This window comes from Pempheris klunzingeri, chromosome 7 (assembly GCF_042242105.1).
Source record: "Pempheris klunzingeri isolate RE-2024b chromosome 7, fPemKlu1.hap1, whole genome shotgun sequence".
NCBI lineage: Eukaryota > Metazoa > Chordata > Actinopteri > Acropomatiformes > Pempheridae > Pempheris > Pempheris klunzingeri.
The window spans coordinates 9,482,492-9,595,938 of NC_092018.1; the positions used below are offsets into that span (position 1 = coordinate 9,482,492).

At 41.0% G+C, this 113,447-nt stretch overlaps 5 protein-coding genes across 10 annotated transcripts in view; 2 read left to right on the top strand and 3 right to left on the bottom strand.

Annotated features, from left to right (window-relative positions):
- Positions 1 to 1,327, top strand: part of ostf1 (osteoclast stimulating factor 1) — a 9,150-nt gene extending 7,823 nt beyond the window's left edge. The window contains exon 10 of the mRNA XM_070833110.1: positions 223 to 1,327. Within this exon, the coding sequence (XP_070689211.1) occupies positions 223 to 281 (59 nt within the window). The 3' untranslated portion in view covers positions 282 to 1,327. The remainder of the gene's footprint in view (positions 1 to 222) is intronic.
- A 3,427-nt stretch (positions 1,328 to 4,754) lies between these two features.
- Positions 4,755 to 18,702, bottom strand: mapkapk5 (MAPK activated protein kinase 5). The gene is made up of 14 exons (XM_070833109.1): positions 17,811 to 18,702; positions 15,704 to 15,777; positions 11,980 to 12,055; positions 10,049 to 10,146; positions 9,820 to 9,928; positions 9,363 to 9,452; positions 8,823 to 8,918; positions 8,660 to 8,740; positions 8,298 to 8,485; positions 7,676 to 7,796; positions 7,428 to 7,558; positions 6,987 to 7,102; positions 6,498 to 6,602; positions 4,755 to 5,764 (listed from the first exon to the last, which is right to left on the bottom strand). The coding sequence occupies exons 1-14, from the start codon at positions 17,844 to 17,846 to the stop codon at positions 5,670 to 5,672; spliced, it is 1,416 nt and encodes a 471-aa protein (XP_070689210.1). The 5' UTR covers positions 17,847 to 18,702; the 3' UTR covers positions 4,755 to 5,669.
- A 3,660-nt stretch (positions 18,703 to 22,362) lies between these two features.
- Positions 22,363 to 43,448, top strand: atxn2 (ataxin 2). Of its 4 annotated transcripts, XM_070833538.1 has the most exons (26): positions 22,363 to 22,870; positions 24,417 to 24,447; positions 24,831 to 24,890; positions 25,316 to 25,387; positions 26,848 to 26,998; positions 27,867 to 27,881; positions 29,733 to 29,857; positions 30,045 to 30,136; positions 30,456 to 30,653; positions 31,546 to 31,718; positions 32,092 to 32,340; positions 33,629 to 33,814; positions 33,960 to 34,139; positions 34,316 to 34,423; positions 34,626 to 34,696; positions 34,825 to 35,186; positions 35,340 to 35,403; positions 35,498 to 35,644; positions 36,345 to 36,362; positions 37,039 to 37,111; positions 38,067 to 38,260; positions 38,851 to 38,977; positions 39,086 to 39,277; positions 39,378 to 39,589; positions 41,542 to 41,719; positions 42,758 to 43,448. In XM_070833538.1, exons 1-26 carry the CDS (start codon positions 22,761 to 22,763, stop codon positions 42,784 to 42,786), a joined length of 3,417 nt encoding a protein of 1,138 aa, XP_070689639.1. In that variant the 5' UTR covers positions 22,363 to 22,760; the 3' UTR covers positions 42,787 to 43,448. The 4 variants fall into 4 exon arrangements, with proteins under 4 accessions (XP_070689639.1, XP_070689640.1, XP_070689641.1 ...); XM_070833539.1 differs by lacking the exon at positions 27,867 to 27,881; XM_070833540.1 differs by lacking the exons at positions 27,867 to 27,881; positions 36,345 to 36,362.
- Positions 43,449 to 50,952: 7,504 nt separating this feature from the next.
- Positions 50,953 to 98,619, bottom strand: sh2b3 (SH2B adaptor protein 3). 3 transcript variants are annotated; one of them, XM_070833659.1, is made up of 8 exons: positions 98,528 to 98,619; positions 83,145 to 84,386; positions 58,697 to 58,798; positions 57,387 to 57,475; positions 54,612 to 54,703; positions 53,577 to 53,791; positions 53,081 to 53,258; positions 50,953 to 52,550 (listed from the first exon to the last, which is right to left on the bottom strand). In XM_070833659.1, exons 2-8 carry the CDS (start codon positions 84,354 to 84,356, stop codon positions 52,186 to 52,188), a joined length of 2,253 nt encoding a protein of 750 aa, XP_070689760.1. In that variant the 5' UTR covers positions 84,357 to 84,386; positions 98,528 to 98,619; the 3' UTR covers positions 50,953 to 52,185. The 3 variants fall into 3 exon arrangements, with proteins under 3 accessions (XP_070689760.1, XP_070689761.1, XP_070689762.1); XM_070833660.1 differs by having other exon boundaries at positions 83,145 to 84,383; positions 98,528 to 98,614; XM_070833661.1 differs by having other exon boundaries at positions 98,524 to 98,592.
- Positions 98,620 to 102,361: 3,742 nt separating this feature from the next.
- Positions 102,362 to 105,029, bottom strand: pheta1 (PH domain containing endocytic trafficking adaptor 1). The gene is made up of 3 exons (XM_070834192.1): positions 104,937 to 105,029; positions 104,360 to 104,473; positions 102,362 to 103,681 (listed from the first exon to the last, which is right to left on the bottom strand). Exon 3 carries the CDS (start codon positions 103,638 to 103,640, stop codon positions 102,738 to 102,740), a length of 903 nt encoding a protein of 300 aa, XP_070690293.1. The 5' UTR covers positions 103,641 to 103,681; positions 104,360 to 104,473; positions 104,937 to 105,029; the 3' UTR covers positions 102,362 to 102,737.
- Positions 105,030 to 113,447: the final 8,418 nt, after the last annotated feature.

Below are 113,447 nucleotides of genomic sequence, written 5' to 3' on the forward strand. Positions count from 1 at the left end.
ATTAGATCCAGAATATTAGACTTCATTCACATCATGAATAAAACTCTTGTACAGGGTATTTATTGCAAACTAACTATGTAAAACTACACATGCTTCGGGGGTTTAAGCTGCCAAAGATTCAACAAACATCCAGCCACTAATCATCTAAAGTAAAGAGGGTTTGTGGATGAATACACACAGGGAAACATTCCTGTCATTAACTGTGTATTTCTCTTGTTTCAGACATCACCCGCACACACAGCAACGCTGAAGAGTATTTGGACGACGAGGACTCGGACTGAACCGCCCTTATTGAAACATGGTCACCATCTTCTGTTGGGTTTTGGGGGTGGAGTCGTGGAGCCCGGAGAGATTTATCACAGACCTAAAATGGATTTGCTGCTCTGTTTCTAAGTGTAACTCCATTTTAGTTCTTATTATTTTGTGCAAACACCTCAGTTCGCGGCCCTCTGCGTCACATTTGTGTAAATTTCAAAGCATTGAATTAATGCATGTTACAGTTCACCTGCTTTGCCAAGTGCATCTCCATGTGTAGGGAACTTGTCTGGGAGCAATCGGTTGCACACTGTGGCCTGAGGGGCAGAATATATGTAGCTCTAAGAAACACCTTCCAAACAGTGCAGATTAAAAGATTGATCTGGTCTGTGTCTAGTGAAGTTTTAATGCTCCTCTTAAATTACTGGACGACAAAATCACCCAAAAGGAATTAGAAACGCATTATCTCTCGCAATGTGGAGTTTAATCACAACAGGCACAATTTATGCTTATGTCCAGTGGGGAGGCAATACAACATGTGTATTGATGTGTATTTATCTTTAATATATCCCCTTTAAATGGGGTGTGCTGAGGGACCCAATGAGACTTTTCCCTGTTATCTGCTTGGACAAATTAAGGGTGTCAGTAATGTGCATAAACGGCCTTAATAGAGGAAAAGTAACTGCTATTAATGTCATGAAAGTCACCCGTTACTATTTGTACTGCATGTATTTTGGTCTGTTTTAAAACATTTCTACTACGGTGAAAGACCTCATCAGCTCAGTTTAACTAACTGTGCAAAACAGACTTTATATCATTCTTTCATCTTTCATGCTTTTTAATGGTTTGATTTCCATCCTGGGAGCAAATTTCTGGTTTTATTGCTGCTTTCTGACAAATTATATTAAAAAGAAAAAGTGCCTTAAATATGTGTAACATAGTAAGTGCGTCTTTGGTCATGAACCAATGTGAACGTATTTTTCTCCTGAGGTTATGAATTTGTGAAGATGATGTTGTTCTAGATTTATATCCGCTCCGTCTTCAGGCTGCAATAAAAGATTTTTAACTTAAATTGTCACATTGAGTTGACTTTTTTTTTTTTAAGGCTGACAATAAAAAGCATACATATGGCAGAGAAAAAAACTGTCAAAAGGATGTATTGAAGAGTAAGGATTTAGATTTTTCCCAAACTACAAAAGTCATACTGATAATTACTCAAAGCTTCTCACAAGCCAAATTCATCAAATTACTAAATGTGCACAAACAAACTTACGTAGTACTAGTAAGTAACCTGATTGTGCACTTTTATATTAATCTGCACACCAACAAATACTCTAATACAAATAACACTACAAAAGGAAAAACATTCAAAGTCAAAGAATTCCTTTATTACAAAGTCAGCATGTTGATGACATTCCAAAAAAGACAGAGGAAAAATAGATGTAGACAGAAATACAGCAAGTCTTTCATGGGGGGTTCAGGTACATGCTACATATCTGCCAGACCAGAGAATAAAAAGAAACAGACTAGTGAAGCAGAGAAAAGGCTCAGAACTTTGAAATGATTTCCTTTCCTCCACATTTCTCCTTGACTTTTCAGCATAAACAATAACAGTTACTGCAGTTGAAATAAATTTATTAACTTTATGCCTCTGTTTGATGCCAGACCATAAAAAGCAAGCATATCTTGAAACTCAAATTACAAAAAACCCACCTCTCATACTCCGTATGAGCACACACATAGCAGGAGATATGGAAGCAACTAGTGTTTATTAAAAGTAGAGGTGCTGACTAAACCATTCTGCCATTCAGGTCATTTTTAATGAGCTGGTATCTTAAAAAGGGCACAGTTATATCTTTTTTTTTTTTCAGTCGGTCAGCATCTATGTTGGGAGAGCTTGTATAAAACAAGAAATCTTGCCTTTTCCTTGTATTAAGTCAGAAATTTTGTATTTCTTCCCTGAATAGAAAAGAGAGAGGAAGTGACGAGTGGAAGCTACTTAATATCTGTGAAATATCTCTAAAGCTGGGTTAGCCTGAATGTCAGTCAGAGGGCATCCTGCAGCAACAACTATTCAGTGAGAGGATGCAGGAGAGGGAGGTAGCATCTTCGAAACCAACTGCCTTCGGTAACACTGCACCAGACTGAGCCGCAAACAGCGGGTAAATGGTGTCTGAGCATGTCTGTATGCTTCCCTTGGGGGGTTTCGTTGTTAGGAGTATCGATATCAAGATACATGCCTCGACTTTACAGTACAAAATGCTAATAAATACACGGCCCTTCAACAATAATGCTCAGTCAGGTAGCAGAGGATATAAATTCTGTTATTTGTGGGAGAGATTTAAAGGAAGCAGCTCCGATTCATTGACAGGCCTCCAGAAATACAAAGAAGGTTCAGCATACTGAACCACACACATACACACACACATAAATTAATTACATACTGTCACACACCCAAACAGACATGATCAACGTAAAACAAATCTGCAATACTGTACATTTGATGTGCTCAAAAACGTATGATCCAAAAAAAAAGCAAAACAAAAAAAACACTTGACTGATACAAATTAAAGCAAAGTGTGGGACATTTTGGGAAATACATTTCATTCGCTTTGTGGTGCAGATAATTAGATTTTTTGAAGAAGACAATGTGTTCATTTGTGATTTTTAGAGGTGCTGGAAGGCAAAATGTATTACCTTTGGACACAGCCATGCTAGCTGTTTCCTGTTCCCAGTGTTAATGCTAAGCTAACCTAAACAACTGCTGGCTGTATTCTGTAGTCTTCATTAGTTAATGGACAGACACAAGTGACATCAAGCCTCTCATCTACCATCATCGAATAAGTGTATTTCTCAAAATGTCAAACTATTCCTTTAATGTGCCACTGATGAAACAAAGGGTTACACAAGCCACTAAAATAATCTCTTCCTCTTTGGAGAACTTTTTTCAAACCAGATTTGACGCTACCTAAATTAATTTCAACACATGTTGCCAAACCAATACACCGAATTGTCAAAAGGACAAACAGCAATCACCACCTACAATGATTCTGAGTTTCCCCTTCATCATGTAATTCGTTTGTACTCATAAGAGCAGTAAAGGATGAAGATGCCGTCCCATCAACAAGGCACATTTGAGCATAAAACTTAGCCATGTAATAATAAGGCCTTTTAAAACACAAGCTGTTGTTATCATCAAAGGAGACAAACCACCATCAACACAGTCAAAATGATCTCAGAACCATGTTAGTAATGATTGCTTTTGCTTAACTTCTTTTAAAGCCAGAGCTAAATAAGAAATAAAGACCCTTCATGTCAGTTACAAATGGTGTGAAAAAGGTTCCGCTTACATATTGTCACTGTCCCGTGTCTTAAAACTGTCAACCATTGATGAGCTCAGAGAAACAAACCATGTTTTAACAATGCGGCAACAAAAAAGTTTCTAAATGGTTAATTTAGCTCAACTGATCCTTCAAGTTTATCTCAAAATCACCAAATTCAGAGATGCACGTTTTTCACTGGACAGCAACGATAAATTGCACCATCATTTGCTAATTACTCAGAGAAGATGAATCTTTTCGTTATGGTCAAAGACACATGGTAAACGCAGTAATCCTAAAAAATATGTTTACAGAAAAAAAATCTGTATGAGCTAAAATCTCGTTAAAGGGGAATTTCATAACAAACTTCTGAGGATGTCTGAAATTTCAGAAAATAATCAGGCACTGAACAAGAGAACTTTGCACTTTCAGCCATCTAAGCCCTGCACTGCCAACTCCACATGGCCTCATGGAAGAGACTCTTCTTTCAAAATAAAATGATACCACATATGACTAGAGCACAAGAGCATAACAGTGGAGTGGAAATTTCATTCTGACTAATCAATGAAATGATATTAATAACAACTGAAGGATGAGGATGAGTGAAGGGAGGGCTGCTGGTAATCAGACCCCCGAAATGAAGACAGTAATACTGACAGATTGATACACACTATCTCACTACCATGTACATGCATGCACTGTGAATACTTGATTAAATTACTCTCCTATTGCACATTCAGTAGCGCAGCATGTTTAATCAGACCGATATCCTAACAGAAGTGTGTATGGGAGCTGAAACCTTTCTACTGATCTCTTCTGGCATAAAGACTTCGACTATATTGCCAGGTGTTATTTGTGTCTCTGCTGGCTCAAATAGCATGCACTCTTGCTTTAAAATGTCTAAAATATTAACTGACCCTGGTCTGAATTCCAGAAGATACAACTTTACTTCAAAGCAGCTCAGATTGCGTCGGTTTCACGGTTCAACAGCTTTAACTCAAGACTGAACTTAAGACCTTTCAGTATCGCATTAGGAATGGGAAGTAAAAAGCCTTTTGCACATATTTGAAATAATTTGCTTAATTTCAGTTGTTAGGCACAAACTTCAGGAGCTGAAGCAGGATCATCACTTCATGCGTATGAGTTGAAACCTTGGAAACAGTCTGACAATAAAGTCTTAAACTCAACCAGAGCTTTCAACTGTGTCTCACAGTCTGAAAAAAGAAACTCCATCTTCTAAAGGTCAGGAGACAGTTAAAAGCTTAAAAAAAAAAAAAAAAGACAGTAAGTGGACTGCATATTAATGTTTTTCTTTTTTGCCAGAACACATTGATATAAATGAGTCAGAAAGAAATCCAGCCATAGTCTCTGTCAGTCTGTTTAGATCTAGATGAGTGCCATCTCTTACCAGCTTAAAAAAAAGGGTTGTGATAAAAATGAATTTAGGGCTGCATTCTTCTATTTCATGACACCGTCTTCTCTCCATTTCCACTCTGCCTTGGCCTCTATACAACAAAAAGGTCAAGGCAGAGTTACACAAAAACAAAGATTCAAATGATTCAAACACAGTCTGAGATTCAGAGTGTGTGTGGAAGAACAAAGTCACATCGTAGACAGCTTCTCTCGACTTCAGAGCCCACTGCCAGGCTACGAGTTAGGTATAAAATAATGGAACTCTTTCTTTAAATAAATAGAACTCTTAGGATGGTTAAAAGAAAATAGAATAAAATGAAATAACTGGGATAAAACATGCAATGTCTTAGACAAGCAGCTAATAAAAATTCCCTCCCAGAAAATAATTTCTTCAACTGATGTTTCTCTTCTTTTCTCTTTTTTTCTTTTTTTTGCAAAAATGAAAATATAGTTTGTTTTTTGTCTCAATGTTCTTTGCAAGTGTCCATTTAAAAAAACTCAGAGTACCAATGAGTCCTCTTTGAAATATATCTACAGCTGTACATTAGGTCTTGCAAGTGAATTCATGAAAAAAAAACAAAAAAATTAGCGCATCATTTTACATAAAAAAGCCTCTTTACAGATATGGGTTAAAAAGGGTCATAATAAACAATATAAAAGAAGATAGAAAGACAGCGTTTGCTAATGAGATTCTTGGAGATTCGTCTTCTCTTCAATGGCCTGTTTCACTATTTCAGCCAACTTCAAGCGGTCGACTTTATCGGAGAAAGCTCGTCCTGCAATGAAAAAAGGTTAAGGACCTGGTAACTACATAAACAACGAAAGTCGACACAGAAATGAGAACATAATTAATAATTTTAACTGGACAAGATATCAATTCTAATACAGAACAATCCATCGTTTGTCTTTTTCACATAATCCATTACCAGGATCTAACCACAGAGACTATTAGAAATGATAATATATTCTGTTTTCTGTGGATGTTTGATGGACAATGGAACAATTTTGGTCTTAATAATAAGGGCTGTACATTTCTTTACATTTGTGATTAATCTGCTGAGCAGTGATGAGTTCATCATCCAAAAAAGAAATGAAATAATGAAAAACAAAAGAGCTGTGATTGTAGCTGCAACGGATTTTTTTGGCAGGCAGATAATGTGGGGAGTCAGTACAGCAGCATCATTATAGAGGGAAAAGACATATATACAATAGATTTGTTTATTTTCTAATGCTCTTGTTTATAGTTTATTTATTCTCTTTGGCTTATAACTGGGACTTGAGTACTCAATTTCATGCCATCTCATGTGAAAATGTGTGCTGGTGTGACAGTGAAGATCCTTGAATACGAGATATGTTGATTAACAATGAATGGTAGAAGCAAAAGGTCATTTCTAACAGCTTTTTTATAGATGTTAAAAGGTAAATCGGCTGTTTTTCTTTTAATCTATTAACGCAAAAGAGAGTAAAGGCAAATTAGGATGTCGTTTGACAGGATGAAATGGTACTGACCGTCCCAGCTGAGCCCCTGCAGGCCGTCTCTCAGCAGTTTACAGTCTCTGTTGAACCTCCAGGCGTCATACATCACCTCATTCAGCTTCTCGTCCTCATTCTCTCCTGGGCAAACAAAACACTCACTTCAGAATCTGCTCTCTTTCTCTCAGAGCTATTTTACATCATAATATACACATATAGCTCAATTAAGATTCCATTTCGGGTGTCTTACATAGCCAAAGTTAAATTATCTTAGGGAAACAACATTATTAATAGAAGATCATCCGTTTCCTATGCACACTGGCACTTTCTTTATTTTGATGGGATCTCCAGGAATGCAGAGGATTTACTGAAAAATACTTTCACAGAAATGTAGATATGCTGTCTGTGGTGCACTGATATACAATATATACAGCAGAAAAAGTATGTATACTTGTTGTTATTTCTTCGGCCAGTTTGGTCTAGTTAGTTAAAATTTCTTAAGCATCTTTGTGGGTTTATACTTACCAGCTTGTGGTAGGATACACTGTGCAATGACATCTCGTAATTTTTCCAGCGCTACGTTGGAGTCTTCCCCTCCGTTCTCGGGGTCATGAATGAAGAAACCGTCACTGGGTTTGGGGCTGCGACATGGACACCAGAACCGATTCAGATCAAACTTAAAATACATGATAACGAAGACAAACAGACTACGTGGACAGTCAGAGTCTCAATTAGGAGAAAAGTAAAGGAAGAGAATGAGATTTTAGTGTAGCTTTAGCACAGAGTAATACAGGAAGGCAGATAGAAACATCAGAAAAACAAACCCTCACTGAGCTACTGGACAGAAACAGTGCAGGAATCACTCTAAGTGCAATGTATCTATACTCCAGAAACAATGTATCTAAACTTTTTAGCAATACAAGAGGAGAAAAGTTGGAACAAAAACCTTGACAAAACCGATCATACCCTAGTAGTTTTCGCTTCCTGAGGATTGGGTTGTTAACAGAGTTTAGGGGCTTCAGGCTGACGTTCAGATCCTGAATTCTCATGTTGGCTAGCTGCTCTGCATGGGCCTGCTGGATACCTGCGACTACCGCCTGGAAGATAAGAGGACAGATATTAACAAAAAGGAACTAGAGGAAGGCAACCTACTGTATAATACTGTGCGTTATGGTGCAATGCAAGATTTTTTGCACCTTTAACTTCCAACTCACCTTGTCCATCATCATCTGGGCGGAGGGCAGCACGTTGTCCAGGGCCTCGGTGCAGTTGAGCCAAGGGTGAGCCAAGACTCCCTCAATAGTCAGCCTCTCCTCTGGTTTCACCTTCAGCAGTCTGCAGGGAGCAGACAAGGAGGGGAGGGGGCAGAAATTATTGGCGAATGAAGTGTGTGCAAAAAGATGTATGAATTCAAGTAGGGAGGAGAAAAAAGTGAGGCAATTGGGAGAGAGGCAAGACAAGTGACAAAATATAAGATGCAGGCATTGAGCAGTTTTTATATGTTTTGGATATCAAACACAAAACAGTCATGATGTGCAATATTGATTTGAGAGCCAAATTTAAATCTCACAAAATTATGTCACGAGGGAACGCAACAGAGAGCAGCAAGCAACCACGACCAGTTCTAAAAGACAATGTTTAATATTTCTACCCATGCTGGAGTGAAAAGAAAAAAAGAAAAGAATTATGTCACAGATGTTCCAGATCTGGCTGTTTAACAAGCTAATATGCTGACTATACCATACAGCTGTTAGAAAGGAAAGGCATGCTGTGGTTTGGGAGAGCAGCAAGATGGGGTGACCCGAGCAGAGCAAAGGTGAAAGAAAAGAGACTCACTTGCGTACGATATCCTTGGCCATCTCAGAGATCTGGCTCCATTCATCTTCTGGGAAGTCGAAGCTGCCCGTCATAATCTTCTTCCTCATGTCCTTTGGGATGGTGCGACTGTGGTGCTTGGAGTAGAACGGAGGATAGCCGCACAGCATGACGTAGATGATCACACCGAGAGACCACAAGTCACAGCTCTGGAGAACGATTGAAAAGAGAAAAGAAATGCTTACTTTGAAACATTTTCTGCTTACTTAGGGTAGATATTTAGTAGGGGTTTTGTAGGAAACCCAGAACAGCCCTGAAAAACTACATTAAATCAAATTTGAGGAACAATACTAAATGTTCAGATCTACAGGTTTGGCTCTCACCTTGTTATAGGTATAAGGAGTGGGTGAGGTAGGTATAATTCCAGACTTTTCTTTCTGGTGTCTTCTTTGAGCCTCAAGTACCTGAACAGGGAAACATCATGTATTTAAGATGTGTGTACATTTAACGAGTACATTTGGATGGAACTCTATGTTGGCTCTTTACCTGAGGTGCTACGTAGTAGGGAGTGAACTGAGGGGTCATCAAGTCTCCTTGATCGATTTTGGCAAAGCCAAAGTCACACAACTTCACAGGTGCATCCTGGGGAAAAAGACAGAATCAGAGTGAAGAGCATGAACACAGAGTGAGCACAGAAACATATTTTAGCAGCTTCCAGTAAAACATCACAGTTTGCTCAGTACCTCTGCTTTCACTCAAAAAAGTGATTCATAAGGGATATATTCAGGTTTCAGTGAAATCTTTAAAGGTGCCGCCAGAGTAAAGGTGGGTTTCAATGTCTAGCACATCAAATGGAGATGGGATATTTCCAAATCCTCTGATTTATCTTGGCCACTTTCTGCAAAGTACAGCAGTACTTGCAGTATCTGAAAAAGTAAAGCGCTAGTTGCAGCTAGTCCAGCAAAGTTTCTTTTCCTCTATCGTATATGCTGGATGTTGTGTGCTTAATTAGCAAAAAGCATCAACAGTGGCATCATTGGTGGTACACTGTTAAAAGTATTCTCTGTACAAATCAGTGCAACTTACCAGAGAGTTATCCTTGAAGAGAAGGTTCTCTGGCTTCAGGTCACGATGTGCAATATTTAGGGAGTGACAGTGTTCCAAGGCTTGACTGATCTACACAGGGAAGAGAGATCAGACTGAGACACCACTCTGTGTGCATGTGTGTGTGTGTGTGTGTGTGAGCGTGTGTGTGTGTGTGTGTGTGTGTGTGTGTGTGTGTGTGAGTGAGTGTGAGTGAAAGTGACCATCTGACACACTTATGCTGCTTTATCCTAGCGCAGGGCTGCTCATGACATGGGGAAGCTGCAAGACTTGCTGTTACACACAGACAAAAAGTGTGTCTCACAACGAAACACGCAGACACACACAACTGAACAAAGACTGGAATTAAATGTCGCTCAGAGAAATAAAAAAAACTGTCTGTGATGTCTCCTGGTGTGCTGAAGTGTGCATTTGTGTATGTGTGTGTGTCATCACCTACCTGTTTAGTGACCTGGCTGGCCATCTTTTCAGTAAAGTGCCTGTGCTGACTGATTCTGTGGAACAGCTCGCCACCCTCCATCATCTCCATAACAATTAGGAGCCTCGCTCTGTCAAAACAAAGAAGGTGCAGATGTTCAGAGGAAACAGCAGAAGAGAGGCAGCGGACTGACAGACAGAAAAAAAGAAATAGATTTTATACAAACAAATTCTCACACAGAGCTCTTTACCTTGGGCTGGACTCATGTGGGAACTGGACACTGTTGGCGTAAACCTCCAGGATCTGCACAATGTTTGGGTGATTGGCACACATCATATGGAGACGCACCTGCATGGAAAAGAATAAAATACTGTGTATGCAGTGATACGTCGATGCTACATCTTTACTCTGAAACCATGAAATATACAATCACTGTTTATCCTAATGAACCTCTGGTGTTGAGTGTGGACACTTCTCTCCTTCTCAGGAAGTGATTATTGGGGAATTAAAGATGAAGTCTGCACGTTTCCACTGTTTTAAACTACAACAATGATGACAGAGCATCTTGCGTCTGTTTAGCCGTCTCACCTCACTGCTTTATGTCATTATCTGTGCCAAGCAGGGCGAGTCAACTACTTCATATTTTGGGTTAGCAATATGAGTAACAACAGACCTTATACACAAAAGACATTTCGACATGTCACAGCAGAAAAAGCACAGGTGTAAGTAATGAAATTATTGATGGCCTAATTCCATTTAGCTGCTTCAGTGTAAGGGTTCTGGCTTACGAGAGCATTTGAACAGAACAGAGCCAACGATAATGTTATTAGTTCCGCCCATGATTCAGTCAAAATGTCTGCTGTGAAGAAGGTCTATTCAACCATTACACATGCACTTTTATATCTTTTTTTTTTTTTTACCCCTTTCTCTCTTATGTTGCCTTTTTTTGTTTGTTTGTTTTTTCTTTTACAAATTCCTGAGCTGTGATGTTTAAGGTATAATAAAAAATAAAAAAAAAGAAGTCTGTTCACTGTTTTGTGACATTGCCCCCAATGGCGTTATAAATAAAGATATTATTGTGATACCTCTGTAACTATATGGCTCAATCTCAAGCACCTTGATGGTTCCACAGCAGGTACCTAAACACAGTAAGTCCTGACCTTATTTGTTGTAAGATGTTGACACAGGACATGAGAAAAGTGGTTATTCATATCCTTGTATACATGATTCAGCAGTATCCATGTTTCTGACAATCTGAGTGCAGTTCGGTCTTGATTTCTCACATTTCAGCCAACAAAGAATGTTCAGAAACATAGATTAGGTATATACATGCCAGTTTCCTGGTTTCTATTGGAGAACTCCAGCTAGCATATCCAGGTTTCCAGGCCTTGTCTAAGTTTCTGAAACCAGCAGATGTTCACCTGCACAAAATGTAACCAGGATACTTCAAAAACCTGATCATAACCAGGACACTCAGGAAACAGAATGTTCAGGTACAATATTGAGTGAAGGTTTGCCATGTTTTGGCTGCGCTGAGAACCCAACACATGATCATGGTAGTTACGTGCCACATAAAAAGTCAGAAAAGAGACTTGAAGCGCATCTGTTCCGTCAGACATGTATTAGACGGACGACTGAAAAAAAGAGGCTGAAACATCGCCTGTGTCGACAAGCTGTAATAGAAATTCATTACCCACTGTCCAAGCTATGCACTTCACTGCTTGTAACAGTTTATCGATTCCTTTAGATGTGAAGTCCATGTTTGCTATTCTCCTTCCTTCATCATATTTAAAAGATGACAAAAGTGCCTGAGGAACATACTGTTTAGTGATAATAATCTGGGTATTTGCTTGGCAGTTTGACAGCTTTCACAGCTCAGCAGCGAGAGCTTGTGCGAAGTAAGTCTGTTGCTTGTTTTGACTGCGCGTCTCACTGTTTAACTGCTGTATAAGCTGCTTGATCAAAACTGAAGGCTGCTAATGACATGGAGAGGCTGCTAGACACAGACCGTTCACCACAGGAAGACAGTGTTACGGACAGCAAAGCACATACAAACAGACAGAAGAAGCACAGGACAAACTGACAAGGGGAAAAAGACTCATAACAGGCAGGCAGACAGGCATATTGATGTGGCCAAAGACAACAGGACTTAATCACAACCACAACAGAGTTTCCTCTGACCTCATTTCTGGCCTTAGGTCGATCAATGAGGATCTTCAGAGCCAGCCGTTCCTGAGTTGACTTCTTCACACAAACTCTAAACAGGAAGAAAACAAGAGCCAATAAACAACCAGGTCGACAAAATAATCCGATCCATATCACGGATGTGACCAAGCATGCAAAAAAAAAAAAGGTAGTTTCTGTGGTCCTGCAGGGCATTTCTTATTTTCAGTTGCACTGTTTGTCATCAGTAAATCATCACTAAATCCTTGCCAGCAAAATTTAATCAGTGTCTCTACATAAAAATACACAGCCAAGAATGTAGCCACCATTGTTGTTTGTATGATAAAGAAACATTACTATTATCAAGTCAAGTCAATTTAATTTACGTAGCCCAAAACCACAAACTTGCCTTGGAGGACATCACGTGTTCAATAAGATGCAATGCCGTCTCCACAAATACAAAACACAGCTGGTATCAATGTGTAGCCTAACAAAGTTTTGGAGCTGTAAGCCATTACCCTCTTAACATTGTTTTGCCCCTTTAATGTTGTTAAAATCATCTTGATTAACACTGGCATTATCACGTTTATTCTGTATCATCTTGTTTAAACTCTTCATTGAAGCAATATGATGCTCACGCTGCGTGAAATATTCAAACTTAGGACTTCATGTTTTCTTGGTTACGTCATTTCATCTGTAGTTTGTACACATTTCCACAAAATTCAGCCACAAATTCTTTCTGTGGCTTTGACTTAGAGAGTTATCAGCATGTTAGCTTAATACAGTTATATCAGTATCAGTATGTCAGCCTATTGGGGACAAGAAATTGCAGTATGGAAATTTAGAAACACTAAATTATGCCACTCCATAATTTGTCCACCAGAGAGCAATGACAAGTTCATTTTTCCACAGTGAAATGTAAAATGAATAGTACCTTACTTGGTTATAACATGAGACCCACAATTCTTTCAGTATTGGCCTAAAAAATCCTTTATCAGTCAGCCTACAGATGGAAAGAAGTGTGTGCTTGTTTTCTTGCTTCATTTCTATATTTATTCAATTTGCTCTTTATCAGCTTTATTGTTCATTTCTATGAGTTTGAATATGGTTCTGCAGGTGTTATACATTCGCACCCATCTTCACGTCTAGGTAATATGTGCTGTGAAGTTAAATTTGGCCTGATATAAACACAGAGACAAGACTTCAGGTGACTAGTTAGAGGTAGGGACAATATTTTTGTTATGGGAAATATGAATCTTGTCTGCATCTCTGTAATGAGAGCAAGAACAAAGAAATCCACCCGAGTCTGTCATTATTCTTCATACAGGCATATTCAAGGTTGAAATTAATCTTGGTGAATATCTGCTGGTAAACTATATCTTGGGATTGCAGCAGAAAACACACGAAATGTGGACAACTTGGACATACATGTAATTTTCTGTTAAAGTCTGTTAAGTCCTTTCTCCCTCCTCTGAGCAGCAAGGACTCAAACATTCACTTTAAACAGCAACCTCTGGGCCTTAAACTCAGATTACACTATTAAAGCATTACTGCGAGAAACATTCTGCTTCGGTCAAAGTTCACTTCGCTGGAAAGCAACACCGACCTAATGAATCACAGAGTGAGACAGAGTGGGGCTGGTGCAGTAAAAGACGTCTTTTGAGACAAAGAGGGTTGATTGGGGGTCGGTGAGTCAGAGAATCCAAAAAGATTTCTATTAGCCAAAAATCTGAGAGTAAAATACATCGTTGGAAAAGGAAGAGTCTGGGTCAGTCAGACAGAACAGAGTACAGCATGAATCATAGAGCTCAAGAGTGTGTTTACATGCAGGGCTGATGAGTCAGTTTCTCAGTATTCTTGTCACTGGAGGACCAAAACTACACACGTTAGGAAATAACAGCTTGCTCTCTGCTGATCAAGACCCACGATAGCTTCAAAGCGCAGAACGGGCAGCAGGAATCAGTGACACACTGATATATTACAGCCTGCATCTAGCAGAAATCAGCAGGGCAGCCGGGAGAAAACTGTACACAGCATAAACAGAGAGCTGTTTGAGCAGCCACTGCCTCTCTGTAATGTCTTGCGGAAACTGAATGAGTAAAGATTTATTTATTACATATATTAGACTTTGAAATTACTGTGAAAGAATTATTCCAGTGATAGCTGAAGCGACAAAGGGCAGAGACCAACACTGTTGATGGGAGGAGGATACTGATGAAAAAGAAGAAATATTAATGCAGCCATCCCATTTCACATGAGTATAACAGATACAGATTCAGGCCAATGTAGAGTGACTTCTGTAGAATTTTCTCTCCAATAACAAACAAAAGCACCACGACACCTTGTGATGACTTCAAACTGTCCTTTAGATTCACCATGTGCCTTAAAGTTGGATGAATGCAAAAAGGCTGAAATGTCTTATTGTTAGTATTTCAGAAATGTGTGCTTTCCTGTGATATTTTACTCCCCGTGTGTTAGAGTGGAAAAGATTACAGAGAAGAATGCAGAGGGGAGTGCAAAGATAAAGAAAGCTGCTGAGTTTTATCATTGATCCCTTGCATGTTGACAAGCATCCACTATTGGATCCGAGTGCAGCTTCTCAAAAGGCTGTTTTGCATAGTTTAATCTATAGCATGTTGACTACAATCTGCCAAAGATGAGGAATTAGACATAAATACATGCTTTTCCAACATGTTCACATTTGCATACAAGGGCCTTTTGAAAAAAGGCTAGGATACTTCCACTCAAGGGCGTGAGGGAAGTTTTCGGTTGGAATCAAGCCCAGACTGCTGCATTTACATGGATTGTGTCGGAGCCAAATGGAGCCACCCCCAGCTAAAACAAAAATGGAACTGGTGCCAACCATCTCCATAGGAAGCCTTGAGCTCTGACGGTATTACACACTAGTAGTTGGTTCAGTCTATCAAAGCCCAGCCAAGTGACGAACATCTGGCCTTTCATAGTTTCAACGTGTGGTAATAGTTCGTGAATAAAGTCGGACTGTGCTGATGAATTGGTGCCACAGTGAAGACGACTCAATCAAGCCACAGGAAAAGGTTTTTATGTCAGCTGTCACAAAGTTTGTCAATTCGACAGGCCAATTAACAAATCTATTTATTGCTAATTATCTCCTCTGACATTTCATATGAATCCAGCAGTTTGTGTGCCAAAAGTGTGGCTGCAAACAGATCTTGCGCTCTACAGTAGCATTCACAACCGTGGTTTAGTTATGCGCTGCAAGTGCTGCACAACATATCAATAGTTATCTCTTGTCAATCCCATCATGTTATTTTAGAATATTCTGAGTCATGATACACTATTTTAAGATCTAAACAAAACTAGAAAGCAGTTTCAATGGATGCTGGTGTGCTCACTGCTGTGCTTAACCCAGCATGTCAGATTTCTCCCACTGTCATTTCTGCAATCCTAAACAATGCAGGTCAAAAATGACGGCTTCAATATGATTACCCATTTCCACAGACACCGCTGACATAATTTGTCAGATTATTTCCTAATCACATACAGATACCATGATGTTGTCTCCTTGTCATGCAATATTACTTGTCTCAGTTTGATAAAAAAATAAAATGCTCTGACTTCTATCTATGCAATTTTGCCCTGGAAGTTTGACATCAATCTGATGCAGCATAAACACAGTGAAATCAGTAAAAAATATAATATTCAGAGACTGGAGAAAGACCCTGGAGAGAGGTACTTTTTAAACACACACTCTCACGCTCACCTGACAGGTCCACTAATGCCAGCTCCCAACTTCTGCGTCCAGTTTATGTTGTACTCATCTAGAATGGATGTTTCCTATCCAAAAGAGAGAACACACCAAACATTATATCAGATGTGTGAAAAGAAAAAAAGAGACAGAAGTGGTATGCTTTACAAACCTAGGATTAAGTGTATGGGTGCCCTTTACTTTTCAAAGTAACCAGCTTAGCTTCTGTCATGCAATACAATCGACAGCCCACTGCCAACCTCCCCCATGAGAAAGAAAAAGAAAAAATCTGCACAAGTAAAACTATTGCCAAGCATTACCAGTATCGAGGACATCAACGGACACTGCTTTTTATCTCATATCGACTTTTCACATGATTTTTCAACAGAATTCACTCACAGAAAAAAGCAGATTCTGCACATTTTTACTGAGTAATCATGCTATGCGTTTTCCCCACTGCTTTAGCAGTGTGTTGTGTAATAGCCATCTTATCCATTATCACCTGTCTAGTTTCACGATAGTGCTAATCCTTAACAGAGATTATTCTTGAATCACATACGTCTGGGTAAATTTAGGCACTGCAGCCTATGAAAGGATTATAAAAGGAGGAGGGAAGTACTGGGAGACAACCTCTGAAATCCGACGAGCTTCTTAGAATCAGTCCTGTGCTGGATTTGAATATATTTTTGGTTTGTCAATACTTCTATGTGCTGTATACAAACAAAAACTCTTAAATGACTGATTCTCTGCTCATAGTTACAAAGCCTGAAACTTGAGATCAGAAAATGATAAAATTAGCCCTTTTCTTCCTTTCCTGAGAATATGCTGGTTTTGGCGAGCGCAGTTACTTTAATCATGTGTCACTGCCAACAGGCACCATAATGCCTCCTCCCTACTACTGCCCTGGCCAGTCCAATCTGCCCTGTATAAACACCAAGAGGCTGATGATAATCAGGATTCAGGGCGATTACGCAACATCGGGCAAGAGTCTGGTATTTACTACACAACTACCCACGGGTCTGTATCATAAACTTCATATTTAAAAGAGATCTGACTCAACGCCGGTTTTGGATGGTGGCTCTAACAAAGCTGGTTACCTATTGTGGCTGTTAATTCCAGGTTTTCCAGTCTATCTACGGGCAAGTTCACATGGAAGAGGCAGAATTTGTAAATCCAATCCAATCCCATACAGCATCAGGAGCAACGATTTTAAAACAAGGCCTGTGGAATCAGGTTAGGCTAAAACTACACAGACTGTTTACACACTTTGATCAAGTCCTCTGAACTGAGCCTTGTTCTGGAGCTAATCAGCCGTGCAGCATAGGATACCATGATGACGTCTTGATTAAGACTTTGCCAGGGCCTTGATACCAGAGAACCTAGGTTAAGTTAGCAAGCAAAAGCACTAATCTTTATTCATGATAACAACCCTTGTGGCCTCCACGTGCGTGTTGCAATTCTCTGTGCCGTCCCCCCCACTCAACCCAGCATTAGGCACATTCTGACCCAACTGTGACGCCGAGAGCCAGGGCCACTTGAGATCACATTTTACTGCTGTCACAGATGCCCGGACAGTGACACATTGCGGGGAGCAGGCCAGGAACAAATCCCAGAGTCAGGTGTATGGAAATGTTACCAATTAATGACCATGACCACACTGGATAGATCTAAAGCTCCACCGCGTTGATCGTGGGTAAAACTTTCCACAATGCATATCTCAGGATTCACATCTAGACTTGTGAGCTACACAAAAACTCTCATCCTGTCAAAGGATGTCATGTGTTATACCAATCTATGACCCACACCATAAGATTTAAGTACATTTTTAATGCAGTCTTCACTCAAAATACTTATTCTTATTATTGCAACAGAAATGTGTGATAATATTGTGGACATCAATACAATAGAAACAACTTAAGAAAGTAAAATCAGCCTGCAACTGACACACATCCAGTTGTCCCTTCACAACAGTCAACGATCCAAACGATTAAAAGACAACATTTCCCCCTATCAATAAACAAGTGTGCTTAATTCAAACTCCTTTAAGTGCTTACAGACACTGAAGCGAGATACTGCAATGTCTAACTGCGTTAAGCTTAACATTTGTCAGTGTTAAAATTACCTTGATGAACTTGTCTGCGTTGTTATCCTCGGACATGGTGCTGTGCTCTTGACAGATGAGGTCTGCCTCGCCGATCTCAGACAGTTGACAGTGAAAACAACACGCTTTTCTCTGACCTTTACTAAGTTTCGGTCATGCAACCCTGGGCCGGACCGAGGCTTGTTATATTACTACTAATGACAGGACAGGGCCATTGGGGCAAATTGATGTTCGGCCACCGATCAGCCAAAGCAGAGTTTCGTTCACTTGGAGACGTGAAGCCCACCAGTCGGTGCGATGTAACGTTAGATCAGGCCAGCTCGGCTCACAGCCTCTGGGTCCGACTCGCTCGTCAAGTCGTCTAAAACTCACTGTAGTGACCATGTAGAGTGCCAAATACCGAGCAAGGTGACTAGAAAAGCCGAATCCAATGTGGACAAGCCCACCGCTTTTGGAGGGGCACCGAGCAGTGTATTTTTAGCCAGCGCAACACTGCGAGGACACGGGGGACCGGTTAAGTTGCCGTTAGCTCGGTTGCTAGCAAGTAGGCTAATGCCACTCCAGGTGATTATACAACAAAGGCTACCGTGAAAGATAAGATGGACCACAGATACGATCCTCGACGAGCGCCTGGTTGATTTGTCACAACGGGCACACCGTGTTCTCAAAAGCAGAGCAGTCTATTATGTCGTCGAGCCGAACCGAGACTGCTAACGCGCTAGCGAGCTAGCTAAGGGGGCAAGTTCGTTTTCCGGCTCTACTAAAGTCCACGGATATTAACATTGTCCCATGAGATAGTATCATGAAAAACAACGCTCGTGTGGACCTATGACACGATCTCTGTGATGGGAAGGGTTAATAAAATATGTTCAGAGGTGACCAGGGAGACACACGCATCTCTTGAATATTTTGCTAATCCCGTAGCTTCTTGTCAGTGGGAATACACAACCCGAGTCGGCACTACGCAGTAGCAGTCCGTGGAGAACGCCTGATGAAAATCATCAACACGTTTTGTGAATTTCGACAACGTGTGGATGAGTATTGTTTTCGGTCAACAAATATGTATTTTTCGTACAAATTTAGTGCGTCTTACTCATAACATTTTTTAAATCTGAGATGTTTTACAGTTTCGATCGAATCAGATTGCAATGGCTACACTGTGATGGGTCCTTATAAGGTCCCAGTTTCCTTTTTTAAATATTAACTCATAAACTTTATTAACAATTTGTTTATGCTCAAACAATGAGTCAAACTTAATACGACATTAACCTGCTCATGGGCGCCTGGTTATAGTTAAAAGTGGGGGTGCATGAATGATGATGAACAAGGGGAGGTATAGCTGGAAATGTTTCATTAACATCTGAAAATGCCTTTTCCTACAATACAGAATCTTCAATAATGACCAATAAAGCTGCCCTCAAAGTGTACATGCATATATTTCAAGATGTTTGCCAAGACAAATTGCAAAGCTACTTAACCCATCTGGAGATACAGAACCAGTCAAAAGTTAGGACACACTTTCTCATTTAGTAATTAATTGGCCTCAACACTCACCAGACCTAAACCAAATTGAGATGGTTTGAGATGAGTTGGACCGCAGAGTGAAGGAAAAGCAGCCAACAAGTGCTTAGCACCTCTGAAAACTCCTGCTGGAAAACCGTTTTAGGTGACGACCTCATGAAGCTGACTGAATAAAAGTCATAAAAGCAAAAGGTGGCTACTTTCAAGCATTTAAAATATAAAACATATTCTGGTTTGTTTAACACTTTTTTTGGCAAAGTTGTCTGATCAAAAAGTGGAGATGCAATCATAGTTTTTGTTTTATTTTTCTTAGGAATAACAGGATTTCTTTCTTCATATAAATTCAAAATGTATATGGTTAATCGTCCCTTAGTTCTTTTCTTTGAAAAAGCCATTGATTAAGTGGGATAGGTACAGATCATTAAGGGTCAAATACCTCTGTCACCACATATTAAGTTATGATATACTGTTTATTCTTCAGGTTTGTTTAGAATATTTAAGTTTTGAATTTCTGTCTGATTTTCACATTTTCACTGTAAATTTAGTAAAGATTCGTGGGTGGCTCACTAGGCTTATGGCTAACATTATGGCACAGTTACTCGAATTTAAGATCAGATTAGAATTCAGACCAGAAAAAAACAAACTTTTACATGGTCTAAGACCACAGCAATTCAAAAAGCTTTAATTTAGTGACGCCTGACGTTTTGTTATGAAATGCTAATAACTTTGCAGCTATCATAAAAGGTAAAGGGCACATGGCCAATCTTGTTTAATACCCTGTTTGATGTAACATCTAGGAAGGTCACAACAGAGACATTAGTGTCTTGGTCCTTGAAAGGATTTTGACATTTTTCTAAAATGTCCCCCAAGGCCAACACAATTAAATGGTCTGTATGGTAAATGGTCTGTATTTGTATAGCGCCTTTCTAGTTATTTCAACTACTCAAAGCGCTTTACATGACATCCTCATTCACCCATTCACACATCAATCATACAGGAGAAATGTAATTTGGAGGAGACTATTCTTTCATACTCATTCACACTCTGAAGCCATGCTTCAGGAGCAAGTTGGGGTTCAGTGTCTTGCTCAAGGACACTTCGACATGTTGACCCATAGGAGCTGGGGATCGAACCCCTGACCTTCTGACTGAGGGACGACCCACTCTACCACTGAGCCACAGCCGCCCCAATTAAGAATACAAAAAAAATCATGTTCTGCTATGTCAAAAGACTTGTAAAGTCTTGTGAAAAAATAAGAATAAGAATAAGAATGACTTTATTTATCCCGGAGGAAATTGTTGTGCCAGAGTGCGGTACAGAGGTCAAGTCACAACAATACAAAATATTGAAACACAAAATTGAACAGAAAAACCTCCATCAGTAAGGTTTCTGTGTAGTGAGTTGATGATGATGTTTGTGTTTAATTTATAAGTGAGTCACACCTTTCCTGAGCTTTTTCAATAAATGTGTGTTGGTTATTTATAATCACTGTTAAGCAGATCTATAGGGGTTTATGATGATTGATTTGCTTACTAATTTGAACCTGCGTAGTGGCAACCTGAGAATGTCTAAGTGACAGGGGCTAAAAAATAAAAAGGACGCCAACATTGCAGTGGAGCACCAGTGAGCAGAAAGTCGTGATGCATTCATGGTAAAACAGTTCCAAACCTTGGTTAAGATTGTGTCATTATGTGACTCAGATTTAAAATATAAGTACACCTTTATAATAAGACCACACAGGGTTAGATTTAGGGTTTAAGTGTTATTTACCCCCTGGGCAAAGATGTCTCCATCCCAGGCACACAGTCAACAACGAGGCATTGCATTGGACTTTATATTGAGGTGTTTATATTACTTTGCCAAATTCTTTTTTATCTACCTTAGTAGGACAAAATATGTCCACAGTAATGAGTCCCCTTTGAATCCCATCTGAGCTGGTCAATAATACAAAGACTGACTGTAGATATTTTGCTGTATGTTTCATGTTAATACAAACGCTGAATGAATGTTTTGAGTAGAAGACAACACCTAGCGCTTGAGATTTAATTAGGGTTAAATAGAAAAATATAAAACACATCTGACATGTTTGGAGCCTCCCCTCAAGAAGTGTGCAGCTAATATGGTTCCAAGTTAGAGTAACTGAAAAAACTGGGAAAATCATTGAATATATATGGAAAAGGAAAATGAATATTAATAAATCATGAAGAAAATTTAATTTTGCTGTTTTATGGTATTTAGGCTTGTTGTTAGAATTTAACACAAATAGCATCAAGCCCAGCATGGGCTTAGTGTGAATGGGCTATTTTTATTTGTTATTAATATCTTTTTATTGTATTATTTATTTTATATACAAATAGAAAAATAAAGATCAGCCATATAGATATACAGTGTAAAAATCATAAGATACAGAGATATGGTCTTTTTTAAATTATGGAGATTAAATAACAATTTATACATGTTAAAATTAATCACATCAGGAATGTTTGGGGAATAAATCCATACTTTTCTACCGCCTGCACAACCTTTTTATTTCGTATATACAAAATCATCAAGGCGTATATTTTTTTTCATTAATAAGATGTTAAGGCACCTGCGCATATGTCCGTCTATCAGGACTGTCGAGGTCAAACCAGTTATTTGCAAGATGGGAACACCTCAAGGAAAGTGTCCTCTTTATGAGTCTAATAGTGAGCAGTCACATTTTAAAGTGTTTAGTTGCCTTGAACACACACACAAACACTGTGTTAATAGTGTGTTTCTGTGCGTGTAGTATGTTCACCGGCTCACGTGGATGCCATAAAACAGCCATTGAGGATTCACTGACTTCCTGAAAATAGTGCCTACTTTTATGTGTATTCTTTTTTAAACAAATGATTATCTACGTGCTTATTTTGGCGCACTGGATCAAATATGACCACGTTTGTCTTTTTAGCACATTGATGGTTGTGAAAGAAGACAGTCTAGGAATATTAGGATCTATGTTGTGAGCCGTTACGCCTTTCATATATCCCTCCGCTGTTTTTTGTCCCCTTTCAGACTGTTTTGGTCTTTTCGCTGTTAGCAACGGAAAGAACCCGAGATAGCTATAAACCCTATTTTCAGATAATCGAAAAATTTTGTTAGGATTACGTAACCAATTGACAAGAGGTGTAACACCTATGTTTATTTTGGAAGAGTGATTGACGCCTGTTGTCTTTTTTAAATATAATTTTTTTCTGTTTTAATAGTAATTGTACAGATTGCTAATTTAGCTGGCAACGGTTAGCCAGCTAGCTTCTTAGCATAGCATCTTCGTATATAGGCACGTTGACATTAGCCTGCTAGCTAGCCAGTCAGATTTTAGGATTGCTAACGATAGCGAGCTGTCACACAACCATACACTTGTCCCATCGTCAAGAGATTGCGGTGTAAAGCCGGTCGTTTTAAGACACCGTCTTTTATGGGATCACCATGTCAATGAAGGCCGGTGGAAATCGCAGCAAGCCCGGCGGTGGCAACACCGCTGGTGCCGCCGCCTCCGGTGCCGGGGGAAGCGGCGGGGGAAGACAGAATCTGGGCAGGTCTGTGCAATTAAAACGTTAACTTAGCGAAATAAAAACACAGCAGTGGGGGATAATGTGGCCAGTTTTCAGTGCATGGGTACAGTCGCTCCCAGCAGTGGCAGTTTCGAGAGATGACACTCCCGTTAAGTGGACCAAAACTAGTACGTGTTTCTTGACGGTATGTGGGCCTTACGACGTGCTGGTCACCCAGCGTAACGTTATGCAGTTTAGCTAGCGAGGCCTATCCGCTTGCTCCAGTAATGCTGGAACTTCGACGTACCGTTATCTCCTCTTGCACGTTGGATAAAACACAGCATCTGGACTCTGACATGATGTAGACATGTTTGGGGAGGGGGCCAACACATTTTCCCACATGCGTGACGCTGCTTGCCAAGTCGCTGATATCAGCTTAGAGTCAATTTAGCTAACGTCTATTAGCCGTTTGACAGCCCCATGCTTGTTATTCGGTGCACTTGCCTCATTTAGTATTATAACGGCTAGCAAACAGGGCAGCCTGACGACCTTTCAACTTAAGAGACTGCGATAATGCTGCTGTATTTGTTTCCCTGTGACTTGTCATGTACCTTTTGTACGCTACCGCAATGTTGCTGCAACGGGTTTGCCAAGAAATTGATGTAAAGCGTGTGGGCGCACGAAAGAAAGGGGCGGGTGTGGAGATGGAGGTGAGGAGGAGAAGGGGGGAATCATAGAGCGACGGGCTTTCAACCTTGACGTTGCCGTGGATGTTCGTGTGAAATAGTGTCCTTGAAGCACGGCGTTTCTGCACATGTCGTCTGTAGATAAAAGCTAACGCGTACTGTCGGTGCAGGAGCTGCATGCGCATGGTGAATTTTGGTGGTGTCAGTTTGGTCAGGCTTCTATTCACCGGTCACTAGGACAGCACGTCCCATTCATTGCGTAGCTCTCGTCCATTAAGGCCTTGCGAAGATAATGTAAAATATGATTGGACCAGTTGCGAGCAGGACTCATAATCAGACTGGTTAAAAATGACATGGCATGGTCTCGTTTCAATGCCGAGGAACTGAGCGTGATCGAGTGAGCATATTACTCATTTACTACAGCAGGTATAATGTAATCCTTGTGAGGATGTAGTGGCCAATGTCTACATTGAATCAAGCATGAATGCTTGGCTATGTGCCAGCTACTGAACAAGGTGCATTTTAGGACATGCTCGGCAAAAAAAAAAAAAAAAGTAGGCTACTGAGTGTTTGGCTGGCAGCCCCTTGAGCTGCAAAGTACTATGGAAATCTGTGGGAAAGTTCAGGTTCTAACTTGCATGCAAATATGTAGCAAATGTACATTTGCAATTTATTTCAGTGTAGATTAAATTGGGGGATTTGTGTTGACATTGATTCTTAGCTCTCGGATTCCCCTTTATTATGTGCCACAGTACTTAATCCCAGAGGTTTCAGCCTCTTGAAATTTCTGCCGTTCAGTCGAACAGTTTGTCCCATCGGGCAGTATTGTGTCATTATGCTAGCTAGAACTTCAGTGCGAATAATGTTGGCAAGTTTGACAACAATGCAATTTTTTTTTCTTTCAGGGGAAGACACAGTGGTAAAGGTCCAGCAGCAGTAAGTAACCAGTTAACTCTCTTAAGTCAGTGGAGAAAGTCTTTCATGCCACATGTATCATTGAAACTTTGGAATACTTGACGGCTGTATTTATCCAAGAAGGGAAGCTGCACAGTGGATTAATGCTGCCTTTTGTTCATTTTGTGCAGAGTAATTTGAATACAGTGTCACGTTTTTGCAAGGCATGCAATTTGATTTTAAAGTTGCACCGAATGGACAACAGAAAAAAGCATAAATCCAGTGGTTGGACATCCATTTCTTATGGTTATGCATTATGAATAGTGTAAATGTCAAATAGGTGTCACATGGCTGTGAGAGCCTATTTAGCATATGTTGCCTTTGCAAATGGGGAACGTCAGAAGTTAACTGTGTTTTTTCTTTAGGTCATTTTCAATGGTGTATATGCAAATATGAGGATGGTCCATGTCTTGACTTCAGTGGTGGTATGTTGACTGTGTGTCTGTCCTGTTTTTCATATGATGGTCCAGATGTGTCTAGTATGTCCTGAATTTTGTTTTCTGTGTTGTAATAATAATGACTAGAGATTTGAACCCAGCTACAAACAAATCTTGTCTGAATCAACCATGTGAATCATGCTTACTGTAAATGAATCTGCAACAGCAGTATGTACTGCAGTCTGTCTTTCACCACATGCTGTTTCTTCAAAATGTCTATGCTGCCATAAACAAAGCCTGTGCGAATTGTAGAGACAGCTGGTTGCATAAACAAAGCAGAGATTGATAATTTATCTGTTTCACAACAGATGGATTTCTGAACTTGTTCTTTGAATGTGTAAATTGACATTGACACTTGATTGAATGAGTGAGTGTTGCATACAGTGAATAATGATAGGCCTATTCATTTATAGGGGGCCAAGTGTGAACTGAAAGTGAAAAACGGGGCAGTCTATGAAGGAGTATTTAAGACATACGGTCCAGAGGTAAGGATCACACATAGCATGATGCTCTTTCTGGTGCTAATATGGAACTAGATCTGTGATTTTTGTCAGCAGCAGTACTGATGATTAAGGTTAACTGTGCTGAGAAGATAGTGCCCAGCCAGCACTCAATAGCAGTTTCACCCCTGAGGTGGCTTAGACAAAGATCGCCCTCTCCATCTTTCCTTTTATGGATGAGAGGTATGTGGCCCTTCATCTTCCCTTTTAGGCTGAAGTATTCCGCGATCTTTCTCCTGTGCTGAATCATTTTGCACAAATGAAAAGCTTAACCTGAACCTGGTGGAAGTTTCTGTCCAGTTGATTTGGCAGAGCTTGGCTATGACTCTAGTTTTTGATGGGCTGTCAGTAATGTACATTATCCTCTGTTTTCCTACCATACAGCAGGGTTGATATTTATGGATCTCATATCTTCCAACTCTTTTTGTAAGGTTGTGTGAGTGAAATGTGAGTAATGCTGGCAGGATACTCCAGAAAAATTTAATGTGGTGTGTTTGTACAGGCATACACACCACTTTGTTTTTCAGACCAAAACAAAGCATCACATTTGGCTTTTATTACCACAGTGTGTGCAAGCTGAACAGTCAAACATGAAATATTCACACAGCTGTGATCACTACCCCTCTGCACAACGTATCTTGGTCAACAATGTAATATTTGGTTGCAGGGTTTGTGTTTTTAGTATTCTTGCAAGGTTGTTGTGCAATGTCTTGTTTTTAGGAAATTGGAGGTCGTTTCTGCTCCCACTGCAACTCACAAGCTCCTCCATCTGACATAGATGTCATTAAATGAGCAAAATTCAGTTAATTGATGTCAGTCAAACTTATATTTATCTGTGCTGTCAGCTTAAAAACCTAGAGTGGATTCCTGTAGTTCAGCTTTAGGCGAGCATGTTTATGTGCCACGCTGGGACAAGATGGAACGTTTCATTCCAGTCCAGCACACACCGTGACATAATTTATTAGGTACTCTTTTCCCTGGTTGTGCTCATGCAACATGGATTATGTTCATTATCCTTTAATCTGTCACTTCTTTTGATCGATTGATTCATTGTTTAGTGGAAAAAAAACGTAGTGAAAGAAGTCTGCCACTACTTTCCTGAGTCCAAGGTGACCTCTTCAAATTTTTTTTGTCTCACCCACAGTTTCAAATTATATATTCACTTCACAATGATACAATATAGAACAAATCATACTTGAGAAGGTGGAACCAGAGAATATTTTCCATTTTTGCACAATAAATCTATTTAAAAGATTGATTAATTATTAAGAGCTGCCAATGAATTTTCTGTCTATCCAGCTACTGTGGCTTATGATTGGGATGAAACAATGCATAATCTCAGTCCTCCCTGTCCCATGGTTCCTCTTCTTTTCTGCAGACAGTTTATGCTTTTGCTGTATTTCAGATTCGTCTTTAATCCAATTTATTGTAACTTTCTCCCTCAGTGTGACCTGGTGTTGGACGCAGCCCACAGAAAGAGCCCAGAGCCGTGCATAGCCCCCAGGAAAGAGGATATTGTGGAGAGCATAATTTTCAAGGCCTCAGATGTTGTAGTGGTGACCTTCAAAGATGTGGACCTAAATTTCGCCAGGAAAGGTACTGAGATCATTTATGTTGGCTAATATTATCTAGCTACATAAACAGCAGTCTTTATATGCTTAGTCTTGTATATGCTATAAACTCATGAAGCATGCATGATGTAGCCAGGTTAGTTTGTCATTTTGAATTAATTGCACACACACACATAAGTAACACATACAGAGTGAATGCCCAACAGTGTGTACACACAATGTATTGATCTATTTCAGTCTGTATTCACTACCTTGATGGCACAGAGGCTTTGCCATGAGTTAAATCTTGTGTGTCTCCTCTGAGAGGCCGGTCATTGAAGACTAATGTGATCTATTGATTGGCCCTAAGGTTGCCCTCGCGCAGCAAGGACACTCAATAAAGGCTGAATGAGTCTTCTTCATCTAATTAATCTTGACCTTTACAATTCTCCTTTGAAAGAAAATTGACTGTGTGGGAGGGTTTTGTTTTCTAACAATGAGCAGGTAAAAAAACACGTGAAGGTGTCACCACATAATTTGAAGAAATGGCGCTACACTTGTACAACTTCTAAAATGAAATCCTGTCAAATTGAACAGTTTGTGGACTGACTTGAAATTTCAGAATGTTTTTAAAAGAAGTAAAACAGTGGTATTATGTGTGTTTATTTTGTTTTTTTTAACCAATCTAATAGTTGAAGTAAGGGGATGTGGGTGAGTGTGCCATATATGGCTTGACTACTCAGATTTTAAATTGTATGATAAAGGAAACAGACTTGCCCTTTAAAACTTGCCCCTCCCTATCCTAAAATTGTGGAATAGGAAGTCAACTGTGTGATCGTCAGTCAGTCATTCTATCTGTCAGTCCATCTTTTGACTCTCTGTCATCTGTCTGTCTCTCCTCTCCAATGGTCTAGTCTCCTCTGACACAGGTAATTTATGGCTGTTTTCTCCTCTCTCACATCTCTGCAATGCACTCAAACAAATCTGTGAATCTCCAAGGCTTGAGCCTGATCTGTAGCCACCTATTGCTGCATTTCAAACCCAATTTGATGGAAGAATTTATGGATCACTGCTTTCATATAACCTAAAATACGAATCAAATATCAGATGCAGGTCAGTCTTGCTCCATGGTTTTCTTTGGTGTCTTTAGGTTGGCTGTTGCTTTCGATGGAAGAGCTGCCACGTGCTCTATTAAAGGCTGGTTAAATACACTTACTTTAGAGATCAGCAGAGGCTCAAAATTGAACCCTATCTTATTCGTGGGTTTGGACATTATACGTATTCCCTTATGCTTACTTACTTATGAGGAATCCTAGGGTGTGTGAGAGATAAACAGCTAATGGTGTAAAATGTTTAATGTAGTAAACTAACATTAGTACTTGTTTTGTGTTAAACTAATAATAATAATTTTATTGGTTTTTAGCAGTTAAGTATTTTTGGTTTTAAACTGTCATTTAAAGTTATAGTTTAAATTTCATGTATAGTTTTAACTAATTGTATTATGGTTTAGGCCAAAGCAAAGTTGGAGCCAACAGAGGCACGCTTGCAGCTATGACTCACTCTTAGAAGAGGAAAGATGTGATCATTAATTTTGGTATAACTTATCTTTCAGAGCATTTGTTTTTACTAAACCTTCCCGGACCAGAGCTCAGTTTAAATCAGAGCTGGATGGAGAAGGGGAAATTGGAAGCATCATGAGTGTGATTCCATTGAAAGCAACAGATTGAACTTTCATTTCGAGCACTAGCATCTTAATCTGCTTTCCAACATTGTATTGAAAAATCGAGTTATGGCAGGATGTTTAATTTGGTTCAGCCCTGATCATGAAATTGACTGCATTCTAAATGCATGTTTGCTTACCCCACACTATGCCCACATTTGATTTGTAAATGTTCCTTATTTTATGTACTTTTCCCTTGATGGACAGCGTGCATAGAGCATACCAATCACCTCTACTAATATAATTCAGGCCTGGTCGCCCAACTGCCTTTATGTGCCAGTGTAATATTTTTGAAGTTCCTCTGTGCCAGAAATCACTTTGTTTTGTGGGATGAGTTGGGATAACTGAGTTATTTTAACCCCAGGTGGCTGTTATGCTTTATGCACGTACGTCCATTGGTGCCAGTTCTGAGAATGTAAGCGCAGACTTGGGCTGACGTGAGATTAGATTTCCTTTCAAATATAATTGGGGGTTTTCTTTGAGCATGCCTGTCCCCAGTTTTAGTTTAGCCAACCAAAGCTCACTTGAGTTTAAATTTAATGTAGTGAAAGGTCATCAAAGTAGGGACTACTACAGCCCCAGTAGTCTTTTATACATGTGAATATTGTCTTTCAAAATGTTGACATGACATCTCAGAGGAAGGTTGGCCAGCTGAAAATAACTTAGCACTTATCTGTTTGGATTTAATTAGCATGTTTTGTGATAGTGTTCGGGGACTTCCAGACACTGCCAGAACTCTTTATCCTTATTCATTTTACCAAGGCCAGCTCAAGCAATAGCTCAATTTTTTTTGAAAGGATTTTCTCCCAATCCAGTTGGGCCCATGTCTGGTTGTGAGTGGGTGTGCCTGGTGGACCACCACTACCTCCATATAGACCTTTGCTGTGAGAGCTTGTTGCAGAAGCTCCTGAGGCATGAGCGCTTCCCCGCATAAACAGTGAGAGTGCAGCCATGTGACCTTATACCATCATGAGCTTCTGCGTGTGTATGTGTATGGGTGTGAGTGTTAGTGGGTGGCAGTCTGCTGTACAGGAATATGTATTCTTTGTGTGTGCCGCAGACAACTTCACAGATGCAGCAGTGAGCGGTAGGATCAATGGCGAGCATAAAGAGAAAGATCTAGAGCCCTGGGATGGAGGAGAGACCCACAACTCTGACAGCCTTGAGTCTCTGGATACAGATGTGGTACGCAGACAGACACAAACACAACACACACATTGATGCTGCACAGAGAAAGGAATCTATACAGTCCTTATATGATCGTGATTGACAAAAACAGCTGTTGTGTCATCTGATCCCCAGCATTGATAATGTGTATTGTCCCTCAGTGAAATTTTCTCACTCTCTGCTCCTCTCTCTCTCTCCATGTCAGTCAAACGGGTGGGACCCCAATGACATGTTCAAATACAATGAAGAGAAGTATGGAGTCTTGTCTACATATGACAGCAGCCTGTCCACATATACGTAAGCTTCTCTGTGTTCATGAGTGAATGAAACAATGCTTACAGAGAGAGACAGTGTTTATTAGTGTTAGAATATGTTCGCTTTTGTAGCACCTGCATACAAGTAATCTGCATGTAATCCTCCAAATACAGTATGTATATTTAAAATTAAGCTGTGTTTTTTTTTTTTTTAACATTTCTGCTCATTAACCAATGCTGTATCGCTCTTCTAATTTTGTTTTACTGTGAACTCACTTGACAAAAGTAAAAATTTGAAATCAGGCCCTCCCTAGTCACTCCATCACCCTTGTGCCCTTGTCTGACCTGAGCTTGTTTCCCAGGGTCCCCCTGGAACGGGACAACTCGGAAGAGTTCCTCAAGAGGGAAGCGCGTGCTGCCCAGCTGGCAGAGGAGATTGAGGCCAGTGCCACATACAAGGCGCGCGTGGCCCTGGAGAACGATGAACGCTCTGAGGAGGAGAAATATACTGCTGTGGTTCGAGGGGAAAGAGGGGAAAGGGAGACTCACACACTTAGCAGGTGAGACCAGGAAACGCATACAAACTTGGGCCCAATGGATGCTGCTTGTACTGTGTGTGTGTCAGTGCAGATTGTATTCACCACCAGCACGTGCCTATTAAATTTCATTCGTTGTCATTGCTGATAATTGGCTCTTGGCACGTGCTGTACTGTCAGCTGCTTTTAAACACAGCAGCACAACACAACACTGCATCCTTTACATTCCTGTTGTGGGATTTTGTGTATACATTTAAATCCTCTTATTAAATGTGCATACTGTAAAGTCATGGAGCTGCTTCAATAGTTAACTGAGACTAATTCTTAATGTTTACAAATCTCATTGCCTATAGGTCTGTTGGAACTCACACCATTCACATTTTAATGGTAGAAATGGTTAAATAAAATATTCCTTTCACCTTTTTTAAAACAAGTCGCTACATACTCATGCACTAACACTGATTTATCATGTGGGAGTGCTGATGTCTCCCACAGGTGCTGTGTTAATTAAGGAAGACGAGGACGCACTATACACACTTGTAAACACACTCTACATACTTAATTTCCAGCGCATGGTATAAGCGAAGGATCTACCAGCACATGGTATATGCACAATATATGTTGCCATCACCAGCTCTCACCAGCACAAGTACATATACTAATAATGCCAGCAGATGGTGTGGCTCTGCAGCAGAAAGGCTCAGGCACAAGCTTGAGAAGCATATACAACAAAGTAGTTGCAGCTAATTCACAGAGGAGACAGCAGCTGTTCCCAGAATAAGTACTTCCTTGGTAATTAAGGAAAACATACTCATTTTGGCAGATGAGAAATACTTGAATGTAGTAAAGTATAGAATTAATTCCTGCCCTTTGTTAAATTGTGTTTGTTTGTCTGTGTGTGTGCTTGCATGTGCAGAGAGAACAAGTACATTCCTCCAGGTCAGAGGAACAGGGAGGTGATGTCATGGGGAGCCGGACGTCAGAATTCACCTCGTCTGGCTCAGAGCTCGGCTGGACCCTCAACTCCTCGACCAGGACCTCACGACTACAGTCCAAGCTCTGGGGCCGACCAGAGGGTCGTCAACGGAGGTACGTTTAATACATCACATCTAAACCTGTGGTGTTAACTTGCTACATCCTATATAATAATACTTCTGAAAAGTACAGGGAGGCATTGGTTGGTGAATTAGTTGGTCAGAATAGTGACTTTAAAACAGATAGGTTTTCCTGTTATCTTCAGTTTAACTGATGTAAAGCTGGTGGTGATATTCATATTTCTTGTTGCCGTTAATTCATTTTATGCATTTACATCACTTTACATATGCAATAAAATCATTGTAATGCTGCCTTGCCATTCATCTCATATTTATTAATCTCCCCCTTCTTTCTGTTCCCGCTATGCCTTTGTTTCCCCCTTTTTAACTGGTTGTCATCCTTGATCATTTGTCCTTCCCTCTTTTAGGTTCATCCCATTGGCCCTCACCCTGTCCGTCTCCTTCCTCTCGCCCCCCCTCTCGTTACCAGTCTGGCCCCTCCTCCCTGCCTCCTCGGGCGACCACGCCCACCAGGCCACCCTCCAGACCCCCCTCTCGGCCCTCCAGACCTCCCTCTCATTCATCCCACCCCTCCTATCCCTCCTCCTCACCCTCCTTTTCCCACCATGGGCCCACGTCGCCAGCCTCCACTCTGCCCAAACGCATGTCTTCAGAAGGTACCCACATGAGTGTGGAGTAGACCTGGGCAAAGGCATGAGTTGAAGGTGGATGGATTGAGCCCAGCATGGAAATGAAATACCCACTAATATCAAAAGATGTTAGAAGTGTCCTAAAACTTAAATACGGAAAACTGCTTTCAAAAAGTAATTTGCCCATGTCTGGTGTGGAACAGCACAAATAGGTGAAATTGCTTCATCAGACTGATTTGGGGTCAGATTTACAATTTCCCTACACATGGAAATTGTGAAGATTTAGTCAGCCACAAAGCTGATCCTATGTCAGTGCGTCAGGCAGTTTCACCTCGGCATGTGGGTGCACCACGGTGTGTGTGCTGTGCTTTCTGTTTAGCAAGAGTTATGGCACTGAATATACCAAGGCGCTAGTTTCTCAAAATGTTCTTTGATAAGAGCAGTCAAGAGGAAGAGGAGCCTGATCACTGATCACTGAGCTTTTTTGCCACTCTGCCATTGACCTTTTCTGCCTAAATGTTTCTAACACCCAGCATCACTGGTGCCATCTGTCGTACCTGTAATGAGAACCTAACATTATTGTAGCAAGGCAAGAACTTCAACCACTGGAGGACAGCAAAAACAAGAGCACTTGATTTATCTATCAAGTCTAATTTAATATTTTAAAACATCAGCAGATGCTTTTTGGTTATAGACTCACCACTGTCTTCCACATCGATGCTCTTTGTCATTATCCTAAAACTGATAAGGAAGCAAGTGTCATGTAAAAATCAGTAAGCTGGGGTAGTGAAAGTATTGCTGTCCAAACACTTAAGATTGTGTCCATACTTATATATTCAAAAGTTTCAACAGGGAAGTGGCAAAATATTCCACTAGTGTTAAGCAAAAGATTGGTGTTGCACTGGGCTGTCACCTGTAAGTCATTTGTAATTGCACAAACTCTGCTAAACAGTGGATTTTTTTAAATATTGAGTTTCCACCTCACCTCCTTTCCTCTGTTTCACCATTTCTCCTCTCTCACTTCATTTTGTTTTGGTGTGGTGGTGTGTTGATGGATCACTTTACAGGGTCATCTGCAGTTTTTCCACTAATATGCATGTTGCTAAAATAACATTACTGTATGATGTGATATTTAAACCTCCGATTAAGGTGTGAACAGTGCAGAGGTTCGAGTTTTTAAACGTTTTTTTTAACATACAGATGAGTTTCACAGAGAAACCTTCACAGCAAGATGGTAGGAAACACAGGTTGTTCAGTGTGCTAACTGTCTGTTAATGGAGTTCTGTCTGTCCTCATCTGTTTTCTTCATCTTCAGGTCCACCCAGGATGTCTCCAAAATCCCAGCGGACGCCTCGTGCTCACAGAGTGCCACCCTGCCGGACCGCTGGTGTCCCTCCAGGAGTTGACTTAATTTCCCACAATGCCCCTGGAGAGGTCCCAGTGACTCCACCAACCAGGAGCAGCTCCTCCGGAGGGACATGGTCCTCTGTGGTTAGCGGAGGTAGATTAGTTCTGTCCTTCCTTTTTTTTTCTTTTTGATAACCTTTACCTCTGATTTTGGCCAGTAAATCAAGATGAGTGAATTTCGGTTGGGGTAACTTTGACTGACTTACAAACATAATTTTATTTCTTCCTCCCCTCCTTAGCTCACAGGCCTCGCTCCCCGCGACAGAATAGTATGGGTGGAGCCTCCCCTGGCCCCTCTTCTCTCCCATCACCCCAGACAGGAACAGCCCCTGTGGAAACTGCTGCCACACCAACATCAGCTTCCTCCCCTACTGCTGCTAGCCCTGCTCCCAACATGATCGCCCCTCCACCAGGAGATGGTGAGCTTTAAGTTAACCCACACTTTCACTGAGATCGAATGAGAGAATAAGGAAGAATGATATGAAATACCAGATTTTTGTGTATTTGTATGTGACATTTTTAGCGGAAGCTCTGCTACTATCAGAAGCACTGTTCACAAATCCTAGTAAACCAATTATTTTTGGGTTCTGTACAGCAAAAGAGTGTCGTGTCCAGGAGACAAGACAAACATCCCCCACGGCAAACAAGGAGAACATCAAGCCCTTGGACAGCTCACCTAGTATCACTAGACCAGTCTGTAAAGGTACACTGGACAGCAGTATTCACTTCAGAAAACACTGGTTCAGTCTTTAGTGTGCTGTGAAGTTTCACAACTAAGAGGATGTTGTTTCTCATCTGTTTTTGTAATATAATTTAAGCTATCTTGTGCTATCTTAAAAAAACATATTTGGTCATGACTGAAACCCTCATTCACATTTCTCCCTCTCTCTCTGCTTACCTTACAGGACCCCCTTCTATGGCACCAGAGCAGAGAAAACAAATAGATAATTTAAAGAAATTTAGTGTAGATTTTAGGGTAAGAATCGTTCACTTGCATGGTATAGAAATACTGAAAATCTGACATGACTAACCTTGTGTTTTTAAGGCTGCACTGGAGCTTGTGTGTGCCTCCTCTAACTCTTCTTTTCACCTCCCCTTTTCCAGTTGCAGTCTAGTTCAAACCCAGACCCTGCCTTTGACCAGATGATGACCAAGCCTCCCAGAGATCCAGCAGACAAGCCTAAAGACCCTCCCCTGGACAAAGCCTCCACAGTGGGGCGGGAGGGCACAGACGATGGCGTAGTGATTGCTGCTGGCACCCCAGGGGGTGCCCCTGCTCCATCCACCACCACCACAAACACCAGTAAGCCTGGCAGCCCAGCTGCGCTGTCCCCGTCTCCTTCAGCCCCAGAGCAGAAGAGGGCAGGGCTGGATGTGACTTCACAGGGAGTTCAGACGACAGCCACGTCCACATTCAGTGGACCCAAGCACGAAGAGAAGGAGGAGAAAAAGGAAGCAGTACAAGAGTGAGTTGCTGTGGCTGTATGGTTGAGAGGGGAGACTGTACATATTTTTAAAGGATGAGTCTGGTGATACTGCGTATTTTCTTGATAATAATCGTGCCAGACCTTTAAATCCTTTAAACGTAAACTTCATCACTCTTTATTATCCTCCTGCAGTCAAGTGAGAAAGTCGACCCTGAACCCAAATGCCAATGAGTTCAAACCCAGGTTCAATACGCAGGTCAGTGTGCCCTGCTGCTGCCAGACTGCACAATTTAAACACCACAAACTTAGATTCTAAGTTAACTCTTTCTCTGCATCTCCTCCATCATCAGCCTAAACCAGCCAACACCCCGACGCCTCCGCGGCCTCAGGGCCAGCCCAGCCCCTCCATCGTGGTCCAGCAGCCCCCAGCTGTGTACGGCCAGACTGTCTGCTTCCCCCAGATGTATCCCCTCACCCCGGTCAGCCCTGGAGTACAGGTGAGACACGCCTGCAGGCTCAAGTGTACAGTATGAAGAACAGATGTGTTTGTTTTTATTCAGTACAGATCACCCTGAGCAGCACATTTAATCAGTATAAAATGCAAAGTTCATTCAAACAAATCCCTAACAACCATCACCACGAGGTCGCCCAACATATCTGCCTCATTTTTTATTTTCCTGTCCTCTCCTGTCTTCCATTCATCTCTAATGAAAACCATCATTGTGTTCTCCACATTTCTTTCCTTCCATGTTAAAAGGGCTTCATCTCTTTTTTGTCATTTTGTTTCCTCTATGTACCTCCATCCACAGAACATGCGCATCCTTCGTCAGCATTTTCTTTCCTCCGTCATCTTCCAGACACTGTCCTCTGTGTGAACTATTTGTGCTGAATTTCTTGAAAAATGTTTAGATAAATATTTGGGATAACAAGTTTAGAAATGTCTAGAGAAAGAAAATGTGTATACAGTATGATGTCAAATTAAACTCTCAAAGCACTTATTAAAGGTGTTTAGCATATTTTTGATGAAAGCTATTAATATTTGTAGTCGTAGATCTATATTTATTTCTGTGTTGCTTTAAGAAAAACTTGGTGATCCAACATCAGACACGTGTAAACGATAAAGTACCTTGGTGAGCAACTAAAGAGTGGTTCTCTTTTCCTTTTCTCCCCCTCCCCCTCTCTCTCTCGCTCCATTAGAAAAGCATAATATGGAAGGTTTGTAAATTTTTTTTAAATCCTTTTGTTTTTTAAGCCCAATCAGTACTGAGATGTTTTTGCTTGCTTGTTGAATTAATGCCATCAGATGTTGGTTTGCCAACTTCTTATTGCAATTCATTTTAAACTGTCATCACAGATTGATGTATAACTTCATCTTATTTCTATTGGCCTCATTTTTTTACCGATCAAATGGCTGTCAGCTAATAGGACTTTAAGCCTCTTTATTTTTGCTACAGCACTGTTTGTAATAGAAATGCATGGTGTAAAATGTTAATGGAGTTAAGGAATGGAAGATGACGAGCAGTGTTTGGGTTATAGTCATAGTTGTGAAACACCTTTTTCTGTCCAACGATAGATAAGTGTAGAAAATGCATGTGGCCCCAGGTAAGAGATAATTCCCACAATGTTCCATGCGTATATGTGCTTTTTGTATGCGTTGGGTGAGGGGTTAGCTACTAAAGCCGCATTTAAAAGCTCAATAGTCTGTGTTCAGCCCCACAGCCGGGTAGTAAGATTAGTCCCACACAAGTGAGCAAAAAAGTCACCTGTTTTTATTCATTGGGCCGGTACTCATTGTGCTAGAAATGATGCTGAAGTGCCCTGAGAAGACTGAGTATAAACTTGTTTTCCTCATCTGCCATCCTCATCATCCTCATTCCTCTCCTCACTCCAGTCTCCAGCTATGTACCAGGTTCAGATGCCTCATATGACAGTCAGCCAGTCTAAACCCTACAGACCAGGTAAAGGTGAGAATAACCTCTGCTTTCGCTCATTTCACCGTCATCTGTGAGCCTTTTGTTCTTTCTTTCTGTGTCTATCTCTCTGAAGCTTACTAAGACCATCTCATTGGAAAAATGACACTGGCCCCGAATACAAGACTTTTTTCTGAATAAAATATGAAGCACAGGTTCTTACATTATATTACATTAGGAGAGAGTTGCATCATGTAGATGTAGATGTGTGATTGCTAGTCTAGCTACTTTCTTTAACTCCATTTTGTGTGTCTTTCAGATTAGTTTTTAATCCAGGGGAGTCTTTGATGGCTTAGTTTAGATGCCTTGTTGCCACAATGAAAATAAATTCCTGATGAGTGAAAGCCAATTAAGAAGAGTCACCCAGTGTTTTTACCACAGAATCAGACCGGGGGACCGAATCCTCTGTCAAGTCATGTCATTAATTTCCGATCACTGAATGTGATGAAGAGGAGTAGAAAAAGGCCTTACAGGGAGTGTGACCGATTGATTGGCTGATTAACTGATAAACATAATTATCCCAGAGGGAAGCTGATATGCAGTGTGGGCACAAAATTGAACATGAACAATAAAATACACAGTAAAAATGGTCAAAGACTTTACAGTAGTCCACACATGGCAGAATTTGAATAATTTGATATAATACGTATCAGAAATTGATGTTAGCATAAGAGCAAAGAACTGTAAAAATGTGGGATTTATTACATGCATCAGTTGAAGTATCTCAGTTCTACTTTCTCGTCAGGACTAATCTGATCAGTTGTTTTTTTTCAAAGAAGTGGTGAAAATGGGAGTTATTTTATAACCAATCGTCTTGTATTCTGGTCAGTTCTGTAATTAATTTACCTCTGTCTGTAACCAGAGGCACTTTTCCTCACTCCTCCATGATTCTGTTCACTTCAGATTTAAGGAATGTTAAACAGAAATTCTTCCCTACATGAACCTCCAGTACCCAACATGCCCCAGCAGAGGTCAGACCAGCACCACCCGCCAGGCACGCCCACCATGATGCACCCAGCCACGGCAGCAGGACCACCTATTGTAGCACCGAGCCCTGCCTACTCTGCCCAGTACTTCACCTGCAGCCCGCAGCAATTCACCAGTCAGCCGCTGGTCCAGCAGATGACACATTACCAATCCCAGGTAAGATTTACTGCGTCACTGGCGGCATCGGAACAATTCAAGCTGCTTATTCGGCAAAGCCCGCCCCAGGAGGCTCCTCTATTTAAGAGCCATATGTAACCACGACAGTTACTCTGGTGCTGTCCGTTAGTGCTGGCAGTCTTTACCTGTGCCAGCTGTTCACTAGTCAGCCATTTGTCTGACAGGTGCCTGTGGGCCAGCACCTTGTTAGGGTGTCAGCACGATGCCAATGTTTGATCACCTCTGATGAACTGTAGGCTCGTGCACCTGAAGTGTTGTTGCCTGTGATGGAACACAGACGCAGATAGGAGACCTAGTCCTCAGGGTGTTTCAGGGTAACATAATGACCACATATTGATTAAGGGTGGGAACATTAATGAAACCGACTACACAATTTAGTCTAAAAAATTGGACAAGATATGATCAGACCAGACCGCTCGATGCCAGCTTTCAGTACTTGACAGTTTTTTAATATTTGATGCTGCTTTGTTGTCAGCAACAAAAAAAATACTGACACAAACACACACATATATATACACACACAGTAATGCTGATGTCCATCTTCTGTCCCGTCCGTGTGTGTCCTCCAGGCGCAGCATGTGTTCAGTCCAGTAATGCAGGGCAGTGCCAGGATGATGGCGCCTCCTACGCATGGCCAACCCAGTCTCGTCTCTTCCTCGACCACACAGTACCCGGAGCAGACACACACCATGTATGGTACGTCGGCCCATCACCTGTGTGTGTTCATATGAGCATTCAACAAGATGGTTATGTGAATTCTGCTAAAATGTGTCATCCTCACAAACACTGATTCTTGTCTCACAGTGTCTCCAGGGCCAATGCCTCAGCAGTACCCCCACCCCAGCGCTACCTTGCACCCTCACCCACAGCACCCCCAACCCTCTGCCACGCCTACAGGCCAAGGCCAGCAGGGCGGGCCCCCACAACACGGAGGTCCTCCTAGCCACCCAGCTGCCAGCCCAGTCCAGCACCCACAGCACCCGCAGGCAGCAGCAGGTGAGTGTGTCGCGCTGTTCCTGCCCAAATTGTCCCGATCTCTGTACACGGGGATATCGTGAATATTGTGTTTCCATTCTTGTGTTTTCGTGTGTCGCAGCGGCAGCAGCAGCCCAGGCCCTCCACCTGGCCAACCAGTCCCCGCAGCAGCAGATGTATTCGGCCTTGGCCCCCACGCCCCCCTCCATGACCCCGGGGCCCAACCCTCAGTCCCCCCAGGCATCGTTCCCCTCTGCCCAGCAGACTGTGTATATCCACCCACAGCAGGTGCAGCACGGCTACAACCACAACCACATGGCACACGTGCAGCAGGTAGGTCACAACCTGCTATCAGCGTGTTGGACAACCACAGGAGCTCCAGCAGAGTAATCAGATTGGCAGCGTTTCCTGTACAGGATTTTAAATGTGGGAGTGAGGAAATCTGGGATAGCTTCCAGCAGGTGTTTTAGTTTAGAAGTGGGTCATTTTTGGATGTTGATCAAGCTGTGACTGCAGTGGATATTATTTTGGCGGTCTGACCAAGTTTAGATAAGAGTGTGCGTCTCACGTCTTCCAGTCGCGGATGTAAGTTGTTCTAGTGTAAGTGGAACCGCAGATACAGAGGAAAAGTGAACCCCTTTCACTGATCAAAATCATGTTACCTCTGTATAGAAAAACAGAAATGCTTTTGGTAGCTCTGGAGGCGTTGAGCCTTTTCTGTTCTTAAAGGAATAGTTCACCATTTTTGGCCCATATTTTCTTAATTGAGAGAGTTGGGTGGGTAAATGTATCAGCCCGTGCATCTGGGTTTAAGTATGGAGTCGGGGCGTAGTTATCTCAGCTTACCTCTCACTGCTTAACACGTTCTCTTTATCTTTTTAAATCCGGACACCAACAGAAATGTGAGACTGACAACACGCGGTGTAGCTGCTTCTAGACAGTCGTACGGAGCAACATTCGTTTATGCTCCTGGAGTCTTTTCATCACACTGAGGTTGTCAGATTTGAAACTTTTGTTGCTGTACAGAGAAACTTTATCCCAAAACCTATAAACTGATAAACCTTTTATTTAAGGAATGAGCATTTCACGTTATTGTCAATTGGGCCTGTGTCTCAGGACGTACAGTGTTTCAGATACAAGACAAAATGCATTTAACCAAACAGCAAAACAAACACCACACGCACACACATTGCACCAGACATTACAAATGAGAGTTGAGGTACAATCAGTTTAATCGCTCACTTTTACTCTCTGTCTCACAAGAGTTTGGGCTCAGTCTGCTCAGGCTGTAGCCTGTGGAGCTCGGAGTCTTCTGTTTGATGGCAAAAGCTGATATTCGTCAAATGAAATATGAGAGGATGATGTAATATTACCAGCCAGAGACGACATTCTTTTATTATATGCAGTCTGAATACTTATCTTTCTCTTCGGCTCAGAGCCATACTGACTACAATCTGCTAAGAACAAAATAAAAATTGTGTGTCTAACGCTTCAGTCAACTGTGCCATGTACTGACTCCATACTGCATAACACTGTATTATAGGCTAGAAAAGCAATAACAGGATGAGTTTGTTTGCTCCAAATTACCTCAGTTTTCTCAGAAAGTAACTGCGTTGTTGAACCTCGCTATAGATATAATCTATATGCACGCCAAGATAAGCAGCGCCACAAAGACAGAGCCGACGTGCTTTAGTATAGGAGGAAACCTGGTTCCCTTTGAATCAGTGTGTTATGGACAGAAATGGGTGGAGGATAAGGGGTCAAAAAAATGTTCTCGTGTTTTCTTTGGAGATGTTGGTGGGTGTGTTTTTGGAGCGAGCCGCGCTAGCTGCTGACTCCAGCTCCGTACTTCATGCACAAACATGAGACTAATATTGATCTCTTGTCACTCTCTGTTAATCTGTTAATCTATTCCTTTAACAAACAAACACTTGTTGGTAGAAAAGCGTTTCATACTGTGTTTTTACAGTATGTCATCACCTGCTGTATGACAGTTGTTTATGTATGACTTTTGTTACAGTCATGATGCATCTCTGTCTACTGTTTGTGTGAACAGAGATTATTTATGATGTGTGTTTGGCAGAGGGGTGCTCTGCTTTATGCTTTATTCCCACGGTCACAGCTACAGAGGCAGGAGCTGGGACTCCTGCGGCGCTGACGCTCATCTGTCTCAGCCTTTTAATTAACTTTCCTCTCATCCCGATGTTGGTCTCTCTCGCTTCCTGTCGCACTTTTGCCCTCGCTGTCTCCAACACACACATTCACACCCTTTCTCTCACACCTAGGCCCATATGCAGTCTGGCATGGTGCCGTCTCACCACCCGGCGCCCACCCACCCCACAATGATGCTCATGGCTACCCAGGGTCCCCCGGGGGGTCCGCAGCCACCCATGCCCCAGACTGCTCTCAACCCCATACCTGTTTCCTCCACCACACATTTCTCCTACCTGGCACATCCACAAGGTATGTTCTTTGTTAGTGTCTTCATTTTCTTTAGCTCTAAAGTCATGAGATGATGATTAGCATGTGTGTGTGTCTTACTAGCTGATTGTTGATGATGGCATGTGTATCCAAATGATTAATCCTTTATGGAGCTTAAAATGCATCAAATTAATTTGAGAAATTCAAATCTTTTGTTTTTATACACTGTAAAAGAGATCCACATCGCGAAATGTGTGCACACATTTACTCCAAAGGTTGTATAGTAACAGACCCATAAACTGTAACAACGATAGTTTCAGCCTACGCTGATCCGCCTCAGTTTATGGGCCTGTCGTGACTCCAGATGGCTAGCTGGATCTGGCTATCTCATAGCAGATCTAACGGTCACACCTAACAGAGGAGCAGACTAGAAAAAACAGACTCTGCACACTCATCTGTGCTGGCAGGGTTTCTTGACAAGATATTATCGAGAGGTGAAGCCACGGCAGACGACCAAACGGGGCGGACTCTCCCTTTTTGCAGTCTATCCTTACCGTTAGATAGGTAGCCAACACTAGCTAGCCAGCTGTGCTGTAATATTAGGCACACGTCTTGGCAAGAAAACGGTGGGAGCAGACAAATTAATGAGCAGACTTTGAGTTTCTGCTCTGTTTACCTTGACTCAGCTGAAGCATCTGGTGCTGACGTCCTGTAGCTGCTGAGGAAAACACGTATTCTTCGCAAAGCATGTGTCAGGGTGATGACTGCCTCACAACTGGCCAGTCATGTTTTTGGTTTATTGCATTTTTGCAAAACAAAAAAACATGATTTAAGGACAGCTTCATATTTTTTTCAATGTGAATGTTCCTCATTGTTTCTCCAGACAGTGTTACAGTAACAAAGAGTGAATTTTGCTTTGGAAGAAACTCTTGATTTGTCTAAAGCTACTTTTGCACAGACCGAGAACTCACAGTTCATATGGTCACGTGGTCACGTGGTCACTGTTGTGAGCCTATGAATTGTGGATAATCTCTACATACGTGAAGTTACGTTTTCCCCCATTTTGTCTCGTCCCCGCAGTGCAACCTCATCATCAGCAGCAGCTGTAGATAGAGGGCGCCGGCGAGCTGAGGGACCCGCTCTGCATCGCATCGCGCTTCTCAACCAGAGCCTTCATAACCAGGAGATGAAGAGAATGAGAGCCCTCCCTCTCCTCTCTTTCCTCATCCTCACCAGACATGCTTCACATCAGCTTTTCTCTTCCCTCCCTCCCTCTCTCCCTCCCTCCCTCCCTCCCTCCCAGACTAGGCAATAAGAGAATGTTAACAGGTTGATGCAGTGACATGTTTTAACGAGCTAGAGAGTTTTAACGGACAAGACTGCTCTTATTCAGCCCCTGTTCACACCCAGATGTCCACACACACACACACACACACACACACACACACACACACACACACACACACACACACACACACACACACACACACACACACACAAACAAAACACCCACACAAACACACTGTCAGGGGTCCCAAATTGCAATTTGAGTCAGCTTGCCAAGTAAGACGTGAAAGAGAGAATGAGAGTAACTAATCAGTGAGAGTGAAGAAGAAAATTCAACTGGAACTTGTGTTTTGTCTGCACCTTGTTAAGGAAAAAAAAAAAAATCTTCCAACCTTTAGACAGTATTAATCGTACTGTTTATTGCTGCTGCTATGTGCTGCGTTTGTTTCCAGACTACATGAAAAGTTTCTAACCAAACTAAAAACGAGACATGACAAGAAGCTTCCTGTGAAATAAACACGTTTTTGGCAGCCAAGAGGACAGGAGAAACGTTATTTATGAAATTATAATGGCTGAGGTGATCAGATCCCACTTCTCACCTGACCCTTATGTAACTTTTAAGTTAAAACTTTTACTTTGTAGATAATATAAATAATTTAAAAAATGAGCAAAAAAATTTAAAAACAATAAAAAAGTTTTAAAAACTGAATGGCTTACTGTGGTTGCATTGAGTTGTGTGTTTCTCATTCGTTCCCTCATAACCGTGAACGTGGGCTGCAGTTTTGTTTTTTGTTTTTTTTATTGATCCCCACATTCAGTCCTGCTGCTGCAAACACTCACTGTTGTATTAGATGCACAAATATGTCTTTAAACATTTATTCAACCAAAAGAAATAGCAGAGGCATTTGCTGCATATTCTAAAAAATTATATGAAGGTCAAGAAGTATTAGGGAAGAAGGAGAAAATAACAAAACTTCTGGACTCGATCCAATTGAATAGTTTATCACAGGATGAGGCTGAGATGCTATGTTCCCCCATAACAGTATAGGAAATAATAGACCGTATAAGTAAGCTAAAGAACAGTAAATCCCCAGGTGCAGACGGATACTCTGGGGAATACAATAAAGTTTTTGTTAATGAGCTAGCCCCAATTTTGTGTCCGGTATATAATTATGCACTGGATGAAAGGGCCCCCCCAAAAACCTGGTCAGAGGCAATCATTACAGTTATACATAAAGAGGGAAAGGACCCCACTCAGTGTATGGGATATTGGCCTATAAGTTTGCTTTGTCAGGATTTAAAAATCTTGACTTCTATCTTGGCAAATAGAGTACAAAGACACATTTGGAAATTAGTTAACTCAGATCAAACAGGATTCATCACCGGACGGCAGGGCACCAACAATGTCAGACGAGCTCTAAATCTACAGTCTATTGCTTCTGTTAGAAAGACTCCATCAATGCTTCTCAGCCTTGATGCTGGGAAAGCATTCGATAGATTGGACTGGATGTTTTTGGAGCAAACACTGGCTCATATGGGCTTTAATGAAACTTTTTTGAGTTGGATTGGAGTTTTTTATATGACCCACGGTCAAGAGTTAGAGTTAATGGCCAATGCTCTGATTTCTTTAATCTGGGAAGGGGGACGAGACAGGGAGATGCACTTTCCCCAGCTCTGTTCGCTCTCAGCATTGAGCCCCTTGCGGAATTGATTAGAAGTAACCCCCTTATACAAGGAATAAGAGATGAGGGTGGAAACCAACATAAAATGGCTCTATACGCGGATGATATATTATTATTTATTGAAAATCCCGTCCATTCAATCCCAGCTCTTCTACAAAATCTTAATGAATATGGTCTAGTATCTGGTTAACCCCGGTAAATCGGAAGCGATGATGGTGTCTGGGGCATGGCCTAGCGAGCTTGATGATGTAGTATCCTTTCACAGATCTAAACAGGGTTTTAGATATTTAGGAATTACACTCGCTCCCCAAGTAGCACAATTATACCAGGCTAATTATAAAAAATTATTTGAGATATTTAGAAATGAATTGGCAAGATGGGATGTGCTGCCGTTATCACTTTTGGGTAGAGTGGAGGCTGTTAAAATGAATCTACTCCCCAGACTCCTGTTTTTGTTTCAATCTCTCCCAATCGGGATCCCAACATCAGCCTTCAATATGCTGGACAAGCTTATATCTAGATTCATATGGCAAAATAAGCGACTCACTCTTGGGAAGAACAGAGGTGGACTCAGCCTCCCCAATATGAAATATTATTTTTGGGCAGCACAGCTTACAGCAGTGGTAGCCTGGATTAGCAATGATATGGAGTCAGGATGGGTGAACATAGAGCAGAATTCCTTGCCAGATATACCTCTGTCCGCTCTAGGGTTTTTGAGCAAGCAGTCCCAGGAAAAATTGGAAATCAAAAATGTATGGGTGAAACACACCTTAAAAGTATAGTCGACAGTCCAAAAGAGAATTAGAGGGACAGCTTCCCTTTCAAGGGCTATGCAGATTGCTGGAAATCCTAATTTACCCCCCTCAACAACAGATATCACGTTTAAGAGGTGGGCAGGCAGAAACCTAAGGGTCATTGACCAGTTGTTCTGTGACAATGTTTTCCAGCCGTTCTCATATCTCCAAGACAAATTCTTTCTACCCCAGAGTGATATGTTCCGGTACTTTCAAATTAGACACTACATCACAAGCCATAAAGATTGGAATATAATTAAAAATGCTCCAACAAATGTAAAGACATATTTTATTAATATAATTAAAAATCAGCTTCCCAACAAAAAACATGGTTCCCATATATATAGAAATCTGTTACTGGATATACCAGACAATACTTTTTATATCAAAAATAAATGGGAGCTGGAGTTAAATATTATAATCAAAGATGGAGAATGGGAAACAATGTGCATTGGATGTCATAAGGGTATTAATAGTACCATGTGGAAGGAGTTTGATTGGAAGATGAAGACAAGGTTCTTTAAGACACCTTCGGTGGTTTCCAAATTTATAGACAACCCAGCTGCAGGAAATTGTTGGAGAAAATGTGGAATGGTTGGCGATCACTCGCACATATTTTGGGATTGCCCAATGATGCCTCCTTTTTGGAAGGGGGTAAAGAGAGAGATAGATAAAGTTATGGGAACTGATTTACTATTCACCCCAAGTCACTTTCTTTTAGATCTAACTCCTGAAGACATGTACACCAGAGAACAAAAGTACCTATTACATATACTCTTGATGACTGCTAGGAAAATGGTGACAATAAATTGGATGAATCCACAGCCACCTACAGTGGCACAGTGGAAACAGAAGTTGAGGGACGTATATGAAATGGAGGCCTTAACTGCTCAATTACAATTGAGGGCTGATGTCTTTGTGAGGAGGTGGCTACCTATAGCAAGATACCTCTATAACTGAGGGGAACCCCTCACTATGTTGTAATGTCTTAACTGTCCATTCATTTCACTTATTGATATCCCAAAAGGGTTTTATATGTTATATATAGTCTGTGATGTTGTCAAGGAGTGTTCTGTTCTGTAGTGTATCTTTCTATGTTTAATAAAAATAAAGTTAAACAAAAAAAACATTTATTCAGAATGTCTACTTTACAATTAAAATGTAGATCACAAGTCACACAAGCAACTTGCTGATTTTGAAAAGTTTTAAGTCCCTCGAGGGGGGGTGGGCGTCTCTAACTTAAATTGATCTTGTAGTTGCACGGCACCCCAACAAATTCTTGACATACTCCTGTATTTGAGTAATGTTTGCTGAAAACTACAGTGCCCAGTTTTAGGAAATCAAAATCTGTACTTGTGACCTGTTTTTAAAGACTTGCTGCTTCAGCGGGAGACTGACTAATGTGCGGCTTTTTGTCTGTTCTAGTCTGCAGCTATTTTGATGATCAATTAATTATATCAACCAGAAACGCTGACATTGATTTATTCCAGCTTTTCCTCAGCAGGGATTTGTGTCATTTCTTTTTATGACATCTTGGATTATTGGACATTGAGTTTTTTATAATTTAATGAGGTTTAGCATATCAAACAATGAACTTGAAAAATAGATGACAATTAAAATAAACTTTACTTGGAGGCCTGAGACTGTTAATGGAATTTAACTTCCAATATAATGAAGACAAAAGGAAATAGCTGTTGTGTGGCAAAATAAAAACTTTGGACTGCTTTTGTCATCATTTGGTCGGGTTTTGAAAATAATATTACCAAACGAGATGTCATTTAATGGTCAAAAATGCAGATACACAACACAGAGACCCACAAAGTCCTTCAAGTTTAGAACATCCAACTTCAAGAAAAGATGTTAACTCTGTGTAAAGGTAGGGACATTTCATGCTGCATGATGCATCAGCTGATTTAGCTTATTGTAGCCGATTAATTTGATCATTTTTTGAGGTTGCGCTACGACGCCAGAGGTGTGTCTCTCTCTCAATATGTGTATTTGTCTGACTGCAGTCTTTGTGGGTCACCATTAACTATCTATCCAACATTTTATCTTTGGTTTTTTTTTATGAAGCTTTGTATGCTTGTGTTTTCTATAATTTGGGCTGGTTTTTATTGAACTGGGCAGTTTAAAGCTGTTGGATAAGTGGAAGAAAATTGATGAATGAATAGCTGGTCGCATTACATAGAAACCATTAAAAAAAAAAAAACCATAAATTTTCCATAAAGATATTTATAGGAAAATAGAGGAAACGCTAAAATCCAATATATAGCAGCGTGTACCACGTGACCTGTGTAGTAATCATTTCTGGTACTGATTTAAAGCCACTGCCTCAAATTTCCAGGAAGCTGTTGAAAAATGCCATTATTTTATTTTTTATTCAAGTTTACATGTCAATGGTGTCAAATGACTAACTATCAGATTCAGTAGCAACAGGCATGCTGGGAAATTTGTGCGAGGGCTGAGATCTTTGGATGTTGATCCAGCTCACATCCCAATATATTCTTTTCATTTAAAGGCTTATATGTAGAATATAAAGTTCATTCTGTTGCTTTGCATCTCTCACCCTGGCAGTAATGCCTTATGTTTTGGCATATTTTCGTGAAATGAAGGTGAGTAAAGCTGTTGGGACAAAGTCCAGCGCAACGCTGTCAAAGGGTTCGATGGCCTAAAAGGAGCCGTCTCCTCGTCTACACAGGCTCCGTTCATTTGGCAGCATGCACTCAGATTTTGAAGGTTGTTTTTCATTGGCAGACGAGAATCGACATGAGAATCGATCAAACCAATGTGCACTGCTCTAAGCAACCCGAGTCTGCCTTTTCAGAAGCTTTCAGTGCTGGAAAGTCAACACAACTTTCCTCAACTTTAAGCCAAGTTACAGTGAAGAACTTTAATGAAAGTTTGACTATAATGAGTGTTGAACACTGTTGTGAGGTTCATGCTGCCTGGTTTAACCTTACGTTGTTTTCAGCTTTATTTCCCAGTTTATAATATTTCTTAGAAAAGTAATCACCTGTATTAAGTTACATTACTTGGAAGTAATTAAAATAGTTCCATTATTACAGGGTAACTAGTAATCTGTGAACTATTACATTGCAAAAGTAACCTTCTCAACACTGCCATCGCCTAAACAGTGAATATCTTGTTCTGGTTCATCACATGCTTACTTTGTACAGCCTGTACCAGAGAAACAAGACAGCAGAGAGCACAACAGATCATGTGAGATTGGGTGAGTTTTTTTTTTCTTTTTTTTTTTGGTTAGGTTTATTTTACAAAAAGTCAAATATACAGTTGATATATATTTAATATAATTTAAATGCTTATTACTGAAAAGGATGCAAACACAATGGCTGATGAAGGGATTGTTGAACTGGAATGTTTTACAGTGCTAAGTGAACAAACAGGATGAACAGTATTGAGAAGACATTATATTCATCACCTGGGCATTTTAAAATCAACATGGGGGGGGGGGGACTAAAGGTGTTGCTGCAGAGGATGTTGAGGATTAAAGACACCTGAGGTAAAACGGGGATTTCCTTACGCATTAACTCGATTCTTGCAGACATGAAACAAAATTAGAAGCCTTAAAGCAAGAGGAAAATGTGTTAGCCTTGGTTTTAAAATTAGCATTTTTTTGTGGGAACTTTGGCGTATGTCAAATATTTTTTCTTCTGTCTGCGAGCAGGTGCAAACACTGAATTCTCACTCACATAAGCCACCCACCTAGAAGCCTCTGATGGCTCCCTACGTACATAAAAAGGTGTGAAGCACTGGGCATCTCTCAGATATTGCACTACACAAGTTCTGCACCACATCACACCCTGAGCTTTTGAAAAGGGGAAAAGCAACAGCAGCTTTCTGGCAAAGGCACAGTCATTCTCCCTAAGAAAAAAAAACAAAACACCAAAGACAGGGGACTAATAGTCAAAATAGTTGCTGTTACCGTTGCTTTCCTTTAGCAGAAATGGAACACTGATGTGGGAGGGGATTTGTTTAGACTAGGGCACATAAAGGCAGGAAGATCAACCGTACTTTTGCCAAAAGCGTCCTTGTTTTCATTCCCCTTACAAACACAGCGAAGATGTCAGTCTTGATGTTGATGATACATTAAAGAGAACTACACAACCATTGTAAAAATGTTCCCATGTTAAGACAAAGCTGACTTATTGCGTAGCAAGAGGAGTAAATCACAGTGGACTTACTCTGGTAATGGTTTTGAGGAAATGGAAGCTGCATGTATGCATTTCTCTTCCAAAAATAATACCAAAAAAAAAAACAGGACACTGCATTGATAACGAGGGCAGAGAGACAGACAGAATCAGGTCTAAACCACACATGAAGCACAGGTTTACTGAAGGGAAATCTTAATCAGCTGCTAAAGTTAGTGTTAAAGCAAGGTCAGAGGACTAAACATACAAGTCGTAGCACACAATATCCCAGTGGCCTCCAGCTGCTGATGGAAGTAAAGCTTTCGTTTTGGAAACAAAATTACAGAAATTTGGTCGTTGGTGAGTGAATGACTGGTCACTGTTCATGGGATGTTCTGTGAACACATGTGGGGTGGCCACAGGCTGATCTCAATGTTTGGGTTGCTTTGGGTTACAAATCAGCTCTCTCAGCTCTCTCAAAGTTAGACACGATGGTGGATGAGATGAAACAAACTGGTCGCTAGGTAAAAAAAATGCCTTGCTTTGGTAACGGCTTAACGTTTGGCTGCATTCCTTTATCTAACCTCCAATAAAAATGTAGTACTTTGGCTCGAGACATTAAAAATTCTAACCTGAGTTGAGTGATGTACATCTGTCATAGGCCGTGCAGCTTTAAACTGGTGGTTAACACCTTTAAAGGTGTGCTGATGAACTCAGAAGGCACCTCAGATTACTGACTGGTCAGAAAATCCAGTTAAAGGGCACAGAGAGGACAAAAACCAAATTACGCAGAAGAACAATGACTGATAATTGGTGTGTGACATCTCAAACCTTTTTCTCACAAAGCGTCACATTAAAAACATGGAAGTTCTATTAAAAATGGTGTATAGTGTAAAAATATTGTATTTTCACAGTCCCTCCGTGGTTAGGGTTGTCCAGAAAATACTTAGAAAAATACTTAATGTTATGAGGGGAGACATCCCAGGTTCAGGATGTGCCTGGAGTTGTAGTTGTAAGAAAATAAATGTTAATTTTCACAGTGTGCACTTGTGTGACTTCAGTGTCTCTCTGTCTTTCAGGAGTTTTTACTTTTAATCTTCCATTATTTAACAATGACACAGTCAATTTGAAAAAGATTTCAAATGTTTTAAGCCCTGACTTTTAACACCCCCCCCCCCCCCCCCCGTTTCTTTGGAGTGAAGCCCTTCAAGTTTATATTTTCAGCTGTAAGCACAAAATTCCTATTAAAAAGTCCTATTTTTCGGTGACACAGGACACTTTTCACGCCCCAAAATCAATAAAATGGAGTGGAATACCAATGTCATCACTATTTTTGGAAAGAGAAGTTTAACTCATCTTTTCCACTTCTTCTGTCGCACCTATAAATAAAGATGTGTAAAACAGGACAGAAATACACAAACTACCTCTTGTATCAGAAAAGGTGTCTTTGTATCAAATGTTACAAATTTATGATTTACAATATCCGTCCATTTTCTAAAGCAATTTCAGTGCTGCAGGATGACAAAAATAACAAAATTATATTATTACTACATCCTTCCATTTTCTTGGAAATTGTCTTTCTGAGTCCTTGTAGCACTTTGTGCTCAGTCAAAAGTTAATTTTGTGCACATGGTGCCTTGGTACAATGTAACATATGACACCACAAAGACCCTTTTGGAAAAAACTAGCAGTGAGCACTGGGACGTGAACTCACACACAGACTCTGGGTTGAGTGCTGCTCCACACTGAGATCAGCACAGTCATGCTGATGGACTTCACTTACAACCATCTCACACACACACACGTATCACAAAAAGCGGTAAGTTCCCACTGCGGTTAGTAAAAACAGTGCTGATGGAGAAAAATGAATGTGGTTCTCTGCATTTGCTTGAGCGAAGGTTTGAAGGAGGAAGCAGATCAGTTTCTACAAACAGCTTCCCAACTGACTTTAACCAAGGTGTCTCCTTTTTACTGATTTTTCTTATTTTTCTACAAAAGAATCTGTGTTTGTATAAAAAGGTGGGAGTGTGCGCCACACCAAGTCCTGTGTGTGAAAAGTAAATGTCTTTCAAACATTATTGGAGCACTTGATTTAACCAATTTCACAGGCAGCGCCTCCCCATCCGTTCAGTTTAAGTGCCAGAGAAGTTAAATCAAGCGCACCTCTATGAATTCATAAGAAGAGAAACATTTCGAATTGTTTTTTTTGCCCGGGCTCGAGGACAGCTGCACGTGTGGCTCTCCCTCTCTCACACTGAACCTCAACATCAATAAAACGAGAATAATCATCATGGTCAACACTGTTCTAAAACTCCCAAAAATACATTCACTGTGGACACTCACGGTGGAGGTTGTGAGGGTCAGACACTGGTAAACACACTCCCAGCACAGACTGAGTGTGTGTGTGTGTGTGTGTGTGCATTCATTACACAAGTTCATCAGACAACTTAGTTCATGAGTCTGCTATAATTACGTTAGCATCAAGTCCTCTGAGAGTCTCACACGCCCCCTTGAAGCAGGGTGGGGGGAACAAAATATGTCTATTATCATGGTGTGTGTGTGAACACTGTCAGAGGTGATGGAGGTGTGTCAGTGGGTCAGAGCAACATGTACTGGTTGTCTATCGCCCGTTTGCGACCTCGCTCAGGCTCCAGCTCATAGTCTGAGTCCCGCTGAGGGATGTGGGGGTTGGGGTGGCGAAGCAGGGGCCTCCTCCCCACCGACTCGGTCCGCCGCAGAGGAGCGGGGACTGACGGAGGAGGGTCGGGGACGGGGTTGGTGCGGGCGAACGGGCTGTTCCTCGGCTGGGAAACGGCGCTGGGACTGGAAGTGGTGCTGGCGGCGGTAGAGCAGGAGGAAGGGGGCTGACTGGAGCTGCGGGCCAGGCTGCAGTGAGCCAAGCTGGGCTCAGAGCTCCACCGATGGAGGGAGAAAGGGATGAGAAGAGCTCCTGAGAGCTGACCTGGGGGGGGAGAGTTTTGGTGAGTACATCAAGCAAAAAAACTCAGACTTCCTTAGCATTTCCGCCGCACACCTGCTAAGCGCTAAAACAATAACACAGGACTGCATGTAAACATCACAGTTTATAGACCAGGGTCAGCTGTGAGCCAAATTATAACCAACATTTCACATGTTTTCACTTTGGGTTTTACTTCCTAAAACAAACCATTGTCTACTTTATGACAAGTTATATGTCCATGAGTTGTGAACAGTTCTAACAGAGGCTGATTTTACCTTTGACCCTTTTTAAATTACATGATTTTGAGACTTTCATCACATGTGTAGAGGAGTCCTGTCCCCAAGGTTTTGGATAATCTGGCTAAACTGTCATCTTATTTACAATCTTTCTGACTGGCTGGTTGTGTTTCTTGCTCCAGTGGACTTTGCTCTCACAAAGTTAAAACTACGCAAACTACTCTGCGCACACCTTCCTACTAAGACATCACTATTTTTGACAAACAGATGACTGAGAGGTGAATGGTGGAGTCTCACCCTGTGAAGGAGGGCTGGAGCCCGCCACAACGAAGCTGGACAGCGTAACGGCACCGGCGGCCCCACACTCCAGCGGGATGGGGAAGAGGCGGAAGTGACTTAGCATGTCCATAACAGAGGGGAAGCGCAGGTGCTGCACCCTGCACTGACCCCATTCTGTTAGAGAGAGGCGCAGGTGCTGCAGAGACAGAGACACAGAGGACCGAAAAACATCGTGAAAGGTTTTCACGCTGTCTGAATCTGAGCCAGAGGTGAATTCTGCCCCCTCCATTTCTTTACCCCAGTGGTCAGTGTTGACCTTTTTTATGCTTGCATAAAGCTTCCTCATTTAAATATTTACCGCCATTGTCAGGAAATGGGGTCAGCACAAGTTTGATATACGCAGGCAAAAACGTGTTCATTCATAAGTATTCATATTGTTAAACATTATGGTGAACCACTTCTGGATGTGTGCTCAGTTAGACAAGTCTCGCTGTATTGGACATCAGAGACACACCTTTGCTTTTCCCTGGTAGTTAAACGTGAGGACGTAGTCTCCTCTGCGTGTCTCACTCTGTCGAACCAGAAACACTCCGTGTCCCTCCGGTCCAGAGCTCTGAACCAGGTGGGCCGCCTTGACCCGGGAGATGGGCCCGTGGAACCAGGGGTAGGAGAACAGGAAGTGATCGGTCTTCTGGGCAACCGGCTCCGGCAGGGCGAAGGTGACGGGGGCTGGTGGGAGGAACAGAGAACCAAAATGATTTAATTCTTCTAAAGAACACGGCTGGACTAATCAATTTTATATGAAAAACACATTAAATGATGTGTAATGTGAAGGCTGTTGCTTGTAGTGAGGAATCCACAATCAATTATGTTTCAGACATCAGCCATTGTTTTTCTTTCTTCAGTGAATAAGCTCTAAAAACCCACTGTACTGTGCACTTCTAGCTGAGCTCCAAACTGAAAGCAGACAAAGCTAGTGACTAGCTGGTGTGAAAACTTGTAAGTATTTAGCAGCTAAAAGGCCAGATATGTCCCTCAGGAGTTGGTGGAGACCAAAACAGAGCTAAAAGGAGAGTGAGTACTGGACTGGCATTCATCAGGTGGACGGAAACAAGACTTGAAATGAAATGTACTTCATCTGCACTGGATGTGTAAATAGGCAACTGTAGGCAACTCATTATGTCATCATTTTAAAAAAGGTGATCATTATTGTGTTTGTTGCTGTGTTCTTAGATCTTACTACCTTATAATCAACTTGGTAAGTATAATTTGTTCATAACACAGTGTGTGAAAATAAGACCAGAGTTGAACCTACTTGGCTCAACCCACTAAATTCCTTGAATTTACTTAAAGCAGAGAGATTTGATCCCAGACCAGAAGGAAAACGTGGGAACACATTATCTGTGGACACCAGGATGTCAGTATATCAATATTTAGCCACTAAACTTACACCTGGGAGTTTCAGGAAGACATTTTTGAAAATGATCACACAGCTGAGTGTTAGAGGATGTGTCTGATCAGTCTTTTACACAGAATAAACACCACTCACTTTGACTTCCCAACTCTGAGCTCGCTCTGTGATTGGCCGGAGCAGAGCTGTCAGCTGGGGAGGGTAGGGGCTCCAGATCCACACTGCTTGACCTGAAGGGCAAGAAGAGTTTCAGATTACACACACTGTATCAGCTGCATCACATGCATATTATTCTCACTGTGGACCATCTGGGGTGACAAAAGGGTCAATTTCATGATTATTTCATTTCATTTTTTTTTTTTCTAATTTTCGCCCCATTAGGGTTTCACCACCTGTCTTATAAGAATACTTCAGCTCTGGTTGTGCTGGATGATCTGTATCTTCTCTCCATTTTGTGGTTGCAGGCTGCAGAACTCTCTTTAGTAGTAGTGATTACATACGTGTCTTAAAAATTACACGTGTTGATAATTTAACAACGTTAACATGCTTCATATTGCAGGGAGAGCCACAGATATGGGTAGAGAACAAGAGAGTGTGTGAGTGTGTGTGTGTGTGTGTGTTTTGGTGGCGAGAGTCTAGTGAACATGGAGGAAACAGCAGGCTGAAAGAACACAAAGACGCAGAGCACAGACAGGAAGTGAGTCCAGTTCACCAGTTCACATCTGAACTGAGACTTACTGTTCTTCTCTTTCACTGCTCACACTCATACACACACACACATATACACACACAGGACACACAGTCAGTATGTGTGTGTACGTACACAGATGAGAACGGGAAGGTTAAAGAGGGAAGCCGGAGCAAATCCTGCTAAAATGCTGACTTGAGTTTGCAGCGCTCTGAATAACAGGAAGACTCCTTTCTCCTCACTGTGTGTGTGTGTGGTTTCTTGTTCTTCTACCTTTGTGAGAATCGCTTTATGTTTTACTCTAGAACAGTGGGGACATTGTGCAAAGTGAGAACATTTCATCCAGTCAGCAATGCTTAAAGGATCGGAGTACATGGCTCAGTATGCTTTACACAAACTACACCTACCATATCTGACCACATCTAAAGGGAAAAGTGTTTATACTCGTCCCAAATGGCTTCACTCGAGGGCAAAGCTAAATGTGTTCATAGCATCCTCCTGGCTGCATCACACTGCCTCCCTCAGCTCTCTTTCACAGGTTTTTGTTATTGTCAACATGATAAATCAGACAAACAGGGATAATGACCCACACTTTTGGATGATCAACCTTTTTCACAGCAGGCATTTTGACTGGTCATAGCAGGAATGTGTTACTAACATCATCAACGTTGGCTGACAGTGTGACAGTGAGCCAGCACGCAAACATCAGGACCCTGAAACTGTAGCAGCTAAATGGAATTCAGCCGTCATTCATTTCATTATTTACACGTGTGCTTTATCTGCTGAAGCATCTTAGAATGTCTACTGCAAAGCAGAGACTTCCTGAAGTGAAAGAAAAGTGTTTTCTTGAAGGCATTCATGCTGTTGTGATAGATGACAGGAAGAGGTGTGTGTTTGAAAATTGAAAAAGAGACTTAGAAGAAGAAGTTCATACTTGATTCATTGAATGCAGCCCCCCCATGTCTGATGCTTGAAAGGTGTGTGTGTGTGTGTGTGTGTGTGTGTGTTTTGAGTTATATGAATAAACACTGAACTCAAGAGTGACCTCACTTCCATACTGGATGAGTGTTTACTGTACTGCTGACTAATGTGTGTGTGTGCATTCCAGACATCTGCAGAAATGAGAAAGGTCCTGAGATTCTCCCGAGTCTCAGACCTCCCCCACACTTCCTCTCACACAACACGCACACACAAAAACATAAAGGTCAAACTTATACAAGCTTCTTTGTGTGTAATTGTAACGTCTGCTGATAAAGATACTATTGGGTTTGTCACACTGAAACAAAGGCGATAAAACTGAAGTACAGCACTGAGTGTCAGAGTGAATATTAGTACATATACAGTAGAGAATTGCCCCAAACACTAAACTTAGCTGAGCATTTGCTGCAGCTTCTTTTTAGCAACCAAAATTTTGCTTGACAAAATTTCTGAATAATAAATTCTTTCATGACTGACGGTTTCTTTTTCAAATTCTTGCTTGATGAAGCAAGCAATCATCACAGTCTGATGAATTGTGATTCCGTCAATGATATTTTTGTTTTTAATAACGTTTTTTTTTTTTACTGTTGTGAACCAGGGTTGTTATGATCATAGTATATAGCAGGCATCTTAACCACTATACCACCAGGTCTTAAACACAACCCTCAAGTTCAACTTTAAAAGTTATATACAAAAAAATATCAAACAAACAAAAAATGTTCGGCTAAATTTTACAACTACATTTATTCCAGAGATTTAAAGCCCTACCAGGATGCTCCCCACACCACATGTGTTACCTCTCAGACTTTTAGTATAAATATTAAGCTGACTGATGAGTTTGATGAATGATCATTTCCAGGAATATTCCAAATATAACAAGGCTCAGACCTGCTGCAGTCTGCGGAGCCCTCAAGCAGGTATGTTTGCATTTGCAAACACATACCTCAGCACAAGTAAACATCCAGCACGCCCACAAACACTAAAAACAGCCAAAGTCCAAGTGTTAAATATTTCCATTCAGAAGCTCAAGGAGACGAGCTGCATTAGGAGAGACGGATGAGGACGATGCAGGCTCCTGTTACATGCTGTCACTTCATGTTTTGAAAATGAACTTTAAACTTTAGTCTTCAGTTTGGTTTGTGCACATAAAAGCACAAATTCTGAGATGGAAAAAGACAATACAGATGTTATAGTTTTGAAACAGACTGGGTGAAGTCATGTAAAGTATCTGTCTTTGTGTTTCTTACCTGTTGCTGATGCATTCTTTTAGCTCTGTCGTCCAGGAGCTGACCTGCTGGTCGTTGTCCGTCTCAAATATCAGACTACCTCGATTAACCTGCGGAGACAAAGATGCTTTCAAATTGTGCAAAGGCAAGAACTGGACACACTGAAAGTGCAATTTTTCTAATCCTGTAATACACTGACAACATATTCAGGACTTAATATTGACATTTCGGCAGTGGCTCACTAGTTTTGTAGCTTATTGTAACCACCAAAAACAGGTTAATAACTTAATTTCCATTTTAAGAGAATTTCTTAAGAATCTTAGAGAGCTCACAGAAGCCATCATGAACACTCACCGGCCACTTTATCAGGTATCACAGTCACCTAATTAAAGTGTCCGGTGTGGTCCTCTGCTACTGTGGCCCATCTGCTTCATGGTTTGATGTGTTGGTATGCTCCTCTGCATACCTCGGTTGTAACGAGGGGTTAATAGAGTTACTGTTGCCTTTCTACCAGCTCAAACCAATCACCAACCAACCCCTCTGATCTCTGCCATCAAGGTATTTTCACTGCTGCTCATTGGATATTTTCTCTTATTCCTACTGTTCTCTGTGAACCCTTGAGATGGACCAAGTGGATCGGTGGGTTTTAGAAACACTCAAACGAACTCATCTGGCACAAACGATCATGCAAAGTTCAAAGTCACTTAAATCACCTTTTTTCTCCATTCTGATGGCTGGTTTGACGTTCAGCTGGCCATGTTTACGATGTCTACATGCCTAAATACATTGATTTGCCACCACATGATTGGCTGATTTGATATTTGCGTTGAAGAGCAGTTGAACAGGTGTATGTAATGAAGTGGCATGTTGACTGTAAATATTATACATATAATAAATACACAATATAGCTTTAGCTTTTGCCCAGTTATTTTCCACTTTCCACAACTGGTGCAAATCTGCTATGAGGCTGTAAAAACTTTGTGTCTTTACTGTGAACAAAGTTTCCCCCTAAGAAAAATTGATATAATCCAAGCTGGAGTTTGGGAAAGAAAACTACAAGGTGGCATGCTTGATAATCAAGAGACAAGTTTGGGTGGAGTATCTTTTACGTTTAAACAAACATAATCTAAATGTAGGCTATTTTGGTGAGTCCTGTTATGAAATAATAAGACAATGATTGTTCTGCTTCCTCTTCATGTTGGATCGAGGGTTGAAGCTCTAAGCAGCGTGAATGTTAACAGCACAGGGGGAGGAATGTGGAAACCACAACTGTAATCTTTCTGAACAGAAAGAGTTATCCTATTACTATTTAGTTGAAAACCTGTATGTACCTTTAAAACAAACGTGTTTAAGTTGTCAGGCATCTCCAGCTGGTTGCAACGACGGACTTCTTGGATATCTGAGCACTGAGTCGTCAGCTTGGGACTGGAAGCCTGTAAAACCAAATATGATGACTGTCAGAGATCAGACGCCACCCTCATGAAAGGTGACACAAAAAGACACTGAAACAGAAAGAAATAAGGAGTGTCTCGACCATCCTTTACCCGCAAGTATGATCTTACTCTTTTTAACTGTTAAATGTCTCTTTCAAAAGTGGTTTGTGTGAATAATAAAACCAGCGTCTGATGCCTGAGGCTGCCGACCTTGTGATATCATAATTCCCTCAGTGGTTCAACAACACTCTGAACAACACACTACAGACTTGCTGGTAGTCTGTGAGGATAATTATCCACACAAACTGGTTTCTGGAAAGACATGCAGTGCTTTAATTTTTTGATGATTTGATTTCTGAATCAAAAAGAAATCCTATGGCGTGGAAAGGATGTCTTGGAGACAGATATCATAGTCATAGCAAATAAAACCCAAACTATCTGATGGCTAGATACCACCAAAGCTACGTACTGTAGGATTTTTGTGATTTGGTTGGATTCACCTTCCCCACAGGTAATTTGTGGCCTAATTTGGGAAGCATTTCTGGCTCTGCTTTCCCCACCTAGCTCTGCTCAAAGTGCTGCAGCAGTGAAACGCACACATTTGCAGTTCTGTCACACTCAGGCACATCAGCGCAGCAAGGTATTAAAGTGTCTATCCTGATGTCATCAAATAATTGAAAAGATATCTCTACACACCTTTTTTTATTTACTTTTATTCAAATATCTGACGACAACAAAAGCTTTACTGCAGCTGAGAGGGGTAGAATCAACTTCTGAGCTGCTGCAATACATCTTATTTTAAGGTTGAACAGTTAAGCTTCACATACAACACGACACGACAAGACGTAGTTTATATACATGTGTAACATGGCTGCTGCCTATTTGATATGTCTTTACACCTAAGAAATGGGGACCAGATGGTCGACAGAAAGCCTGGAAAGCAGTTTCTGTCAGTGTGTCACAATTGTGTTTTTGTTGTTATATTTTTGTGTTCATTTGAGTGTATGTGTGTGAATGACTGAATGCTCATTTGTACAGTATGTGCGTATGTGCAGTCTTCACATGTGTACGCATATGTGAGTGCTCGGTTCTGCTGAAATTGAAGCCTAGTGAAAGAATATGCAGTAAATCGAAGGAAGAGCACGATGGGAGCTCACTCGTGCCAGAGCCCCAGGGTTGACCCCACTGGGACAAACTATGTATTTGAAGAATATTAAATTAAATATGAGAGGCTTCCTGGTGGCTCTTTGGCCTGAGGCTCACAGCATGAACTCCTGATACTGTGACTTTGAGTTATGTTTGTGGCCTTGACTGCAACAAAACCATCGGTGCTCCTGGTTTTTGTACACTAATAAAACATACATGGAGATACTTTCTACAGGTATAAGACCACTCTGTCCCCTGCGGGTAAACCTGGAACCCAGCTGGACACAGGAAATATGGTGTGTGTGCACATCCATGGGTGCACAGCGACAGACATGTGCACTCAAACTAATCATACGTCACTAATAGAGCGTTGCGGAGCCTTCAAGCCCCCGCATTCAAACGGGCGCTAACAGAGCCACCGGCATAAACACACACACACACACACACACACACAAAAAAATGGACACACATGGATGGATGATTTGGTCAGCCATGTGTACAGGCCTGTGGCTTGTTGGGTGAGAAGTCACCTCAGAATGAAGCCTTGGTGACAGCTGACAGAGACACGTGAAGACAAGAGAGTCAGCAACTCTTATTGGGGAGAGAAAGTAGTGTATTAGCTAAATGTGTATGTGTATAGATAGCTGCAGCTCCTGGTGAGTATTAAAATCACATTGTGTATTCAAAATCACAAATCACATCATATAAAGTTAGAATTGAGTCAATTGACATACAATCTAATATACATCATGTCCTAATATGCATATATAGTATATATATATATATGCATGTATGTATCATAGCCTCTAGGCTAGTATCACCGAGCCCTGAATGGAGTCCCCTAAAATGAATACATTTAGTCTACCAGCAATTAGTATGAAATGCACTAAATTTTACCCCAAACAAACAAGCACAGCTCACGGTGGAAGCTAACAAGCTACAGTTGGATCAAGTCAAACCCTATGGGACAAACATATGCAAGAGAGCAGAACAACAACAAAAAGTGGAAGGCAGAGCAAAGGCAGCAAAAGGAAACAGACGAGACAGTGAAAGACACAGCACTGGGTGGGAGAGAGAGAGAGGGAGGGAGGGATGAAGAGCAGAAGAAAGAGCAGGGAGGACGGATTCCAGGGCTTTGTGCACCGGATGAGTTTGAGTCTATGTGACAGTGTGTGAGCCTGAGGAATGTCTATGTTAATCCTACACACACACGCATCAAAAGAACAGACTAACCCCCCCACTCATCCAACTTCCTTGCCAGTGACGTGAACGAACCCCCTATCTCCCATGCTGTTTGTTTTAACCACAGTGTGTAATATTATCGATTAAAGGCACGGTGACGCAGAGATGAGAGGGATGTGACTCTTAGCGAGATCTGAGTCACTGAATGAGGAACTGACTGAAACTCGCACCAAATTGCTGCGACAGCTGTAATTTAGTCCAGGTGGTTCAGAGAATTTTGGTTCTTCAGATTGAGGTTAAAACTTTCAGGTTTTCTCATAAGTGTGCTGTGAGAAAGGCGATTCTCAGAGGAAAGGTGTGCTCATTTGCAGGCAGGAAAGGTTGGAAGCACATACGCAGAAAAAACAACTGTTGGTACAAAGCAAAAAATAGTTGTTAATTGGTGAGGGACTCAAAATATTCACTCACACTATAGACCCTGCAAAGTGATTTAAAAACAAATTTAAAAAAAAAGATTATTTGAGGTTCATAGTTCATTCTTGGCCTTGGACACAGTAGGTGATGTAATCTGAGTAGCTGTTCTAGAGCTTTCGTTATATATTACATGGTCTTCAACACCCTGGAGTACAATTCAGCTCAATTTTTAAGCCAACACAGACGGGAAGTCCACCATTTGCTGATGAAGATCTTGTGATATGATCGAAAGCTTTAAACTCTAACTCTTACCTTAAGAAGAAGAAGAAGATGATTTTTGGCCACTTTTGGACATATTTCAAGTAGATATTGTAAACTTGTTAACAAAGACTTGCTTATCAGCACATCCAGCAATTGCAGAGCAAAACTATCATTGATTTGGAGTCGTGTTTCTGGCCACCTGATGAATCTAAGTCTAATATTTTCTATTTTAGTTCCGTTTTTCTGGTCTCTACCAACTGCGACAGGAAAACATTGTTGATCAATTTATATCTATTTATCTATGTCAAAAACTAGAACACGGACACAAAGATAAAGGATACGAGCTGAAGCTTCACCATCATCATGATGACTACACAGGATGTGCGAGAGCTAATGAGATATGGTGCTCTGTGTGTGTCGGTGATCATACGAGCTGAGAGTGACTCATTGAGAGGAATTTATTGTAAGAATGTGAATGAGTTTCTGACTAAGAGCATTTTTGAGGAACCATATGTGTCTGTAGAGGGAAAAAAAGAACAGGAAGAAAAAAAAAAACAGGCAGCAGATGTCTGACTGATTGAGCAACAACATAACAGGCCTGATCTCTGTGAATCAACTTCATCAGGGGAGCAAGTTCACGCTCACAGCACATTTCCTATTACTGCAAACTGTAGTCTGTAATACTCCCTGGAGAAGACACACACACAAACAAAGGCAGACTCGCACACACACTGGCCAGACCTTTGCCCCTTTTCTTCCTTTATTTTCTAATCTGTATATAACTCCTTTAAGATTATTTCCTTAAACAACACCACCAAGGAATGTGGGAAAACTGTATGAGCACCCACGAACTGTGCAAGTGTGTTCATGTTTAAAAGTGTCTCTAACGGGGTGGAGTTAGAGGTGTGACTGAACACCTGCAAAGAGACACAAAACAACCACAAAGAGAAGCATAATGAGATGCAAAACAGCTAAAAAAAAAAGAGATATGAAACGACCACAGACATGCAAACGAGACCGATAATGAGATGCAAAAGGGCCACAAAAAGACACAAAATGACCAAAACATGATGAAGAACGACTAATGAGCTAGAGACAACCACAAAGAGACACAAAACAATTCACAAACAATACGCAAAAACTAGCAGGACATTCAGAGAGCGCAGACCTCCGCCAAGGCCGACAGTCCAGATCCACTGATTAGTACTCATTTGAGAGTCGGATCTGGATCCGCACCTAAATTTGTGCCCGTGCTTCACCCTTACACCGCGTTTCATAAAAATCGGGCCAGTAGTTTTTCTGTGATTGTGCTCATAAACAGACAAACACGCAGCACTGAAAACGAAACCTTTCTGGGTTAACACAAAGAGACATGAGACGTTTGTGTCTCTTAAAGCCTATGCAGGGCTGAACAAAATAACGGCTCTTTATTGATATTATTTCATAATAAAATATCTTAGTTGTTTATTTGGCCACACATTGACTGTGCATGATGTGCGAGTCACAGGTTATTGGAGAGGTAACTAATGTTAACATGTCCTCTTTGATCAAATCTTGGAATCAATCACCATAGAGTCATAGAGCTTCAAAGAGTGTGAGCATGATGAGTCTATAAATACTACACAGTAAAACTTTAGGAAGCTTTTCATTAATGTCTTCAATTGCTGCTCTTCTTTGTCACAAACAGGTCACTGCGTTGTTTAACAGCAGACCTCAAGTCTATGGCCTCATAATGCTGCTGTTCCTCATCCTGCAGCTGTGAAAGCACTGAAGTGGCACCACATCTCAAGCAAAGGTTACTGCATGCTCATAGCTGCAGTCTATAAATAACCATGTATTCTGAACAATATTGTAACATTTGATGTCTCCTTCAGGGAAAAGCAGGTCAAAATGTTGACCTCAGTAAATTATTAATGATTCAAAGTGTGAGTGTAAACCTGATCGACTAGGAGGAGCTTTATCAGTCAAAACCTACTTGACCTACTTCCACTAGTAACACATGACATGCAAAAGAATCTGCAAGACCTCCTAAATTTGCCCTTTAATCAGCTTAGAGTTTGATGATCATCTTATTTCACAATGCCTGACAGTATCATATATTTTCCTTATCAGCGCGTTCAGGCGCTTCAGTAACGGATCAAATCATTTAATTTCCCCAGAATTCGGCCTGTCGTCTAAAATAAAGTTAAAGTGGGTTTCAACGATATTTGGTTGCACAGCACGAGGTTGTGTTCAATGTCCTGATAATGAAAAGCGGGATACAAGAGTTTATTTCATTCATATTCATTCCAGCATCTTTATTGCTTTATATAACTGTAAACTGAATATCTTTGAGTGTTTGACTGTTGGTTTACCAAAACAAATTTGAAGACATGCTCTTGTTATTTTTCACAATAGCTGTGGCCCTATAATATGAAAAAAAAAAAAAAATAATATTATTATTAAAAGCCTACATAACTAACTACTAAAATCAGCTGACACATTTTCTTCTTTTCTTGGTAACTTCAATATCAGCAGGCCTGTAACTGAAGGTGATCTGTCAGTAATTCTCTCTCTCTCTTTTTCACTCCTAGTTCTTTTCAGATTGAGTCAACTTTCACTACTACGTTTCAGCTTCACACACAGAGGACTGATATTGGGACGCAGATATGCGACCGTGACAACGTGGCCTACACATCATCTTGTGACTCCTCAACATCGAGAAGTTTTTTCAGATGATATTTTCTGTATCATTTCAAAATCTTTGTTTAATCAGTCTTTATCCCTTACATACTTGGCTGTTGTCAGCTACCATGTGTTATACTGTCACACTATGAATGAGCACTACACTGTTTTGTGCATGTTTATTATGTTGTGTATACAACTTATGTAGTTTCTCTGTTTTTAGGGTCCCTTTTTAACACTAGGCCAGTTGAAAAGAGCTACTTTTGGCTCATTTAAGTGATAGCGATTGTCCTTTTTTTCGTATTGGATTTCATTAATCTTCTGTATAATTTTATACATATTTCCCCAAAGTCATCTTTAGAAACTTTGGGACCTTCACTATTGTCTAAAAGTTTTGTAAGAACAATATTTGGCTGCACAGCATGCGGATTTGCTTCAATTCTCTGTTTTGTATCACTATAAATTGAACATCGTTGGCATTTTTCACAATGTTGTGACATCTTATAGGCTAAACAACTTATTGATCAATTAAGAAACATTCAGGCACTAACGCTTCACATAGGTTTACTGTACACACACACAGGAGTGTGATGAAAGTAGCGAACAACACATGCAATGAGTGCGACCTCTCAGCCACACAGTCACAAATACATCTACAGTTTGAGCACACACACCCACACACGGGTGACACACAGGATGTTTGGAGTCCAAAATGATCTTCCCAGGGTCCCTCTCTCAAGGCCATCGCCATGGCAACTGACAGACACACTCAACATTCCACTACCCCTCCGAGGGTCGCCGCAGCCAACGCCGTCCGGGGTGCATGTGAGTGTGTGTGTGCGCGTGTGTTTGTGAGTGTGTTTTAGACTGACATAACTTTCTGCAGGGTTACTGAATAGATTCTGAAGAGTGTATATGCGCACGCGCACGCACGCACGCACGCACGCACGCGCACGCACGCACGCACGCACGCACGCACGCACGCACGCACGCACGCACGCACGCACGCACGCACGCACGCACGCACGCACGCACGCACGCACACACACACGCACACACACACACACACACACACACACACACACACACACACACACACACACACACACACACACACACACACACACACACACACACACACAGAGAAGACTTACAGCTCCACCCATCAGGGCCGCATGAGGCAGGGGAGGCCTTGACCAACACATCTGTCTGTGCTTCCACTGTTTTCAGGTTGAGATCATTGGTGCTGCTAGTGGTCTTCTATATATTTTAAAGTCAACAAATCCCATGAAAATACAGTAAAACAATAAAATTATCCTACTAACAAGTTCTGTTTGTGTAGCCAAAGCCTCATACAGCTGATTCTTCAGCACCACAGAGCTCCACTCTCCAGTCCAGTCCAAACACATCAATGGACCACACGTCAATTTTCTTAACAGAGATTGTAGAAATTCTGCAGTAGAAAATGTGAATTGAAGAGTGTTTCCATCCATGACAGAATATCAAGAGTTTGTTGTAATTCTCCAGTCGGATGCCATTGAACCACAGCATAAGAAGAGGGCAAGATGGAATAAAATGAATGAGTGACAACGATATCTCAATATCACATTGTGATCACATCGATGTACCAACCACCTAAAATTAGAAACTTTCTTGCAAGTTGTTTTTGAAATTTTTCCAGTGAAGTTTTTTTTTGTGCAAATTCAAAATGTGCATAAAAACGTGTGAATGGAAACCCATAAAACTGCAGTGGGTGAACATGATCACTAATTTGTATTAGTCCATCCTACAAACATCTTCCTGCTACTGTAGATACTCACAAAAATTACATTCTTTACTCCAGGGTGACATTTACAGTGACCTGCTGTTATAATATCAAACTTTCAAATACACATTTGTGACCCTTTTTTAAAAGATTTACTTCTAATATAAGCCTGGTGTTGAGAGACTCAGACAGGCTGGGGAAGCCGGAGAGTATTAAGATACCGACTAACGTGTTTTGGTGGATTCATGAGATTTGTTGACAATAACAGAACTTATACAATATCTCCAGCTTCATCCTTTAGACTGATCACAGCTCCATGTGCCATTTCTAACCAGCTCAACCAGCTCGTGTTACTGGATGATTTTTATAATCTGGCAGAGGCAAACAGCTTATAGTGCAGCCTGAAACTTGGCTACTGTACACAAACTCTTGGTATGTTTGTTAAGAAAAGCGTGTTCCCTTTTTAAAAGTGTTTATAGACTACTTATAGCTGCAGCTAACACTACGGTGATCTGTAACAGCTGCCATTGTTTTCGCCCTTCTGCTCTACTGCCAGACTCCACCACCTGTTGCTTTTGTCACCCAGATAAACACTCCTGAGGTGTTCCCTCCATAGTTGGTGGGACAGAAATAGATTCTTTGATCCCAGCTCGCTCCTGGTTAACTCCATAAAAGGATGTCTCAACTTTTCTTCTTAATAAGATCTGAAGTCTAGTTAGTGGAAACGTGGGCCGTAAACATCTTCCACGATCAGAACCGAGTCATCATGCACAGAAATCTGCATAGTTGGGAAAACATTCATTTTAGAAATGGATTTAGTAGGTTTAGAAATGCTCCTTATACCGTTTACCACTTACCCTTATCCACTTTCTGTTTATGTCAAATTTACTCATAAATTATCAGCAGTTAACTTACACAAACATCACTGCATGTCCTTCTAGACCAAGTTAAAAAACAAGATTATCAGCTGAAATAATGCAGTGAAATATTGAATGAATCTCTTAAAAGGTGGGTTAGAGCAGAGATTTCTGGGTGGGTCTCTTGATTTTGAAAGTAAAATTTGACTCTGAAAGCAGATCAAAGACTAGATAAGATTTTAAAAAAAGTTAAGGCTCCTACTGAGGGATATTTTATCGATTCTCTCTGGCCTTCATTTTCAAATTATTCAAATTATTGTTGGCTCTGGCTTACATCCATGGAGAGCTGCTGCAATCACATAACAACAATATGAATGCTGGAAGATAGCAACATCTAGGAAATCAAGTGTTTTATAAATTTTAGGCCAAAAGTTATCTTGCATTTTGGGGCCTACACTGAAAAAAAAGAGATTCCTGATAGGCAACTTTGAACACACTGGTGTCTGGTACGTGTACATAGGTGGAGTACAGGCAGGCAGGAGATCATGTGAACTGATCACATTCACAACCAGCTCTATCTGTGGCATCATAGAGGATGTGGGAAACAAGCATGCACATGCACATGCACATGCACACACACACACACACACACACACACACACAAGTTGTGAGGTTACTAACAATGATAGAGATGAGTGTGTTCTAGGAAACCTGTCAGAAGCTGTCAGAGACGAAGCCTTCAGTAATAAATAAATGTGTCAGTTTGTTGTGCTGCCCTCCTTGCATACTTCTCAGAAATACTGACACATGAGCCAAACATGCAGAAGTTAAGATTCACAGAACTAGGTGCAGTTCCTTGTAAATGAATTAGCTGTGGTTTTATGCATACAATTAGCAAGCCTGACAGAGCAGAAAAAAGAGGAATAAGAGGTTACATCTTTCTGAATTTGCTCGAAAAAATTAAAAATGATCTTCTTTCCTCTATTGCGGAATTTCTATTACGGAATTTTACGGAATAAAGTATTTTGATTGATTTATTGATTGATTAATTAATTAATAGCAACCCAATTGTGACAGTACAGAATTTCTGCCTTAGTAAATATATACTAATTCTGAAATTCATCAAATCATCTTGCTAAGTCAGGACAGTGTATGAGGCTAAGCAGAAGAAAGTTTATAAAGAACTGCATACCTGCATCACTGTAACATTTCATGGTTTTGACCACATAAACAACTTAAGTGTAACTCAATTACCAGTTAGGTAACTTAACTTATAGGTACAATTAGCTAAAACTAATGCAATTATTCATATATCCTGCCATCATGATTAGTATTTGTTGAAACTGTTTAAGAGAGGGGTTGATTTAACTTTCCACGTCCTCCATGACATTTCTCAAGGATGCAGTTTGTGGTACTGTTTAACTGTACTGTGTTATAATGAAGGTGTTTCAGCTATTTTGCCCAACCCACTCATGTCAATGAGGGTAGGTGAAATAACTGAAACACTTCTCAGTATGTACTTTATGAATGTGGGATTTAGTTGTATTAGACTGCATTAGTTTTAGCCAGGAGTACCAAATAAACTGGTATAGATAATTGTTAGTACATTGTGAGATCACTCAGATACCATCTGTTGTATTTAGTTGGATAATTGTGCGTAATACTGTTTTTCCAAGTGTGTGTACTGAAACCACTTGCACAATGCACATGGAATTCACAAAGAAACATATTTTCCCACTGAACAGTCTTGACATCCCATCATGCTGATCATTTTGGATTTTTTGCCGCCAGGATTTAAGATATTCACTAGTGAGACATCTGTCACTGTTCAAACAAAACAGGGAGGGATGATGTTTCATTTGTGGTGCTCATAGCCCTGAAAAATGACACATGAATAACTCAATGGCAATATCTTTTTCCAGAAAATATATATCAGTTACTGACTATAATCCGCAGACCCGACTGAACAGTTTTCCTTGGAACTACTTTCTGTTGAAAATGTGAACTGTTTTTATTGGGACTGCTTTCTGGCAAAGAAATAGTCCCATTGAAAACTACTGACAGGTCTGTGAACTATCTTGAGTTACCGGCACAATGTTTTTGGAAAAACGTGTTTCTGTTTCATGCTTTGAGCACAATAAATATCACCGTATTCACCCCCATTGTATTAGAGTGGTAACACAAGTGAAGGCGGCTTTGTGACTCCTAAACCTAACTACATGGCTGTGTCCCTGCATGAGAAATAATTTATATTTCCTATCACCTCTCTGTCAATATCAAATAAAATGACATGCCCCCAAAAATAATATTAAAAAAATCTTTCTGTGGATAAATGTCTGCTGATATAAATGACCAGATAAATTTGATGAACTTAGACTTTTGGCCTCGACTACTGTTGTAGTGCGATTACTTTTCAATTTAAATCTTTGCTTGTATATCATAGCTCATCTGTCCAAGATAAATGATCCCAAGAAAACATTTCATGATGACTGTGTTTCCCTAATCTACCCAGAGAACAGCTAATCAAAGCACAGATGAAATATAAGGGAGAACAACCAAGAATGCAGATCAGTTTACTGGAAACAGAAAATAGATCATGAGATTGCGTGTAGTGGTGAGCAGAGAACGAGTGTACGCATGTACACATGGGCACAATTTGCACGCGTGCAACTGAATTTCCAAGTATTTTAACTGACTCACAAAGGCTGTACGGGAATCTTGATATTTGCTTAAATGACTATAATCTTGTGAAAATGTCACAGTTTTGTCCATATAAAGCCGTTATGTTGACTGTCTTTTAGTGATACGACATTTTGGAGATGTACTATTCAAAAACCAAGCTGCCATCAAGCTTCCTGTGCTTAATCTGCACAGGCTGTTGTGTCATCCTTGCTCTGTGCACTTGAAAAGTGCATAGTGCATGTCTTTTTTTTAAAGTTTTGGTACCATGAAACATGGACATCAGCAGAGTCTGAGAAGAACAAAATTCCCCAAGTTTGCACAAAATTCATTCAGCAGTGTCCTACTCATCCACATGTGTAAGACCTGGCATGTGTCAGTTAAGGATGTGTAGTGTGTCCAGTAACTGTGCACATGTGTAAAAGACTAGTGAACGCAAGGGCATGCCGACAATGTTAGAGGGGCAGTGGCCAAATTAATAAAGGATGCCTTTTGCAAATAATTAAATAAATATAGGCCTGGAATGACTATTAAAATGTATGTATTCAAAACAAACCCAGGACTGAAGTTGCCTCAAACACAGTTATATGCAGTTAAGTAATGATACATGCAAAGAAATGAAGTGCATTTCTCCTCACATGTTGACCTGTCCGATTCTTACCGAGCCCTCTGACTGACATCCTGTCTAGCAGAGGCTCAGCTTAATACTGTTAACAAAGAAGCAAATCCTCTGGTTGCATGGCTGCTTCTGCCTCCTCCAAATTCATCTTACCACCTCTCCATAGAAGGCATACTTTCCTCAATAACAACGGGCGATAAGAAAATGCTGATGTTGTATATCTAATATACTATTATTTGCCAACAAATTAAGAAGACATCATGCATTTTAGCCACAATTCTAAAAAGCAACACATAAACTATAGAAGCGGTGTATGTTTAGAATTTAAAATATAGATTTAAACAGTCAACATTCCTTGATCCCGTCCCTCCCTCCAAAAAATACTGAAAAATAAGTGCTTGAACTTGAAAAATATCTTAAAATCTGTTATTTCCTTTGCTTCCTGTGTTACAAGTCAGCTTAGGGGAGAACAGCAACTTCAGCTCACTAATGTGCTACGTCTTTCACTACACCCCCCCCTCCCAAAATCAGCAGATGAAACAATAATGAAAATAATTATTAGTTAATTATTAGATATTTCTGCATCCCTGATGATATTCGCCTATTGTATATTGCTCTGGCTCTTGATCTGACAGATGCCACCGCCTGCTGTGACTGATTTTTTAAAAACTACTTCTCAAACAGGGAAATGGCCAGAAGTTGGGAGAGACAAACCCTCTCTTGTCCTTCCTTTCCCTTCTGCCCCTGTGCCACTGCATTGTCTCTGAATAAGCCTTACTGCGCAGTTTTGCCCCTTATGACTACAGTTACTGGTACCACTGAGCCAGAACCAGGTTTATATAGGGAAGGAGATCTAGCCATGATAACATTTTCCACACAGGAGTCAAAAGCCAAGTGGGACTTGCCAGGGCCAGAGCAAACTCAAATGTTTATAATGCAGGATCAAAAGGCACAATTTGCTTGGTGGGAAGCTGCGGCCCAATTGACAAATCATCTCAGCTGGCAACAGGATAAAAAATGAGTCATTCTTTAGAAGGGAAACTGAGAGGCACAGATAATGAATAAATGCTAGCTGTGTTTGGCCCTGTAATGGAAACCAGGCTAAAGACTTGCCCAGAGAGAATTGGGAGGGGGCTTAGCGGGGATGGAGATGTGACTCAGAATAAAGTTGAATAGAATTGGTTGGAAAAGTGGAGAGGGTAGAGTCGAGCACAGAAGTTATACAGGGTTTCTGCAAGATTCACTAATTTAACTTGACTTTTTACAAAAGCACACATTTTAATACTACACATAATGTCATTTAATATCTTTTATGTGGTTATGCTGGTCAATTTATAATGGCAAAAATAGTCGACAGAATAATTCGACAAATAATGATTAAGTTAGTTATCTAGTATGACTTAATCAACATTTATATCACAATTTTATCAGTGCTTCCCAGCTGTATATAAAAGGAATTGCTAGCTATATAATTAACTCAATTGATGCGACCTCAGCCCAGGTGAATGGCAGGAAATTGATAGACAGATTAACAATGAAGCATTTGCTCAAATTACTAACCCCTACCCATTACGGGTCTATGAGGTTCCTTGCTTCTGTAGCTAGCAGTAAAGTAAGTGTTTGCTACAGGTCTGATGGTGCTGAATGCCAGAAAAGGACTTAACAGCCTCCTACCACACAATCCACAGTCACAACAATCCTACTTTTAGTGTACAAGAGTATAACATCTCCAGACAGCTTGCAATCACATACAGAACTAATAACAGTAACTAATGTTACTTTCTACAGCAGGCAAGACGAGTGATAATAACATTGGCTATGTTTACCCTATTTGTTGACAAAAGGACTCCAATGTTTAGCACAGTTAGATTAATATTCCCGTTTCCATTTAACGGCTTAAGACGCTCCGTCTCCGTTACTTCACCTTGTAGTTTGCCTTCAGCATTAAACCTCGAACTTGATCTTAATGTCACAATGCCACTGTGGTTTATTCTTGTGGTTATCATAATACAAAAACTGCAATTAAAAAGAACCACAGGTGGTTCTTTTTGTGGTTGCATTGTATATTTATTTATTTTTATATGCTGCTATGTGGAGTGGATTACTGCTGAAGTAAGTTTCATTGTGTTTTTAAGGCAGGGTCTGTAACATTAGAAAATGAGACTGAATAGCTCAATTTTGAAAGTGATCTCACTACACAAAGTACACAAATTAGAGTTGTATCCCTCTCTTTTTGGTTGCTTTTTCTCTGCCATTCTTGTGAAACTAGCTTGATAACTTCGGCAATAAGCCCTGCCCTGCCTTGTGGAAGATTCTGGTCAGAGTGTGCAAAGATAGGCAGGTACGTAGGTAGACAGGCAGGTCAGGACTTACTGCAGTCCTGTGACATTCGCAGACACCAGATTGTTTTCTCTATTTTAGTCAAACCATTTTATTTATTGATTGATACCGAGCTGTTGAGAGTTTCAAAAAATGACAAATTTATTCATCAATAAGTTGCATACCTTCAATATGCAATGAAAATAAAGTATCCATCTAATCTATCTATCTCAGCAAACATGAATTTCCACAGAAAAAGAACTACCAAACTGAAGCCACATTTCAAGCACAGGATGTTTGCAGCTATTGCACTTTTAGTAAATGAGAAACAATTTTAAAGCAGAGCCGACCTCAAGTATGAGCAAATTAAGACCCCACAACCACCACAGTGTGTATTATGAAAAATAAACGTCTTTATTGCCATGTATAAATATATCTTTTATTCAACATAACATTAGAAACTAATTGTTTATGTATGGAGAGTCTTACAGTGGAAAAACCTTAAGCAAAAATTGGCAAGGAGAGTGCTAAGCCATGACTGTCACTAATAAAGGGTCCCAAGTTGGACCATGCATGCTGCAGGTGTTTGACTACAAACACCTTTTATTGATGCAAATCAAAAGAAGTACTTCACATACTTAAATATTACTACAATTAAACCATGACGAAATGGTGCCTGGTAACATAAGAGTTTACAGGTGTGTGTTGGTGTTTGTGTGTGTGTATGGGCACTGCTGAATAAGAAGAAGAGAGGCCAAGAGAAAGCTTTTGGGTGAGGGTGCTGCACAGCTTTGCTTTAGGGGCTTTCCACATGCAACTCAGCAGGGTCATGTGGACTAGCACTATGGTTGTAGGATGTACAATGAGGTTATGACAGGTGTAAAAAAAACAACAACATGCAGACTTGAGATGCATGAGCAATTATATAATATCACCAAAGCAAATTATGTATTGAGCTGCATGTTTAGTCTTCGTTAGTGCAGGCAGAGACACACAAAGACACCATGACAACACCTTTCTGCAAAAAAAGACACAGAACTAGAAAGAGAGAGCGAGAGATCTGACAAACATCTTGACCACATGACTCTAACCACTCTACTTCCTTTAGATGTTTCTATAGATTTTTGTCTCACTAAAACACACGGAAACACACACATCCAAACAAAAACACGCACATACACACCTCCCACGGTGTGCATTTAACACTACGAGGGAAGTTTTATACTCTTCTGTCTCCTTTAGACTTAATCCAAACAAAAGCAATAAATTATGTGAGAAGCCGCCTGCTGTAGTAAATTCTATCCTCAGCTTTCTTGTTCCCCCACATCTTAGCTTAACTTCCTCTGCTTTTCAGTCAGTTTTCTTAGCAAGCATTTAGCCCCCTATCGGCACCCCAAATTTTTTGCACAAATGTGTATAAAATGATGTACACAAATATTTCAAGTTAATGTAATGATCCAGCCATAAGGAACATGCCATCTTTCAACCAGCCGTCTTTTCCCCATCTACTTGCAAAGGCAGCAAGCTATTCAAGATAGCCCTGATTGCTTCCACATCCTCCAGCTCTTCCTGGGGGATCCTGAGTTGCTCTGAGGCAAAGTGGGATGTGTCTTTCCTCCAGGATGTTCTGGATCTGCCCTGGGGTCTCCTACAAGTTGGGCTTGCATGGATTATCTCCACAGGGAGGCATCCAAATCAGACGTCTGAACAATCTCAACAGAAAAGAGCAGAACTTTCTCTCTGAGCTCTTTCCACCTTGCAAAGGAAGCAACATCCGCAATATGAGCTCACCGTGGCACGAATCTGCTTGTCAATTTCTTCCCCCATCTGACCCTTACTCATGAACAGGAACCAACACATTTAATCACGCTCACTTGGGACATCAACTCACTCCCAACTTAAAAGGAAGAAATTCTGGCATTCAAGCACTAAAAACCTCAGTTCACACAGTCTGATTAAGGCAGTATAAAGGACATCATCTGTGCTACATCTTGAGATCATGTCAAGTAAAATCAGAAAAAGCTGAATTTGTGACAAGCTAAAATCTTGGCAGAGTCGATGGTCTACCAAAGACATGCTCGACTTATTGCTGAGAGTAAAACACACCTTTCACTCCAGTTATTATAGTAGGGACACAAACCTCAGCAACTCCACAAAGGGTATGTGGGCTTGTGAGGTTAAAGAGCAGGTCCACTGTTCCACAACAAGAACAATATCAGCAATGGTCCTCCTGAAATCTAAGGTTTGACCACAAGACAGACCAGACCCTCCAGCTTTCCTTGACAGGCTGAATGGTGTTGTTCACTGATAATTGGTCCCCTTTCTCTAAAAATGAGAACAAACATCCACTTCTAAAAAACAACAAGTAAGAAGGCCTTCCAATGAAGACAGTTCAACAACATCTACACTTTTTAGCTTATCCACCCCTTGTGTTCAACCACTATGGAGGTTAACTCAGTGCCCTCCAAGAGACATGCAAGGCCTCCCGGGGTCTTCTGAAGCCCCAACAAGAGCAATGGGATTCAGTTCCTAAAAATGTTTCTATATCCCCAATCAAAGGTCAGCAGTTCTCTGCTGCTGAGAACAGTGCTGGCATGCCCCTGGTTCATGTAAGCATATCAACTAAGGTGGATTTTGTGGATTCTGCCCACAACACGAGCTTTTCAATCACAAATCTGTACATGAATCATATCATATTATATCTTGCATTACAGCAAAGGACATAACACCAACAAACAAGACTAGAAAGAAAGAAAGTAAGATCCAACTTGAAAAAGGATCAGAAATGTCTTTGTCAACCACAGTGGGTATAGGTAGACAAAACAGACATTGAAGAAAAAGAATATTATCTAGTGCTCCACTGTATGTAATCTACAACATCTGAGAGGTTGAAGGTCTTTGAAGCCTTTGGTTGTATTTACACAGAGTGCTTTCCTTGGAAAGGTGTGGGTTCAAACTTGGTAAGATCTCTCTATGACTTACCTGAGTCATTACTGCTGACACTGGCTAAACACTGCTCAGTCTTAATCCCTCCAGACTGCTTTCATGCAAGTGTGGTGTGTGAGGACTTAATTATGTAGCAAAATGCTAAATTATATGCAAAAAATGTGGCCTGTAACTATATTAAACATTAATCATCTATGCAAAGTACATATTTTCCACTACAGTAAGTTTACCACAAAGTAAAAACGGGGTAATGAAAAATCCTCCATTTTATTGTGGTTACAGAAACTAGAATTAAAACATATCCAGGAGTTTAGAAACCTATGCACGCTTGTTGTGCATTTCTGATCACCAAGACCACACATCTTTTAGGTTTGATTGATCCAGATCCTGCTCATTGATTCATGTTGTTATATTATTTCATGTTTTTACTTCCTTAAAATTGCTCGCTTTGTGCACACTTTTATTATTTATGGCTGCTTGTTTCCAAGCACCCCACTCTACATTCCCATGACTTTATGTGTCTTTAACACTGGTGAACTCACCTTGGCACTGTTGTACAGTCACCCCTGAGTTATACAGGCATCAAACTGAATATAATCCTGCTGCTAGGTAGTTACCCAAAAATGAATGAATGCCTGCTTACACTGACTAAGCTGATACACAAATCACAACAAACAGAGTTTGGAGTTCAGACTGAGACTAAATGGTAATTCATTTACTTCATGTACTTGAAATATCAAAATAAACCTGCACTTTCACCGACATGTTTTTCAGTGATGAACATGAAGACTTCACATCGGGCTCTAAAAGATTGTATTTTAATAATAGTATTTTTTACTATTATGATTAATAATTTAAAAACTGACAACTATTATTATTAACAATCAAGAAGTTAATAATCAAACGGTTAGTTGCTGCCCTAATCTGTGCAGAACCAACCTCCCAATGACATCCCTGGTGGTGCCAAACATGGCTGTCATCTCATGAAACCAAGCAGACCTCTTTCGTCAAGCTCAGAGTTCGGGATAAATTCACAGTAAGAGTGGGCTGTCATTTCAGTTCAAACCAACAACATTATGCCGACCAACCAGAGATATTGTTTTCTAAGGGATTTTCAAACTCATAGACACCTGGATGGCTGCCTGAGGATTTACAGCAGTTTACTTATCCCGTGTTTTCTACAAACTTTCCCTCAGACCTCTGTGGGCTGTACAAGATAAAGCTCTGGTGTTGCAAAATTAAAAGGAGTGGGGACAAGTTCAGGCACGTCAGAAGAGAGAAACTAAAAAGCAGAACCTTTGTGACAAAAGGCCACAAAAGTTTGGGTGATCTGGTTTAATGAACCAAAGAAGACAAACAGGAGAGTGTCTACTCTCAAGCTTTACCATTTATGAAAATCTTATAATCTGTCTGGAACGAATAAATGGATTTGTTACATGATATTCGCAGCGTACATACACAAGCATGCATGTGCACCCACGCACATGTCTATGTATATCCATTACATGACTCAGTGAGTCACTTCAAGGCCTAATTTCTAGGTTTCATGAAACTCAATCCCTGGAAAGAGGAAAAGATTCAACTCTGTGGGTGAGATATAAGACTGTTGTGATGTAAATTGAAACTAAAGCCTTGTCTCTCTCTGAGGAGATAATCTCTGCTCTAAATACTGGTATAAGCAGATGCAGACTGGCCATCTGCAGGTTCTGCACAGCTCCACCAGGCCTTGGCCTTGGCTAACAACAACAACAACGAGTTTGGCCTTGGCCAAACTCGTTGTTGTTGTTGTTACAGACCAAAATATTTTATTTGAACATATTTTGTTTCACTGTTTCAGTGAAGTTTCCTATGTTCCTGTTTCCTAAAGCCCAACCTAATGTCAAAATGTCTTACTTTGCTCAACCAACAGTCCAAAACCCAAAGATATTCAGTTTACTATCACATAAGACAAGAAAAGCAACAAATTATCACATTTGGGAAGCTTAAAAATGCGCAAGGCATTATGTGAGAAAATTTGATTTCTGATTGATTTAACTGAAGCTAAAATTTGACACCAACTTTATCCTGAATAATGATGAGTATAACACAGTGATGAAAAACAGTGTAGAGCCTTATGTGCAGCAGAATTTAGCCAAAAGCCAAAGATCTCTGTGTGCACTGTTAACGTTCTGGTACATTAGCTATGGTCCATTACTGGTCTCCCTGAAGTGAAAAAACTGTATGAGATTTGAGACTGAAGACCATTTCACGTGCTATTGCTCATTATGACAATTTAAAGGCTCTTCTTTTTTGAGTTTCTGTTGATGGGAACCCCTTTGTGTCCCTGATTGCATTTGTGGAGCGAATGCCTGGAGATAAGCTTAAGAATTCTGACGACCTTGAGTTAAAAAAAGTAATATCTTACACTTATAAAGTTACCACGGACCTACGGACACCTTGATCTCGCTCTGTCTATTTGCTGACCTGCCTACCTTACTTTCAGTCTGTCTTTGTCATGTCTCCTGCTGTGTTGCTTCCTGTGTCTCTCTCGGTTGGTTTCATTCTGTTTCTGGTTCGGCTGACTGGGGCCCATGTGTTCAGAGCTTCAGTTGTGGTATGCAACAAGAGCCAAATTAACGCTGCATGTTGCCATGTGAGAGACTGAAGTACAACAAGTAACACAGAACAGATGGACATCAGAGTCTGGTCGTTGGAAGTATTTTCCACTGATGTTGCAAACTCCTCTTACTGTCAGTGAGGGAGAGAGGGAAAAAAAACAGAAAGAAAGAAAAGCACAGCATAGATACAGAGAAGTTGTAACTCTGATTCTGTTGGTTTAATGAGGCATAACTCAACGTTTGGCTTTGGAAGTTCTCAGATTGTCCTTTTCCTGAAGGCTCGAGATAAGGTATCGCATGACCCTGATGGGACAGACAGCCGATTAACAACTTTTATCGTATAGGCCAACATACATAAAAACTTGTGAGAATGCAGAGAGAGGGAAAGAGCGTAGACACATACAGACAGAGAATGACAAACTCCAAGTGCAACATGATACATAGTGTAGGCACACGTACACACAAGCATGAAATTAAACCATGTGGGAAAGATTAAGGCCTGAAGAGCTGGAACAAACACATGCAAAAGCACAAACACACATACACACAGCTGAGACGAGATGAGAGGAGTGTGATTAAGATGAAGCCTACAGGAGGTCTGAGGAAACACATCAGACTGAAGCCGTCTGTGGGAACTCACTCTGGAAGACAGAATACCACGGTTTTCCTGGCAAGACGCTAACCTCGTCTGCAACCTTGACTACCGTACGTCAGATGAAAGGAAAAGTAGGGCTCCACATCGTAGAAACGACAACCTCAGTTAAGAGACTGCCAAAGCTGAGGAAGGGTACGAGATAACTCGAAGAATTGAGGAAAACAGCAAATTAAGCAACTGAAAAATAAGCAATATACCAGAACCAATTCTTCTCAGCTTTATGAGGTGTGGACTAATTAATATAAAACAAGATAACACCAAGACAAGAATGTCACTTGTTTATGGGTCATGGTGTCAGTTTGTCCCCGTTGAGATAATCAAGGCCAAAGTCAAAGAGCGACAGAGAGAATTTAAGGTTAAATTCTCAGACAACACTGAGGACATTATGGAGACATCTGCTCGATTCAGCTGACATGACCAGATTCACTTCTGCAATAAAACAAGTGCTACATTGCCTTGGCTTGGCTGTGTTGTCATTCCATCTGCAAAACAGAATAACAAAATACAGATCTAAAATCTGCTTATACAACTGACAGTTTACAAGCATGCATGCACAATGTATTTAGCAACAAATACATCTAGGGTGGAATTTAATCTGTTCAATAAAGCTTTTTGGTTGAAAAATAATCTTTTTCATAAAAATATATCATGGAATCAAGTTTTGATAACTTTAAGCTTGAGCCGTTTTTGTAATTTCTATTATAAACATTATTATGTGTTAAACTATCATAGTTAATATTTTCGCTGCTAATGTGGAAGCTTGAAAAAGTTCAATGAAAGCTCTAGCCTCTTACAAAGTTTGATTTGCACTACAAGCTCTTTTCAGTTCAAACCACAACTGTGATGACATCTTTGCAGATGTTTGTCAGGACTCTGGCTATTTTTCCTACCATATAGTAAGCAAACAAACCATGTTCCACAGATGTGATCACTCTAATGATTTGTTGACAGAATAAAATCCTGGACAGACACATGCTGTCGTTCAAACATAGGCCTGCAAACCTACAAAAATAAAAAAAATAAAAAATACACCAATGCAGTTTGACAGCGTTTTCCCTTAATACATTTTCACATTTCCTGTCTTGCAAAGTGGGGAGTCGTCAATTGGGTGCAATCACAAGGTCGGCTGCTTTCACCTCTCCAGGTTATCTGAATTAAGCAGGTTAAAGCTGTTTTTGAAACTAACCTTAGTACTGCATTAAAAACCAGGCTCAACTTTTGCCCTGACAGGGTCCTGCGTCTTGACTTGAGCGTTCTCATGCAAAAACATTAGCAGTTTCCCTGCAGCTTCCTCTTTTAAAGTTAAATCAGCCCACTAATATTACTGCCGTTTCTCACACAGACAAACAAACACACAACACCTAAATAAAAATACATATGAATGCTACCCATGGATTATTCCATTCCATTCTGTGCAGCCAAGATATGTGTACAGCATGCACACACCTACACACACACACACACACAGTCACAGAAAGAGGCCACAGATGTGTGAAACCCCAATTTACATCCGCAAAAAAGAAAATGAAAAGCAACACAATATGTAACACAGCAACCCCAATATACTACAAGTTTGTGTGTTTGAATGACTTCTTTTAGGCTGTGAATGCATGTGCTTTTTCTTGTGTAAAAATGTGTGCATGTCCACAGCTCTCCTTCCTTTTAAGGCCATTCTCAGGGCCTCAACTCTCTGCCCTGCCAAGCACACACACACACACAACAGAGAGAGGGAGTGTTGAGAGCAGCAATGCAGTTGGCTAACTAAAGCAGCATTGCAATCAGCCAGGAAAATCCTGCCAATGACTTCCCATTCTGATAAATACACACACACACACACACACACACACACACACACACACACACACACACACACACACACACACACACACACACACACACACACACACACACACACACACACACACACACACACACACACACACACACACACACACACACACACACACACACACACACACACAGAGCCCTGGCTCTATCATCAACTGAATTACCTCACGCACATGGTTAGGGCTGCAGCTGGCTGAAGAGTTGAGGGCTGCTAAATATAAAACACTACAAGCACACATACACACTCAAGACACACACATGCATGCCATGTCTTTTTCATTGACCTCTGTTTGTGCCAGAATACACACTTGCACACACCCTGCAGAGACTGAACTCTACTGTCCTTGCCGCTACCATCGCTAAGGTCACTGAAAGCAGTCAACTTAGCTACTCTGATTACTGGTTTGGGGATCTTGAGGGATTGGGTGTGCAAGCACAAGCAGCCTTGCAGCTGGCCCCATCTGGAAATTTTGCAGGGTTTTGTGCCATGAGGTCTCATGTGGGGAGCCAAGCATACGTATTGGAAAAAAAAAAAAAAGGCATCTTGCTGTGCTGTGAAGAGCTGTCAGGCAATGTCAGGGGATGGCAAACTGATTTCGCTTGTTCCCAACTTAAAAGTGCAAGTTACTCAAACAAATATATTCTAAATGTGACAATTTCAGATTCTCCAATTGTTGAGTTGATGCATTAATCATGTAATTAATTATAACTTATTAAGTAATAATAAGAAAAGTTATGACTGGCTGAAACAAACCCCCAAACAAACAGGAAATAGTGTAGGAGGCATATCAACTCACCAAAGAGTAAAAGTGTTGCACATTCTTTGAGGTAGTTGAGCACAAAAATACTTCAACGGACAAATGCAGTGCTACTTAATGCATGAAAATGACCAAGAACCAACTTAATGCTCTGATCAGTTTGAGCTAAGCTAAGAAAGCCACAGTGATATTATTAGTCTAGTCACAGCTTAGACTGGTATAAACTGTCCGTCTGCTCTACATCACAGCGCACTCTGTAGCTGCACTTACAAACAAATCAATCTCTGGAGGCAAAGATGTGATGAAACCCAACAACACAGCGCACAGTTTTCTGAGACAAAGCTAAATGTCATTGCAGCTTTGGTCTTGTTTTGTCATGTGGCAAATCGTACACCAAAAAGATGCTTCTTAGATGCGGTAGAACATCATTTGTGAAAACAAAACAAACACAGAGAAAAGAGATGATCTGAAAAAAAGGGGGGGGGAGCACTGTGACTAAAACAGCTGGAAACAGGAAATGACTATGTGCCTGTGTGTGTGTGTGTGTGTGCAACTTAGAGTGTGTTAGAGTAAGTATATGTGCATTTGTGACACAGCCTGGCAAACTGACATTAACCAACTCTTTAAAGACTTCTTGTGGGTTTCTCTCTTATTGATGAACACAAATAGCTGTACGGAATTATCCATCTTGCACACAGTGAGGAATCTGCCAGCTTTTAAATGTTTAAGTGCTATGCAGAGTTCTGAGAAGAAACAAAGCAAACGTCTGCAAGAACTTCGAACAGTCCTGTGATAGTGCCGGAGACGCCTGCTTTCATAGGATGTTATCCTAAGAACAACAGTAATATAGAAAGTGTAAGCCATTAATTATATGCTACATATGTGCAATGTTTGTTACAGCTAACATGAATGTCAATAATAAGACAAGATTTTTCTATATATGTTGTAAATAAAGAACAATTTGGGGTTTTACCAGATCTGTAGTAATTCCCAAATTTATAAATTCTAATGTGATGATATGGCTGTATTAATGTGGGACTACCTTTGACCGTGTGCTTAATTTAAATACTGGAAATCTTGAGAAAATACTGCAGCCACTTCTAAGTCTATAAAACATTTTAGCTATGGAGCTAGAGCTAGGATGCTATCATCTTAGCTTAGCATAAAGATGGCAAGTAGGAAGAGGCAGCTAGCCTGGCTCTGTCCCAAGTTTAAATATCTGCATACCAACAGCTCACTAAGTGAGATACATTTTGGTTTGTGGTTTTGGGGGTCGTTACATAATGGTGGTGGTATTTTTTGGCAAAATAGGCCCAACAAGGAAAATTATACTTGATGCAAAATTAGTATGCTGAGATAAAATTCTTATCAGACCACTAAACTGTTGCGCATTCTAACAAGCTCCAACTTCCTCTCTCCTTCCTGGGTAATCAGACTATTGAAATCCAGTGCAATTAATGTGTGGACTGTAGTACATACCTAAGAGCATATTTTGGTATAGCACGTTGTGAATAATATATTCTATATATAAATATAATGGGCATGATGCATGATCCACAATGTGTGCATATACAATAATTTCTTTGTTTATATCAAATATGTGCTTATGAATGAGAGCATGAGCAAATGTTTCTACCTTTGGAGGATCATAGAGCTCCAACTGGTACCTCTCCCCTCCTCCTCTTCCTCCTCCTCTTCCTCTTCCTCCTCCTCCTTGAGCGTCCCTGATTCTCCTGACCAGCAGGCGGCAGCGTTGCCAGCGGGGCTGAGAGTCTGAGATAGCGTCATCCACCAGCAAGTACCTCATTTGGCCCTCTTTACAGCAGCCGCTCACCTCTGACCTTCTCTGCCTCATGCTTCTGCTGCGTAACCAACGGAAACGATCCAGAAAGTGAGAGGCTACCCCAGCCATGGACATATGAGAAGAGGCTGGGGGCGTGGCTTCTGAGTTCACACAGGAGGAAGAGTGGGAGGATGAGGAGGAAGATGATACTTCCTCATTTGTGGTGGAAATCCCGCCCACTCTGTCACCATTATTTGGGGGATTGTTGCTGGTGGTGGAGGAGTTGCGGTTGCTAGGTGACAGGTCCTGGGATGAGGGAGGGCTGGGGAGGGGCCGTTTCTTGAGAAGCCGTCTTACTGTCTGCTGAATTTGACTAACAGAGAAATGTGTGACATCAGCATGTCCAGGGTGGGAAGGTGAGTCATGGGAGTAACGTTCAGATACCGGACGATGATCGGTGCCAGAGATCTCCTCGTTGCTACGGCTACGAATCAGCAGTGACCCGCTGCCGATGCTACGAGTCGATCCTCTGAGCGCCACTGGGTGTCCTGACAAGGGGCTTCCCGCGGCACATCGCAGTGGCTGCTCCTGTTCCCGACTCACCACCACGGACTCCACTTTTGGCGACACCACAGTAAACAGAGCAGCTCCTCCACATGGCCGACCCGCCTCCCGGTAGTCCTGCACCCCAGACAAAGATGTGATCCTCAATCGACCAATCACAGCTTGTGATGGAAGGGGAGGGGCCACTGGAGTGGTGGAGGAAGCACTACTAGTGGCAGTAGAGCTTGTGTTCTGGCTGAGCGGCGTGCCATCTTTGACGACCTGGCAGCAAAAGTGCTGCTGGAAGAGGTCGGTGAACTGCTTGGAAAAGGTCTCTGGCGGCACCACGTCATGTTGTGGCCGCTCTCTGGCGAAGCTCCGGTAGTGTCCGGCCAGCTGCCGGGCCGTGGCGATGGCATGCAGCTCGCAGAATTCCCTCCAGCCTCTCGGGGGCGCTGCCACGCCTGGGCCTGCTCCTGCTGATGTGGTGGTGTTGGCTGGATGGATAGTGTTACCATTCATTGCAGTAACCAGACCGGCTGAGAATCACTGCTGCGAGACAAAGAAGGTTGAGAGCAGAAAGACAGGAAGAGGAAAAAGAAATGGATGGTTGGAGAGGGGATAGAGGTAAAGGGGTCAATTTGGAGGGAAGAGAGGAGGGATAGACATTTAGAAAAGAAAGAAAAAAGATGGATGAGGGACAAACAAAGGAGAGATATGGAAATGTAATTAGAGGCAAATCAAGATAATGTGGAGTGTTGTGCAAGAACTGGAGCAGTGAAGATGGACCTGGCAAAATAGTCACTGCATTTCTTTGAACTACTTGAAAGTCTGAAACAGTTCAAACATTGAGAGAGGACAGCCAAAAGTCTGATTTTATCTGTACTCAATCTTGAACAGCCCAAATCGGATTACATGGGCCTGCAAAGAATCTCTGGCAATCAACCAGTCGTGAAGTATCTTAATAGATAAGGACGGCCACAGTTCACTCAAAGGACAATGGGTAACCATTCAATTTCTGGAAAAACAGCTAATTGAATCAAGAGAAAAACACTCCAAGTGAATACATTCAAGGAAAACTTTAGGAAAACATATCCTGCTATCAAGGTGAATTAAGTGAAGAGGGAGAAGTGGAGTGAAGTCAACAAAGAGGACTAAATCACTTCCAAATTGCACTGAAATGGATGACAGAGACTGAAGTATTTGAAATGAATGAAAACAGTAATAAGTCATTCGGACAGACACTAAATGGGGCCCTGACTGAGGAAGTACGGTTAGCAAATTTCTCAATCAGCCACACTGTCTGCTTGGCCATCTGTGTGTTTGTGTGTTTACATGTGACCTGTTTCAGTGTTCCTTCTGTTTTTTCCATTATGATGTCTGTGATGGCTCCACTCGACACTCGTTTTCCCTCTCTCTCTTACCAATCAAAAAGTTCCCTGTATTCACTCGGACTGTGGTCAGACCTAGCCTGGTTTGAATCATTTGTACCGCTGAGGTCTATTCTTTGAAATCTGTTATGAATATGGAAACAAGCCAATCTTGGTGCCACAGTGGGCTCTGTGCATTAGATATCGTTAGTTGGAGCAGGGTCAGATCATCTTCTCACTCCATATGCAGCAGATGATGATACAACATGCTTGTTTACCCCCCCCCCCAAAAAGAAAAACAACTCCACTGTTCCTCTGAATGTGACTACTGAAGGGAATAGTTGCTTTAAAATAGCTATTGAGGATAATTCAGAATTTGTCACTGTCCCATTGGCAGTTCAGTCTCACTGCATGCTGTTAATGCTTTGTTAGTTGGACTGCCAAATCTTGATTCAACTTTCTGGCCGCTAAACTTTTTTATTCAAGTATTTTTTGGCCAGTTTTACTCTTTTTTGAGAAAAGACTACAAAGATGTGATACTTCTATCACATGAAGGGAGAGAGAGGAGGGATGACAAGCAAACGAGCTCACGGCCTTCGGGACTCAAAACATGGCCTCTGATTATATACCAAATACATCAGTAGTGTCTTCGCCACCATTGTTCTGTGCAGAAAGAAATCAACAACATTCAACAGTCCTGTTCTTCTACAGTGCATATGCTCTTACCTATCCACCTCGGTTAACTAACGGCTACTTTTGTAATTAGGCAGAAATGAGGCAGTGGTTTAGGAGTTACCCATGAAGTTCCACAGAAAAAAGGAAACAGGATGCATTCCTAAGTATTCAATGAGAGCCCTCCCCGAGTCCTTCATCTTTTCAAATAGCCTCTTGCCGTTCCCTCGTGTGTTTACACACTGCTGATGCTGAGTGCGCTCAACCCATAGTTACAGATGATTAGTAGGAAGAAAGACACATTTTCAAAGAAACATATCAGGTCTGAGCTGATGGAAGAGTGGAGCTTCTTGGTTTACGCACAGAGCCCATGGGTCATACAGTGTTGTATAATCAGCCGCAGAGTTGCTACATTTTCACACTGCTGTGATGGAGCAAAACAATGACGTTTATACATACTATAATTAAGTTTCATCAAGAGGTTTTGGGAAATACTTTTGACCAACAGTCTATAGCATGATGGGATTGTGTGAATTATATTTGCAGCACAGGATGATAATGGCTGACTATTTCAATAAAAACTGTGACAACGGGTAGAACATCTTACCATGAAGCACTAACTGGCAGGAAAACATGGATGTCTACAGAATCTGTAGATGTTTTAAAAGATCCCAACATGCATTATATAATTGTAATTGTTGAATATACTCACAGAAATCAGCCACAGTAGCATTAAGAAGGGTTATCATTCTCAAACTACAACATCTGCCTACAGTACATACCATCTTCCTCCTGCAGAGAAGGGTCTATTCTAAATAGAGGAAGTATGAATGTGTGTGTGTCTGGGTTGGTGTGGGGGGAGTCATATACTGCTCCAACAGACCACAGAAAACCACAAGAAATAGAGGGGGGGGGGGCGTTGTGGTTGGGCCAAACATGGAGCAACATGTCTCGTTATCGTTCGGCTAACATCTCCCTCCCTCTCCGTGTCCTAAACGACGACATTCAGGGGAGAAAAATATCAATTCTTGAGGTTGTGTCATGCAACAGGCAGGCAATTTCTTCATTAGTATCATCAAGCATACCAGGGGACACATACGTCAATGAGGGAGTGAAAAGTTGGCAACATGAAATATTGCGTCACTAAAGTTCCTGGATGTGTCCTGTCACAACAACTAATTCCCTTCCTGTACTTTTCAGAGCATGCTCAGTGCATGCCCCCTTGTGCCCCTCCAGCTGGCCCCCCCAGAAGCCTGTTTCTATCTGCCTGGCCAGCCCAGCGATGACTCAGCACTGACTGACTACTGATCATGTACACACACACACACACACACACACACACACACACACACACACACACACACACACACACACACACACACACACACACACACACACACACACACACACACACACACACACACACACACTTCCTCATGTCGTATCCCTCTGGGGGCTTGGCCGTCTCTGTTCCCATGGTTTTCCCTTTCTTTTCATCCTCTCTGTCCTCTGGTATGAGGATCTCCAGATGTGTTTGGATTCACGCTTCCTTTACTTTCACCTTGACTGAGCGCCTGACTGGGTCACATTCAAGTTGTGAGGGAAAACAAAAAGGCTAACGCAATTGTGTGTCTCCTTTCTGTGTTCTTATCCAGGACCCCTAACCTCCACTTGGTGCTTTGTTATCGTATTATTGTTTTGCTAGACAGCGTTCAGCAGGGGATGAAAAAAAAAGGCCAATTCAAACATAGTAATTTACTAATGGAAAACATTCCTGCACAATAGAGTTGAAGTTTCTGCATCCTTTCGGTTTTCTTCACCTTACTCATCAGCAGTCCCTCCTCCTCCTCCTCCTCCCCCTCCCCCTCCCCCCTCTCTGTCAATGCCTACATTATTCACGGTGACAACCACACACTCACACACTAGCACACTGATTGCTTTCTTCGTCTCTCTCATGTGCTTTACAGAGATCTGGCACAGCTTTTTCCTGCAGCACAGACACCACTAGCAGCCTGACAAACTGCTGTTCTGAGCGACTAAGTGGCTAATATTGACATCAATTTCAGGTTTGTAGGCAAGAAAATAAATAAATAAATAATAATAATCAACCAAACAAATGCTACTGTCTGTATTGCCCATTAAAGCCTGCGAGACTTCTGAAGCTGCAGCTCACCCACTGTTGTTTAAAATAGCAAACAGACAGTGACGTCAACAGTTAGAAGTCATTTGCCTTTATTGGACGGATGCATGTGTCTAACAGGTGCTGGAGGAAAATAGTCTGCCAGGAAAGCAGCTTGTGACTGACTGAGAAATAAAGTGCAATCTCTTCATCTGAATCTCTGACCTGAAGTCTACCAAATGAGAATATGGAATTATTAGTTGATTCATTGATTAACAATCAACAGATAGTTAATCTGCAACTATTTTGATAATTCACTAACTGCTAGTGTTGGACAGACAAAACAGGCAATTTTAAGACCTGTGATAGCTACTTTTCACATTTTTCTGATTACTGGAGAGACTAATCAGCAGATAAATAGATAATGATAATGAAAATTACTGTCCTGAAGCACTCCCGCAGTAGATGTCAGGGAAGTTGTCCCCTGTGCAACTCGACCATTTCATATTTTAGGTTTAGAGAACTGTATACCAAGTGTGGATAAAAGAATTGGATAGCACTTACCTTCCAGATAACTTTATTATTACCACCAGAAGGGGTACTAACCTTTTTTTTTTAAACTGGGGACGGCCTAAATGTGATTTTAATCGGTCAGGAAGGAAACAGGATGTGTGAAAGACACGTGAATTGATCTTGTCAGCATGAGTAACCTCATAACTCAAGCTGATTTGTAACACAACACATGCTTGAATTGACCTCAGGACATACTGGGGGGGTGAATGTGTGGTGCTGTGGTGTATCATTCCCACTAGAGCTAGCAGTGTGCGTATGGTGGCCACTAAACACAATCCTGGCTATGTCCTATTGGGAGCAGAGCCAAAACACAATTTCCTTGAAACCAGCATTGCCTTTGAAATACACACATTGACTATAATGTCACCACAAACATCACCACTACAACATTAAGATTCAAAAAAGGTAGCATTCATTTTTGCGCAAAACTAAGGAATTAAAATCTGCAAAGACACTAAAAGACAAGAGGCTCATACAACACGTGGAGAATTATCAGTGCTGCTGGTGGAAGCCCTGTTGCAGGGAGGTCCTATTTATATCTCAAGAGCTTGATATCAGCTCTCACACACCACTGTGTGCTCCCTGTTGTCCCCAGTTTGGAGCAACTCTTGTTTGATGCAATGGACACACACAAACAAACACACCCACACACACATGCTTTTAGGTTATGTATTCATAGCAGGCAGCAACTGACATGGTTGCATGCTGAAGCCAGAGCAAAAGTGACTTAAGATGCATTGCTTTTATAATGGCTGCTGGGAGAAAGACAGACTCAGACAGAGTGGAAATCAATAGAAAAGATTTTTTTCCCCACCAGTTTTAATAGCGTAATTTCTTGTCATTTTGATAATCATTACTCCATATGCGAATGTGTGTAAGAAGAATTACTGACACTGGTGGTGGTAGCCACTGCTATCTGCTAGCTGAAATTATTATTCATCTGACAGAGAATAAACTTGCACCTATTTTCATAATCTTTTAATTGTTTAAGTAATTGTTTTGTGAAAATGTCAAACATGACATGGTGTTCACTGTTCAAATGTGACATTTGATTGCTTTTCTATGCACTGCTTTATAATAAACTTAATCTGTAAAAAACAACAACAGCAATATGAAGACCTTGGGCTCTAGTGACATGTGATGGGCCTTTTTTTTCTACGTTTGCTGATGTCTTTATGAGCAACTCGCCTGTGAATGTGTGCAGATCTACACCTCCATGCACCGTTTGGTTGTTCATTACTACAGAAATAGGATGTGCTCCTAATATTCAAACTCATTATATAAAATGCAATTTACAGCAAGCCACATCCTTCTGACCTTTATATAGCCCTGGCCTTATTACCGAGAACAGCCGGATCCAATGTATTGCTTACGACTCAATTAGTCTGCATGGCATCAAGGCTCTCAGAGACATCAAACACATGAGTTTTTCCTGTAAAAACGGGAGTGGAAAAAATAAATAAGTAATTCAAAAAAAAGCTGCAACATGTGCATCACAGGGTCTGGGATGAAAAACAGACTTTGTTACGATCTATGAATTTTGATTGTCTGAATCACTGAATGAAGAGCTGGGGACACATTTACACAGAAGGTAAGGAGTGAATGAGTGTGTGAATATGGGAGTTCATGGGGGGAGGAGGCAGTGAGGAGAGAGGGAATCAAAGTAAAGGAAGAGAAGGAGGAGGGATCACAACGATAGACAGAAAGAGAGACGAGGGGATGATGAGAGGGCAGGCAGGAAGTGAGAGAAACAGAGCTGAAGAAAAAGCGAGGGTGGAGGAGATGGAGTCAGGTTTGTGGGTGAAGGTCCAGGTGGCAAAGCCAAAGAGGAACAGAGACTAAAGCATCTCTGCTCTGTGTGCACACATGCTAAGATACTGTAGTCTCCACACACACACACACACACACACACACACACACACACACACACACACACACACACACACACACACACACACACACACACACACACACACACACACACACACACACACACACACACACACACACACACACACACACACACAATACCAAAAAGCACTCTTACACCAGGGGTGGAAAGAGTACAAAAGCTGTTACATAAAATATTATGTGATGATTGTAATACATTCGTGTTGAAAGGTGACAATACAAACATGGAGGAGACCGGGGGTGCTGAAGAACAACAATTAAAAGGTGATATTCTGGGAAAGTTACATAGCCGGTTAGCTTAGCTTAGCTTTAAGAGTGAAAATAGGGGAAAGTAGGCCTAAAACTACCATTTATCAAATTACCTACTGTTTATTTTCACAATCAATCATTCTGTCTGTAGAATGTTACAATTTTCTAACCACAGACATGACGTTTAAAGGTCTTCTTTTGTTATACAAATAATCCAAACTCTATATATTCTCTAGATATTCAGTTTAATATCATGTAAAACAAAGGAAAACTGCAATTTCTCACATTTGAGTAAGAGATTGTTTTGCCTTTCTTTTGAGAATTTTTTCTAGAAAAATGACTCAAAATGATTATCAGGTTATCAAAACAGTTGTTTTATTATGTTCTGCTGATCTAATGATTGACTAATTGTTTCAGCCTTTGTCCAAATAAATTGAAATCCGCCTACCAGCATCTCTAAAGCTCAGAACTGAACACATTCTATTTTGTTTGTTTAATCTGTACGAAGATGTATCAATGACAATTCAACATTTTAGGGGGTGGGTGATGTATCTGGCCTTTTTCTTGGCCAGAACCAGCAGAGACTCCAGGAAGTTACTGGTCCCACTGAGGAAACAGTGCAGCACATAACCTGCCAATCAGCTGACGCCCACAAACCCAGAGAACGAGCTCCGTCATCTCATTGGTCTGCATATATTAAAGTTAGTCATGGTCAAAGTTGAAACTGATTATACTTTGAGTGCAGTGGCAAGATACAGAATCCAAGCTGCATGAAACGCCCAAGGCAGCGCCACAATAAAATGAATCCATCTTTACCGAAATTACTATTTTACATTAGTAGTTACTAATAGTGGTTAATAAAGGTAGAGCATTTAAGACCTACTTGACTCAATTTTAAATCATGATTATGGTGAGCATTATCAACTTTGTGCAGCTCTACTCCATCATCGCCTTATATGGACACATACAAAACTTTAGCAAAATACAAGAGGGACAAACCCCAGAGACGCTATTATGCAAGTCTTTCATCAGGAGAAAGGGGCCAGGAATTCCCACTAAAACAGTTACCATTCAGTATTGTTATGACAGGCCAAACAGCCTGTTCCTCCGTTAGGCAACACACCAGTTTACATGAACTGACACCATGTAACCTTTTTTAATTCCTTTCACTTCATGTTTTACACTTGAGTGCAACAAGCTGCTTCGTATCAGGCGAAACTGGCATAACTCATCAACAGCTACAGGCAGCTGAAAGTGCTGATTGATCAGCTCCATAAAAGAAGAAGCCTGCATGAAAAGGACCTGCAGTTGTGGGGATGGGGATAGGCCAAGACCCGGTGTTCCTGTTTGTGTGAAGTGAGATGTGAAAGAGCTTTGATAATGAACAGAGCAGAAAGCGAGACGTGCAAAGCTTACATAATTGAAGAACTTATTGTAAAGGAGGAAGTAGCACTGAAACATGAGATAACCTTGGCCTCCACTTCCCATAGCCTGAGGAAAGCATCAGCTGATTCAGGGTAAAACCGGAGAAGGGGAGCCTGCAGCTGCATCACAACCAGTCCGCTGTAAACATAAGCCATCATAGATGAGATAAAATGTTTGTTCTGGATGCCAAGGTGCCATAAGGGCATGGAGATGTTTATTGGCCTATACGTTTCAATACTCTGCATTGTTGTTTCATAAGAAGAATCAGAAAGAAATATCTTGTGCAACACATGTAAGAAAAAATATCCACACTACATTAAAACAGCTATGGGGCGAAAATAACCTTTAATCCTCCGTGTTTGGTATTTGCTGCAACAGACACTCTTATCCGGCGTGGCTTTGGGAAACACGTACACTAAAGAAAGAAAAGGCCCCTTTCAGTCAACGTTTTGTTTTCGCCATCTTTTTATAAAAAGAGAACAAGAGGCAGTAACTAGTGGAGACATATGCGCTGTATATGTCGTTACTACTGGGTACACGGGGTATTTGTTTTGGTTGGAGTACTCTGTAGCTCAGCCCTGCATTCCCACAACAATGCAGGCTCCAACACAACACAATGCTGCTATTCTTAAGACGCACAGAAATAAAGCCCGGCCGCTTTCTGGCCATTTCCTGTGGTCTGGGAACAGAGAGAGGGAGGCAGGTTGGGAAAGGAGAACAACTAAAAAGGCTGGATCTGTGATAGGAAGGAAACCTCACAGCACCAGCAAGGACTGAAAGTAGGAAACCAACTGTATGCTGCAGTATCAAAACCACTTTTCCCCGTCAATACTGCAGCGGAAAACAAATCTGGGGTTTACCTTAAAAGAAAACACTGTATACGATGATTCCAGTAATTCCCAATAACCTAGTAAAATTCCCTCTAACAAGCAGACTTCCAGCTGTGCGGCAACCTACCAATGACTAATACAGAACGTCTCAGCACACTCTGCAGGCTATCATTATCCTGGAGAGACAGACCCTGGCATGTGAAGGAAATCCTAAAATATAGGGCTCCCAGAGACATAATGACAGGCGAAAAATGAAAAGAGAAGTTACATTTTGGCTTCGGCTGCATGGATGGATGTGATGTGTGAGGAGGGGAGACTAAGGGAATGAGGTCAGTTTGTGACTGTCAGGCATCACAAGCAACCGGCCATTTACTGTCCTTTCCCCTTCCTGCGCTTTCTCGTTACCCAACCATAGTAAATAATAAAGTCATAGTTTATGGACAGCCCTATTGCTCAATTAGTGCTACAACTCATGGTTATTTTCATTATTAGTCTGCCGGTGACTTCCTTGATTCACTGATTAACTTGACTAAAATGTCAGAAAATTGTGAAAAATATCCGTCATCATTTTCCACAGAACAAAGTGACGTCTTCAGATGCGTCTTCCACTTTGACCAACAGTCCAAAACCCAAAGGTAGTCCATTTGTTAGTACATAACGCAGCAAACCATTACATTGGAGACGCTGGAATCAGAGAATGTGCAGTAGGCTTGTTTGAAATGAAATGACTAATTGACTATCAAAATTGTTATTGATTGATTTGTTTCAGCTCTATGTGTGTTTTGCCTTTTTATACAACCATAGTATGGTAAAAACATAAAACTGAGTTATAATACACTAGCCTTATTTTCCCTTAAGTTAAAGTGCAAATGCTGTTTTGTTTTTTTAAATGCACAAATTCTGATTTCTAAAACCAAAACACCAATTTTTACTATGCAGTTACAGAAACCTTAAAGTGAATATCTGAAAAGAAACAAAATGTGGCTGTTTGTGTTGTTGTGCAGGGGACTGCGCTGCACAAATATTATTGTTCAATGTACTGAGCGCACTGTTAAAATGAAAAAAAACTGAATACAAGCACAGAAAGTCTTTCCTGCACACACACTGAGCCCTGGCAAAATAAACAGTGACTGTCTGCGCATATTACACAACATTAAATATGCATACGCTGAATAACTAAACAGTTTAAGTATGTTTCTATCTACAAAGCCACCAAAAGCAGACCTCAACTTATTACTGGAACCCTTAAACACAGGCTGAGTTTCTGAAAAGCTGAAAACAGCAATCCATCATTCACAGCTTGGTCAAGTCAAATCAATCCGATTCAGCCAATTCAAGCATTCAGAGCTCAAATGTTCCAGCCCAGAGTGAACGACTGACATCTCTGTCTGAAATCCGCAAGCACTTTATGAATGACTCATCCCTGCTTGTCATGGGTTTCTGATTCACTGTGAATTGTGAGGACGTGTGATAGTATTTAAAGATGTGAGATATTATATGTTATGTATGTGTGTGTAACTGTGTGTGGGGTTATTTGGGGTGGGGTGGGGGGGCGTTGCGTGGGAGGTAATTGACTCCTTCAGTCACTCTGATTGGCTGTGAATCATCTGCAGGCATCTGACTTCCTGGAAGGCTAATTCAGGAGTTTTAAACTTTTCCACATTGGGAGCCATGAGGAGCCAATTGAGAATTCAGTGTTCGCACTTACAGAATACCACTTTCTGACACAGGAGCGTCACCCAGCGATCCTGCTTTGGGCTTTTGTTTCGCAATAATAGCAAACTGTGTGCTCGAGTTTGAAGTACACGTGTGATGTGGAGCAAATTCTGTATTTTGTGCGAGTGTGTTCCTACTTTCACTTCAACTTGGACACGACTCCTGTTTCCGCTAAACGCGCGCACTCAGGAACAAACACACAAAAGGCTATTTGATAGGTGTGTGTGTATGTAGGGCTGTGACTAACAAGTATTATCAATCACATTTGACAAAGAAGAGTGACAAATCCTCACATCTGAGAAGCTAGAGCCAGGGAATATTTGGCATTTTTCCTTTATAATTGACTGAAATGTTTGTATGCACTCGTGAAACCTGGAGAAACTTCATCCCTACAAAGCAAACATTCAGGGTGCGTTGCTTTTGTAACGTTTGACTGAGTAGCTTGGAAAAAACAAAAGTGTTGACCCCATCCTTCATCTTCACTGTGCATGCGTGAACACACACACGCACACAAATCCATCAATATACAGCAACTTCTAACAGCGCGCACATTTTAAGCGACATCCTCTTACAGCTGCAGCTAAATCGGGCCTATAATCAACATTCTTCCAACAAGAAGAAGAGGGGCAAACACACACAAATGCACACACACAGTCTGTAATTATTGCTGTTTCGGGAAAAAAAACTCACACGCATATGTCTGTGTTGCCCCAACCCCCCTAAAAAAGGCATGCACAAACGGGTGCGCGCACACACACACACACACGAACATAACCTGATTGTATGTCGTGTGTGTGCAGTCGTGATGAGAATCTACAGTGAAGTCTGAGATTTTTAGGCTTAGCTGTTTGGGTGGCCAAGTGTTGTGAGAGTCGCATGACACACACACACACACACACACACACACACACACACACACACACACGTATGTATTATGTTGAAGAAGGTCCCTGCTGACACCAGAAAAATGCTTTCTTTTTCTTCCATTTTCTGCCCTAATCTGTGTCTTCCGTCTTTCTTCTTTTGCAGATTCCTTCTCCTGTCTGTCAACAAATTCATGTCCCACAGTTCCTCTCTTCCTCCCTCTCTGTTCCTCTTTCTTAGAACCCCAGAGGAAAGCAAAAGGGTTGACATCCGATAACATCTCAGTTAAATACATGGAACCGTGACATTGTGCGATCCACGGCTGATTGCTGAGGCTGCAGAGTCCGCCATTTTTTTCTAATCAAAAACCTACACACACACACACACATATACAAACTGTAGTTCCTCCGCACTGTATTCTGACTTATACATATAGCCCTGAACATCCTGCACTAAATGATTAAAATCACTACCTCTACATCTGCACTAACATGTACATTAAATGTGCATAACATAGCAAGCATATCAGAAAAATGGCTACTATAATGTCCTAGTTCCAAGAAGCTGCAGTCTTTTCTTACAAGGAAAAATGTCTTAGACAGCAACCAAGAAAATATTGTGTTGTGGTGCATAAAATCCCCAAGCAAGTAATCATGTCATGTTGGAGAAAATCCTATTATAATTACTGAAATAGTGTCATCCCCCTCTCTGGGGAAAGTCCAAGATTTTTCGATGCTGAAACTGTACATCATAACTCATGATATTCAGATGGCCGTCAGACCTGAAGATCATAAAGGATTTTGATCAATATTGCGTGGGTGGAGTCAGTAAATGTGTACGTTTTACTGTATCAGCGTTAAGGCTGTGTATGGGGCCGCCTACGAATGTAAACAGGCAGACAAGAACTTCTCTTGTCCATGACGCACCAAGCAAAAGAGAAGTGAAGACAGCATCAAAATGTCCAAGCTGTTTGTGTCAACATAAACGTTTACGAATGTCCGGACCAATTAGGGATCTGGAACTGCAATCGACCTTTTGTCTGAGGTTGACACTGTTAAACTTGTCTGAAACGGAAAACATCATGTAGGGTTTAGCTAGCGTTGCTTGCGTTTTTCTGTCTTTTGTGCTTCAGTAACTTAAAGTGTTACAACTGTCACATCTAAATGACTGAATCAACGAAGAATGCCGACCTCGGCCTGTTGCTGGGATTACTGCAGAAGGTAAACTTGTACCCTGCAAATGTGTTTTCATATGTCTTATACAATATACATATCCCTTTATTAACTCTGGGTGTGTTTATTGTGCTATTGTGAGTAATGCTGCAAAAACAAGGTGCAGCACTGCTTTAAGGCAATATTAGACTTGCTGAATTGGCCACAAAAGAGGCATTCCTGATGATTATTTATCTATACGTGGTGTCAATACTTTATGTATGGCCCACCCAAGTCCAAGATTGGCTGCCTGAATATTTTGACACTATTTAACAAAGTCCCAAATACAATCAGGAGGAGCAGCACACATATACATACGTGCACATTAAAACTCCTTGTTAATTCACACAGAAGGCTGCCAGGTGTGACAGTCAAATAAACCGTACAAGTGTGAGCATACGCCAGCCCGAACAACTAAAGGAGTGGCTTTTACCTTCGGCCGCCTGCGTTACTAAACCAGAGCTCATCAATTCGCCATGCTAGTCAGTCAGCTAACGCTCGATTTACAATATTTTAACCAGTTAGCTGACATTGCACTGGCTCTCTGAGTTCAATTGAGGCTTGTTGTATTACTGTAGTGGAAATGGACTGCCCTCCCAAGTTTATACTTCACCTTTGGGAGTCACTGTGTGGGTGGTGTAATATGCAGGCAGTTGCAGAAGACGCCCTTGGACCCCTTACTTAGGTAAAAGAAGGGCTACATTAAAAATGTAAATAAAAGTACATAATTATTATCAGAAAAATGTACTTTAGGAATCAAAACTCAAAGTACTTATAATGCTAATATGCCATTTCAGAGTGTTATATTATTTTACATAATTGGATTATTGTTGATGCATTTAAGTGTTAGCAGCATTTTAATGTTGCAGGTGGTGAAGGCGGGGTTAATTCTAACTATTTTATATACTGTTGGACAGTTTGATCTATAACAATGCATCATTTGTTGAACATATGTTCCGCATGTACGATCTTAAACATCTGCAAAATATCTAGTAACCAAGCTGCCAAATGAATGTTGTGATGTGAAAAGCACAATATTTCCCCTCTGAAATGAACTGTAAGTATAAATTAGCATAACTTGGAATTACTCAAGTACCTCAAAACTGTATTTAGGTACAGTGCACTGCCACTGTGTGTAAGGATCTTAAGATTTTTATCCATATCGGCCACTCCTACTAACTGTTCAGCTACTATTTTGGGAACCAACACAACTGCACACCTGTTGCCTCCTGTACACCAACCTGTATCCAAACACACACACACACACACACATAGCAAAATTACTGTTTTGATTTGCTGCTATACATCACTGGATTGTGAAAGCCAAGTGATCGGCGCCAAATAATGCTGAAAAAGTCACAGAAATTCACACCACTAAGTAACAAAAACCACGTGCTGTATAACTTTTTGTGCCAACTATCCACTCTGATGTGACTCCAAGCTGCTCAGAGACAGAAAACCCTGCTTGGGGCTTCGCCAGGACTCTAGCTTTAACAGAAAACTCGACTTTTTTGTGAGCCCCGAGTTTGAAACACACGGAGCCCTTTAAATTTCACACAAGCGAGTTTTCTCGACGATTATTAGAGACGAAAACTGTAATTTTGGACGGAAGCGATGTCCACATTAGCTGCTGCGGCTGGTCCTTTTTAGGGATTATCACCCCCGTGTGGTTAAATTAAGAGTTTAGTGGCGTTAAAAGCACTTTAAGACGAGAGGGGTAATAAAAGCTGACAGGAGCTCACAACATACTCACGTTCTCCGTTATCTCGGATGGGCACCCACCGCAGCACGACGACCAACCAACAAGTTGGACTTCGCATAACGGAAATGTGTCGAGAAGCATCTAAAGTAACTCAAAACGACGTCGGAGAGGAGCAACAAACACTGCACATCAGAGGAGAGGCTGCGAGCTGAAAAGACCCGACGCTTTCTCTCGCATTGTGCGTGCATGCGACGGTTCCTCCTCACCAACCAAAAAAAAAAAAAAAAAAAAAAGAGGAAAGAAAACTTTCAGCCACGAACTTGACGCGGAAAAAAGTGGCGACTCCTCATTTCCGCTGTCAAAAAAAAAAGTGCCGCGGTCCAGCGGCGTCAAGCTTCCGGAAACCGGCATCAGCGCTTCCTATTCTGGTTTTTCAAAATAAGAGACTCTTGTCACCAGCAACCAAGGCTGGTGATACAACCTACTATACCAGAGGGACCTTAAAGAAGTATTTCACTGTTAAAAAGATGTCGAAAAGCACAAATACTTTTGACATTGGTGCTACACAACCCTGAGAAAACAGAGATATGGGACTGTGGCATTTCCTTTTGTTGAAAAGGTAGAAAACCTACAATAACCAGAATGCACTGTGTTGCTCTCATCTGAAGTGGCCTCTTCCTCCTCCATACGCCATAATTCCTCCACACTGTAATCTGTCTTAAATAATTAGCCCCAGGTGTCTAATTCCAGCATTAAAATCTATTTAATTCGTTAATCTATTTTAATCTATTAAAATAGTCTTCTAACACAAAGAAAAGTGTGGCAGTAGCCTGCAATCTGTAATTTGAATAGCAGCTCAAGTCCACCTGATGACGCATTTCACTTCATCCAGCAACAGAGAGGATAGTTAAGTCATCGTTCATTTGCATTCACTGTACTACATTGTAATGATGAAAGCTCTTTAGAAATCAGCAAAGTTCTCCTTTGATTGACATTGGTGGAGGAAGTATTTACAGAGCGGTAGAAAAAGGATCTACTTAAAGTAAAAATCCCGCATTGAATTTGAATACTTGAAAGTAGCCACTCAAAAAAAATGCACTTCGAGCATAGAAGTAAAATCATCCTTCGCACTTTGCCATAAAAAAAACCAAACCATGAAACTTCACACTGACATTGCACATACTCTGCATACATTCTGGGAGTCTACACTCATAGCTGTATATGTATATAATTATGTGTATATGTCATTTATTTTTCATTTTACTCTATTTACTCTATTTAAATAGTTTTATATATCTATGTGTGTAGCATGAAGGGGCTACCACTCACATTTCATCATGCAATCTATTCATGCAATATTATGCATATGTTATTGTAGGACTCTTGACTCGGCTATGCATACCTAATAAACTGACATCTGGGTGTAAAATACATAAAACATAACAATATATAAAACATTGTGACACTTGTCATTCTCCTCCTGAGTCAAGTATTTAAACATGTACTTTTATGTTGAAATTACCACACCGGAAGTAGTTTGCCTGCTCTCTGAAGCTTCGTGCTGCCTGCAGTCAGTTGCGTCCTGATCGGGTACGGAATGTGCAAGATGTGGAAAGTGTTCAGATGCTGATGTGCATTTAGTTTGTAATCTGCAGATGTCTGTCGCTGCTTTATTATATATTTGTTATCCATACGTTATTATCAAAGTGCAGCCCAGTAAAGCCTGACCAAGTGTTCACTACATGTGGAGAAAAGGAGAAATTAAACAGGTGAACACTGGAAAATGTGTTCGTTCTTCTCTGCAGACTCCTGCTGGTTTCTGTCCCCAGGTGTCACATTCACCTGTCCCACCAGGTGTGCAGCTCAGGTAGTCACTGACTCCCCTGAAGTCGAGGGTTCGAGGCTGCTGTTTAACGCTGATGCACAGCGACACCTGGTGAAGGACAGGCTGAATAGCACCAGGAATGTGTGTGTGGTGTGTGTCATTCTGGTCTGGCATGAATTCCGAGCAAACTTTACTGGTCCACCAGTAAGAAGAATGGAGGAAGAAAACATCTAATGCATAAAGCAGCCATACTCAGAACTAAAAAAAAAAAAAAAAAAAAAGCAACTTTATTAGAAAGAACACCAAACTCAAATACTCATACGTAAACATTAATGTGTTTATTGAGTGGTTTGCAGCAAATGTGTAATTAACAAACATGTTTTCAAAGTACCACATCAGGGCAGAGTGCTAATACCAACCAATAAGGTTGTTTAAAATAATTTGCATCTTGTCTAGTATGACATTGAAAACTTTTACTACAATTGTGGAAGTCAATCATAAAAAATAAAAAAAAAAGATTATTGTGCATTTAGGTTTCATTTGGCACTCGTGAATAAAGATAGATACCATAATCATTGATGTGGTTCATTTGGCACATTCACAAATTCTTTTAAAAAAAACAGACTGTTGTCATCTGTAATTTCAGTAATGCTCTCCTGGCGTTAATAGCAATCATTTTAGATTATATGTGTCAAAGGCATTCCACCTCAATACTGCTGTTTTGTAAAAAAAAAATAATCCACAGAGTAATGATAGTGCTGTGCATTGATGCAGACTGGAGGAACTGTCAAAAAGTGATTGTACCCAGATGAGAAAAAGAAAGAAAGAATAACAGCATAGTCAAAAAAGAGGAAAAATCTAATCCTCCCATCACTGTAGTCCCATGGTAATGGCTGCATGTGCAATACCAGATTCATAAAGATAACACAAGGCACATATAAAATAAAAATGTAAAAGGAATACAGTATTAGTAATCATTTTCAAAAGGCCTTTTTTGTAAACTGCTGGTGTTAATTTCCAACATGGAATAGTAAATATTTCTATACAAACCAAGAGGTTAGATGTTCATGCAACAGGCCTCTAACAGTTACACTCTGTCAGTAAAATCCAGGCTAAATCAGCTGTAACAAACAAACATTGTGATCAAATCTACATGACTTGATTGTATGACATGAGCTTATCGGAGAATCGCGACAACGCGTGTTAAATCCTGCAAGTTAAATCTGTTTTTATGCAACGCAAGAGTCAAAGGAAAACTAAGTGACATGCACTCTTATGACACAGCATCATCTTGCCGCTGGCTAACGAGCGCTAAAAATACCAGTGTGTTGCTCTGAGCAAGACATCCAGCTCCCACCCCGGTCCCCAGTGACTGTCGACAGGATGCTCTAACCTTAGCAACCACAAGGCCCCTGGGGTGAAACGTGCCCCTGTGGGAGTGTGGAAGACAATCTGGACTAGTTTTCCCTCAACCCTTCTTATCCCGAGAGGATCCTCGCTTCACTACAAGTCGACATATTAAAGCAATCTTGGAATCAAAGTGGTTCTAAGTTACAGGCAACTGAAAATGCTTATTTTTTTAAAAAAGCATGAAAGCTCCTCATTGTCCTGGTGCTCTTGGCATTAGATTGTAAAAATATCATTGACTGTACGGTGCTGTAGCTTCCTTCTTTTCTTTTTCTCTTCCCTTCATCATTGTATGCAGTGGTTGACGTGTCACTATACAGCCTGATCCATGTCTTTACTTTTGTTGGCCTTCTTTATTTTATTTGCATATAAACAGAAACAATCCAGGGCTTTACCCTTCCATCAGAAAAAGACTTCTAGTAACTGTGGCGTTAGCAAACATTAGTTGTTTTTTGGTATTTTTCACATTCTTAGCACAATAGATTGTATCTCTTCCTATAGACAAAACAGGCTTTTAGATCAAGGTTCCAGCTACACATTTAAAATCTGACCCCAAAACAATTGCACAAGTATATGAGTAAGCTTGACGGGCATCTATCTTTTATGTAATTTAGTTATAGAACGGCATATTTTTCTAAATTTTATCTAAAATCTTTGCATTTTGTTAGGAAAAACTGATGATTTTAATAATGATCACCATTTTAGATACTGTATTCTTCATATTTTTAATTGTCCTTGGCAAATGACACTCAGCAAAACTGTGGAAAAGAGCATATTTTTACTGTTTTAAACTTTTTTGGGTTGTACAATGGATAGTGTTAATGTTTAAGACAGATTGACTCCCCTGTGCCAGACAAGATCTGGAATCAACCTCAGTTTTTTTTGGTCCTTTTTCATTGGTTGTAACACTGCAATCTGCAAATAAGACTTTGCTCACCTCTCTGTTGGGTTCAGAAAGGTTAATATTGCAGAATACTCAGGAAGGAATGATAGGACTGTGAAAATAAGAGATGATCCACCTCCGTTAGTTTATTGGCTCTGCAGCCACTGCACTCTCAGTTCCTCCACCTCTCTGCCGTACCAGTCATGGAGCTTGGAGAAGCAGCCAGTGCCAGGCGAGACCGGGCTTTCCAGAGATGCTCCTCTTCTCCTGGGTGGAACCGGAGGAGCCCTCACCCCATCAGCCCCATAACCAACCACAGTGTTATTCCCAGAGTCTGCGCTGCCATCCCAGGCCACACAGGAGGACACTGCCTCAACAAAACCATTAGCCAAGGCATCAGGTGGTTTACTCCATGCAACTGCATTGTCCCTGGAGCTCTCAGAGAGGAGCTGCACCTCATCCTGGAGGCTCTTTTGGGTGGAGAAGGGCACTGACATGGGAGGGGCACTTGACGATGTTGATGATGCGGAAGACAAAGATGATGAGGAAGATGATGCTCCAGACCTGGAGCGGGACACCTGGTGTCGCCTGGAGGACTTAGGCCTGCCCAGCAGGCCTCCACCTCCAGTCCCGACAGAACCACCTCCTGCAGCCTCCTGGATCTCCTCCAACTGCCTCTCCAGCTCCTTCACCACCAGCCTCATGTAGTCAAAGCTGGCCCTTGACAACGCTTTCACCCACGACTCCATGGCTGCTTGGCTCTCAGCTGCCATCTTGTACACCCGCGCTTTGGCACAGTCAAACTTGATGGCGAAGGCGAACTCCTCTGCTGACTCACACAGCTCCACAGTGCAGCCTTCGAGGATGATTACGCCGATGGGCTCCCGGCTGTCGCGCTCCTCAAAGTAGAAGAGCATGTTACCCTTCAGGACAAACCAGCGCCGGTGATAAGCGGTGTTTCGCTCGCCTTTTTTGAACAGGAAGCCTGTCTTATCTGGCGGTGAGTCACAGGTGGCATAGTGCGCGACACTGCGTTCGTTCAGCTTCATCTTCTCCCCTCCTCCTTGTCCTCAGCAGATTCTTTAAAAACCTAACAGCCAAAGCAAACACAGGGTTAAATGAATCAGTGGATATTCAAGGATGCCACAAGAGTCAGCAGCTTTTCCTTCCAGTAATTTACTGCACCAGCAGACTTTGCTTTTTAGTTGCTCTAATTGGAGGCAGACTTTGTTCTCAGAGCCACATGATTATACACATCTAGTTTACTGACATGATGATATAGTAATAATAAGAATGTAAGATGTTTTGTGCACTGTAGGTAAATGGTTTATTTAGTCTCCTCCCCACTGGGCCATCCTGCCAGCTCACACGGCTGTGCAGACACTGTTCTTTTGTCTCCCTGTCACAGTACAAGTGCGCAGATATAACCTCAGACAGTGTCGCCCTACGTAAAACTATAACATACTATGGAAGAAGCACTGCAGAGGCTTGATTTACTGCAAATGTAGGCCAACTTGAAAAGCTAAGTTACATAACATCAGGGAGAAATTGTTGGGTTCACACTGTGCAGTCACATGTTGGGCTGTAAAGTAGGGCTCAGACCTTCCTTCTGTGTGTACAACTAATCCAATTTTAATCTGTTAAGAAGGAAGCATTTAAGTTAAAGTAAGGTCGAGCATGATCTATCACCCTATTTAGCCAAACTTATTTTTCCTCTATCTTTTACATTTGGTGTTGCTGGAAGCATTTACAGAGTGATTTCACTTACGTGTTTATCTCATATCCAGGTGACACCCACCTCTGTCCTCCCACCACATCTGGAGCTAATTACTGAACATGTCTCCCATCTTCTTTCGTCTTTTTCCGTCTCTCCACCCGAGGGCTGAAAAAGGACAAATGCAGCGAACGTTACACACTTATTTTCACTCCCAAGTCACGTCCAGTCCAGGCTGAGTGTAAATGACGGCCGAGTGCGGAGCCAAACGTGTCACACATTAGCTGTTTTTTCCCTCCTCTGAGAGCTAATCGTGTTTGGACGGATGATTCAGACTCAAGCGGTGCTGGCTGGATGGTTAGTCGGACTGGTCACAAGCTTTTGACACATCAGCACTTTACGGGTTTTCATGTCGGGCTACAGTTACAGTTTCCGTCACACAGACACACACACAACCACAAAAATGAAGGCTGTGTGGAAAGCAACTCTCTGAGTGCCAACTAGCTAAACGCATTTAGCCAGTTTGGTGAATATAAACGAGCATCCTGCGTCAGCGTTTTCAGCAGCTGAGCACTATCGGTAAATTAAACTCACAGTTTATGACCATATTATAAATGTCACTCTTCTTTACCTGCAGATAAAGGAGCCCCCTTTTTGTCAGACAGTTTCTCCGCTGTTTTTTTTTTTTTGTTTAATTTTTTTTTCTTTGAATCTCTTCCTTCTTTCCGTTTTCTCCTCGTTTCTTCCCTGTCACGTGACCAACGGCGAGGGCGCTTGTGGTATTGTACGCGGCCAGCTTGAATGGGCGGGGTCATCATTACAGCTATACTGCCGCCCTGGCGAAACGTATCCCATCCGGATGAGCGGTAACTTAAACCAAGCGCACCCCGTCTTTGCCCTTGTAAAGGTGGTGCTGAGCTGCTGCTGCTGCTGCTGCTGCTCCACCTGCATGAATGGACCAGAAATTATTGCTTCACACCCAGGACACCACCTTCATAGTGGATTTTGTTGCAATTCAATATTTTTACAGAAAATTCAAGCTTTTTATTTAAATTTAAAGAGGTGCATCATATTTGTCCAGAGTTGTCATAATATCTGGTATTGATTTGAAGTCATGGTGTCATCAAATGGAAGCTAATGGAAAAAATGCCTCTTTTTTATTGAATATTTGTGGAATATGAAAAAATTACACATAAACTATCAAAATAAATGTGAAACAAATTTAGTGTAATGTTTCGATTAGAAGTTCCACTGATATTGTCAAGTCAGCATGAAGGTACTGAAATACCATTATTATTACATACAATCAATCAACCTATCATCCACTGAATGGGCTATATCATCAATCTTATTACATTATACTAATAACTGATTCAATCATTATATTGTGAAAAATGTCTGAATTTCAGCTTCTGACATTTCTGACAACTATTCAGCATTTATTCTTTAACCTTTATTGCTCTATGCACTATACATTTGAGAAAACAAAATTAGTCAAAGGAGTATAGGAATAATTACTGCTGAAAAGATTGGGTCTAATCGAGCAGCACGGTGAAAGTCAATTAATCTATTTTGACATATCTGTCATTTTCAATGACTGATGCTCAGACCCAACCATTGATTAAATAAATGATCAGCAGATAAATCAATCTTGAAAATAAAATAGCTGCAGGCCTGGAAACTGACAATACATCAATGCTAAAATGCTCAGTTACAAGTCCTGTAGTCATTTTGGAAATCTTACTCACTGTGCATAGAACACAGCAGTAACATTTACTTTGGGATCACAGGTTAAAATACTCGCTGCTGTCCCTTCAAGTGAACAATTACTGCAACCTTTGACTTTGATGTTACTGTTCACGAGGAGAAATACGTCTTCCAGGCAGGGAAACATAGAACAGCCACATACATAAACATAAAACATAATTAGCATACAACATAAAACATGTTGCAGCTGATTATTATACTGCTGGAGTGTTATTGATGATCTATAGGCTACATGTTGGCATGTTAGAGGACCCCTTAGCTGGAGAATCTGTTATAAGCATTTCTCATTTTGAAGTCATAGATGATGTCAAAAGTAGGGACGTCCTCTGTTTTTTTTTTGTTTAGTTTTTCGTAATCCCGATCCCTTAATATTCCAAGTGCATGCTGATACAGAGTCTGATCTGCTTTGATTTTGCTTATATCTTATTTCCCTCCAACAGCTGCATAGACCACACATTGCTTAGACTACAGTAAAAACCAAAAGTAAAAAGAAAGGCAATTTGGACATGTTTGACAGCAGAGTATCTCTGCTTTCACATCACACGTTTCCTATATTTATCAAATGCTATTCTGTATAAGATCTTTGGAGTTTTTATTGTGGATCAGCTGTGGTGGAAAGGTTTGGAGAGGGCTTAGACAGCCTCTCTTTATATCCAGCATGAACAAAACAGAAAGTTCAGACCTTCAAAATCCCCCTGCACGATACAGACAAACAATGTGCGTACAAGTCTGTGTGCAGTGATCCATTCATTCATTCAGAATATTACTATTATATCAATTTTACATTATATCAGAAATGTAACTTTTGTCTCAGTTTATACTTCTTTGGCAAAATTATACATTAACAATAATGCCAATAATAATACCACCTATTATACAGTGGTTAAAAACATTTTTCTTTAGCAGTGACTTGCTTTCCATTCAAAATGCTACAAATAGCTGCTTGGTACAACTGCAGTCTTCCTCTACCATTTCACTTGGGTGCCTTGCTCAAGGGTACCAACTAAATTAATCACGTACTCTTCGCATGCACATTTTCTTAGCAGATTTTTCCACTTCATGGATTTGAACTCTTGATGTTCCAGTCTGAAGAACGCCTCTCTGTCCTCTGGGCCACCACTGCCCTGTTCCTGTAACCCGGTCCTTCATTTTGAAGGCGTTGAGCTGCTGGCTTTGGCCTGCGTTATAATGTAAATGTCCATGACAAGCCACAATGAATTCATTAGAATGTCTTCTGTAGACAGCCGATGGTCTTTAGCACCGCCAGCCCGCTATCTCATCACACTAATCTTCAATTAACTGATGCAGCTGCTGGTGCCATTGAGTGTATTTTTCTCTCTGAAAGGTTTGCTCACAGTGCTGTTTTGATTAAGCGTGATGCTCTGGCAGTCAGATTCATTTCCTGTGTTTGACTCCCAGTTTGCAGCGTCTTAAGATTCATTTGTAAGAGCACATTTATAATTAAGAATACAGACATAAAAAAAATCTACACTTCTCTGCACTTGAAATGATTGTTCAGTCCAAACAAAATACACACAAACACACACACCGACATGAAGTGTAAAGTGTTTACTTCTCATAAGTTATCTTCCAACAGCTTGTGGGCACACACAACAAAATATCACCGACAGCTTTTGGATTCTGTCCAATCATCTTTAAAAACGGATTCTTGACTGATCAAGAGTTTGGCCATGAATTCAGTCTGTGTCCAGTGAGAACAAAGAGGTGGAGTCTACATGTGTGGAGCCTCCAGTCTGAATGTGGAAAAGAGGGGGTGTGTATCAAAGAATTTTTGTTGCTCTCCAGCAAATGCTTTTCACCCCTTTATTGATCAAAAATAGCCCATGAAAATGTGTTCACCTATATATACTAATATCATTTATTTATTCATTTACTATTATTATTATTATTGTTATTATTGATGAGTGATTCGTAATCACTCATTGATCTAAGCAATGTGGTAACACCTGTTAATAGTTATTAATAGTTGCTGCAGAATTAACCTGATGGACATCATATGAGGAAATGAGAGGTAATTCTTCTTAACTCTGTATTATAGAGAGCGGTGCACCCTGCACATGGGGCCCACCAACAGACAGCCTCTCCACAGTAATGCATAGAGAAACACAGTGACGGCAGGACAAAGTGAAGAGTCAGTTATGCATTCATTCAGCCCCCCGTCTGATAAAGCACAACTAGGTATTTGGTTTACGTCATTTATCTTCACCACCTTACATTTTCTGTCTCACACTGCAGCCCACTCTGTAAAGTTTCTTGAAGTGATAATAGTGAAGCACTTGTTTGTCATCCGTACAAATGTTATCTTGTTGTTTATATATATATGCCCTGCTGAAAAACATTTATCTCAAGGGAATGTCAGCTTTCGTCAAAATACCCCCCAGTCATTGACACAATATCAAAAATATCATCTCTTTAAATGTTAAAGTCTCTGTAGAAAAATGCCTGAAATATATACATATCAAACATGTACATGTATATTTGTATACAAAGAAAATTTGATGCAAATTATTACTTCTTCAAGGATCATTTAAAGCTCTAACTATGCCACTATACCATATGTCTGCATGTTGTACTGAAAAAAAAAGAACATAGCTTGCATGGCACCAGTTGAGCACATAGATTTTGATGTACAATGAACATAATGCCTGGACACAGATCAGTGACCACATCATCATTCACATCCAGCCATTGATCATTCCAAAAAAATGCTGTGATTGTGCATATGGCACATACTGACATAATATTATTTTTTCCTTATCTTCAGTCCAGCAGAGCAGCATTTCGCCCAAAAGTGGACCTGTCGGGCTCTCCAGACACAAACAATTACAGTTCTTAACAGGCAAATTCCATCGGCTGAGTGGAGCTATTGATTTCCATCTGAGTATGCACAGAGCAAAAGTCTGTGTAGACATCAATCAAATGCGGGCTGACATCATTTAACCCCATCTTGCAACTCCTCATCTGAATTTGCCTCTTTATTCTTGATGATAGAGTTTTCAGCAGCTTTCTGATCTTTAATTCAACTATTTCTATGTAGCAAAAATATCACCTCCACAACATTAAACTCATCTATCTGTATGCACTCACATACAGTGAGTGCCCTTCCTCTTTCCCCCATTTCACAGTAACCGGGCACAACAGTGCTCGAAAGTCAAAGTATGAATTTGTCTAGATGATCTCATCTTCTGGCGGCTGAGAGCCATTAGCGTTTTATTTTAAAAAATAAAGATTGATGCTTGGCTTCAGCTCTGGCTCTTCCCTCCCTGATCAACCAGGATCAAAAAGTGTGTTGAAACAAGCATCCCTTCCACTTGTATCTCACGTGTCTCAGTGGGTCCTGCAGAGGAAAAAAGAGGATACACATTAGTGCGAATATCTGACAGCACAGAGGAGAGCCACTTGACAGAGCAGTCACAGCACCAACAGTCATTTCACAGAGCAAAATGAAAATATACTGAGGTATCATTGCCCACACACGAGCACCCACATACACAGATGCTTACACAAGTCATCAAAGTTAATAGGACTGAACTGACATGCACATTTACCACAATGGATCAAAAAGCCTTCCCGTTTATGAAAAGACAATCACCTAGCCTTGGTGGCCTCCTGAAATAGCTTTTTTCAGTGTTTTTCAGCCAAGTTGGAGTGGCTCAATGAGCAGAGGACCCCATCTGGGTCATTGAGGCTCTTACAGATCTGATCCTGTTGTTGAAATATTGTGTACTTTCCCTGTGCAAGGTGCAGCTGATGCCTCTAACTTTTAACAATCTCCAAAGGAGCATGAAATCTTCAGATTAAGTTTGCTTCACTCCCAAAGCTTTCTGCGCTGCACCGAGTCATCTCAAGCATACTGATGAACTCATGCATGCATTTTCCCACTTTCATACACCTTTAAGCACATGCATATGTATCCCTTTCACAGTAAACTGTATGCATATGAGTGTGCACACATATTTGGACAGGGACACGCACACACATGCCCACTCACTTTCCCACATCATGACTTTGTCTGAGTCACAGATATAGCAGCACCAAGACGAGCCAGTATCCATGCCCAATGTGAACCAGATTTACTTTTGAATGGCTCTGATGTTTGGCAATGTAGGTCAAGTCTGTTTTGTATTCTAATGAACTTTGCATGCAGTTCTTTCCATTACAGATGTAACGCCTCTGGCACGCAGCACCCCAATTATTTGGCTTTTATTTATTTTAATGCTTTCCTCAAAACATTTTCATTTTTCAGTGATCATAATGAAATATATCCGATTGAGGGAAGCACAAATCAAAGTAAATGATGCGTGGAGAACGGGGATGAGCAAACAGACTATCACCACCAACAATCAGACAGAAAAACAACAGCTAATTAATATTCACTGGCAAAATGTGTCTCACTCTGACACATTTAGAGTTTTATTGCGCACTGTGCACTTGCCAGGTTGGAGAGAGGGAGGAAAACAATACAGTCAGTAGGAGCACAATACGGACACATGTGGCTATACTTTTATAAGACAACAAATCAGAGTAACATGTTTACATTTACAAATGTAACTAACAATCTAGTGTTTCAGCTCTAATTAATTATGGAAGCAGCAGGTTTACTTATTAAGCCGATGAAGTGAAGTGCCGCACTAGTGATGTCAGCAGGATGTGGGGTTGAAACAGAAAACACACAATCTTTAAATGGAGGAGGGACAGCATATAATAATTTATTAGTGGATGCAAAAAAAGCAGGAGTCTATTTATTCCCATCCCTACAAGGTCATCTGTAATTCAAAGGTAAGAATAGCAGGATGCAGAGGTGGCTGCAGCTCTGGAGAGATAAAGTCACTGAACTTTGATTAAAACACATAAATGGAAATGACAGCAAAGGTGTTTGCTGTACAAAGTATCAGATATGTTTTAATAATAGATACCCCACCCGCATGTATATAGAGATGCATGTGCAGAGAGATTGTTATGCATACAGCTGCTGCCGAGTGGGAGTGAAGCATCATCCACCAGGAGATGAAGAAAGAAATGAAGACGGAGTGAGAGAGAGCGAGTCGGGGAGAGAGAGAGAGGGAGAGAGAGGTGGGCTATGAGCTAGAGCTGTGAGCTGTAGGGAGTAGGTCAGTACAGTTGACTCAGTCCTGACTCACGATGGAGGCGGTGAAGATCCACCTCCTCCCTGCCCATTACAACTTCATCCTCAAGCCTGGAGCACTGAAGCTCAGATAGCCATTACAAAAACAGTGAAAAACTCCTACACTCACGGTCAGAGGAGCAAAGGGTTTGTGTGTTACAGGAACAATCTGATAACAAGTCATGGATGTATCAAACAATAGATGACGAATTCAAACACGAGGGGTCGGTTTTTGCAAGTGCTGGTCGGCCAGTTTCTCCCGCTTCCCGCTGTGGGTGCCATTACTGCATGCACATTAATGTCTGCACATGTTTAAGCTGGCTTATGTAAAATACTGTTTGATAGCATATCATAAGAATATATGGGAAATAAAAGTAGGGTATGAGAAGATATGACTTCCCATCATTTACTGTTAAAGTGCAAAAATATCCACAGCGAATAGGGCTGAACCTTAAGAAAAGTGTTTTGTACCAAAATATACTTATACTGTATTTCATCAAAGAGGTTTTGTTTGGTACACTTAGGTACTGTGTTGGCACTAGTATCAAAAGGTATTTAAACAATACCCAAGACTTGGGAACACTGCACCAATGTCCACTAATATCGCTAGTCAAAGGTAATAAGAATCACTATCGTGACTTGGAAAAGTGAAATCTAACATCAACATTTGTTAGCAAAGCTTTTTAAATAAACTTAGATCTCTGAATTGTACCTTGTGAACATCAGTAAGGTCTTTTTGCTTCAGTGTTATGGTGACAAAATTTTATAAATTTACTCTTATGGACAGCAGATTTAACCATATGGAGAAACATGGTGGGTACGTGGCAAAATACATTTAAAATACACTTAGGAATAGGACAATGACGTTGACACAAATGAACATGACAAGGAGGATTAGATTTTTAATCATATTTTTCCAAGCCTCAAATGTAATGGCCATGAAGAAAAAAGGAACACACGAGGGAGAAAACAAAAGAAAAAACGAAACAAATCAAGTGCGTATGCATTTACTTTTCGAGTGTGTTCCCACATGAAAGCATACAATGCCTAGCCCACTGTGTCATTTTCCTTGGTTCACTGAATAGTGCATTGGATAGTACGGCAGTGCTACAGTAGCAAAAGCCCTCATGAGCTGCATCTATTGAAGATACTGGCGGCACTCCATTCTTTAGCACATTGCTCTGTTCAGCATGAATGTGTATCTGTGTGTGTGTGTGTGTGTGTGTGTCCATGTGAGAGAGAGTATACTGCTGCTCCTGTCTGATTCATCAAGATCCATTAATACAAGGTGAACACAGTGCATGTTGTAAACTGAGAGCAACCATCTTGAGGACAAACATGCATCTACAGTCACTCCTTCATACTAGCAAACACAATACAGTCAAAACAGCATCAGCCTCCACCGCATGACTGTTTCTCTTTCACCATCTCTCTCTCTCTGCCTCTTTCAAATCACACATTCTTTCGCTCTCTTTGTCTCTCTGTCCTACACTTTCTCTCTCCCCCTGTGCCCTTTACCCCCGCCCCCCTCCCCACAACTCTCTTACTCTTTCTTGTTTTTCTCATGGCTGAATATTCACTGATCCTTAATCCAGATGCCGATTTTAGATTTGTAAGGCCAGCGAGGTCATGCATTGGATTTAGTCATCAGTGTGCGCTATTTCATACCCTGATTTTCTCAGCCTTAACCTCCACGCTTCCCACCCCCACAACTCTAAACACACACGTACCTTATGATAAACTGTACATATGAAATATACTGTTTATATAATACCTTTCTGTCCTGTTCCTTCTTCATTTACTCCCCATCTCTCTTTGTTAGCTTGCTCTCTCTATCTGTTTATTGTAAATAAATATGTGCAGCAGCAGTTCAGAGTTTTGTCGAGGCTTATGTTGGTACAAAGGCTATCTAAGGCAGTACTGTTATCTCCTGTAGTCTAATCCGGCTAATTAAGGGCATCGCTGGGAGGAAGGTGCTACTATTCTCATCCAACTCCAGGGTATGCTGTCTCCCCAAGTCAACCGAACTGACACGCATTTACACACACCTATGCACACACACATACATGCGCGCGCACACACACACACACACACACACACACACACACACACACACACACACACACACACGGTTAATAAACTGGACACTGGATTTGAAAATGATTTCAGACGTATTCAAAATATCAGCCACATGCGTACTTGGTGCACACACACATGCATACACACACA

Bases quoted from the DNA above. Each gene is read 5' to 3' on its own strand.
- atxn2 (XM_070833538.1), top strand. From the start codon at position 22,761: ATGTCAATGAAGGCCGGTGGAAATCGCAGCAAGCCCGGCGGTGGCAAC. The intron at 33,815-33,959 runs GTAGATTAGTTC...TCCCCTCCTTAG, and splicing joins GTCCTCTGTGGTTAGCGGAG to CTCACAGGCCTCGCTCCCCG. The intron at 34,424-34,625 runs GTACACTGGACA...CTTACCTTACAG, and splicing joins CACTAGACCAGTCTGTAAAG to GACCCCCTTCTATGGCACCA.
- sh2b3 (XM_070833659.1), bottom strand. From the start codon at position 84,356: ATGAATGGTAACACTATCCATCCAGCCAACACCACCACATCAGCAGGA. The intron at 54,704-57,386 runs GTAAGAAACACA...CTTGCCCTTCAG, and splicing joins AAAGAATGCATCAGCAACAG to GTCAAGCAGTGTGGATCTGG. The intron at 53,792-54,611 runs GTGAGTGGTGTT...TCCTCCCACCAG, and splicing joins CTCAGAGTTGGGAAGTCAAA to CCCCCGTCACCTTCGCCCTG.
- mapkapk5 (XM_070833109.1), bottom strand. From the start codon at position 17,846: ATGTCCGAGGATAACAACGCAGACAAGTTCATCAAG. The intron at 9,929-10,048 runs GTAAAGAGCTCT...TTGTTTTGACAG, and splicing joins CCACATGAGTCCAGCCCAAG to AGCGAGGCTCCTAATTGTTA. The intron at 8,919-9,362 runs GTAAGTTGCACT...CTTTTTCCCCAG, and splicing joins TCTTCAAGGATAACTCTCTG to GATGCACCTGTGAAGTTGTG.
- pheta1 (XM_070834192.1), bottom strand. From the start codon at position 103,640: ATGAAGCTGAACGAACGCAGTGTCGCGCACTATGCCACCTGTGACTCA.